General features: G+C 35.5%; 8 protein-coding genes, 1 long non-coding RNA gene and 1 other non-coding gene across 15 annotated transcripts; 6 read left to right on the top strand and 4 right to left on the bottom strand.

Moving 5' to 3' along the window:
- Positions 1 to 251: 251 nt before the first annotated feature.
- On the bottom strand, positions 252 to 31681 carry LOC131950494 (general transcription and DNA repair factor IIH helicase subunit XPD). The gene is made up of 25 exons (XM_059312687.1): positions 31521 to 31681; positions 28702 to 28801; positions 28234 to 28311; positions 27911 to 27973; positions 27620 to 27733; positions 23509 to 23625; positions 23335 to 23388; positions 23123 to 23185; positions 22610 to 22733; positions 21983 to 22079; positions 21663 to 21772; positions 21359 to 21382; positions 20596 to 20764; positions 20268 to 20386; positions 19006 to 19145; positions 18511 to 18612; positions 17630 to 17693; positions 17380 to 17471; positions 17091 to 17120; positions 8599 to 8691; positions 5519 to 5591; positions 5159 to 5229; positions 2073 to 2216; positions 1499 to 1642; positions 252 to 434 (listed from the first exon to the last, which is right to left on the bottom strand). Exons 1-25 carry the CDS (start codon positions 31523 to 31525, stop codon positions 342 to 344), a joined length of 2283 nt encoding a protein of 760 aa, XP_059168670.1. The 5' UTR covers positions 31526 to 31681; the 3' UTR covers positions 252 to 341.
- Positions 10931 to 16785, top strand: LOC131950493 (uncharacterized). 2 transcript variants are annotated; one of them, XM_059312685.1, is made up of 3 exons: positions 10931 to 11308; positions 12170 to 14268; positions 14552 to 16785. In XM_059312685.1, exons 1-3 carry the CDS (start codon positions 11029 to 11031, stop codon positions 14750 to 14752), a joined length of 2580 nt encoding a protein of 859 aa, XP_059168668.1. In that variant the 5' UTR covers positions 10931 to 11028; the 3' UTR covers positions 14753 to 16785. The 2 variants fall into 2 exon arrangements, with proteins under 2 accessions (XP_059168668.1, XP_059168669.1); XM_059312686.1 differs by having other exon boundaries at positions 10931 to 11251.
- A 1294-nt stretch (positions 31682 to 32975) lies between the features above and the next one.
- On the top strand, positions 32976 to 53028 carry LOC131950491 (peroxisomal ATPase PEX6-like). Its single transcript, XM_059312680.1, has 20 exons — positions 32976 to 33184; positions 34293 to 35587; positions 36172 to 36344; positions 37408 to 37448; positions 37843 to 37985; positions 39304 to 39452; positions 39703 to 39823; positions 40013 to 40082; positions 40451 to 40528; positions 41006 to 41157; positions 41801 to 41902; positions 42264 to 42340; positions 44350 to 44488; positions 45215 to 45335; positions 46882 to 46966; positions 47680 to 47741; positions 48102 to 48210; positions 48978 to 49172; positions 49440 to 49579; positions 50036 to 53028. The coding sequence occupies exons 2-20, from the start codon at positions 34301 to 34303 to the stop codon at positions 50167 to 50169; spliced, it is 3378 nt and encodes a 1125-aa protein (XP_059168663.1). The 5' UTR covers positions 32976 to 33184; positions 34293 to 34300; the 3' UTR covers positions 50170 to 53028.
- Positions 53029 to 53731: 703 nt separating this feature from the next.
- LOC131950486 (denticleless protein homolog A) lies at positions 53732 to 62904 on the bottom strand. The gene is made up of 15 exons (XM_059312673.1): positions 62755 to 62904; positions 61758 to 61852; positions 61004 to 61040; positions 60740 to 60835; positions 59543 to 59725; positions 59209 to 59274; positions 59021 to 59121; positions 58732 to 58805; positions 58496 to 58599; positions 58288 to 58392; positions 57982 to 58094; positions 57572 to 57661; positions 56680 to 56797; positions 55462 to 56573; positions 53732 to 54763 (listed from the first exon to the last, which is right to left on the bottom strand). Exons 1-15 carry the CDS (start codon positions 62801 to 62803, stop codon positions 54725 to 54727), a joined length of 2382 nt encoding a protein of 793 aa, XP_059168656.1. The 5' UTR covers positions 62804 to 62904; the 3' UTR covers positions 53732 to 54724.
- A 9373-nt stretch (positions 62905 to 72277) lies between these two features.
- Positions 72278 to 81948, top strand: LOC131950492 (T-complex protein 1 subunit delta). Of its 3 annotated transcripts, XM_059312681.1 has the most exons (15): positions 72278 to 72509; positions 73919 to 73971; positions 74153 to 74242; positions 74501 to 74609; positions 74753 to 74895; positions 78562 to 78683; positions 78915 to 79050; positions 79144 to 79283; positions 79458 to 79554; positions 79641 to 79748; positions 79934 to 80064; positions 80502 to 80736; positions 80855 to 80968; positions 81075 to 81146; positions 81658 to 81948. In XM_059312681.1, exons 1-14 carry the CDS (start codon positions 72398 to 72400, stop codon positions 81141 to 81143), a joined length of 1659 nt encoding a protein of 552 aa, XP_059168664.1. In that variant the 5' UTR covers positions 72278 to 72397; the 3' UTR covers positions 81144 to 81146; positions 81658 to 81948. The 3 variants fall into 3 exon arrangements, with proteins under 3 accessions (XP_059168664.1, XP_059168667.1, XP_059168665.1); XM_059312684.1 differs by lacking the exon at positions 81075 to 81146 and having other exon boundaries at positions 81640 to 81948; XM_059312682.1 differs by lacking the exon at positions 81075 to 81146.
- On the top strand, positions 75045 to 75107 carry LOC131950501 (small nucleolar RNA SNORD2). The gene has a single exon (XR_009388318.1). It is a non-coding gene; the product is annotated as a small nucleolar RNA SNORD2 (small nucleolar RNA).
- Positions 81949 to 93075: 11127 nt separating the features above from the next.
- LOC131950496 (metastasis-associated protein MTA3) lies at positions 93076 to 117212 on the top strand. Of its 3 annotated transcripts, XM_059312689.1 has the most exons (23): positions 93076 to 93280; positions 97659 to 97726; positions 97918 to 98011; positions 105210 to 105242; positions 105951 to 105983; positions 107376 to 107677; positions 107848 to 107974; positions 108468 to 108570; positions 108676 to 108775; positions 108871 to 109059; positions 109146 to 109220; positions 109449 to 109507; positions 109680 to 109765; positions 109875 to 109991; positions 110185 to 110217; positions 110468 to 110529; positions 110636 to 110861; positions 110990 to 111166; positions 111279 to 111368; positions 111460 to 111533; positions 113443 to 113573; positions 114252 to 114430; positions 114585 to 117212. In XM_059312689.1, exons 1-22 carry the CDS (start codon positions 93253 to 93255, stop codon positions 114397 to 114399), a joined length of 2355 nt encoding a protein of 784 aa, XP_059168672.1. In that variant the 5' UTR covers positions 93076 to 93252; the 3' UTR covers positions 114400 to 114430; positions 114585 to 117212. The 3 variants fall into 3 exon arrangements, with proteins under 3 accessions (XP_059168672.1, XP_059168673.1, XP_059168674.1); XM_059312690.1 differs by lacking the exon at positions 105210 to 105242 and having other exon boundaries at positions 93077 to 93280; XM_059312691.1 differs by lacking the exons at positions 105210 to 105242; positions 105951 to 105983 and having other exon boundaries at positions 93077 to 93280.
- A 369-nt stretch (positions 117213 to 117581) lies between these two features.
- LOC131950498 (integrator complex subunit 7) lies at positions 117582 to 130735 on the bottom strand. Its single transcript, XM_059312692.1, has 20 exons — positions 130585 to 130735; positions 129145 to 129274; positions 128837 to 128983; positions 128436 to 128573; positions 128072 to 128201; positions 127428 to 127667; positions 125997 to 126111; positions 125526 to 125627; positions 125032 to 125229; positions 123883 to 124025; positions 123241 to 123426; positions 122552 to 122707; positions 121569 to 121763; positions 121131 to 121234; positions 120873 to 120938; positions 120459 to 120624; positions 119743 to 119841; positions 118930 to 119124; positions 118231 to 118341; positions 117582 to 117921 (listed from the first exon to the last, which is right to left on the bottom strand). Exons 1-20 carry the CDS (start codon positions 130673 to 130675, stop codon positions 117730 to 117732), a joined length of 2904 nt encoding a protein of 967 aa, XP_059168675.1. The 5' UTR covers positions 130676 to 130735; the 3' UTR covers positions 117582 to 117729.
- A 124-nt stretch (positions 130736 to 130859) lies between these two features.
- On the top strand, positions 130860 to 137203 carry LOC131950499 (COMM domain-containing protein 1). The gene is made up of 3 exons (XM_059312693.1): positions 130860 to 131158; positions 135895 to 136188; positions 137066 to 137203. The coding sequence occupies exons 1-3, from the start codon at positions 130991 to 130993 to the stop codon at positions 137168 to 137170; spliced, it is 567 nt and encodes a 188-aa protein (XP_059168676.1). The 5' UTR covers positions 130860 to 130990; the 3' UTR covers positions 137171 to 137203.
- Positions 132819 to 135837, bottom strand: LOC131950500 (uncharacterized). The gene is made up of 3 exons (XR_009388317.1): positions 135602 to 135837; positions 134287 to 134448; positions 132819 to 134156 (listed from the first exon to the last, which is right to left on the bottom strand). It is a non-coding gene; the product is annotated as an uncharacterized LOC131950500 (long non-coding RNA).
- Positions 137204 to 144179: the final 6976 nt, after the last annotated feature.

Below are 144179 nucleotides of genomic sequence, written 5' to 3' on the forward strand. Positions count from 1 at the left end.
TAATCATTTTTAGTTTGTTTCTATTACATTTGTTAATAGTTTTTGTTTTACCCCATCATATATTCTGTAGTGTGTGACATATGACTTAGTGACAACACACTTCAAAATGTTTTATGACTTAAGTCAGAAGACAACATATTTCATAACATCATTTTACATTTTTTTTTAAACAGAAGACTTGAACTCTCCAATGTTAATAAACCAAATAGAAAATTTCAGAACTCTTCAATGTAAATACAAAAAATTGGAACTTTAATATTTTTCTATACAAGCCTGTTGTTTACAAGGTACAAAAAAGGTCAACAAGTGTAACATGAAAGTAAATAAATAAATAAATGCAGTCAGACGTGTTGCATCTTGCATTCTATTTTCTTCTGGGTCTCCTCAGACTGGAGTTGTTCTAGGGTCAGCAGGGAGAGGCCCAGCTGGTCTTTCTGTGGAGGAGTGGACACAGGGGGCATTAAATCATTGGGCACAGGGGGCATTAAATCAGTGGACACAGGGGGCATTAAATCATTGGGCACAGGGGGGTCATGATAGTAACAGTAGGTCAGTGAACACAGGGGCATTAAATCAGTGGACACACTGGGTCACAATAGTAATGCTAGGTCAGTGGACACAGGGGCACTAGGTCAGTGGACACACGAGGGGGGTCAAATAGTAACAATAGGTCATTGGAGACAGAAGGTCATATTGAAATAAAGTTGATCCACAAAAAATGCACAGCTAATATTTTTAAAAGGTGACATTTTTTTTTATAAACAAGGAAGTTAATTTTTCAACACTAAAAGATCTTTTTTAAAAACTGTAAAATTGATACTTCAAAAGTTTAAGATTTTTCTTTTAACTGTGAAGCTAATTTTTCAAAAGTTTTAAGATTTAATTTTTTTTGTAAACTGTGATGATTATTTTTCAACAGTTTTAGTTTTCAGATTTAAAACAAAAACAACTGTAAAGCTAATTTTTTTTAAATTTTGAATTATTACTTTCTCGTATATACGAAGTATAGAGAAAGTATTGTAATCGTGCAAAAAAAAAACCGAGATTTTTAGAAATCTCGACGTTTTACACCTCACTGATACGGAAAAACATAATTTTGCAATCTTGTCTGTCTGTCTGTGTGTAAACACAATAACTTGAGTACCGTTACAGCTAGGTTGATGAAATTTCATATATAAGTATTTTATCAAAATCGTAGATCCTGATCAACTTTTGAGCGATTTCCGATAATCAGAAGTGGTACTTTTTCTACTTTGAATTTTTCAAAAGCCTATAACTTGAGTACTATTTCAGATAGATAAATGAAATTTCACATGTAAGTAAAAGATCTAATTCTCTACCTTCTGTCAAATTTTGAATAATTTCCGTTGAACGGAAGTACTAATTCCGAGTTATATAAGAATATTCGAGAAAGATTAGGGGAGATCACTCCCGGTTTATTTTTTAAACTGTGAAGCTCAATGAAAAGATGAGATGCTAAAAGCTGCCTGTGACTGACCCTGCTGAAGGGCTGGGCCATCTGCCTGAGGAAACGCTTGGACACCTGGATAGCCTCGTCTGTGGACAGGTTGCACAGGTTGTCTGTCAGGTGCTCCTGTATCCAGCGGGGAATTTTACCACGCTTATCTGCCCTTGAGAACCTCTGCGACAGGGACAGGAAAAATGTTAACGGACAAATTAAGTAGAGTTATGTGCCTTGCATGACCATACTTCAAACTAAAATGATGGGGGCTGATTTCCAGTAAATCCTAAATATGTCTCAGTATATGTAAATACCTGCAGATATTTATGACGCTCTATGCATTAGATTCTGTAATCAAAATTCATGTTAGCTACTATGAACTCTACATACTTTTTTTTGTAATATTTTACCATTACAGCAAATTTATATTCTTTAGCAACTCTATCATCAAAGATCATAATGCCCTAATCTCACTTTATCAGCTAAGATCATAATGCTGTAGTCTCACCTTATCAGCAAAGATCATAATGCTGTAGTCTCACCTTATCAGCAAAGATCATAACACCCTAATCTCACCTTATCAGCAAAGATCATAACACCCTAATCTCACCTTATCAGCAAAGATCATAATGCCGTAGTCTGTCTTGCCTCGCAGGGCTCGCCCCACACACTGAGCCGCATGCCGCATGGCATCAAACGTGAGGAAATCATTTTCTCTGATCTGGTACTGGTCCCTCAGATATTCCAGCCTGGCCTGAAACACAAAGTTTATGGACTAAAACTTTACAGAGTCTTCTGTCTGACTGTCCAGGTGACTTTAAACATTCACATTCTCCTGTTGTTGTTTTTTTTTTGGTGAATACAACCTATAGCTCAGACTAGAACCCCATAGCCCAGACTAGAACCCCATAGCCCAGACTAGAACCCCATAGCACAGACTAGAACCCCACAGCCCAGACTAGAACCCCATAGCCCAGACTAGAACCCCATAGCCCAGACTAGAACCCCATAGCACAGACTAGAACCCCACAGCCCAGACTAGAACCCCACAGCCCAGACTAGAACCCCATAGCCCAGACTAGAACCCCATAGCACAGACTAGAACCCCATAGCCCAGACTAGAACCCCATAGCACAGACTAGAACCCCATAGCCCAGACTAGAACCCCATAGCTCAGACTAGAACCCCATAGCTCAGACTAGAACCCCACAGCCCAGACTAGAACCCCATAGCCCAGACTAGAACCCCATAGCACAGACTAGAACCCCACAGCCCAGACTAGAACCCCATAGCCCAGACTAGAACCCCATAGCCCAGACTAGAACCCCATAGCCCAGACTAGAACCCCATAGCCCAGACTAGAACCCTATAGCCTAAACTAGAACCCTATAGCCTAAACTAGAACCCTATAGCCTAAACTAGAACCCCACAGCCCAGACTAGAACCCCATAGCACAGACTAGAACCCCACAGCCCAGACTAGAACCCCATAGCCCAGACTAGAACCCCATAGCCCAGACTAGAACCCCATAGCACAGACTAGAACCCCACAGCCCAGACTAGAACCCCATAGCCCAGACTAGAACCCCATAACTCAGACTAGAACCCCATAGCCCAGACTAGAACCCCATAGCCCAGACTAGAACCCTATAGCCTAAACTAGAACCCTATAGCCTAAACTAGAACCCTATAACCTAAACTAGAACCCCACAGCCCAGACTAGAACCCCATAGCCCAGACTAGAACCCCATAGCCCAGACTAGAACCCCACAGCCCAGACTAGAACCCCATAGCCCAGACTAGAACCCCATAGCCCAGACTAGAACCCTTAAGTACAGACTAGAACCCTATAGCCTAAACTAGAACCCCACAGCCCAGACTAGAACCCCATAGCCCGGACTAGAACCCTTAAGTACAGACTAGAACCCCATAGCCCAGACTAGAACCCCATAGCCCAGACTAGAACCCCATAGCCCAGACTAGAACCCCATAGCCCAGACTAGAACCCCATAGCCCAGACTAGAACCCCATAGCCCAGACTAGAACCCCATAGCCCAGACTAGAACCCCATAGCCCGGACTAGAACCCCATAGCCCGGACTAGAACCCCATAGCACAGACTAGAACCCCACAGCCCAGACTAGAACCCCATAGCACATACTAGAACCCCATAGCACAGACTAGAACCCCACAGCCCAGACTAGAACCACATAACTCAGACTAGAACCCTTATTTACAGACTAGAAACCTATAGCCTAAACTAGAACCCCATAGCACAGACTAGAACCCCACAGCCCAGACTAGAACCCTATAGCCTAAACTAGAACCCTATAGCCTAAACTAGAACCCTATAGCCTAAACTAGAACCCCACAGCCCAGACTAGAACCCCATAGCCCAGACTAGAACCCCATAGCCCAGACTAGAACCCCATAGCCCAGACTAGAACCCTAAAGCCCAGACTAGAACCCCATAGCCCAGACTAGAACCCCATAGCCCAGACTAGAACCCCATAGCCCAGACTAGAACCCTAAAGCCCAGACTAGAACCCCATAGCCCAGACTAGAACCCTAAAGCCCAGACTAGAACCCCATAGCCCAGACTAGAACCCTAAAGCCCAGACTAGAACCCCATAGCCCAGACTAGAACCCCATAGCCCAGACTAGAACCCCATAGCCCAGACTAGAACCCTAAAGCCCAGACTAGAACCCCATAGCCCAGACTAGAACCCTAAAGCCCAGACTAGAACCCCATAGCCCAGACTAGAACCCTAAAGCCCAGACTAGAACCCTATAGCCTAAACTAGAACCCCATAGCCCAGACTAGAACCCCATAGCCCAGACTAGAACCCTAAAGCCCAGACTAGAACCCCATAGCCCAGACTAGAACCCTAAAGCCCAGACTAGAACCCCATAGCCCAGACTAGAACCCTAAAGCCCAGACTAGAACCCCATAGCCCAGACTAGAGCTAGAGCTCAGACTAGGACCAGCACACTCTAGAACCCAATAGCCAAGATTAGAGCCCCAAAGCCCAAACATGACTAACTTTCAAATCCCATTGCTTATACATATAGTTAACTTCTGTTAATTGGGCTACATTCTTGTACAAAGTAACTAGTAGCGCTATAGTAATAGTGAATTGGCCATTTAAAATACATTGTCTCTGTCAAGTCCTTTGACAACTGACTGCTAGTAAAACCACAGGTAACTGCCACTACCTGCACAGAGAATGTCACCGAAACAGGTAACTAGATTGGTGCGGTCAATATTTTAACGCCCTCCTCCTCCACCGCACCCTCCCCCGACCCTCCTCCTTCACCCCACCCTCCCCCGATCCTCCACCCCACCCTCCTCCTCCACCCCACCCTCCTCCTCCACCCCACCCTCCTCCCCCCACCCTCCTCCTCCCCCCACCCTCCTCCTCCATCCCACCCTCCTCCCCCCCCCCACCCTCCTCCTCCACCCCACCCTCCTCCTCCACCCCACCCTCCTCCTCCACCCCACCCTCCTCCCCCCCCCACCCTCCTCCTCCATCCCACCCTCCTCCTCCATCCCACCCTCGTCCTCCATCCCACCCTCCTCCTCCATCCCACCCTCCTCCTCCATCCCACCCTCCTCCTCCCACTAATTGTCTGCTTTTAGATCAGGCATGTCTCCTTCCATGTTTTATTTTTTAAAATCACGTGACATGAATATTTACCTTCAAAATTCTGCTCTGCGTGTAAACGTATGGGACACCAAACATAATGACGGCTCGCCCATAGTGATGGTCTGTTCATGCAGAAAACAAAAAAGATAAATAAAACATGGATTGGAATAGAAAGAGGTCAAAAAGTGAACAAAAATATACAACTGGATGATCATTAAGCAAAACCTGAAGTATTGTTGCAAAACTACAACATTGCGCAATATAGTCTGAAGTCTGTAGGTTATAATTCCGTTGTAGAAGAGATTAAGTAGGCCTACCAGCGTCTATATTCGACAACACAGACTTTTCTTCTATAATAAGCAAAGTAATTGACCACCAATGTTGTAAAATGGTTTTTAAAAATGTACTTACCGAAGTCAATGCCTTCAGACACCTTGCCCCTGGCCACTGAAAGCAGGACGGCGCCACGGCCGTTTTCACAAGCCTACAACAACAAAGACCATCTTAACAATAGTGTGCAGCTGCTAAAATTTTATTGTGTCAGGCAAATAGATTTTTTTTAATGTTTACAAATGCTAAATGATAAACTTACAAACGTTTTTTACTTTCTCGTATATACGAATTATAGAGAAAGTCTTGTAATCGAGCAAAAAAAAATCTCGACGTTTTACACCTCACTGATACGGAAAAACATAACTTTGCAATCTTGTCCGTATGTCTGTGTGTCTGTCTGTGTGTGTGTGTGTGTGTGTGTGTGTGTAAACACGATAACTTGAGTACCGCTACAGCTAGGTCGATGAAATTTCATATATAAGTATTTTATCAAAATCGTAGATCCGTATCAACTTTTGAGCGATTTCCGATAACCGGAAGTGGTACTTTTTCACTTTGAATTTTTCAAAGGCCTATAACTTGAGTACTATTTCAGATAGATAAATGAAATTTCACACGTAAGAGATCTAATCCTCTGCATATTTAATATGACGTTCACTTGATGTGCAATTCTTTTTTCTACGAGATTTTATTCTATTTTAAAAAGTTTAAGTATTTAAAATTGATTAAAAGTCATGTCTATATCCCGAGTTGCCATTCCTGTTGTTTCATGTAAGAATATTCGAGAAAGTTTAGGGGAGATCACTCCAGTTTATTTTTCTAAGAACGAAATTTAAATAGTTCATCTCATCGCTCATACAACACCAATAATATGTCAAGCGACAGTTTCATACCTCTACATAAACAAAAATTAAGAGAGCTAATGGCTTTTATCTTAAACTACAGTCAAATTTTAATTCTAAAATCTATAAAATATAATACTAGATACTATGTACCAACAGAGCTAATATTTTCGCTTATTCTAATGATAAACATTTTATTATTTTATTAATTTTGAATTTACCTATATTTTTAACAATTTTAGCAAACGCAGTTGTAGGTTGTCTCCCGTTGTTTCCATATGATGTGTTAATGGTAAGTAACTAACATAAACTATAATGTAATTAATGTTAAAGAATTTTAAATTTATTTTAAATATGGAGTGGATTCGTTTGTTTATTTGAACACTAATTGCATAGAACCTTTATTGCCATTAAAAGCATGGAACTTGTAGCTATTTTTAAACCAGTAGCCTAGCTGTTTATTTAAATATCTTTTGAAACTACAGCAGGAAAGACTTTCTGCATACATATAATGTAGTGTATGGCATCAGTAGGCCTACCTGCTTAATTTTATTTGACACCGTATAATGTTCAATCGAAAATGGGGGGGGGGGTGAAGAGGAGGTAGCGTGGTAGGTAAGGGAACCGTAAGACTGCCAACTTCAAAAGTCATGAGATCAGTCCCCCCCCCCCCCCCTCTCTCCCACCCCCTGACAGTTAAGGCTCGATAGCTTGGGACAGCCAACCCATCTAGGAGAGACAACTCCTAAAATCAAGCAACGACTGCCTGGCAGGTTGCTCTTACGTGGGCAAAGTGTCACAAAGGCTAGGGAAGCAAACCCAGGAAGTAAAGCAGGCTGGAGTGGGAGTCAAACAGGCCATATCGCGCATAACATGTTGACATAAAACTTAATCGTTTTGCAGTCAATCCCCTTACAATATTACAATTAAGAACGAAGAAGAAGAATGCGAGTCATTAGACGTTGGTCCCTTAACACTAACCCTATATAATTACCTAACCCTACACTTCACTCACTTCCCAGTTTACTTTCTTGGCCTTGGCTTACATTACCGTGCAATGCCAGCTGTTCCAGTAATGCGGTACGGCTAATCGAGGATTACAAAAATTAACACCCAGCCACTTGTCTAGTAGCAAGCTGCCCACGGTGTTAAGTTTGCTTTAGCATAGTTCATTGTCCCCCGGGTTACGAACGTCCCGAGATTCGAACGCCCCGGGAGATCACTCCCGGTTTATTTTTATATGCATATAGTAATAAATCATCATTAAAATAACAGCGTGGTATATATATATATGTATGTATGTATGTATGTATGTATGTATGTATATATATATATATATATATATATATATATATATATATATATATATATATATATATATATATATATATATATATATATATAAGCTTGTTATATACAAGCTTGTTATTTTAAACGTTTTTATATAAGAGAAACCTGCCTATAAGCGTGCAGCACACGAACTCACCAAAGTGGTGTGTATGGGTGAAATACTAATTACTATATGTACTTCCATTAAAGTTTTTAATTAATCTGCTTATGTCAAAACTCGTGTCACATTAGGCCTACATTGTAATAAAAATATGAGGTATGGTTCAAGTTTGGAAAAAAAAACGGATGGGTAAAAGTGGGGTGAAGCTTCGTTGGCATGTTTCAACTCATAATGAAACAAGCACGGGGCTAAATAAAAGCATGTATGAATGCCAGTGCTTCTCAATTTATGACAGGGTAGAACACAGAATGATGAAACTAACGCGAGATATAAAGTTAAAATAAAAGCTTGTAAGAATGCCAGCGCTTCTCAACTTATGACAGGATAGACCACAGAATGATGAAACTAAGCGTCATCCATAAATGACGTCACGCTTTTTTTTTGACGATTTTTACCCCCCCCCCCTAGAATGACTTCACACCTCCGCCTACAGTCCCTCCCCCCTCAAAATTGCAGTTGAATTTTTCTTAAAACATCGATATTTTTCCAAAATCTTGTCTGAACTCTGTCGATATAGAGTATTTTAATCAATTTCTATTACAATTTATTAAAACAGTTTTATAAAATGCAAAATAACGTCTAAAATTAGTTTTCTAACATTGCTTTTTTATAATGCAAAAGTGTGACGTTGTACCATCTGAACTCCCCCCCCCCCTCCCCCTCATCACACACCGTCACAAAAATTACGGACCCCTCCCCCCCTACGAGTGTGACGTCATTTATGGACGACCCCTAAGGTGGGATATAAAGTTAAGTAAACGCATGTAAGAATGACGGGATAGACCACATAATCAGAAGGTAAATACCTTTTGGTAATTGAGCAAAGCCAGAGAGGTCTCAGCCGCGTCCTGTGTTTCTATAAATAGAAGTTTGTGTTTCTGTATCTGGTCGATGATGCCCTAAAAGGTGAGAAAACAAAACAAAAAAGTGGTTATTTTAGAAGTTTGTCGATTATGGCATAAAGGATAAGAAAGAAAAAAAAAACAACTACCGAAGTGGTTTTTTTTTTCTTGTGCATCTTCAAATTTTTAAAAATACCCGACTTAGCCAAAGTAACTAACGGATGGGGGGTGCAGGGTAGGACATCTCAAAGGTACCGTCAACCGGGCATTTGTATAGACTAGGAGGGGAAGAGTCTCGAGTTCGTGACGTCATTGTGTGTACAGGTCTGGTGGGGGGGGGGGGGAGGGGGGAATCTCTAACTGCTATCAGAGTAGTAAGCATTTTGTTATGGTCACAGGCTAGGCAAACTACAAACAGCAGTACCTAACTGGAGCACCTGAGCTCCCCGCGACGAATCGACAAGTTGTTTTTTTTTTTTACTTTTTATCAAAGTATATTGTTGTTGTTTTTTATTTATTTTATTTTTTACATTAAGCTTATTAATATGACAAAAACATCACAAAAGTTTTGTGACAAAATGAGTCTAAAATCTAAAGATCAACAAAAAGATTTTGAAAAAAAAAATGTTATTTCCCTTTTTTTTTTTAAATTTAACTTTTTATTAAGATGCTTCATAACCCATAAGTTTCTTCCAGGCATCTCTACCGCCCCCCCCCCCCCCCCCCCCCGAACGAAATGAAATTTATATAGAAAATATATACTTTTAACAGTGTCCGCCCCCCCCCCCCCTCCCAAAAATTTCAAGTCTCCCCCCGGAGAAAAAAGTCTGGAAGAAACACTGCATAAGACACCATGTAGGTGGGATAAATAACGAGGTCACGCCGTACAGTTTTAAAACTTTTTTTTTATCTAAGTAAATTGTTGTTTTTTTGGTGTTTTTTTTTTTTTTTTTTTACAGTAAAAATAATATGAAAAAAAAAACATCACAAAACTAGTCTAAAATCTAAAGATCAACGAAAATATTTTGAAAAAAAAATTAGTGTATGCCTCTTTATTTTTTCGATTTAACTTTTTATTAAGATGCTTCATAACCCATACGACACCATGTAGGTGTGATATATAGAGGAGGTATGAGTGACATAACTTTGATGTCTAGCGACCCCGTGCGATATGTCCTCCCACCCCCTCCTTCTCAAACGAGGTCACGCTGTACTACTTTAAAACGTCCAACATAATATAACTTATAAGCCTAGTAAATCTAGTTTGAACTTTAAAAATCTCGAAGGGGGTTTTTTTTCTATTTTACCACCCCGAGGCGTCCAAGCGAGGGTACAGCAGAAACGAAAGTTACGTAAGAGTGGACTAAAACACGGGCAGAACGAGGCGGGTCAGCCACGCAGCAGTCAGTACAATAAGGTCATGGCGACTTGCACGAGATGATGGCCTTCAATGTGAATGTGAGGAGTTAATGTATTAAAGACCCTCAGTTCACTATAAAGTAGGCCTATGCAGGGCTAACATTTTTAAAAATTATATTTAAAACCATCCAGGAATATTTTCAAATGCTTGAAAGATTACCAGCAAGATCGTATCAAGGTGTTTTGCTGGCTTCGTTACCTTAACCATAGTAAACCTATCCAACGAATAAAACAACCCTAAAATAAAACTGCAATGTCCTGTGGAGAAAAGAAAATTTAAACCAGGACAATTTTGAGAAAAAAAAATTAGAATATTCTGGGTTAACACGCAGACGCTATTAAAAATAATTTAATACTGTTGACTGTTGAAGTTTTGGGATTAAAATAAAATAAAGACTTAATTTAATTATACAGCTAAGTGGGCTACAAAGCTATCGGGTAGCGAGTAAGGCTTAGGTCTACATCGCGATTTGCTTTTAAAGAAGAAAAAACCTCACACAAACCGAGACATTGGTCGAGGGTTTTTATTAATATATTTTTATTGTAACTTGACTTCATCCAACTGAATATAGATCTATTATTTGTAAATATCTACGGCAGACTTCGGAGTAAACTAACAAGCTCAAAGGGAAATCACTGTTAAAATACAGGGGGGAAATGTTTTTAGTCCCAGTTTTATAAAAAACGCAGAGCATGTGTACTAAATAAAAACATCCAATTGAAATGAATGTCAAATCTGTGTCACAAAAGCCAATGAAACAAAAGATAAAATAAGCTTATCCAATCAGATATAAGGACACAAAAAATAAAAAAATGTATTTTTTTTCCGTCACTTGAAAAAAGTTGGAATAAAAAAAAAAATTCTAGGTTGGCAAAACACATGGAAATAACTGCACTGTCAAAAAACGTAGCTCCAGTGGACAGTCCGTGTTCAAAAAGAAACCTAACAGCTTCTGTTTTAGTAAGTTCACGCCAATGGCAGACACCGAACATGAAGCCATCAAAAACATCGAACAGCAGAAGACCAACGTCGACACCAAGTCTAAAACGAATTTCAAAGAGAACGAGGACATCATCACCATCGACTTGGACGTCTTCTCAGACTCTGGCGAAGACAACAGCCCCACCAGCCAGACCCAGCATCATCCAGACGACAATGTCCAGTGCCACAACTCTGAGACGGCCACAGCTGAGAGCCGTGAGTCATCGGATTTAAAAATTACTAAAGTATTTTCTTTAGCCATGGAAAATAAAGGTATTTTATTTTTGTTTACAATACTCAATACACTACACTTGACTACACACAATCACACAAGGAAAAAATTAATAAAAATCTAGATTCTAGATCTACATTAGTATTATGTTTCCTTCAAATGATTATCAGCTGTATTAATGATTTATTAAGTTGTAAATCTTAAATCTAAATTTGTTAGGTTTAGTTACAAAAAAAAAAAAAGATTAATTATTCTTTTTTTTTTCACCCATAAAAAAGGCTTAAAAAGAGAAAAATAAAAACCAAGCAGATTTAGATATAGAATCTAATTAAAATGTTTGCAAACATTCAACAAAGTTGTTTTTTTAATACTGTATTAATGAATAGGCATGGCCTATAAGCCTTTTTTTATAAATACATAACATGTTGAACTATATTTATAAATAGAATAGCTTCAATAAAATAGCATAAATAAAGTAAAAGGTTCTTTTATTTAAGCTTCATGCTTCCTGTTTGTGCCAGCATCATTACCCTGACCCCAATCTTAACAGTTAGATAGGCAGAGAAAAATCTACCAATGTACTTGCATAAAATACAGAATATCCAAAATGTAGATTAAGTTAAAGGTTTCTATCTTTCACCTCGATAACGTTTTATGTACAAAAAACAAACTAGTCTAGATTTTAAATACAGCTAGATAAAAAAAAGTTTAATTCTTTAGGCCCTAAAGATATTAATGAAGGCATTGGTTATCAATAAAAATAATTACTTTATTTTAAAGGAGCTATTGTATGAAATGATCATATTTAAGAATGAAAAAATAATTTGAATTTGCATTCAATCTGATACTATGAATTTTTCATGTCCATCTGTCAGTGGTATAATAAATGTTACAATTTTCAGAATCCCAGGCTAAAAGGATGAAAACTGAAGTGTTAAAATCTTCAAAAAATGATAATACAATTAAGCAATCTTTTTCTGCTGCATTCAATCCAAAAAATCTACCAGAAGACACCAATGACAGCAGTGAGAAAATAGCCCTACACATCATAGACCTGGACAACTATGTTGAAGACAGCAAAGCCATGAGCAAGTCAGAACCAGAGGACAAAGCCAGGCTGGACAATTTCACTGACATGGACAGCAACAACAATGTTTTCGTCTCCCCCCTGTCGGTGACCTCACTTGATAAGAAAGGTGATTTCCTTTCGCAAAAACTTCTACAGATAAAAGAAGAACAAAATTTTGACTGCGGCCCTGATTATGACACTCAACCTGTATCTGGTGATATCTCATCAAGTGGTTTGAAAGCTCAGCAAACACTGTCAGCCTTGGATGAGGTTTTTGGAAATGACCACTATGAAAACATTGAGTTCAGCACAATCTTTTCATCACTGGACGAGTACCACCAGTCCTGTGAGGATGCGGGTGTGTACTCGGCTGATTCTCACGCCCACGACAGCTCAAACATTGAGACCTACAGCTTTTCAATCACAGACCTTGACAACCAAAACTTCAAACCTTTCGAGTCTGACAGCGGGATGTTTGATTCAAATCATTCCTTGCCCATGCCAAACCAAAACCTGTATGCAGTACAGATAAACGACCAGCACCCTCAAAGTGGCAGACTTGCAGACTGCGAGGTAGGGGTAAAATCTCAAGTAGTTATGAAAACAGAAAAGGTTGAGACATCTGGCTTAGAGAGCTGCACCTTCTCCAACATCCAGCCCAGTCTGGCTGAGGACAGTTATCAGTTTACCAATGCCTGGCAGCCAACAGTACCATCACAGAGTACCATGCAGGTCTACCGGAAAACCCCACCCATCACTGCAACACCAAACCCAACCACCTGTCACTACGCTGATGGTTTCCCAGACACAGCAAACCGTGACGCAGTGTTCTACGACTGCTGCGCTTATGACCACTGCGGGCAGTATGCACATCATGACAATTACTATTTCCAGAATGCCCCGGGCATTATGCCCAACACTTACTCAGACTGGAGCCAGGTGTCTCCCAGCACGAGCGTCCATGACGCTGCCACTTCACAACTCCGGCATGGTATGGACGCCACCTTTTGGCCAGGTCCTTCCAACAGAAATGACATGGCAGCGCCAGAACTGGACCAGATCTTGCAGATTGAAACTAACGAGGAAGACGAGGAAACTGATGATGCTGACGAATGCCTTGAAATCTGTGATTTCGATGATGAGGAATTTTATGACAGTCCTTTGAGATTATGTGCACAGAAGACACAGTCTTTAAAACCCGCGGCAGATGCGGTGACGCAAGTCAGGACAATGACTCTGGGGTACTTTTCAGATGACAGCTCCCAAGCAACAACCTGCAGCCCATCCACCCTAACCCCTCCTCCGTCAGCGTCCAGCACACCCATTCCACAAGTTGTCCCTGAGGGTCAGATGCTAGAGGACATGAGATTTTACAACCCGTGGCCTGTGTCTTTGAGTTACGTCAACCCCTCCAACATTCCATCCACCAGTGCCTTCCCACACTGCACACTAAGCAGCGAGTTGTTGGAGACAACTTTGCTCACCCACGGCCTGCAGCAGAGCATGAGGCGGCCGTTTCCTTCAATGGCAGATGCTATGCACAGCGGCCGCTTTTCCGGCAAGTCCATGTTTAATAAAAAGTGCAGCACCGATATCAATCTAGTGCCGAGGCGCTGCGGCAGGCCGAGAAAGGTTCAGATCCAGTCAGATAAAATAACAACCTCCACATCCAAGAACCCGAGGAGCCGACAAAAAATGAAAAACAGGTCTGAAGAAACCGGTCATCAGGCGCTGGACCAAGACAGCGTGGATGACGGAGATGAAACCGGGTGCAGTGGGGAGGGTCAGCGTGTGATCAGACACAACGAGCCACTGAACCAGCTGGCTATAAATATCATGTCCCAGTGGTTTGACGAGCACGTGCAGAATCCCTACCCCAGCAAAGCAGATAAGGAGGACATGGCCAAGAGAGGAGGCATCACAGAGAATCAGGTGAAATGAGGTTTTGTTTTGTACCACAATTTCATGTACCATAATTAGTTGTACCATAATTATTTGTGTTTTAATCACTTAAGCTATGTATAAGAGTTTCATTACATGTTTTAATTATTATATTCCTAAATATAACCGGTAGTACAAAGTATGAAAGATTTATTTTTACATTTCTCTGGTCTAAAAAAGTTTTAGAGTTCAAGTTAGGAAAATCATCAAGAAAATAACTGTATAAGAGAAGACATCGTTTCATCTTTAAAAAAAAATTATTTTGATTCTTTAGGTGAAATCTTGGTTTGCAAACAAGAGAAACCGCACCAACAATACAAAACCAAAGGTCCAGAAGCGCGCCATGGAGGAGAAGCTGAGAGAGCTCTTCAGGAATCTAGAACACAATCACCGCAACCCACAAGCTGATAACACACGCATTATCCAGCAACTGTCCGGTATCATACAGACATGTCATTTGAAGAAGATGGAATAGGAGGGAAAAATTCTAAAAAATTTGATTATACAGTTGTTGTATTTAAAAAAATAATCAATTCGTTAATTTATTTACTTTCTCTCCCCTTACTTTCCATTTTTTAAATTATCAGCAACTGAAAAAAAAACTAACCAAATTACAAGTAAATTTTTAAATGTTCGGTTGCAGTGATATCCTTTTTTTTTTAACACCAGTAGATTATCTACAAAATTTGTGATAAAAGTTTGGTCATGGTGCAAGCCTTTCCTTAGTTTAAAAACAATCTAGTTAAATAATTTATCAGCTCGCTATATCTTTTACAAATGTCAAGAAGCCAAATGCTAGTTTTATGTATCTTTTCTGTGATATAAAATAATTGGAACATTTAATTGTTTCTAGTTTTGCAAAGCTAAATATACAAAGAAAACAATTAACTAATCTCAGCTGAAATTTTTCAATAATACATTTTGCATTCATTTTTGTAATGTCGGCAGTATTACTGTTGCCTCGTACCTTATTTTCACCATCTCACTTTTTAAGCATTTGTCCTAATCTTGTTCACATGGATTATTACTAGAAATATAAAGTTCATTAATTGCTTTTATAATTTGTCTACTATTTATGTTTTTACAAGGAATAATGATTTTGACTGGAACTTGACTTCTTCACAAGTTTTTCCGTGTACATTTAACATTTTTGCTTTGCACTTATTTCCTTAAGTGTTTGAGAGTATTCAAACTAAAACTTTTAATTTATCTTAAGAGCCAATCCTACTAATATGTATCAATGATTGAAATTACTACTGACAGTACTGTTGGAAACTTTTTCTTACAAATTAATTAATTTGTATTAAAATATTTTTTTTTTAAAGCAGTGCTACAATCACATATTTGTATTCAAGCGATGATGCGATCATGTATTTCTGTTATCAAGCAATGTGATGAAACGAGGTGGTGTACAGATATTTAGTTGTTAAAAACATCTAATTTACTTGAGCCAGTTTTTCTTTACTGGGCGATGCTTTTATTTCATGTGTGTGTTTCTGTGTTACCATCTTAAGGAAGATGATTGACTTGTTGAAATGTAATCCATCAACTACAGAACAGGAACATTTTGGTTGTTCCATTTTCTTTTTTTTTTCCGTTGATAAAAACTTTTTTTTTGTAATCTTTACACTTTCTTTGTTTTTAAAAAATTAAAGCAAAAAAATGAATTAAAAATTTACAATGAATCAATATCTTATTTTCCAAATCAATTGTTTCAAATTTCACGAACGCAATTCTAAACTGACTTAAAACTTACTTTGGTTTAAATTTAACCATATATTCTTGGATAGTTAATTACTGTATTTTCAAATAGATTTTTGATGTAAAAGATCTGTGAAAAAATCAAATATTAAAATGTTTTTTTTATTTAAAAGAAATTATTGAAGTGTGAAAGCTATTTGAATGAGAACTAACCTCAAAAACACTGTGTACATTTCTACTACTAATGATCTGATCTTTCTCATCTAATCAAATATTAAGAAAACCAAAATGTATAACCCTTTTTTATTAAGCAAAAGTAAATATTTTTATGCAAGGATTTGTACATTTTTCTCAGTTTTCTTCAACTGAGATGTTTATTTTTAGCACCTAGTGTTCCTGATGTCGTAATTTTCTGGCTTGTTGATTCTGTGATCCAATAATTTTAGTAACTGTTGCCATAATTGTCTTACACTTGTTACCTTATATTAAACCTTCTTGCACTAGTGACTTGCACTAGTGATACATTCCTGCAATGTATAATTTCTCTTTACACTTGACTCTCAAACTCTATTAACATAATTGTATAAAAGTGTTTCAGTGTGATTTTTTTTTTATTACATTATTTATTTTTATGTGTAAATTTTGTACTGCTGACAACTGATTTCCAAGTGTCTGATCATTTTTTTTTTACATGAGTGGTTGGGCTTGAATGTATTTTTTTTTTGTTTATTTATGCAGGCTGCATCTACTTATAACAGATAATTGATTTTATAAATAAAATGTTGATTTATGGGCAACAAAGATCAAGTGTCTTGAGATTTATTAGAATTTTATGTACCATACTAATTTATATAGTAGCTGAACTTTTTGAGAAACAAATAACATTTTGATTTTTAGAGAATTTAAAATTGCCACAACCATGCTTCAGTGTGCAAAGGGAGACAACTTCAAATACAGTGTGTAGTGAGAACAGATAATTTTGTTTAGTTAACTACCCTTTTGTTTTGTTGTATGTAAAAACAAAAGATAATCTTCAATGATGATACAAATAACAATGAAATACCTTCTGCCATTAGATCAACTTTAATTTCCATGTTAAGAAAATGACATACCTGCTCGTACCATGCAGCCACAATAGTTTCCTGAAATGGGCAACACAAACATAATGTTGGTTTTTAACATTTATTTAATGAATTAAAATGACCAAAATTATACTGATAATTTACATCAACTTCAGATAATTGTAAAAAAAAAAAAAAAATTTAAAAAAAAAAAAAAAAAAAAAAAAATTCAGATAATTGTATTAGACTCGTAAATATTAATTAACTTAACATAAAGCAGCTGACATCATATGTTAACCCAAGTTATATATAAAAAGTGTATGTCCTTTAAAATCCTTACCATATAAATGTAGCTGGTAAAAAAACAGACCACCCCATCAGGCACAACAGTCACCACCTCTACCAGTAGGTTGCCATAGTTACGGGTCACAGCTGAGGAAACAGTGGGGGGTAGCCAGTTAGGGTTTGTGAAAGGTTATAGCAGTAAAGGGACCAACAAAGGTGAATAAGGAAGTTGTGATATATCTTAATGTTAAACAGATAATTTTTATATGAATCACAAATTAATCTAGACACATAATAATTTTTACCTATGTCCTCCCTTGTTTCAAACTTGGAGCTCATAGCAACCTGATCATTGCCCTTGCTAACAATCTGTAGCAAACATAAACAGAATTTTTCAAATTAAAAAAATTATAGATATTAGTTACAGCATAAAAAACAAATTTTAGTGTTTAAAATAATTTTTTTTTAAATACAATTTCAGTCATAAAACTGACCACACTATGTGCAGAGGTAACAGGAAGAGGTGAACTCTACTTCATCTGCTCTATTGACTACCAGGTTCAAAAGAGTAACATGATTGGATTATGATTGAAATCAGCTCATTTCATGTTGGAGGTTTAATTTAAAATACTAAAGCTCTGAAGGACAGCTTGTGATGTTACATTTGTCTAAGCTCAACCACAAGATCACAAAAGTTTGCAGGGAACGGCATGGTCAGACAGGAAAGTGCCTGACTGTGAACTCCAAAAGTTCCTGGTTCAGATCCCCGGTCTGGTGAGGTCCGTTACCTGGGGCGATAAACCTGTCTACGAGATAAAACTCCAAATATCAAACAACTTCTTCCATGTAGATTGCTCTTGGATTGACAAAGGCTATGGAAGCACATCCAGGAAGTTAGAATCAACAGGATATATGGAGCATAACATGTTGACACGCAACAATTTAGCCTCAATACACAGCTTGATCTACACATTTTAGCCTCAATACACAGCTTGATATACAGATTTCTAAGGTTGGCCCTTTGGTAAATCCTGCGCTGGTAAGATACCTTATTTTTTTTTTATGTATCTCTGTGAAAACTAGCCCTTACCCTGGACCGGCTAAAGCTGAACTCTTCCGTGTAGTAAACCCAACAGTGCCAAACAAACAAAATGTTCATTTAACACCTATATTGATGTATACATACCATTGGACAGATACAGGGTCTAGCCAAAGTCATTGTGAAGGTGGCCATGGTCACAGGCTTGAAGTCTAATATCTTTGGGTACATATCCAGGGGAGATAATGTCTGTAATTTTAAAAAATGAAGAGCTAAACATTTTAATATATTACATGTTGTTATAATATACATCCACATGAAACTTATTATTAGTAATAAGAGCAAAAAAAATCAACTTTTTAATCAATCGTATCTTATAAAAAATTAAAATAATTAAATGATCTGAGTTTTCTGGGGTTTTTAATTATTAAAATGATTTCTCAGTCTTACCATCTGAAATAACATTACCTCCCTTGCAAAAATTTCCCAGAGGGTGTAGATATTTTTTTTTTTTTTAAATTTTGTCATTTCCAAAAAAAAAATATTTATTTATGGTTTGATATAATTTTTTTACATTCTGCAATTCATTTTAAAATAAATTTAAATTTTCGTTAGCATGATTTAAAAATGAAAGCTGCCCACCCCTGAGGTGACAACAACAGTCTGGAACCTGTCAAAGATGGGCTTGACAGCAATGGTGGCGTCCAGACAGCTGAAGTTCATGATAGGGTTGGCTATGGTGGGGGTTCGGTCATCAAATGGTTCGATGATGAGGGAGAAACCTGGACAACAGCGATAAAACAAATTTTTTTATAGTATTCAGTGTCACATTTGTGTCAAATATTTGGTCTATCTACTTTTTGGCCATCAGCCTATTGCCAGTCTGGCCTTTAACCTTTTTGGTGGCCTATTGTTTCACTAAGATTCACTCATGAAGAGAGGGGTCGGCGTGGTCGAGTCGGTAAAGCTCATGGTTGCTAAACCGAAAAGTCTCGAGTTCGAACCCTCGGGCAGATGAGGCTCGTTAGCTGGGGACAGCCACTCTTCTAGGAGAGACAACTCCAAAATTAAAACACCTGCTGCCTTGTAGTTTGTTCTTGGTTGGACAAAGGCTATGGAAGCAAATCCAAAAAGAAAAGCAGGCTGAAATCGGAGTCAATGGCCTCAATGGCACATAACCAGTTGACACGTAACGCTTAATTGTGTTGGAGGCGTGGTCGAGTCGGAAAAAAAAAGCACATGGTTGATAAATTCGAACAAAGTCTCGAGTTTAAACACTGGCAGATAAATCTCGATCCCCTTCAACACTAATAATTAAGAACGAAGAAGAAGAAGAAGACTCATGAAGATACAAGTTTATAAAGGTAAGCGGATGAATTTAGGAATTTTAAGTATTTAAATAAGATAGAACATCCTGTGAGTTAATTGAAATATCAAACAATTCCTCTTACTCTAGCTGGGTTAGCCTAGCACTGGTCAAGGGAGAGAATGGCCTTTGAATTTGATGTCTAGTAAACTTGATACATAATTTTCTTATTCTATTATATTTTATTAGCTGGTTTTTTTTCCACTTTTTTTAATAGTATTAACAAAGGTATCCCAAAACCAATGCATACAGATTAGCAGTTATTCAATTAAACAGTCTAATGATAAATCCAGCAATGCCTAAATTTCAAGTATGTGCTGATTATAGTGGTAAAATTTGAGGCATATTCTTTAGTTAGTAATCCAGAATACATTTTTTTTTGTTTTAAAGCATAATGACAATAGTATTAAAAACCAAGGCACACAAAATGTCCCATTAAAATTTGCTCCATAAATTTTAACTTATTAAATTTAGCCCATTAAACTTAACAGTGCAATGATAACCTGAATGCCCCCCCCCCCCCCACACACACACTCACCTTTGGTGTATGTGCTAATGATGGTGGCAAAATTTGCTACAAGAGAAAGTGCAGAGTAATCTTTAATATCAGCGAGTTCCAATGTTCTGAGGAGTGATGCCAGGCGCTCTGAGCAAAATCTGAAGAAACAAATAATTTAATTTTTACCCTCAAAACAAAAGCAGAAAATACAATACAGTTTTATCCTCTAAACTAAAGCAGAAATAACAATACATTTTACTCTCTAAATAAAAATAATAATTATTCAATTATAAGCAAGAAGTTCCATCAAATTCATATAGAAAATTCATCACAATTGCTTTAGCTTGATATGTTTTCACTCCCTAACCTAAGTGGTTTCCTTTCAATGCACACTTTTGATTGGCAGTCTTTGAGAAATGAAGGCGGGCTCTCAGACACCACATGCTGGACTCTCAATCTGATCTTCAAGTACTCAACAAATCTCTTCATGAAACCAACAAAGTGCTCAGCATTGCGAATATTCCCAGGTATAGCCTCTGTAGAAGAAAAACATGTATGTAAAGGGAGTTAGCACAAAAAATGTGTGTAAAATATTTAAACGCATTACCTCCCTCTATAGATCCTTATTAAAAATTAATTGGTTAAAAATAATTCCCATTCTTCACTTGTAGTCAATCCGAAAATCTTGGTTTATAGATTTTTAAATTTAAAAAGCAGTAAATATAATTGAGAAATGACAGGTTTAAAATTTTAAAATAGCTTTGAATTTACTTTACAAATGAAGATTTTTTAAATGTCATGGGTTTAAGTGAACCAACAGATACATGGTTTGATTAATGGTGTTACAAATGCTCCCTAATATAGCACACTCTTATAGGTTTGGGTAATAACATTAGCCACATCAACAGCTCTGACAGTGTATTATTTCTCCTAACACATGTAATGGTCTTGTAGGTTTTCACTATATTAAATGATATGACTGTGCTCCTTTGTAGTAAATGAACAGCCATTAAGAAATATTTGAAAAATATTCTTAATCAATAAAACTTAAATAACCCTCATGAATCAATCAAACAAAGTTTCTAGATTCTGAGTTGTAACTGTGACTGTATTATCCAGGTGCTACTTACCTTGAAGTATCTCATCAGGTATTACTGCAGAAAAGACAAACAAAAAGTATACGTTATCAAAACACAAAAAGTATATATCATTACAAAAGTATGTAATTAAAACGTTTTTAAGCCTGTAACCAGTGCAGCCAAATTTTAAGTTTTTTTTTTTTTTTTTTTGCAAAATTAACATTAACAGAATTTTTAAAAATAGATTAATGAAAAAAAAAAATTTTAAGTTTTAGAAATTTTATCAAAACTTATTTTTTTGATAATTTATTGATAAAAATATCAACTGCAAGTTGTAAAACATTGAGTACAACACCTGGATTTGCCAACATTGTATCTGTTTCCCTGGCAATGCTGGCCTCACGTAGGCCATCCACCATTCTCTGATATTCATTCTTTAATCTGGCTTCATCCACTTCTTTAATCCTGGTTTGTTTTTTTTTAAAAAGTTTACAATATTATTACAATTTTTAACAAAACTATCTCATTTTTTATTTAGTTTAATAATAAACTTAGAAAGAATTTTTAATCCTAGTTTTAAAAAATGTAATATTTACATTAATTTCAATGCAGTTTAATAAAACTTAATTACTTTGTATAAAAATCCATCCCAAAATATGAAATATATATAAATACCTTTTGATTTGTTTGGTGAGATCCTCTATATTTTGGTTACATTTATCTATTGTTCTTCTAGTAATCTTCACACTCATTGACTCCACACAGACATTATCTACAAATAAATATTTGCACTATTTCTAAAAATTGTCAATAGGTTACTAAATAATTTTCTCAAAACATGAAAGTCAGTTATCTGATGATCTATGGGGAAGATGAGGTAGGGACCATCTATTTTTATGGACATGGATTAAACTGCCAATTATAAAGTTAATTTCTAAATTTTGTCTCAATAATTGTAAAAGTTCCCTTTTTGAACCTGACGGTCTTGGGGCAAGTGAAGTAGAGTTCACCTGTTTCTGTGACCTTGGCATAAGAAGGGATAGTATGGTCAGCAACATGCATTGCAGCATTTACTTTCCCTAACGTGAGTTAGATACCAGTCAGATGGATGGGCTCAGAGATGTTCTACTGACTTCAGCCCAAATTTTGAACTCGAGACTTTCGGGTTAGCAGTCTATCGCTCTACCTCTAGGCCACGCTATACCACTCTCATTAATTGTAGAGCTGTGTGAAATATTCACCTTCCACACTATCATGCATACAAATTACTGACACTTATCACTGTGTCCACTATCTACTCACCAATGTTGTGAGCTTCATCAAACACAACAACAGATGACTTGGGCAACTCCTTTGACACCAGCTCTGCTATTTTAGGGTCTAGGAGGTAGTAGTAGCTGTACACAATCACATGGGCTTGAGAAATCTGTACAGGGGAATAAAAGTACTGCAGTTACCGTAGTTTTTAAGAATTAACTATGATTCTTAAAGTGAAATTTTATCATAACAGAAAAAAGAACAGTGTTGAAAATTTGAAAAGAATAATATTTAAGCACAACCACCTGAATAAATATCACTAAAAAGTAACTAGCAAATTTATCTACAGTAATGCTAAATACAAATCAGTCTGTGCCTTATTTTTAAATTAGCTGATTTCTAGAAAAAAAATAATAAAAAGACACATGCAAAATCATTCACAAACAAAAGTAATTGTTTTCTTTGGTTATTATTATCAGTGTAATAATGATAATACATTTCAGTGGAAAAATTAGAGAGTAAAAACTGTTAAGCTCGCCTCAGCTAATATAAACTTACTGCATATCTGGCAAGGAAGTAAGGACACCAGCCTCGCTGTCTGCCGTATTCCCTCAATTCATCCTGTAAGGAAAAAAATCAAATTTTTTTTTCAAAATTACTTTAAATTTACAATATTGTGCAGGAAGTTTATTTCCTATTATTTTTTATGAAAAACCTTACACATGGAAAAAAAATGCATTGGTAGACTAAAATTTTTACAAAAATCTTACCAGTCCAAATATGCCTGGTGGTAAGGGAATATTTCTGCCATTTGCATCAAAATCCTGGTCATGAAAATTTATAAAATTAAACTCACAGAAATGTTCTTTAAAGTACATATAATATAAAAAAGGAAAGTCAAGTTTTACACAACAGGTGATATAACCAAATCTACTCCACCTTACCTCATAGAAGTCACAGACTGGTACATCCGGGTTGTTCTTGTGACGATTTCTAACAAATGAAGCTGTGAGCTGGTGACATCTTCCATCAACGACTTTTCCGTCTCTTTCTTTACTGACCTATTCATTTAGTTATTCAAATAGGGTTTCTTTAAGCACATAATTGAACATATACAATTCAAATATTTTTAAATGTATTAAAAAGTCAGAAGCTTTGAAACTTAAATACTATTTTCAGGCTTTTAAAACCACATCAAATGAAAAAGATAGCACTTAAAAATAAACTGGTAAATTTTCCCTATCTAGGTCTTCTGGCTTTTAGTGGACAGAATCTGTTGCTACAGTTACTCCTCACACAGAGGGATTAAGCAGTCAGAACAGTACCTGGTCATCTTTACATTTCTCTGACCTGACTAATGTTTGGTTTTCATCAGAGCCGATGGACTAAGTAACATACTAATAAAATCAAGCCCGAAAGCAAAACTTGAGTTTGAGGCTTTAAAGTTAGCATCACAAGCTCCACCAAAATCTCCCACAGTTACACACTGCACCATGCTATTCCCTCACAAACAAATAATACCAGGTTATCCCAGTAATGCACCGTACACAACTATCTCACAACTACACACACCACCAAGCTATCCCACAACTACACACACACACCACCACCAAACTATCTCACAACTTCACACACCACCACCCAGCTATCCCACAACTACACACACCACCAAGCTATCCCACAACTACACACACCACCACCAAGCTATCCCACAACTACACACACCACCAAGCTATCCCACAACTACACACACCACCACCAAGCTATCCCACAACTACACACACACCACCAAGCTATCCCACAACTACACACCACCACCAAGCTATCCCACAACTACACACCACCACCAAGCTATCCCACAACTACACACACACCACCAAGCTATCCCACAACTACACACACACCACCAAGCTATCCCACAACTACACACACACCACCAAGCTATCCCACAACTACACACACACCACCAAGCTATCCCACAACTACACACCACCACCAAGCTATCCCACAACTACACACACACCACCAAGCTATCCCACAACTACACACACACCACCACCAAGCTATCCCACAACTGCACACACCACCACCAAGCTATCCCACAACTACACACACCACCACCAAGCTATCCCACAACTACACACACCACCACCAAGCTATCCCACAACTACACACACCACCAAGCTATCCCACAACTACACACACACCACCAAGCTATCCCACAACTACACACCACCACCAAGCTATCCCACAACTACACACCACCACCAAGCTATCCCACAACTACACACACCACCACCAAGCTATCCCACAACTACACACCACCACCAAGCTATCCCACAACTACACACCACCACCAAGCTATCCCACAACTACACACACACCACCAAGCTATCCCACAACTACACACACACCACCAAGCTATCACACAACTACACACACCACCACCAAGCTATCCCACAACTACACACCACCACCAAGCTATCCCACAACTACACACACCACCACCAAGCTATCCCACAACTACACACACCACCACCAAGCTATCCCACAACTACACACACACCACCAAGCTATCCCACAACTACACACACACCACCAAGCTATCACACAACTACACACACTACAAAGCTATCCCACAACTACACACACACCACCAAGCTATCCCACAACTACACACACACCACCACCAAGCTATCACACAACTACACACACTACAAAGCTATCCCACAACTACACACACACCACCAAGCTATCCCACAACTACACACACCACCACCAAGCTATCCCACAACTACACACCACCACCAAGCTATCACACAACTACACACCACCACCAAGCTATCCCACAACTACACACACACCACCACCAAGCTGTCCCACAACTACACAACACACCACCACCAAGCTATCACACAACTACACACCACCACCAAGCTATCCCACAACTACACACACACCACCACCAAGCTATCCCACAACTACACACCACCACCAAGCTATCACACAACTACACACACCACCAAGCTATCCCACAACTACACACACCACCACCATGCTACCCCACAACTACACACACACACACCACCAAGCTATCACACAACTACACACACCACCAAGCTATCCCACAACTACACACCACCACCAAGCTATCCCACAACTACACACACCACCACCAAGCTATCCCACAACTACACACACCACCACCAAGCTATCACACAACTACACACCACCACCAAGCTATCCCACAACTACACACACACCACCAAGCTATCCCACAACTACACACCACCACCAAGCTATCACACAACTACACACACCACCATGCTACCCCACAACTACACACACACACACCACCAAGCTATCCCACAACTACACACCACCACCAAGCTATCCCACAACTACACACACACCACCAAGCTATCCCACAACTACACACACACCACCACCAAGCTATCCCACAACTACACACACCACCACCAAGCTATCCCACAACTACACACACCACCACCAAGCTATCCCACAACTACACACCACCACCAAGCTATCCCACAACTACACACACACCACCAAGCTATCCCACAACTACACACACACCACCAAGCTATCCCACAACTACACACACCACCACCAAGCTATCCCACAACTACACACACCACCACCAAGCTATCCCACAACTACACACCACCACCAAGCTATCCCACAACTACACACACACCACCAAGCTATCCCACAACTACACACACACCACCAAGCTATCACACAACTACACACCACCACCAAGCTATCCCACAACTACACACACACCACCACCAAGCTATCCCACAACTACACACCACCACCAAGCTATCCCACAACTACACACCACCACCAAGCTATCCCACAACTACACACACACCACCACCAAGCTATCACACAACTACACACCACCACCAAGCTATCCCACAACTACACACACACCACCACCAAGCTATCCCACAACTACACACCACCACCAAGCTATCCCACAACTACACACACACCACCAAGCTATCACACAACTACACACCACCACCAAGCTATCCCACAACTACACACACACCACCACCAAGCTATCCCACAACTACACACCACCACCAAGCTATCCCACAACTACACACACCACCACCAAGCTATCCCACAACTACACACACCACCACCAAGCTATCCCACAACTACACACACCACCACCAAGCTATCCCACAACTACACACACACCACCAAGCTATCCCACAACTGCACACACCACCAAGCTATCACACAACTACACACACACCACCAAGCTATCCCACAACTACACACACCACCACCAAGCTATCCCACAACTACACACACACCACCAAGCTATCCCACAACTACACACACCACCAAGCTATCCCACAACTACACACACACTACAAAGCTACCCCACAACTACACACACTACAAAGCTACCCCACAACTACACACACCACCAAGCTATCCCACAACTACACACATCACCACAAAGCTAACCCACAACTACACACACCACCAAGCTACCCCACAACTACACACACCACAAAGCTACCCCACAACTACACACACTACAAAGCTACCCCACAACTACACACACCACCAAGCTATCCCACAACTACACACATCACCACAAAGCTATCCCACAACTACACACACACCAAGCTATCCCACAACTACACACACACCACCACCAAGCTGTCCCACAACTACACAACACACCACCACCAAGCTGTCCCACAACTACACACACCACCATGCTACCCCACAACTACACACACCACAAAGCTACCCCACAACTACACACCACAAAGCTAATCACAACTACACACCACAAAGCTATCCCACAACTACACACACCACAAAGCTATCCCACAACTACACACACCACCAACCTATCCCACAACTACACACACCACAAAGCTATCCCACAACTACACACACCACCAACCTATCCCACAACTACACACACCACCAGTCTATCCCACAACTACACACACCACCAAGTCATCCCATAGTTTTCCTGATCCAAAAATAACTGACCTCAGGGTGTATACACATATTTTTACGAGAGCTCAGCGCCAGGCCCACAAAGTTGGGAACTTCTCCTGTCTCCTGAATGTAGTAGTCAATCAACCCTCGCATCTCTTCAACAACCTACATATAAAAATACATTCTTTTAATAATTGGAAGGGGAGATGAAAGGATAATTTAATAAATCAACATAAACTCATACCTAGATTAAAGAATTACAATGAATTACTTAATGCAGTGAAACTGTAAGCCATTTATCACAAACAATGAGTAAAACATTTACTTTAATAAAGCACCTACTTTTTCCAACTCAGGGACTGTTCTGGAGCAGTATATCATTTTAGTAACATCAAGAGGTTTTGCCTGGACATTATAAGAAATTAGCAACGTTAATTCAAAATGCAAAGAAAACAATTTTTAAAATTTCAACAGTACTAAATTTAATTCCTGCATAACAACAATAGACAAATTTCCATTGATATATTATATGTACTTTAATGAACATTTCTGTGAGTTTTATTTTATAAATTTTCATGACCAGGATTTTGATACAATAGGAAAATTATTGCAATTTAACTATATACTTATTTATATTTAGATAATCAGAAACAAACAGAACTTACCCTCATATATGCAATAATTAAGGATAGCAGGGATACAGTTTTACCTGTCCCAGATGGCATCTCAAGTACACAATGGCCCTGGAAAAATTTAATGGCATGTATAAATAGTTTTTTTTTTTTTCAGCAGTTATTATTTTGGTTTAATTTTGGTTATTAATTAAATCATAATAAAAATGGGAACATACACATCATCCAATCAGCAGTCTCTAATTCAAATTTATTAAGGCAAAACTGGAGATGGATGTCAATTGTGTCATAGACACGTTTTCTTTTAAATAAGTGTTAATGTAATTTCAAAATATAACATTGTGTTGTGTGTACTAAGGATTTACTATAACCAACAAGTTAGCCCTACTGTCAGAGTTACTGCTGTCTCAGTATTTAACATGTACATTCCTTTTATCTAATAGTGCAAATACAAGTTACATGGCTAGTGAAGCTACAAGTCACATCCATTAAATTGCTTACTTTGGCATCCAATGCTTTTTTAAGTTCCTGCATATACAGGAACTGTTCGGGATAGATGTAATCATAAGGGAAATAAACAAGTAAACCATCCACATTGAGCCTGGCAGAAAAAGAAAGTTTTCATTTATTTATCTGTTTAGCCATATTATTATTTCCATTTGGAACTGTTTCCATTTAATATTTTTAAAACTTGGGAAAATTGGGATGGAAACATGAATAATAGCTGATTAAAATGGACATGCTATTTCACATGATATTAGGCCTAATCTAAGTTATTTTTAAAATGGTAATTGGGAGTTGGATATCTAGATCTATACTTTATTCCCCAATAAAGTGATAAATGATATTTAATGGTGTAGGCCTAGTAGTAAAAATAGTAGTATATTGGATATTCCCAGTCATTGGTCATATGAAATGATAACCAACTGGGGCTCTGCCATAAATTCATAAAACATCAATTAATACATCTAGAATCAAAATATTATTTATTATGTTAGCATAAATTTTTAGTTAATAAATAATTAACAGGAGCCTTAAAAAATATTTTAAATAGACCTAGCCTAATTTAATTGTTAGAAATAATTTGGGTAATCAATCGTTTTAGGTGCATAAAATCGACCAAAGCTAATAATGTGAAAAAAAGTTGCCTCTTTGTTATGGCTTTAATACAAGTATAGTGTGATATATTTGTGTCAAATATAATAGATAAGTGAATAATAAACCAAAAGCAATGGCTAAATATGTCAATAATAGGCCAGAAATTAACTTAAACAGCAGTGTTTGTGAGCATGATTTGCTACATAAATAGCTGCCATCTGTAAATTAGAATGATTTCCCCTGAACCTCTAACTATAATTTTACCAAAAAAAAACCTAAACAAGATTGCTGCTAAAGTAAATGAAAACATCGCTAATATTTTTTTTAGACCTATTCTAGCCGGAAGAAGATGTGCATATTTACTAAATAGTGCTACTGTGGCCTGGTTTTTCTTGTCTTCTAAATGTTTGTTGTTCAGGCCTATGAGTTATCCTGAAGGGATTAACTTAACATGATATAAACTTAAATAGTAGATTTAAACATGCTATTAAAAATATTTTTTTAAAGATGTTATACACTATTTACAGACTATTCTATCCCCCTGACGATCCGCCTAAAGTGCAACCACTCAACAACACAATACAGTTAATTTTGTTAGGCCCCTAAAAGAAAAAGGCTAAAAGAGTAATCTATCGTTATAGGTAAGTAAAATCGCCCGCGACTAGTAATGTGAAAAACAGGTGACTCCTTAAATTTTTATAATTATTTCACATTTTGAGGAGGATTTAAAGTTTTATTTATGTACCTGTTTTTAAACAATTGAATTATAACTTTTCAGGGAATAAATGAAGACTAGCGATGTTTCCAACAGATGCAACCATTTTGAAACATTTTGTAACTTTCAAAACTTAAATTAGGCTTTTTGATGAGAATTACTGAATGATTTTTTTTATTAAAAATGTATCAATAATAGCTAGAACACTAGTAAACTAAGCTAATTTAGCATATTTTAACTTTCTGTGCAAAGTCATTATTACTGAAAAAAATTCCAAAGTCAGGTCAGCCTGTGGCACCCTCCACTGAACTTGACAGAAGGAAAAAAAACTTGACCCGTGACCCTCATTAAAACAGAATTTGCTTTTGTTTTATTTTTTATTTTTAGTAAACATGTGCTTTATCTTACCCAATAATTGATAAAAATTTGAAAATTAATTTTAATTACTGATGTAAAGTGAGATAAACAGCTTAATAAACACGTGTTTTCTTGAGGGGGTGTGACCCGGGTGTGTCACATCGCAATTGGAACTTAATATTTCTGTGTTTTATGACTATATTTGTTTACAATTAGCATGCTATGCTTTTAAAACTGATATAGGGTAAGTATACCAAGTTACAAAATCTGCAATATAACTAATAATTCATACTTTCAGTTTAAAAAATAATAAAAACGATCATCAACAAAGAAAGCGTAAACATTCTATTTTTAGGTGTGACATAAAAAAACAGTCATAAATCTAGCCAAATGATTGGATTCTTGCGCGGCACACATTTTCCCGCGCCTCGTTTTCACCAAACAAGATTATAATAAAATGGCATTATTGGGGGGTGATCGTTTGCCCACGAACACATCTCATAAACCCAAGAAATTATTACCAGTTAATTGTAATGTGTGTTAAATTAATAGTTTAAAGTTTTCAAGTAACATAGGCTGGGTTCCAAGGAATGCGATATTTCAGAGTTATTTGATTTAAAAGACAAGAATACATAGAGCTATTTTCACTTACGCGCCGCTTGCGAGACAAACAAAGAAATTAGGTCAAAAGTACATCTGGGAATTCTTAAATAACAGACTGAAATAGAAACGGATAGTTCTGTTTTCTAAAATTAACGATGGCATCGTAATCAATAGTTTTATCCCTCTACCGTTTAGAGAAAGCGAAACTGGTCGCCATTTTAGTAAGCGCATGAGCCGTGAGATGCCACGAAAATGACAAACCCGGAAGTGTTGAATCGAACGGCCTACTTAAATCCTCCAAAATATATGAAATATTTACTCAAATTTTTCACATCACTAGATTTTACGTACCTAAAACGATAGATTACCGAAATTTGTGTTTCTGGTCTAGGCCGGCCTAAGAAATAAGATTAGTAAAAATAAAAAAGTAAGTAAGAATCTAAATTTAAAATTAAGAACTAAGCTAGCAGCTAAGATTATTTAAGAAGAAGAAGTGGGGCCAGAACAATTCAAAACATTATTTGAATTTTGATTTTAGAAGGCCTACTTCATGATGGTAACAGCAGGCGCAAATATCTACAGTTGCCTTGTTTGTTTCGATCGTGTTTAAATTGTAAGGGTCCGCTAAATCTTTTTTTTAAGTTGTATGTTTCAGCTGTAAATGTTATGAATGAGATTCAGTAGCAAACGTGCTTGTTTACTTTTAGTATGAAACTTTTAACTTCAAATAAAAGAAAGCTTACGTTTTTTAACTTCTGTTAAAGAGTTCCACTCTACACATCAGAGGTTCTCAAACCTTTTCAATATACGGTAACTAAATTTTAAATAAGCATGCATTGTTGAACGTCAAAATTGAACTCCGTGTATGATATGTCTTTGACATATATATATATATATATATATATATATATATATATATATATATATATATATATACATACATGTGTGTATCTTAGAAGCATTAGCATGGATGTATCCTCCATAGTAGTTATTAGTAGATGCAGATGTTTACACCCACTAAAACGACCCCTTTCGTCACACGTCGTTACAGACCAACATTGAGTGATGTCACAAAGCTCCCCTCAATGTTATCCTCCATTTTCCCATTATCACACATCGTCACAAAAAGTTAGGAATCACTCACGCTCAATTTTCAGGGGCTTTAACTCAGTTTATGCTAATTCCGCTCTCTTTAAACCTAGTTGTTCAGTAGATAATGAATAATTATTAAATTATTATTTTTTAAATAACGAGATCTGATAACATAATAAATTAACACATTTTTAAATATTAATAAACTAATTAAATTGACTGAAACTACTTTTATTTTAACCCTAGAGGCTGATATTTTTAAAATGTCTGACATCAGAGATAGGTCAAGGCTGCGTACGTGCATTAAATTGGAGCTTAGCTTTTCGCCCGTGCACTTTTAGCATTAGTGGTGTGGCTTATCTGGGCAAGATTCAAAGCTTCTTGTGTCTTATAATCAGATTTTCTTTTGGGCATTTCGTCTGGTGGGGTTGTGGGGATGAGGTGGGGGAGTGCCCTCTCCCCGGGCGAAATATATAATTTATTTAGATATTATATACTTTAACCAGTGACCGCTAACCTCCAGAAAATAAAAAATTAAAGCGCACCCAACAAATTTCAAGCCCCCCCCCCCCCCCACCCCGACCCAAGAAATGTCTAAAAGAAGCTCGGCTTGTAACATTTACTAATTTTGATGTTCAATTTTACGTGTGTACATCCATAAGGACCCACCCCCCATCCGCAAACGTAAAAAGTAAACATTTAAATGGATTTAGGCCTATCGCTTATTTAATATAATTTAATATACAATGTTCAATGTAGAACTGTGCCAGAATCCGGTACCGTTCAGGCTTACCTCAAAAATGCATTTTTAGGTATTTAGAGAAACCGAATAAAAGAAAGGGGAAATCCATACGAGTTCTTATTTCCTAGAAACGGCTTCGACTGAATGAATAGCTTACATTCAACCACACGACCGCAGGCATTCCGGATTTTAAGAGAAAAAATTTTAGCCCGAGGTTTTATGGGGAAAAAAAAGGGGGCCTAGGTCCATATCTATCTAGCTATGACATTTTTACTGAACTATAATCTCAGTACCTCAGTAACTCTAGTCTGTTACAGTTACTGTGTTACTAAAACAGTAAAACAAACTAGTCTAGTGTTGTAGAGCGCCAGGTTGAGGTAAATATTAATTTTAATATTAATTATATTAGTTAGTAAATGAAAATTTAAAAGTAATTCATATATTCTTATTTATTTATATATTTAGTAGAATCTATATTATTTACTTATTATTTATTGTAATAAGTCTACTTTATTACTAGATTTCTACTTAACTACTTTAGTTAGGCCTACTTTAACTTTAGTAGTCTTTAGCTTAGTCTTAGACTCTTAGTAATACTTAGAATCTAGATCTAGTAAGTAAGTAACTTAAATAAGATCTAGATTGTGGACTTTTTACACACACTGTGGGGTGTACTGTTGTAGGATGTAGATTATTCTAATAATTCTATATATATATTCTATATATATTCTAACTTATTATACTTAAGTACTAAGTATTCAAATGTCACTGTGATCAACACATATCTACATGAAAAGTCAGTTCCCCCTAAAGTGTTGTTACACGTCTAACCAGACTTTCCCACCCCCCCCCCCCCAATAGATTTTTTTTAACAGTTATTTCCTAAAAAAAAATATTAACTGAGCTCATTCAACTGTGGGATGGAGTGGCCTAGTGGTAGAGAGCTGGACTGCTAACCCGTTAGTCTCGAGTTCAAATCCGGGTCCATGTCAGATACCGTCCTTGAGTCCACCCAGCTCTGATGGGTACCTAACTCACGTTTGGGAAAGTAAAGGCGGCTGGGTATTGTGCTGACCACACTATCCCTTCATGTGCGGAGGTCACAGAAACAAGGGAACTCTACTCAATTTGCCCCGTAGACCGTCAGGTTTGAAAGGGAACTTTACTTTTCATTCAACAGTAATTGTATAGATCAATTTTTATTGCAATTTACAAAAAAAGGTTTCAAAACAGTTTCAAACATTACTTTTTTAAATGCAAAAGCTTTTCATCACATTTTCTGAACCCACACCTCTCATCAAATATAGCCACAAAACTCTAAACCTCCCCTCAAGTAGCCAATAAGAAATGTACCAACAAATGTAGAATCAGTAGTTAGTTGTACCATCAGTACTAATACAATTATTTTATTTTTTTAAATTTCATTGTGATCTAGATAGCTTACTAATTAATTTTTAATTCAAAATTGTTTGCTCATTTTACTAGAAGAAAAAATGGCTGACAAAAATGAGATTGGGAAATTCAGAAGAAGCTATGCTGCTAAACTGTGTGAAGAATATGATGATGACCAAAGAAGAAACCCTCTCCATCTAAAGATTTCTAAAAGAGACTACTCGATCTTTAAAAAATCAGCCGACTGGGACGACACTCTATTTTGCGCTATTAGGATCAAAAGAGAACCTGAAAGCTCTGTTGATGTTTCATCCTCCAGCTCCTCGGGGAGGTCGACTCCCTCCCCAGAGCTGCAAGGTGTAGCAACCAGTGTGGTCATCTCAGAGGATATCATCGTTTGCGTTTTGGCTGCCAATGACAGCTCCCCAGTGACGGTTCCTACGCCTATATCAAACGCCCATTCTCTATCGATAGACGAAGACAGTGATGACGATAGTGTGGAGAGTGGTTATAAAATAGTTCTCAAATGCACTGAATACTTCAGCAAACACTACAATGTTAAACACACAGACTTATTGTACATTAGGGCCATTGAGTTATTTCCCCTGAACAAAGCTATCTTCTCTGTGAATGATGAAGAAATTTATCAGTGGCTCCAGCAAGATACTTTTAGCGAAGGGCTCAAACAGGAAATCTGTCAACATGATTTACTTGTGCGCCAGAACGACGTATTTCTCGCTCCAATAGCTAAAATGTTTCACGAAGATGAAAAATTCAAGAAGACCTGGTACTTTAGTATCAAAGCCATCGCATCCGCGCCTTTCCAGATAGGGTTAATCAAGCCAACCACTGAGATCGTAATCTACTTTGAAAAGGCCAACACTCGCCTACCTTCGGAACATCGCCACCTTTCAGGCCATGATATTGAGCAGTATGAGATTCTCATGTCAGATTTCGTCAACCAGCCAAGCTCACAAGTGTTCAACGATGACGCTACAGATTTAAAAAACTTCAACTTCTTCTGCTCAAGTACATGCGTCATCCAGCAGCTGATCCACTGGAAAAAAGTTCTCCTACAAGACGAAACCGTGGACTCGATTGATTTAACTTCTGTGATAGGAATGCCCAAAAAGATGATGAAGAAATACAGAATTTTTAACGGAACAATTCTTAAGGTCTGCTTGTACCAGAAAGAGTTGTTGGGAGAAATTAACCTGGACGACGCAGAGAAATACTTAAAACAAGAGAAACCCAAACAGAAGTTCGTCAAAGTTCAGGCCCTCACTGGTAGACTGGATGACACAGACATGGTGTTCATTTCATCCATTTTGTTGTTTAACTTGCAGAAAAGTCCTCCGGTTATCAAGACACCCCTCCTTATCATTGAGGTACAGTAAAATGTTTACGCTACATTTTTAGAGTTTTCATTTTTCTTTTTCAATTTTCATCTCAGTTGAAAATACAGAAATATTAGATAAAGTATATATGCATAAATATAGATTGCTAAGCCATTTGTAATGTAATATTTCCAACTCAACAGTGTTATGATATTTTTTTTTAAATAACAAAGGAATAGACTTATTCAAGATGAAGTGATGGCATGGTTTGCCAAAAATTCTTGAGCTTGATTACCAATCTTGAGTTCCATCTTGCTATAATGGGTAACTAATTGAAGTTGAGAAAGTAAAAATAAGCTATGCAAGGTGCTGACTCAAAATCCACTCATGTCAGTGTTTACAGATTAACTACACTTCATTGTCACCTTCTTTAACTTTAAAAGAACTCTTGTTCTATTTACACATTATTTGGCATTTTTGTGCTGTAATTTATTATGAGGTTGAGTTAATAAATTGTATTCAGTGATTTTCAATTTCTTCATTATGAGATTTCCATTTTTCATCATAGTGTGATTTTCAGTTTTCATCATTGTGTGATTTTTATTTTCCTCACTGTGATTTTACTCCGTCTCCAGAAACCAGGAGCCAACCCAGTCAGCCATGACTTCAGTGGATCCAAGCTGTCACGCTCAGTGAGCACACAGGTCCCTTATGCCCAGGAGGTGCAGATAACTATCATCAACTCCCCAAGTTATCCCCCGCAAGCCAAACATGACCAGTCTCTCAAGAAATACTTTCAGATCCCAAGGTGCACTATTATTTTTTTTTACATCTTCTAATTTTCTTTTTCAATATAAATGCTGTTTTTTTTTCATTAATTCTAATAGTTTCACTGTCTGTGTATCTATCTGACAAGAACGCTCTAGAGAAAACATAAGCAATTTAAAAACTTTCACAGTGAAACGAAAACGAAATATGACGTCATATAGTAGAAAATAATATCAAGCCGGAGAGTGCACACAGTAATATGACGTCATTGATTTTCGAGTAAACATTGAATAAAAAGGCAATTTTGTCTAATCTAAGTGGTTTGTGTGAAGAGTTTCTCTCATACAATTCTTCGGGTAGGGGCGAAGCCCCACCCCCGCGTAAGAACGTCTGAGCCCCCACCTCCCCAACTCAAAAGAAATTTCTTCATCGATACTCTATAATAAAATTACCGCCTAATTAATGTGTCTAATCTAAAAAGTGGTTTTCTTGCAATTTCTTTAATGCAATTATTCCGGTTGTGGCTAAGCGCGACACCAGTGTTTCTTTCAGACTTTTTCCTCCCCGGAGGGGGGAACTTTTTCAAATCTAAAAAGTGTTAAGCGTGCAGTTTTTTTTTCAAGCATCTCTTCCGGTAGGGGCGAAGCCCCGCCCAGTTCTTCCTTTAGTTTGTATGATCTACAAATGCGACCAGTGTTTCTTTCAGACTTTTTCCTCCCCGGAGAGGGGTGGGGGTACTTGAAATTTTCGGGGGCGGGGGTAGAATTTTCTGGGAGGGGGCGGACACTGGAAAAAGTATATAATTATATTTAGTTGAATGGGACGGTAGACATGTTTTAGAGTGTGTGTGTGAGGGGGGGGAGGGGGGCGAAGCCCCCTCCTCCCACGTAGAGTTGCCTGAAAGAAACTCTTATGCGACTTTTGTCATGAATGAGATTAGGTGCATGTTTTAGGGATATGCCTATGACTATATTTTGAATAAATTAAAGTACCGAGAAAATAGACAGCACTATCAACCTAGCGCCCGTTGTATCCTTCCTCAACGGGCCATTTTCTCGTATGGAATAGTCTGGATATTTATCAGTAATACTGTCTGTTTTTAGGTTGCTTGGTGTGGGAGATTTGTTTGCAGTCAGCTCTATAGGTAAGAAACATTTGGTTGTTGTTTTTTAATTAGAAATAAATTATTTTGTTAGTTTTTAGTGGAAAAAAAAACAATGAAGTTGGATATTTTTATAAAGAAAATAACTTGACCATCTACTTTTAAAAATTTATTCAAGTTCTATTTTAAGTTTAAATACAGCCTTACTAAACTTATTTGATTGGTTTAATTTCTAGAGGGTTAATTTATTTGTACACAGTATATTATTTACTTTTTATTGAATTTTTTTTTTTTTTGTTGAATAAATTTTTTTAAATAAGTTGAAGTAGTTATACAATGATGTAGTTTGTTTTGAATCTTGTGTAACCATAAAGGTGTGGCATAACTAAGCTAACAGTACCAAAATTAGCCTTCAACTGAAAATTTTTGTATTTAGATGATCCTGACTTTTGGCCGACACCAGGACTTGACACCAGAATCAGGAAACCTGTGATATTCTTCAGGGTGTCTGGCATTTTACCAAAGCAGTTAGACAATAATGTCTGCTATGTTGATGCTGTCAACTCCACACTTAAGCAGGTAGCTAATACAAAAACTTTAGAACCTCTTTAACATACAATAATGTCTGCTATGTTGATGCCGTCAACTCCACACTTAAGCAGGTAGCTAATACAAAAACTTTAGAACCTCTTTAACATACAATAATGTCTGCTATATTGATGCTGTCAACTCTACACTTAAGCAGGTAGCTAATACAAAAACTTTAGAACCTCTTTAACATACAATAATTTCTGCAAGGACGGCATGGTTGGACGGTAGAGATTATGACTGCTAGCCTAAAGTCTTGTGTTCAAATTCTGGGCTCCAATCTGTAGGACATTCCTCAGTCCACCCAGCTTTGATATTTACCTGATTCATATTAGAGAAACTAAGTAGGCGGGACATAGTGATGACCACACTATCCGCCTGTATTCTGAAGTAATTGTAACAGATTAACTCTACTTCATCTGCCTAATGTGTCTTGGGCACGAACAGAAAAAGATGATAAAGATGAATTTCTCCTATGTTAACATTGAAAACTCTTGCCCCAATGTGGGTAAATAATACAAGAATTTTAGAACCTCTGTTACATAAAGTAACACCTGCTAGATTGACACTGTCAACTCTACCCTTAAGCAGGTAACTAAATCTAGTATTTTACAACATCTGTTACTTACAATGATCTCTGCTTAATTGATGCTGCCAATTTTACTCATTTGCCTAGATTAGTTAGGGGGTCATCCATTTATGATGTCCACAAAAATTTTGGATTTTAGACACACTCCGACACACACACACCCCCCCCCCCCCCCCACACACACACACACACACCCATCCACACTCATCCACTTTCGACTCCCCCTATTGTGGACGTCATAAATGGATGACCCCTAACTAACCCAAAAATTTTAGAACCTCTATGACATACATGCTGTGTTGTACATCATCAACTCTACCCTAATACATTACTTTTGGGGGGGGGGGGGGGGGGGATTACAAAGTCCATCACTGTCAACATTCCTTCATGTATCTCCCACTTTAACAAAGCACCTAGACAATATGTAGGTAATGTAGTTAATGGGTCTGAAACCTCTATGTAGCTAATACATGTGATACAAGTAGTAGATCCATTTCTATACATTCCCATTGGTTATCTATGGGTCATTGTTGTTTATATAGAGTAAGTACATAGCTTATGTTATAGATTTAAGCTTTGTTCCCTGATTGCTTGAAAAAGAATCATTATTGGCATCATCTATCAATAGAAAAAGAATGGCTGTTAGATACAGATAAATGTGATTAGCTGTCAAAATGCAATGAATAATAACCAATAATAATTGGCCTTTTCTGTTTATAGGTTGGTTCAGACCACAGCTTTGTGCCACTAAATGCCTGCAAATATCTCTCATGCCTTGATGCCATATATGGGCAGAGTATTGTGTGCCCTGGGCTAGAGAACTATGTCAGAAAGCTGGAGTACCTGCTTCTACCTCACATTCACAATAAGTAAGTTGCTGCATTCTGTAAACAACTTATGTTTCATTTTAGCTTTTCTTACATTTTAGTTGTAACCTTTATATTAAATAATATGATCAAATGAATTATTTTTACAATATTTTTTTTGGTAAAAAATTTAGGTGATTGACTTTCAACCCAAACATGAAACCTGTTTGCATTCTCTACTCTCCTGTAGTCTAAAAAAATAAAAATAAATTGTTAAATTATACTTTTATTTTCTTTCTTTTTTGTTACCTAGATACAATGCCCCAGCTATTAGAGAGCTGATGTCATCAGTTCTACTCTCTGGACCAAAAGGTTGTGGTAAAAGGACAATCATCTACACAGTTGCTCGGAGATTACACATGCAAGTTATGGAGGTAGTGCATAAAATCATTTTGGTATACTTTATGAATATGTATTTCTTAATAGAAGGGTACTAATATCCTCTAAGTTTAATACATTTGTTTTTATTTCTTGAGCCATTCTTTAAATGAATCTGCTTTCATATATTAGGTAAAATAATTTATTTGTAAGGATCTTTAATTTATCAATTTATCAATACATAGATCAACTGCCATGATTTGATTGGTGATAATTCAGATGCAACAGATAAGAACCTGAGCAGACTCAATTCAGGTGCCAACTTTTCACTATTTTCAAATTATAGAGAGTTACAGTTTCAATGTTAGGAATTTAAGAGCTTGAGGTTTAGTAAAGACTATTAATTTTAGGTGTGGTCGGATGGTAGAGCTTATGACTGCTAACCCAAAAGCCTTGAATTTGGTTCTCGAGCTTGAGTCTGTTTGACATACTTGAGTCCACCCAGCTATGATTGGTACCTGACTCTTGTCATTCCCTTGAGTGCTAAAGGGCGTTGAAACAGATAAACTCCGCTTTTTGTCTCAGGCACAAACAGGAAAAGATGATGTTGATTAATATTACAAGTGTTAGGAATTTCAATTTTATTCTGCTGATTTTATTTTTAAATATTTGTCTTTTCTCAGTCATCAAGTATACCCCATGTATCCTGTTACTGAGGAATATTGAAGTAATAGGCAAGGACAGAGATGGTAAAAGTGATGGTAGGAAGTTCTTTTTATTGTTCAATTCCTGAAAATAGTGTAGTAATTTTTTTATGGAATATTTCTTTGACATTATTATAATGAAGCTTTGAACACAAGTTTGCATGTTTATTTAAAATTCTCTGGTACTAAAACCATACTCTATTATTGCTTTATGGGACAGTGTGGCTTAGTGGTAGAGCGCTCGACTGCTAACCTGAAAGATTGAGTTCAAATGCAGGCTCAGGTCTGCAAAACGGCCCTTAGTCCACCCAGCTCTGATTATGGAAAGTAAAGGCGGCTGGGCATAATAATGACCTTGGCCTATGCTTTCATATGCCGAGGTCACTAAAAAGACGAACTCTACTTCATCTGCCACATGTGTCTGCCACAAACAGGGAAAAGATGATAATTGCTCTATAAAACATGCTATATGCCATAATCTCCACCCAAAAAGTTGTTATTTAATTACAGTATGGATTGTTCTTTAACCTGTAGACCCCAGGATCATCAACACATTCCACAAGATAATCCAGCAGACTGTAGACCAGTGCCATGAGTACCCTGTCATAATAGCTGGAACCAGCAGCAACATCGCAAGTCTTGCTGAGGATATGCTGCCGACATTCTTGCATGAAGTGGCTATAGAGGTGAGGTTATACTATAGGAGGTTTTATATTGGCACAGCTCACAGGGAGATTAGAAGTGTAGTGTTTTGATTTTTAAAAAAATGAACTTCAAAATCTTCTTGTGTTTTTTAGTGTTGTATTTGAATCCGTAAGTGAAATTAGTTTTACTTATTTATGATGATGAATATGTTTTAAATGTTATTCACCTAAAGCAGGGGTCTCCAAACTTTTCAGTCCAAGGGCCGCATTAACTATAAAATTTCAGTTCGGGGGCCAGTTTCTTCCAGGCATGTCTTTGATTTTTCTGGGCAAAGTTCCTCAGCCATCACCAACAAACCTTTTTTTCCGTGGACAAAATGATCTCCGCGGGCCGGATGATAGGACCTCGCGGGCCATAGTTTGGAGACCCCTGACCTAAAGCAATGATGAGGATTATTGCTTGTACACATTTTCGTTTCACCTTACATCAGAATTTCTTTCTTTGTAAAATCCTCTTCTTCCCTCCCCCCCCCCCCCCCCTGTGAAGAAATGCTTGCCTTACCCTTAGGTAATGAATAATTCTTTAAATATTAGACTCCTAATGGAAATGGAAATAGCTTGATTGTTTATCCACAGTTTTGTTTCACCTTATTTGTTAATAATAATTCTATTTTTAATATTACAGTCACCTAATGAAATGGAAAGGGCAGAAATAATTCAGGGTCTACTTGACAGTTTAGTTGCCTCCCCTGACCTGTCAGTCAGTCATCTTGCCCAAAGAACTGCTGTATGTATTGATGATTACCATACTTATTATTTTAATCAGTAGACAGTAGTGGATTAGAGGTGAGGGGAAGTTTAGGTAGAGAATTACTCTCTATATTGATAGATGTTATTCATGGGGAATTAATAGAAGTGACATAACTAAGATATGTTGAAGGGGGGCTAACAACACCTATTTGCACTTTTATTGTGTATGGAGACTGAAAAAAATACCATTGGTCACCAGCTTATATAAAGAAGAGAGTTTGCCATAAGGCATTCAATTATGTAACAGTTGTTTTTATAATTATTTATATATATATATTTATATATATAAATATAAATAATTATTCTCAAGTATAATTTAAATGTACATCTGTGACCAGGGGTTTGTGCTGGGTGACCTAATCACCCTAATCCTCCAAGCCAGACGAGAAGCTTATCAAAAAGTTCTTAAAATTTGGTACGTGTATTTAAAAATATCATTCTCCTATTTACGTTTTTTTTTATCTAAATATTTTTTTCAAAGATATTTTAGCATGTTTGTGTACTATGTGTGAACAGTAATACTTTCTAAGTATTTTATTTTAACCAAACTCAGGGCTTTAATGTTTCTTGCGAGCTTTAGTTCTACTTTGAATCAATCCTTTGCATTTTGAAAATTATGAAAATGATGTTCTGGTAAATAACAAACACAGAAACACAACTCATTTGTAATGTCATTATATAAATAAATAATTGTGTTTATATTGCGTTAACATGTATTTTAATATTAATTTTATTCAAGTACTCACAAAAAGTACCTTTTTATTTACAAATTTGTATGATTATTATAGATTGCTCTACCATTTTTTAAACTTATGTTGAACTACTTTAAAATCTTACTTGAAGTTTTACATTTAATTTTGCTAGTTGTGTTAATGAACACAAGTCTCTTTTGGGGTGCTAAAATCTTATAAAATGTCTTGTGTTCCAAATTCAAGTTCCACTGATGGATACAAGTCTATTTTGAAGTGCTAAAATATTATAAAATTTCTTATGTTACATATTCCTAGCTGTGCTGAAGTAAAGTATCTATTTGAGCTGCTAAAATTTATAAAATGTCTTACAGTGCATATTCCCAGTTGTGCTAAAATCATATAAAATGTTTTACAGTGCATATTCCCAGTTGTGCTAAAATCATATAAAATGTCTTGTGTTACATATTCCCAGTTGTGCTAAAATCTTTAAAAATGTCTTGTGTTACATATTCCCAGTTGTGCTAAAAAATCTTTAAAAATGTCTTGTGTTACATATTCCCAGCTGTGCAGATGCATACAAGTCACTTTTGAGGTGCTAACATGTAATAAAATGTCTTGTTACATATTCCCAGTTGTGCTAAAATCTTATAAAATGTCTTGTGTTACATATCCCCAGCTGTGCTATAATGTTATAAAATGTCTTGTGTTACATATCCCCAGCTGTGCTATAATGTTATAAAATGTCTTGTGTTACATATCCCCAGCTGTGCTATAATCTTATAAAATGTCTTGTGTTACATATCCCCAGCTGTGCTATAATGTTATAAAATGTCTTGTGTTACATATCCCCAGCTGTGCTATAATGTTATAAAATGTCTTGTGTTACATATCCCCAGCTGTGCTATAATCTTATAAAATGTCTTGTGTTACATATCCCCAGCTGTGCTATAATGTTATAAAATGTCTTGTGTTACATATCCCCAGCTGTGCTATAATCTTATAAAATGTCTTGTGTTACATATCCCCAGCTGTGCTATAATGTTATAAAATGTCTTGTGTTACATATCCCCAGCTGTGCTATAATGTTATAAAATGTCTTGTGTTACATATCCCCAGCTGTGCTATAATCTTATAAAATGTCTTGTGTTACATATCCCCAGCTGTGCTATAATGTTATAAAATGTCTTGTGTTACATATCCCCAGCTGTGCTATAATGTTATAAAATGTCTTGTGTTACATATCCCCAGCTGTGCTATAATCTTATAAAATGTCTTGTGTTACATATCCCCAGCTGTGCTATAATGTTATAAAATGTCTTGTGTTACATATCCCCAGCTGTGCTATAATGTTATAAAATGTCTTGTGTTACATATCCCCAGCTGTGCTAAAATCTTATAAAATGTCTTGCGTTACATATCCCCAGCTGTGCTATAATGTTATAAAATGTCTTGTGTTACATATCCCCAGCTGTGCTAAAATCTTATAAAATGTCTTGCGTTACATATCCCCAGCTGTGCTAAAATCTTATAAAATGTCTTGTGTTACATATTCCCAGTTGTGCTAATATCTTATAAAATGTCTTGTGTTACATATTCCCAGTTGTGCTAATATCTTATAAAATGTCTTGTGTTACATATTCCCAGTTGTGCTAATATCTTATAAAATGTCTTGTGTTACATATTCCCAGTTGTGCTAATATCTTATAAAATGTCTTGTGTTACATATCCCCAGCTGTGCAGATGGATTGCCAGCGAGCCTGCAGAGAGAAGAAGACATTGTGACTGCAGGGGTGGTGATGGAGCAGTGTGACCTAGAGAAGGCCCTGGACACCATGCAGGCTTCCCACTCAGACAGTATTGGTGCACCTAAGGTACCTTTAGCCCACATTTTGTTTAACATATAATTAAATTAATTGACATATGAAAAGTAAATTTGTTTTTTTTTTATAAATTCTTTACACAATAGTACGATTTTTTTTTATGATCTTTGTTTAACATTTAAGTGCATTTTTTTTTTGTCTTAATTAATTGCTCACATTTTAATTGATTTGGTGGTCTTTAAATAGTTCTGCTCAAATTATTTATAAGTAAATTTATTTTTTAAAGTTTACCACACATTAGTAAGATTTTTATTAATTTTATTTTAACACCCATATTATTGTTTAAAATTTGAATAAATTTGTGGATCAAAACTCTGTGTTTATTTCAAGTAAATGAAGGTTTAGCATTGTAAATGATTGGGGGCCTTGAGTCAGTTGTGCTTTTTACTGTGATGTTACTTTGTTTTAGATTCCCTCAGTGAAGTGGGACGACATTGGTGGCCTTGAGTCAGTTGTGCTATTTACTGTGAATTTATTTTGTTTTAGATTCCCTCAGTGAAGTGGGACGACATTGGTGGCCTTGAGTCAGTTGTGCTATTTACTGTGATGTTATTTTGTTTTAGATTCCCTCAGTGAAGTGGGACGACATTGGTGGCCTTGAGTCAGTTGTGCTATTTACTGTGATGTTATTTTGTTTTAGATTCCCTCAGTGAAGTGGGACGACATTGGTGGCCTTGAGTCAGTTGTGCTATTTACTGTGATGTTATTTTGTTTTAGATTCCCTCAGTGAAGTGGGACGACATAGGTGGCTTGGCTGATGTTAAGTCTGAGATCATTGACACGGTCCAGCTGCCCTTGCAACATCCAGAACTACTCGCCGCAGGGTTACGGAGATCAGGTAATTAAAAGTGCCCGATTTTTAAAAAATACCACCTCTGGACAAATACCTGATTGAGATTTTGTTTACTTTATCCACCCAGCTCTGATGGGTATCTAACTCACATTAGGGAAAATAAAGGTGACTGGGCATAGTGCTGACCACACTATCCCTGCATATGTTGAGGTCTCTTAAACAGATGAACTCTACTTCATCTGCCCCAAGTGTCTTGGGCACGAACGGGAAAAAGATGATGATCACTGAGCATACAGAAAACTTGATTGTCATTAAAATAGTCTTGAAATGAAGGTTGTTTTTTTTTTTAAATCCAGCTTTTCTGTAATGATTTTTTTTAACCTCCATTATGTTTCCTAAGACAAAAGTAGTAACAGTAGCATTTGTGAAGTTATGTTGTTGGGAGTTATTTTCCACATTTAGAGTAACCAGCTTGTGTCAGACTGCAATAGAGTCATGTAATATTGTCTTGCTCTCATATCAGTGTTTGTCAGTGATTTAAATCTAATGTTTTACCTGCCTAAATCTCATATTATGCCAATCTTTTAAATCTAATGTTTTACCTGCCTAAATCTCATATTATGCCAATCTTTTAAATCTAATGTTTTACCTGCCTAAATCTCATATTATGCCAATTTTTTAAATCTAATGTTTTACTTGCCCAAATCTCATATTATGCCAATCTTTTAAATCTAATGTTTTACCTGCCTAAATCTCATATTATGCCAATCTTTTAAATCTAATGTTTTACCTGCCTAAATCTCATATTATGCCAATATTTTAAATCTAATGTTTTACCTGCCTAAATCTCATATTATGCCAATCTTTTAAATCTAATGTTTTACCTGCCTAAATCTCATATTATGCCAATCTTTTAAATCTAATGTTTTACCTGCCTAAATCTCATATTATGCCAATCTTTTAAATCTAATGTTTTACCTGCCTAAATCTCATATTATGCCAATCTTTTAAATCTAATGTTTTACCTGCCTAAATCTCATATTATGCCATTCTTTTAAATCTAATGTTTTACCTGCCTAAATCTCATATTATGCCAATCTTTTAAATCTAATGTTTTACCTGCCTAAATCTCATATTATGCCAATCTTTTAAATCTAATGTTTTACCTGCCTAAATCTCATATTATGCCAATCTTTTAAATCTAATGTTTTACCTGCCTAAATCTCATATTATGCCAATCTTTTAAATCTAATGTTTTACCTGCCTAAATCTCATATTATGCCAATCTTTTAAATCTAATGTTTTACCAGCCTAAATCTCATATTATGCCAATCTTTTAAATCTAATGTTTTACCAGCCTAAATCTCATGTTATGCCAATCTTTTAAATCTGATGTTTTACCTGCCTAAATCTGATGTTTTACCTGCCTAAATCTGATGTTTTACCTGCCTAAATCTGATGTTTTACCTGCCTAAATCTGATGTTTTACCTGCCTAAATCTGATGTTTTACCTGCCTAAATCTGATGTTTTACCTGCCTAAATCTGATGTTTTACCTGTCTAAATCTAATGTTTTACCTGCCCAAATCCAGGTGTTCTGCTCTATGGACCGCCTGGGACTGGCAAGACTTTACTTGCTAAAGCTGTGGCCACTGAATGTTCTCTTAACTTCCTCAGGTGATCTTGTCTTGATAAAAGTCATTTACAGTAGCTAATGCTGTTAGATAGGATGGCGTAGTCGAATAGTAGAGTGTTGGACTGCTAACCTAAAATTCTAAAGTTGGGGTCTTTTGATAGAGTCGTAGCACGCCCCTTATTCCACCCAACTCTGATGGGTACCTGACTTACGTTAGGGATAGTAAGGCTGCTGGGCATAGCGCTGGCCACACTATCACTACATATGGCGAGGTCATAGAAACAGGTGAACTCTGTTTCATCTGCCACATGGGCCGCCAGGTCCAAAAGGGAAATTTACTAATGCTGTTATGTCTTTTTTTATTACAACACCTAAATACACAAAGCTGCAACTGCTGGTAATATATATCTATATAATTGCTGTGTATTGTTGTTATCTCTGCAAGAACAAGATTATATATAATATATAAATTACCTAATAACACAGTCAAAGGGAAAAAAGCTAGTCACAAGTCTTTAATTTACCTGTTCATATATGTGTATATTTATTGTGTGTGAAAATAAAGCAATATTCTATGTTTTTATTGTGAAGTAATTATTTGTGAATATATGTTCAGTTTTCAGTGTTTTTAATGTGAAATAGTGGAAGCATTCACAGAAATTCCCTTTTATAATTTTTCATCAAGCAGTTTTTCCCTCAAATTTAGATTACAAAGATTTAAAACCTTTTTTAAAATGTCAATATTTTTTTTTAGTGTCAAAGGGCCAGAACTCATCAACATGTATGTGGGTCAGAGTGAGGAAAATGTAAGAGAAGGTAGGCTATGTACTCACTCAATGTACGCACTCAATGTACGCACTCAGTGTACGCACTCAGTGTACGCACTCAGTGTACGCACTCAGTGTACGCACTCAGTGTACGCACTCAGTGTACGCACTCAGTGTACGCACTCAGTGTACGCACTCAGTGTACGCACTCAATGTACTCACTCAATGTACTCACTAACATTTTCACATTAGAGTAATACCACTGATGAAACCACTCATATTTTTACATTAGTGTAATCTAGACAATGAGGTATAATACCATAATAACACTGATGAAATCACTCATATTTTTACAGTGTGATATAATTGATAATTTAGTCTTTAACTGTATTTTGTTTTTACCATTCAGTGTTCAAAAGAGCAAGGAGTGCTTCCCCTTGTGTCATTTTCTTTGATGAGTTAGATTCCCTGGCTCCCAACAGAGGCAAAAGTGGGGACTCAGGAGGGGTCATGGACAGGTAATTAGCTCCCATTTTGATAAGACCTGGTGGTAAACAGATTTTTAAAATCCCTTACCCCTGGTAGGGAAGCGGATTTTTAAGACTTAATAATCCATAGTGGAAGGTAGAGATTATCTGTGCATGTGAATGGATTGTGCCAAGGTCATCCCAGCCACCATTTCTAATTCACATCAGCAAACTACAAGTGGGTTTCACGGTATTGCTCCATACCACAGAAACTCTGGGATACTTATTCTGTGGAAAAAATAAATCTCTTTACCATACCTTATATGGGGGGACGGTGTGGCCTAGCTGTAGAGTGCTAGACTGCTAACCTGAGAGTTTCGAGTTTAAATCCGGGTTCAAATCAGTGGAGTCCACCCAGCTCTGATGGGTACGTAAATCACGTTAGGGAAGCAAAGATGGCTGGGCATAGTGCTGATCACGCTGTCCCTTCATATGCCAAGGTCTCTGAAGCAGATGAACTCTACTTCACCTGCCCCATTTGTCACAAACGGGAAATAATGATGAGACCTTATATGTGTTATATTTGAGATAAAAATGTATTATTCATTTTTTTTTTAAACTCTAATGAATAAATAATTCAACTACTTTTTTTTAAAATGGAGTTAAACCCTTGAACAGTTATTATTTGAAATGTTCTTGTCTTTAAATTTTCTTTGGAAATGGCTAATATCATGGTATAAAAAGTCAAACCATACAGCTAAAATTTTTCTTGCCCTGTAAACAAAATGTTGACAAAAAAATATTTGATGTGTGCACAGAGTCGTATCACAACTCCTTGCTGAACTTGATGGCCTGCACCAATCATCAGAAGTGTTTGTGATTGGGGCCACCAATCGTCCAGATCTGCTTGACCCAGCCCTCCTGCGACCTGGTAGATTTGACAAGCTGCTGTACCTGGGGGTCAACTCAGACTGGCAGGCACAGCTGAACATTTTGAAGGCGCTCACATCAAAGTAGGTTTACACCCAAGTTATTCAATCATGTACCCATTTGATAATCTTTGATAGTAAAAATTCAGCTCAATAATCTTTTTAAAATTAAAACATCTAGTGGGTCAATACCTGAGGCAGGTAAAGTTGTGACTAAATATTTTATTTTTTTGTTATTGTTTTAATTATAAAAGTATATTTTTCTGAAGCAGCCAAGCTCAGTTGTAATCTTATTTTGAAAATTAAAACTGAATTATCATTTTTTCAATAATATGTGTATATTTTCATCAGGTTTAAATTGGCCTCTGGTCTGAATTTAATAGACGTTGCTAAAAAGTGTCCGCCCAACTTGACTGGTGCTGACCTCTATGCTCTGTGTGCGGATGCCATGCTCAATGCCATGAGGAGAAAAATTGAAAAATTGGAATCAGGTAATTAGTTATTTTATTTAACAAAGTAAACAGCACCTTACCAGTTTTGGAGGCATTTGTTTTAATTTTATTAATTTAGGTTTGATTTTCATTATTTAAATAATTTATTCATGTCTCGTAATTATTAGCAAATGTTTTTATTATGTTACCTCAAACAAAGAATTGAATTTGCAATATATTTCAAAATAGGAGGTAATCATTTATGCAGATGCCTGATCATGTGCAACTGTCTTAGAAGTTAGTGTTAAAGCAATTTTGACAGGTCAACTTAGATTCAGTGAGAAATTAGACAGCAGCAGAGAATTTCTTACAGGCATCTTTTTGGGAGGCACTGTCAGCCCTCTCTCTCCCTTTCCTCCCACCCCCCTCACCAATTTTTTTTTAATAATTTCTATAGAAAATATTGTAACCAATTTAAGAGTGTTGCTAATTAGATTTATAATTTCTCACTTGCAGGGGAAGATGAAGATCAGAAAAATCTGGAGGTGGATGAAGTGGACTTTGACTCAGCCCTAGATACTTTAGTGCCTTCAGTGTCCCATGAAGATCTGCAGAAATATGAGCAGATTAGAGCATCATTTCAACCATAGTTATCTTCCCATACTTCTGTGTGCTATGATCTGCAGAAAATTTAATAAGTGATTTGTGATCATTACATTCCATCTATATAACATGATAAATAAACATGATTTTTTTTTTATCATAATTTATTTTTAACATAATTAATTTTGTGCTATATAATTTGTTTGATTTTGTTAAAATAAAATGTTTTTTATACAGTTGGGTCCATTTTAATACCAAAGGATTTTACATTGAGTAAAATAAGTTTAATTTAAACTGACACCTAACTGCTTGTTCTATAAATAAATCTATCAGTATTTTCTTTTTATTTATTTTTCTTGCAGGATTTTCTTTTGAAATATATGTTGTTTTTCTCAAATACCTGTCTGGTTTTTTTATGTAGTTTGTACCAAATAGTATTGAAATGTTATTTCTTCCCCTGCCAAAAATGAAAATTTTAATTAAAGAATAGAAGCTACATTTTTAATTTTTTGTATACCAATCTCTGATAAGGAAATCTTAAGATGTGTTTTTGGTTACTAGTAGTACAAACAAAGAAAGAAAGCCTTAATCACAATACTTTAACCCTCAAAAAGGAGAAATAATTCATGGGAAAACTTTGGCAACAGAAGTTATCTGTCTTTGAGAAAGCGGGGTTTTTTTGTTTGTTTTTTTTTATATTTTTAAAGTTTGGTTGTTTACATACAATTATTCATTTTCCTGGATCTGTTTGCATAGATTTCTCTGTACTTTATAAAGTCTCTTTAATCCCTGGATGATTTTTTTATGTTTTTAGCGCAATTTCCTTACAGGAAAAATTGCGATTATTAACTCGTCATTTCTGGATGGATGGATGTGTGTCCGCAGCCTTTAAGTCGTATCTTCTCCTCAACGAAGCAATATCGAGGACTAGTTCCAAAAGCAAATATGTTAAGCAAGTTCCGAGGATGAACATAGGCCAAAAAATTCCCGGAATTCCTTCCTGGATTTCACGGAAAAGCCAAAAAACCTCGAACAAATGCAGTTTTTGCTCCATATCTCGGCAACCAGACCACTTAGCGACTTGAAACATTTACCAATCGATTCCTGCCATAATTTAGAACAATATTGCCGAAGAAAGTTTTCAAAAATATCCTTTCGTTCGGTCACAAAAAATTTTTTAATATATTTTAAACTGAGCATCGTGTAGGCCTAGGATACTTTTTTAAACTGAGCATCGTGTAGGAGTTTATATTTATAGGATGATATTTACTACTTTTTTAAACTGAGCATCGTGTAGGCCTACTCGTTAAAATAAAACTATTTCTGTTGATATAGGTTAATATAGTTGTCTTTTTTTTTTAGCGCAATTTCCATACTGGTTTCTATTTTGTTTTGAATTATTAAAACTACTTGTGTTGCATTATTTATTTGCTGAATATATGATTTATCTCGATTTAAAATTGTTATGGATAACATAAGGAAATTGCGCTTAAATTGTCACTAGACTTTTTAATAACTTGTTTGTTACAGAAGTGTTGAAATGTTAAATCTCCTGCCAAGGTCATTTTAAAAAATCTTAAATAAAGAGTACAAGCTACATTTAGAGTTTTTTGGATGTTCCATACCAATCTCTGATAATAGAATGATCTTAAAAATGGGTGTTGCTATAAACTAAATATCTATAACCCTAATACTAAAACTTACAATACTATCAACAACACATCTATTTTTGGTAGAGTCCACTGTCAAAGGAGAACTGCATTTTATGAAATTGTATCAATCCAATTTTTCATATTTATTGCTCAAGAAGATACATGTTGTCTTTAATTATTGCACTGCATGTATGGGCTACGTCTGCTTTCAAAGGGTCACGGCTTAGACCAGCAGCAGGCCAAAACTATTAATTTTGACCCCCAACTTGTGGCTCCCTTGCTGTCACATTTATTTTATTGCTGTGTACTTTGTGTTCCTGTCATTTTTTGGCTGTTATGGCTCCATAGTTTAATAAACCACTTGATGACTGCGCATTGGAAATCCAAGCACAATGCCTGGGCAATAAGATGAGAAGAGCCAGATGTACCAGGCCCCCTCTCTCTAAGACAGGATGTTACCTGTACAACTTGGAATCAACAGTGTTGCTGGAGCTGCCTTAAGGAAACCAGAGTTGGTAATCCTATCACCTAAGGGGCTTCACTCCTGTTTGATTTCGGAGTTTTCTCTTCGATGGGTTACTGTCCCCAGCTAAGGAGCCTCATCTGCCCAATGATTTGAACTCATGACATGCAACCATACACATACCCACCCAACCACTCCGCCCCTTACCTTGTAATGGTTGTGTTACAATATCATCTTTGTACAAGTTAAAAATCATTTTTTTTTTAAACATGTTCAGAAGCTTTGTATTGAGGAAATCCTTATACATCTAACTTAATTAAATTCATAAGCTGTAAGATGAGCATTAAAATAAATTGCCTTGTTTTATACCATGTATACATTACTAACATTTAATTTTATTATAACTTATTTTGTTCTCATATAATTATATCTTTTTTTTTAATTAACAAAAAAAACTAATATCAGTGTACATATTATATTCAGAAGTTTTTTTATATTTGGATTGTGATTATCTTGATAGATTAGCAGAGAGCTTAAAAATAAAAACCTCAGGATTTCACCAGAAGTTTTTACTTCATAACCAATTACCTTTTTTTTTTAAATTTAATACAGAGATGTATTAGGTTTGTACTATTATTAAATAATTAATGGGTTTTTGAAAATCCTTGTAAAAATGGTTAGCAAGTTTTATACAAATAAATCACTTAATGTCTACATCTTTTGCTCTTTGTATTTTGATGCTACTCAATTTATTGATCAATTATTGTGTTTTCAATAAAAAGGTTTCAAGATTTAATAAATAGTTTCTTCTTCGTTCTTAATTGAGAATATGGTGGAGGATTTAGACAAGTCCAACTTCGTGAACAAACCGGACTGTGATCTCCAGATCAGCAGGTGCCCCATATAATTTTTCCCTGAGTGGGGTGACCAGGGTCCAGTGTCTGTCTCGCGCCTGGCTATATAAAGAACATTCCTGAAGGACGTGCTCCGTATTTTCCAGGGCCTTGCCACAAGTTCATATTTCGCCACACCCAATTTTTAGTTTTTTATGCATGTGTTGATTTAGTCTGTTATGGTCTGTTCTAAGTCTAAAGATTATGTATTGTTGTTTTCGTGTCAAATTATAATATCCATCATCTTTATTGTAGTGAGGGTGTGTCAGGCCACATTTGCGTTTGTTTGTTTTTTATTATTCTTTTTATTTCTTTTGGTTGTAGCGAGATTTCCGGTTGTTTTTTCTTTCCCCCAATTTTTGCCAGCTGGTCCGCAATCTCATTACCCTGTATCTGGCAGTGGCCAGGGATCCACTGCAGCACAATTCAATAAATAGTTTAAAAGTAGTGTTTTTTGTGAGTGCTGTCAGTTGTCTGATTGTTTAAGTTACCTCAATAAGAGCAAGTGGCTAACACTACTAATTATGTTCTGTTAAATATACTAATGATTATTATGTAAGGAGTAAAGAATAATAATAAATAGCAAAAATTATTAGTAGCATATTTTATTTACATCTTTAGGTCACATGATCAACAGACAAAATGTAAACAAAAAGATATTCATAGATATGAATCATAAACAGCAGCAAGGAAGGCTCAATTATTTCATTAATGAAAAAATGTATAAAAAATACAATGAAAACCTGAATTAAACAATACATTTTGCATTAATTTATCTGGTTTGTTTACATTAATAATTTAAAATTATGTTGAATTAACTTACAGAATCTATAACATAGTTGAAAAGGACATTACACTTTGCTTTTCTATCTATACAAATGTTAATCTCCCCCTACTGAATAGTTTTAACCTGATATCATAAGTCATTCAGTCAACTGAAGAACATATGATGATCCACCTACTAAATTGGCTTAGTCTGTTATTACAAGTCATTCAGTCAACCAAAGAACATAGGCTTATTTAAATGGTGAATACTGTTTCAAAAGCACACAAATACTAAGCAAAAACAATTTCATTGTTGTCCATCTAAATTATAATTCTAAGATTTTTACGATACTCTTTAACTAAAAATTAAATTTCAAAGGTATATTCTATGAATAATTAACAAGATAATTGATATTGTACACATTACATATTTCTGACTTTATCTTGAAATAGTGTAAGGTGAATAAACTAAAAAGCTGATTTCTCATGATCTATAAAAATATATAGATATACTTTGTAAACAAAACTCTATATTTATTCTTCCACAGCTGCACTCAACAACAATCTCATCTATTAATAATATTCGGTGCTATTGTAATGTCATGGTTAATTTAAATAAATGCCATAAACGGGAATTTGCATTTTACAAAATAAAACTATTCACATCATTTTTTTAACTCGTATACAAAATTTGATACTAATTTGTTACAGAACACATTGTGGGATTTGTACATGAAATAAATGCTTAAATTCATATGTATGTACATGAAACATTAAAGCTCTCCAACATAAACAGTTTTTGTAACAACGTCAACAACTGGTTCTCTGGTTACTTGAAAAATGTGCTGATTTTCTTCAATCCTTTAACCTGTAAGACAAAGACCAGCAAAAATAAACTGGAGAGCTAATGATCAGCATATTGTAAGAACAAGACTAACCTCTAAGGAAAAAGGGCTGTGTCCCCTGAAATAACTCGAACACTCATTTTGTATTAAATATTCTACAAACTGAAGGGTGCTGGAGTCGAATAGAAATGCGTATAATTGCTAACCCAAGTCTAAAGTTCAAATGCGAATTTTTCCGTAGAACCTCCCTGAGATCTGATAGGTACCTGACTCTCATTAGGAAAAGAAAAGGAGGCCATGCATAATGCTGACCACACTATCGCTTCATATGCCAAGGTCACAGAAACAGGCGAACTCGGCTTCACTTGCCCCATGGACCGTTAGGTTTGAATGGGAATTTTACTACAAGCTATACAATATTAACAAACTATACAATGTTTGTGTAACAGACTGACAACTACTGCATGGATGTGTAAGTCTAGAGGGTTCAAGCCTTACTTTAAAAAATATGTTTATATCCAGGTATAACAGAAATACAACTTGAAAAGTTTTAGATAGTTCATTGAGCAGTCAACCAAAGCTTAGTACTAGCAACAAAGAACTACAACTTTGGTAAATTTTAAACATTAAAGATGGGAAATAATTCAGGGGAATACTTGTACATATGCAGCAGAAGAAAGATGTGTTTTTAAAATATTTTTAAAACTGGTTGTTTACATACCTTTCTTGATCTTACGGGAGTCGTCTGCTTTGGAGATTTCTCTGTACTTTTTTTAATCTTCTCAAGTCTGATTTGGGTCAACCAATCAACTTTAGGCGAGTGACCAACAGCTTGCCTGGGAGGTGTCACAGTTTGATTGTGTTCATCAAAAACTAAATTGGGGAGATTTCTGGTAGGGGAGTTAAAGTCAGCTTCATCAGACACTCTGCTGGTGAAGAGCTCTTCTTTAGACGGAGTTCTCAAACTCCCACTGCAGTGGGGAAACTCACTCATACACAAAGTTTGGTCACCGCAGGTGTCTTTAATAGTACACGACGAAGAGCTATGTTCACACTCTGATTCAGAATCAACTTTAAAATCTGTTTCAAACTGTGAGAACCTTGATGCGGACTGACTATCCAGAGGTAGTTTATCAGTGAATAATGAAACCCTGCAGCTGTCCAGTTTGTTCCCGCTGAGACTGGTCAAGCATGGCCGTTTGGGTGAAACGTTCATATCCAAAGGCAGCTTGCGTTTCTGGGGCGACAAATGGGGGATGTTCTCTGACGTGTTCCTGTGACAGTTGGTTTTTTTAGAAGGCGAATGTTTGCTATGATTATCAACACAGCACGCTTGGTCTGTGGTTTTTTTATCCTCAGGGCTGGCGCTGACAGTTTGAGAATCTGTGTATTTGGCTTTCTTAGCCTTAGAGAACAAATGTTTGTTGCAGTTGCCTTTATCAGGGGAGCAGTTGACGCATGGGTCAAGGACGCAAACTGGCGAGTCAGGGGCGGAGGATTCTTCTGACTCTTCAAAAGGTCGCTTTTTGCCTGCTGGGGATGGAGCTTGGGCCATGCTTTGTTTAACATGGCCATCAGTAGAAAGACTAGACTGTTCTGAAGTGGACGGTTCTAACTCTTGACGCAACATTTTACAGGCCAAGGGATTTGGGTCCCCGTTGGCTTTCCTTTTTATGTTAAGCCAATGAGAAATTGACTTGACAGGACCGTCTGGGTTGCTTTTGACAGGTTTTTTCTCCGCCTTCAAATTTGAAGCAGCAGGTAAGACTGAAGTACTTTCCACAGCTGGTTTTACAGACGGCAGAGATGGAATATCAGATGCAGTTGATGTTGCTGTAACATACAATTTTCAATTACTAACTTAAGTTATAAAAATGCTCAATTTAATCCCAGATAGACTTAATTTTGAAATCAGATATTTTTTTAAAACTCTACCAACCTCTCTCTTTTGCAGTTCTTTCTGCTTTCCCAAGTATCTGTGGGTGATTGAACTCTTTCAGCTCCCTACAGTAAACACGCCAAAACTTTGTTTTGGTATCATCCGACAGGGTCACCAACTAAGGGCAAAAAAAAAGACATAACTTAAAATTCCTTTGTAAACAAACACCTACGTGTCTTCCTACAAACGCATATTATTACTTTTTTTGTATTGGGATAATGCAAAAATTTCAAATAATTAATAATTATGAAATCACCTTTAAAATTGTTCAGATTGATTAATTCAATTTAAATGAGTTAGTTAAACTTGTTTATCAATAATAAAATGATTGCTGTGTGTGATGGTACGAAAAGATCTTTGTTAGAAGTTCTTGTTGCACCAGTTGTGAGGGTGGGGATTTTTAAGAAGGCGGAACGAATGAATCCAATAACACAGTTCAAGTTTCAAATACAAAGTTCTTTATTAAAATTATAAATCAATTTCCTACCTAACTAGCCTGTTAAATACTATCTACTACTACTACTACTACTACTACTAACTCTACTAACACGCCCTTCCATGACCAATCCTACCACTATCTACATTCTAACTGTTCTCTACATAACTACGTCTGCTCCATTCTACAACCTGACACCTTCTGCCCTCGCTAGCTAATCATGATCTCCCGGCCTAACAGTGGCCCACACTTCAGTGGTCAGCTGACCGTCCCACGTGACCGGTCAGTTCACGTATTTTTATTGGTCTCTCTCTCTGACTAGTCTGACCAACTTGCTATAGCCTGCTTCTGCTATCTACCTGAGCTTGACGCAACCTTGCGTCATCACACTGTGTAACTTTGTTAGTTTACTAATAAGATTTATTATATTTAGGTGTGCACACAAATAATACTTACCTTGGTTATATCATTTGGGCACCATGTTACACTTGTGACTTCAGCAGTGTGGCCTTTCAAAATGATTGGCAGAACATTTGGTTTGTTGATCTTTAGAAATAGGAACAATTATCTTCAAAAGATTATTTCAATTAAAATAAAACAGCTTTTGTCAAATGGATTTTTTTGGAATATACTTAAAAGTATTTTGTATAAAAAATATTGCAATTAAAAATAATTTTTAAAAGTCTAAATAATAAAAAAATTCTTTTGTAACTATTTTGAGATTAGCCTTCTTTTTTCCCCATAGTAATAAAATCTAGTTTTATTCTTCAAAGAGCTCCTTTGATTTTCCTTAACAACACTACCTGGGCTCTAAACCAAATTGCTTGTTGAATGATTACAGATATCACAAGAAAATCAACAAATACCTGCCAAATGTAGGCATGCTCATCGCTTGACCCACTTAGAAGATATTGGTCATCTGGACTCAAGGCTGCTTTCACATAAAAAGTTGTATTTTTGTGTCCTTTCCAGGTGTTTACTGAAAGTTTAAAGTTATGGGATAGTATAAGAAAAAGTACAGGTAATCGATTATAAAGTCACAAAATGTATTCCAACTAAAGAAAAATAAGAAAACATGCCATTCTTATTTAAAATTATTTTATTTAGGCCTATACAAAAACTACAAAGTTTTAAAACAAATTCAATTAAAACAAGGACAAAAAAAAACTTACCAGGTACTGGATTATATGAAGCCAAATCATACTGGTAAATAACATCATCAGTACAACTGGCAAACAGACGTAAACCGCGCGAATCTTGCACAAGGCTTGAATAACCTAATGTAAAAATTATATTTTATTTTAATAATTTCTTATTAGGGTGTGCTTTAAATAAAAAATAGTGTAATATAAAACAATAATCATTGAGTGTTATGAATACCGTGCTTTCTTGAATTTGTTCCTGGGTAATTAAAAACATGAACTGGAACAGCTCCTGGTATTTTATTCCTGTAATTTTTTCTGATATCCCAGATTTTCAGGCACCTGAAATTGAAAAAAAATAAATTTAAAAGATCAAAATTATGTAGCTGATCAATCACAGCACTAAGTAAAACCAATACGGAGAACAAATTAACTTCTAATCCAATATTTTTAATACAGTTTTGATATACATACCCATCAACAGCACCAGATGAGATTACATAATTTTCATTCTGGAATAACACTGCCGTTACACTCTGATGTGCATCCTATATACCAAAAGATCATACATTTTCAGATAAATACAATTTTAAGTCTTTATGTTATAATGAATCATATGTTCGCTACATGAATTAAACATGAATGCAGAAGATTATCATAAAAATATCTTTTTTTTTTAAATACAGTTCCCCTTGATTAAATACTTGAAAAATAATTAACTACCTGTTTTGAAGAAATACAATAGAAAGAAAATCGAACATACCCTAACTTGAGACATGGCTTTCTTTCTTGCCTTTGTGGGGTTTGTGTTGTGTTTCAGCGTGTGGGCATTTAATATGGTATTAATAGGTGGGATTCCACCATCTGGAAATGAAATTAAATTGGTTCGTTTGTTTAAAAGCAAACAGGAAATAAAAGTTATATTAGGGGATAAAGTTTGTAAACACTCACCCTTATGTGATATCCTTTTGTCCCACATCATTATATGGCCATCACGAGAACCAGATACAAAAACAGCTGTAAAACAAACAAAAAAGTTGTCAGTTTCTATTTGCATGCTTAATTAGCTCTAGATGGCTTGGAATGTAATTTATGTTGTAAAAGTTTTTTTTTAATTAATTAATTAAAATTATAAAATAAAATATGACATTTTCCACCGCCACCCCCTTATTTTATATCTAACCAAATCAGATGTATACAGTAGTGGCAACAGCAGAAAATCTGAGCCATAAAGACAGAAAGAAAACCTTTTATAAACCTAACCAAAAATCTCTCCTTGACCTACCATCATTTCCAGGGTGTACCGATATAGACTTGACACTGCTGGTGTGGCCACTGAAGACCTCCAGCTTCTCCAGGGTAGCCAGGTCGTGGAGGCAAATCTTCTGGTCCCCAGCCCCAGTGAGGATCTTGTTCTCTTCCTGCAGCCACTCTATGTCAAACACAGCATTGGCGTGCACTTGCCAGTCTGTCCAAATTTCATTTGAGAAATTATTTATATCAATATCCAATTTCAGCTGGCAATAACAACATTTTAATAGCAAACCAAGTCCACCCAACTCTGATGGGTACCTAACTCACATTCTCTTCCTACAGCCACTCTATGTCAAACACAGCATTGGCGTGCACTTGCCAGTCTGTCCAAATTTCATTTGAGAAATTATTTATATCAATATCCAACTTGAGCTGGCAATAACAACATTTTAATAGAAAACAAATCCACCCAACTCTGATGGGTACCTAACTCACATTCTCTTCCTACAGCCACTCTATGTCAAACACAGCATTGGCGTGCACTTGCCAGTCTGTCCAAATTTCATTGGAGAAATTTTTTATATCAATATCCAATTTCAGCTGGCAATAACAACATTTTAATAGCAAACAAGTCCACCCAACTCTGATGGGTACCTAACTCATGTTAGGGAAATTAAAGGCGGCTGGGCATAGTGCTGACTACACTATCTCTTCATATGCCGAGGTCACAGAAACAAGTGAACTCTACCTCACTTGCCCTATAGACCATCAGGTTTGAAAAGGGAACTTTACTAATAGCAAACAAGAAGACCCAACAATGGGATGGCGGCCTAGCTGTAGAGTGCTTGACTGCTAACTTGAAAAGTCTCGAGTTCGGATCCCAGGCTATAGTATCTAGGGCCCCAGCCCTGATAGGTACCTGACTCACGTTAGGAGGCTGGGAATATTGCTGACCACACTATCCCCTAATATGTCAAGGTCATTGAAACATGAACTCTACTTAATCTGCCCCATGAGTCTTGGGCACGAAAGGGAAAAGATGGAGAAGACATAACTCTAGTGAGAATATATACTTTTGGTCAAACTTAAAAAACAAAAAGGATTTTGAAACTAAAAAAAACTGTAAACATGATGTCTGATACCAACATGTCAAAAATACGGCTTACATTTTTGTGCTATTACTTGCAACAATAAACAAATACCTGATAACTGATTAACTGTTACTTACTGTTGATAATGGAAGCTTGACCAGTTTTGCGAGTGTCATATAAACCCAGATAGCCATCTTCATCAACAACACCAACTATATGCTGATGTTGTGGCACTACAGAAGAATTGAAAATTTTAAAACAACAGATAACTTAAGTAAAGAAACAAATATAAACTACAAAATTATCAGTAAATGAAGAAAACAATAAACTACAACGTATTTCCATTAAGTTTTAATCATTCTGCAAAATGCTAATTTATCAGAAGAGAAATTAATATTTACTCTTTGCAAAAGCACAAGCCAATGGAGGAACTGACATCTGTAAAGGAAAAGAAAAATGCACTTAAAATAACCTATTAATGGACAAATTACTTAGGTCTAGTAAAGTAAATTAATTAGTAAAGTAAAGTAAATGGAAAACTATTAATTGCAGAATTACAACAGTAAAATTGAAAAAATATTGCAAGTTTACAACTATCAGTGTACCTTTCAACTGAAAATATTATACTAATTGTCATACAAAGAGAAAGAAGCCATAACAGGTAAGTAAGAAAGTTGTCTTAATGGTTTACAAAATGAAAATGATAAGCGGTCTAATATCCTACAAACAGGAGCTGATACTACACATCTTTATAAAAACACTTTCCATTATTTAACTGTATATCATCAGCCTTGAATTGAGCTGAGAAACTTTCAACAAAACAGCATTCTGCTAATTAATTAAACTCAACCGATATTCAGATTTCAAACATTAAATGGACAACGAAAATAGTCTCTATAGTCCATGAAATATTTTTATAATCGTGTGTGGTGTTATTAAAAACAATGTGGTTATAAAAATGTTATTGTGAGGTCTTTGTCAAACTTTATGAAGCTTCAGATTAAAATTTAAAAACAAAATAAATGCGCCACAAACCCAAAAACAAATTTTGGAGTTCTTTACACTTGCAACTTTATTGACATTGATCCTTAAAATATATACTTCCTAAATTTTTTTTATGTCGCTCATATTATTATTTTAATGTATAAAGCCTACCCCATCATGATCCATGGTTGAGTATTCATCTGTGCTGTAGTTCTTAAACTTCTTTAAAATAAAAGAAAGATCCAGAGATGGTGCAAGACTTGTAACTGTAACAAAAAAAAACGTATAAGTAGGTAGGTAAAATAGAATCGCTCCTAGATCTACTCTGATTTAGATGTACAGTGGTCCTTAACCTGGGTTTGATCAAGCTCCAGGGGTTTGGTGAGTCAGTATCACCCAACTAATATGATTTGCAATTGGAATTTGTCAGTGCGCCCAACAGAGCTAGTGGCCACAGACTAAGACAGTTTAAATACAACAGCCCATGTTGATTGTGTATGTGATGCACACACTTTATTTCTATTGTGTGGCAGATAAATCAACTTGTGACTATCATGAAATTCTAATGGTGAGTCGAGTGACTTCTTTATTAATATTCTTATCCCTTTATATTTATACTTAATACTATGTTGAGTGTTGAGCAACAAAAAAAGTGGTCAGAAGAATATGTAGATCTAGTAACAATATGATATATGGATTTTCAGGTATAATAATTATTAATTAATATGGAACTTGGTGAGACCGAGAGTCATCGTCCTAACTAACTGCATGATTTGCAATGTCAAGTTGGCAATTCTAGACTAGCACTCAACTGGCTAAACAAAGAGAATAATTCCTTAAGCAGCACTGAGATTGTTTTAAGTTTTAACAGCCTAATATTTTTAATTTTTTTATTAGTAGAGGGTCGACAACTCAAAATAAAAGAAATATCGTCTGTCCTCTACACTCTACTCTATGACCAATTAGAAAATGAATGAGAACATTAATAAAAATATGATAAACACATTATCAGTCATTAATGCAATTTAAAGTTAATCATTTATTAAATTTAATTAAATTATTAAAATTAAGTTTTAGGCCCTAATATTGCCTAATAATTATTAATTGATTGTAAACATTAGTAAACAAACAAGTTCAACAGAACAGGCAATTTTTTTTTTTAAATTACCTGAAGATGTTCCCGAAAAAGATCTAAAATGTAAGTGTCTTTGAAGCATTTTGATTGAATTTACTTTAAATATAATACTTGATTATTGATGACTACGCAAAGCTAGTGAATATTATTATAGAGAGCCTTGATCTTGTTGTAGTAGCCTTGCTATCTTCTATATACTAATCTGTGGTTCGCAGAGTCTAGATACCGCGCCATTTTACGTCAAAGTTATACTTTTTAATGTTGCTTTCTATTTTTAGGGATCAAGCAATGACATTTTAAAAAACCAAATAATAATAATTTTATAATATTTTTTGACAAAAAATAGACATAGCATTTCATAGATTACAGAATCGACACATTTGCATCACAGAAACAAAAGGAAATTCAACTTCTTCAAGAACTTCTAATGGGTCCTCCATAAATGTCGTCTTATTTGTAAGGGGGGGGGGGATTTTGTGACGATATATGATGAGGGGGAGGAGGGTTCAGATAGTGTGACGTAACACTTTTGCATTTTTAGAAAGTAATGTTTGTAACAGAATTTTAGTTGTTATTTCGCTTTTTTTAACCGAGCTCAGTCCATATTTTAGAAAAATAATCAGTGTTTTTTAAAAGAAAAAAGTATCAACTGCAGTTTTAACGGGGGGGGGGGGGGGGGTAGGCTGAGTTGTGACGTTATTTTAAGGGAGTCTGGCTTTCTGTGACCATGTGTGACGGAGGAGAGGTAAAAATAGTTTTTAAAAGCATGGCATCATTTTTGAATGATCCCTACAATGTTTAGGGGTTGTGCAGTAATATAACAAAATTATAATGTAATATAATATTTCCGAAGACGTAGATTTCTTCCTGCTACGGGAAATGTATCAAAAGTTTATAAAAATTTATATACAGGTTCTTAAATATTAGATATCGTCAACCTTACTCTCGCGTTTTCTTGTTCCGCAAATATACAGTAATATAATAGATTGACGACAGAAGCCTGTGATTGTATATAACACATTTATTGGGTCTAACTACATCACGATGGTAACACACAGAGAGGACGGAGGGAAGTACACAAGGGACATCACTCAAGATAACAATATTATAAATATAACTAATACAGAAGAGTGAGTTCCCTTGACCTCACAATTATTTCAATCTATTACATCCCTTTACCCTTAGAACACAATAACACATCTCTCAATAGAACAATTGATAGTATCCTAAAATCACCAATTATATTGTAACATGAACATTATGGTAGATTACATCCTTACAAACAATGCACAATATGCCACAACATAATCAAGATACAAAACAATGATGTCAAAGTCCTTTTGACCTTTAAAATCATAGGTCTAACTTATTTGGGACTTTGATTGTCCTGCTTGACCTTCTCAGTGGCTTTTGATTTGGTGACTCAATATTCTGACCATCTGGATTCTCTATCTCAGGAGGTCTAGGATTTAAATCATTAACTCCAGAATTTACATTTTCTGACTCCAGACAACTTGGTTCACTCATATCAACAGAACTTGGTTGTGGAACAAACTGAGTTGGTGTGAACTGATCAGACTTGGTGGGATTGATAGATTCACACTTATTATCTGCACAAGTTATTTTTAACTTTATAAGACACAGGTCCTGTACATTGAACAATTTGACCTGGTATCCATTTTTCCTTTCTCCCATAATTTCTTAGATACACATTATCATTAATACCAAATTCTCTTTCAATGGGTGTTCTGTCATGATTGACTTTTTGAATTGGCATCTGAAAGTATTAAATGGCAAAAATCTTTTTCTCTTTTCTTTTGATGTTACCCTTTTAGTTTCTGTAAGTGCTAATGATGTTAGCAAAGTTGTTTGATGATCACATTCCTTCTTACTTAAAGCATTTGAAATTGCCATATCACCATAATCATTTATTAAGTTACAAATACTTTGTTTAGGTAGCTCTGACTGATAATGGACTGCATCTTCTCCATCTTTTATATTATCTTCACAAAGGTTTTTATTTCTTATTTTATATGGCTTTAAGTCATCATTCACAGACTCTTCAGGCCAACCATTCTTACAGTACTCATATACTTTTATTAAGCACTCGTCTTTTTGTGTTTCTCTTTTAATATCATTCACATTTATATTGGAGTTATCCATGATAGTGAAGAGAACAAATACATCTTCTGGTACATAGCTCAGGCTTTGGTTTTTTAAAGGTAATCTACTAAGACTATCTGCACTATTCTCAGATCCAGGTTTGTATCTCAATTCATAATTGTATGCAGTTAGTGTGATAGCCCATCTTTGAATTCTTGGTGAGGCATGCTCAGGTAGGGTTTTGTTTTCTCCAAATAAACCTAGCAAGGGTTTATGATCTGTAAAGATGGTGAACTTCCTACCAAACAGAAACTTATGAAATTTCTTAACACCAAAAATGATGCCTAAGCCTTCCCTATCTAACTGAGAATAATTTTTCTCAGCCTGGTTCAAAGATCTACTGGCAAAAGCAATGGGTCTGTCACCCTTCTCATCCATGTGGGACAAGACTGCTCCTACACCATCTGGTGAAGCATCACATGTTAATATAAGTCTTTTCCCTGGGTCATAGTGAGTTAGTAAGGTGTCAGCAGACAAAGCCTCTTTTGCTGTATTAAAAGCAGCTTCTTGTTGTTTACCCCAGTGCCAAGTTGCATTTTTCTGTAGCAGCTTGTACAGTGGTGATAGTTTACCAGACAGATTCCCTATGAACTTTGCATAGTAATTTATCAAGCCCAAAAAAGCTCTTAGTTGTTGGGTATTTTCAGGTTTGGGTGCTTCTTTAATGGCTTTTGTTTTCTCAGGTTGAGGTCTGATGCCTTGTTTGCTCAATATATAACCAAGAAAACTAATTTCTGTCAGCATGAATTGACATTTATCTTTGTTTATCTTTAAACCTTTTTCACCAACAATTTTCAATACTTTATAAAGTGTTTTAAGATGTTCAGTGTCATTCTTACCAGTTATGTACACATTGTCAAAGTACACACAAACATTTGGAATATCCTTAAAAATACTGTCCATGACCGCTTGGAAAATTCCAGGGCTAGATGATATGCCAAAACATAGTCTTTCATATTGGTAGAGTCCTTTATGTGTGTTTATTGTCGTATAGACTTTTGAATCTGGATGCAGTTCTAGTTGAGTGTAAGCATGACTAAAGTCTAATTCAGTGAATTTGTCTCCTCCTGCCAAATTCAAAGAAATTTCCTCAATGTTAGGTATAGTGTACCTATTTAGCTCTATTTGCTTATTCAGTGTAGTTTTATAATCTCCACAAATTCTTACAGAACCATCCTTCTTTAACACTGGCACAATGGGTGTCGCCCAATCGGAATAGTCTACCTTCTTTATGATGCCATTAGATTCCAATCTACTTAGCTCATTTTCAATTTTATTCCTCATTGCATAAGGTGGAACTCTAGCTTTGCAGTATCTTGGATTTGTATCTTTAATGCTTAACTTCACTGTTCTATCATTTAGTAAACCCGAATTACCAAAAACACATTTATTTTCAGATATAACTTTATCTAGTGAAGTAAGACTAGATTCTTTTACATTCTTCAATGAACAAATACTCTCCCAATTTAACTTAAGATTACTTAACCAGTTCCTACCTAGTAATGGCGGTCCATTTCCTTCAACCACAAGAAGAGGAAGTTTAACACTTTGACCATTATAACTTACATGAACCATACACTCTCCTATTACCGGAACATTGTCACCAGTGTATGTTGTTAGACACTTGTGACATGGCTGTAGAGGCACTGATCCTCCTATGACAGCGTCAAAATCTTTCTTTGTTATGACTGTTAGAGATGCTCCAGTGTCAAGTTGGAAGCTGATGCTCTTACCGTTGATATTAACTAGTACATTGATGGGAGCATGACTTATTGATTTCACAGAGAACAGGTTGAAATCCGGCTGCAAATCAGTTTGAGCATTTTCACAGGTAGAGTGGTTCATTGGTTGGGTTAGGTAGTCTTGGTGAGAGTTAACATAGTGCTGCTTTTGGTTGCGGTACTGTCTTGACTGGCTAGATTTAGCAACAGACGAAGACTTTGCAAAGCAGGCCTTGGCAATGTGACCTTGCTTACTGCACTTATAACAAGTTGCAGACTTGAACTTGCACCGATGAGATGCATGGGGACCCTTGCATCGATGACATTTTTGATAATTATTACTAGATTTAGATCTAGGATTTGAACGAGCAGGCTGTTTAGCATAAGTTGGAATGCTCTGTTGGGGTTGATGTTTATTGACTAACCTGCTGTTTACTGCATGGATCCCTGAAGGCGTAAGAGATTTCGCCGCATCTGATGACTGCTGGTATGAAGCTGCAAGTTGTATTGCTTTTTCCAATTTTAGATCTGACTCGAGCAGCAACTTTCTTTGAATATCAGGGCTGTTTACACCTGTCACAAACTTTTCACATAATCTGTCAGACAGCGTGTCTCCGAATTCACAAAATTCACTTAAATGACGTAAAGCAGCAACATATTCTGATATTGACTCGTTTGGTTGACGAGTCCTACTGTCAAATCTAGCTCTACATAAAAACTTTGATGGGGTAGGCGCATGGTGGTCTGTTAGCAATTTGCTCAGCTCGTTAAAGCTCTTGGTAGTTAGACTAGCTGGTGCGCATAAGTCTTTTAGTAGCCTAAATTGTTGAGGCCCTATGACTGTTAACAAAATAGCTCTCTTTTTGGCTTCTATCGTCACGTTGTTTGCTTCTAGGTAAAAGCTTAACCTCTCTAGGTAATCTTGAATGATTTCATCATTCGAATCAAATTGATTTATTTGGCCATACAGCGCCATTATTCTAGAAATAATTAGCTAATAAGCTCTAGCAAACCTCTTTTTTGCGTAAGTAGGTGCTCTTTCTAGTAGATGTTTATCCTTCGTCGCCAGTTATAATAGATTGACGACAGAAGCCTGTGATTGTATATAACACATTTATTGGGTCTAACTACATCACGATGGTAACACACAGAGAGGACGGAGGGAAGTACACAAGGGACATCACTCAAGATAACAATATTATAAATATAACTAATACAGAAGAGTGAGTTCCCTTGACCTCACAATTATTTCAATCTATTACAAGTAAAAAATATGAAATCGTTAAAAAGATGAAAGAAACCTGAACAAACATATATGTGAAATTATGTCCAACTAACTGCAACTGTACTCAAATTATCGGCTTTTGATAAACAGGAAGTAGATTTAGTACCACTTCCGCGTATCGGAAATCGTTCAAGAGTTTACAGAAAACACAAAATTAAATATAATAGAAATAGCATATATAAAATGTTGTCAACATAACTGAAACGTTACTCAATTTATAGTGTTATTACATACGCAGAAAGACAGGCAGACAAGATTGCAAAACTAATTTCGTTTTTCCGACTTCTAGATGTTTTAAAACCTCGACTTCTGTGTTTATAAACTATTTAAATACTTGTTCCGTATTAGAGAAAGTAAAAAGTTGATATAAATTATGATTAACTGTTCACATTTCAAAGATAAAACTATGTTTTCGTCATCTGTTAAGAAAATGGTCTACTGTTCTGATGTACCAACATTATTATATTTAATACTAGTGCTCTAATGTTGATGATTTTAAATTATACAATGTCAAGTGATTCAACCCTAGGGACAGATGTTTTGCACTATCGTATTTTATTTGGGTAAAAACCTGTCATCACGTTATGATTTCCCCTCACCTTTAGCTGGTCACCAACCAGCCATATTTCAATAGTCCTGTGTCATTTTCATAAACTGAATTCATGTCTAGCCGGTGTGTCAGATTTTAGGGGTAGGGGGGGGGGGGGCGACGAGTGCACAAAAAGGCGCAAAGTGCAGCCTTTCGGTGTATAGACATATAGAATATGCCCGAGCGTTTTTATTTTTTTAATGTACTGCATATTGTTAGGGGTCGTCCATAAATGACGTTACACTCGTAGGGGGAGGGGGTCCATAATTTTGTGACGGTGTATGATGAGGGGGAGGGGGGGGGGGTTCAGATAGTGTGACGTCACTTTTTTTTGCATTATAAAAAAGCAATGTTAAAAAACGAGTTTTAGCCGTTATTTCGCGTTTTATAAAACGGTTTTAATAAATTGTAATAAGAATTGATCAAAATACACTATGTTGACAGTTCCGACAAGATTTTGGCAAAATATCGATGTTTTAAGAAAAATTCAACAGCAATTGTGAGGGGGGTTGTAGGCTGAGGTGTGACGTCATTTTAGGGGGATCAGTCTTTTTTTGACGACGTGTGACGGAGGGGAGGGGGGAGGTAAATCGTCCCAAAAAAGCGTGACGTCATTTATGGATGACCCCTTAACTGTTTTGATGCAATTTCGCTTTCAATATGACTTTCAATATGATTCACACAGTGTTAATACAATTTTATTTTAATGATGGTATAAAATAACTTAAATAAGCTACACATTTTGAAAAGCTTTAAATATATGGCCAAACAAAAAAAAAGACAGGGGAAAAGATGGGAAGACATCATCAAAGGAATGGGGGAAGCTGCTTAAAAAGACATTTAATCATCGAACGGCCAAAACAATAAGGCCGATAGCTAAAAAGCAGAGTGCATAACAATAACAGTAGTCTGGTTTTTTGCACGTGCAAAATGTCTTTTTTTGGTCAGAAGATGTATTCTATGTCTTTGAAACAAACTTTCTGCAAAGCATTGAGACTGAAAACATCTTAATCGGACAAACAATAATGAGTCGGGGACGGCGATGGCGGAAGGTAGAGCACGAAAGTCTCGATCGAGTTAGGATCCCGGGCTTGATTTTTAAGACGACCATGAATCCAAAATCAATCCACTCAGCTCTGATGGGTACCTAATCCACACTGGTAATGGTTGCTGAATCTTCTTCATTTGTCCTATGTGTTTTGTGCACGATTGGGAAAAGACTATGATGAGTGATGAGTTAGAATTAGGAAAAAGACTTATTATTATCAACCTGACACCAATTTTTCTGATAACATACTTGAACTGTTAAACTATGACAGACACATCTTCCTTGTATCCCATTTTAGCGAACATTGTACATCAATGTTATCGATTTAAAAATGGGTGATAGCTTAGCTAATGGATGTTTTAAAAACTCAATATAATTTTTTTTAAAGCCAACCTTCTCATGTTCCTGTCACGTTATTATACCGTATATGGGGTCATCCATAAATGATGTCACGCTTTTTTGGGTCGATTTTTACCTCGCCCCTCCCTCCGTCATACATCGTCACAAAAGACAGACGCCTCGGCCTACAATCCCTCTCAAAATTGCAGTTCAATTTTTCTTAAAACATCGATATTTTTTCCAACATCTTGTCTGAACTCTGTCAACATAGAGTATTTTAATCAATTTCTATTAAAATTTATTAAAACAGTTTTCTAAAAAGCGAATACGTTTTCGAACATTGTTTATGTATAATGCAAAAGTGTGACGTCACAAATGCTGACCCCCCCCCCCCCCTCATCACACACCGTCACAAAATTACGGAGCCCTCCTCCCCCTTCGAGTGTGACGTAAGTTATGGACGACCCCTTTTCTAAATTGTTTACTAACGACTCTAGCGCTCAAAATGAGTATGGGGCAGGTATGAGCTCGTTTGTCTGTTTTCGTTCCTTTTCTGTCTTGCCTTTTTCTGGATTTGTCTGAGCAGTCTCGACGACTTGGACTTTGCTGGCAGAGTTTCTTTCAGACTTTTTTTTCTCCGGGAGGGGGGGGGGGGACACTTGAAATTTTCGAGGGGGGGGGGCGGACTAAAATTTCCGAGGGAGGGGGGGCGGACACTGTTAAAAGTATATATTTTCTATATAAATTACATTTCGTTGGGGGGGGGGGGGGCGGAGCCCCCGAAGAGATGACTGGAAGAAACTCTGTTTGCTGGTGAAACTCATCACTTATATCCCACATCCGAAAGCATATAAAAATATGGAAAAATAAGTCAGACCAACAGTTCAATGCACACGTCGACCACAAGATAGACGCATTCCTTAACCAACAGTTTAGTTCAAACGCTACCTCAAGATAGGGCAATCTTTAGCCAACTGTGAGGTACAATCGCCGACAAGATAGGCATCTTAATTTACGAAAAATTAGACGCTGACCACATAACAGTCGCATCTATTTAAATTTTATTTTTCCTTGTGTATGTCCGAAAGGGGGGGGGGGCGCCAAAATGGGTTGAAAAACAAATTGAAAGTTTGAGGGGGGTGGAAATCGAAAGTTTGAGGGGGGTGCAAATCGAAAGTTTGAGGGGGGGGGGTGCAAATCGAAAGTTTGTCCCCGGGCGCCGGGAAGGGTCGCTACGCTTCTGATAATACGGGGGCACGGGGGGGGGGAGGCTTTTAATAAGTTTTGCCTAGGGCGCTAAATAACCTGGCGCCGGCACTGCATGTTGAGTACAAGCTGCGCTAACTTGTCACCTAGCATATTTTTATTCTCCCGAATCAGCTGTTGGTTGTTGGAGAGGAGTGTAAGGTCGTCTGCATAGTGCAAGTCAAGTTGTTTCATTATTAAAGTTTCATTTCAACCCTCTTATTGATGTAGGTCTTACTTTTCGGGTTAGATTACCTATCAAAATTTAGCCTAGCGAATAAAACATTTTGCATCAAATAGGCCTATTTATTCAAAACAACAGAATGGTTTTAAACATTTTTACTTTCTCGTATATACGTAGTATAGAGAAAGTATTGTAATCGTGCACAAAAATTACTTGAAATTTTAACAATTTTCACCGTATTACACCTCAGTCCTTCATCACATCCGAAGTATAGAGGACTTATTTTAATCGGGCAAAAATTATCAATCCAGATTTATCAAAATTAAGAGGTTTTATGATAAATCCAGTCTGGAAAACTGGGCTTTGCAATTCTGTCCGTATGTCTGTGTGTGTGTGTGTGTCTGTCCGTGTGTAAACACGATAACTTGAGTACCGTTACAGCTAGATTGATGAAATTTCATATATAAGTATTTTATCAAAATCGTAGATTCGTATCAACTTTTGAGCGATTTCCGATAACCGGAAGTGGTACTTTTTCTACTTTGAATTTTTCAAAAGCCTTTAACTTTTTCAGATAGATACATGAAATTTCACATGTAAGTAAAAGATCTAATTCTCTACCTTCTGTTAAATTTTGAGTAATTTCCGTTGAACGGAAGTAGTAATTTACGCTACTTCCGATTTCTCAAAAAATTAATGTAAATTTTTAAAGTACTAATAATATTGCGCACTGTTATGCACTTTTTTATTTGGCGTTCACTAGGTGTGCAATTCTTTTGTCTACGAGATTTTATTCTATTTTTAAAACTTTAAGTATTTAAAATGGATTAAAAATCATGTCTATAGCCCGAGTTCCCATCCCCTGTTGTTTTTTTTATATAAGAATATTCGAGAAAGTTTAGGGGAGATCACTCCCGGTTTATTTAAGTAGAGATCTAGATAAAAAAAAAAATAATAATTATTCCACTAAATCCCGGTGTCTTCCTCATTTTAACTTCCGCATTTCATATGGAGGCAGCCATATTGAATTTTTCTGGAAGCGTCTCTGGCGATAAACCGTGACTTTTTCAATCCGTCGACATCCAGAAAAACAACCATCATAATGTCTCAAGGTGGCTTTTTTGGAGGAGGCGGTGACAATGTTAGTCGATCTGAGTATAAAGATAAAGACAAACCAAGTCAAATTCGATTCAGCAACATAACTGCTGGAAAAGGTTATTTCATTTAAAATATATCGGACCTTGGTCCAAGTTATTATGTTTTTTATTTCTACGCCTAGTACAGATTATTAAACTATTATATATTTTTGAGATCTATATCCACGCCTAGGTTTACTTTCTTTCACGAAAGCTTAGTTTAGTAGTAGTTTCAGTTAGATTTGTTTGCTTATGACGTATTCTACCTGCTTTGGGCATTTCCATTTTGAGCAGTCATATTTCCTTAGGTTGCCCCCCTCCCCGAGCTGGTGAGGCTTTTAGCCATGGACCCATTTTGGAAAGAAAACTCTAAAATCAAACAACTGAGGCATTGTTGGCTGTTCTTGGGTTGCTAAAGAATCGTAAAGATTGAAGTTTAAAGGACAATAAAGGCTTTTAAAAACAAATGCATAAAATAAAATTAAAAGATTCAGGGATTCTGTGAAATGCAAGTCAGACATAAGATGATTAGATGTACTGTACATGTTAACTCAACTTACTATTGTAGAAATGTAGGGGAGCAGATATCTGATGATCCATTGTCAGACATCTTTAGACCTACCTAATACTCAATTAATCCAGAAATAATCAAATGCTGAAGTCTGAAACAACTGGCGATTTAGCACATAACACTTTTAAAGGGGTACCTCTTCTCCAGGATATCCCCGGAACTCCATATTCGAGAATCTAATTTTTTCCAGATTTGCAGTTTTTAAATATCGTAGCTGTTAGGCCTAAAACTTGAATTTTGGCATTCCAGAAAACTTTAATACCTCAAAGCATTTTCAGCAATTATGGCCCATTAGTATTACGCTATTTGTGCATGTGTAGATGGTACAAAAAGGTAACAATATCCACTTCTTTGCAAACCTTCATGGGCACAACTACTTCTGTATGTAGTAAAAAGTCATATTGGTATTTTTTTTAGTTCAAATGCAGTCTTTCTCCAGTTGATGGTAATTTAGCAGACTATCTACCATTTAGCGGGACTAAAATAACTTTAATAAAACATCTCTGACCATTACTGCTCATTATGTCACACTGAGACTTCTTGGTGATATTTTCTTCCTTAGAGACATACTGGGTTGAAAGGGAATCAGTGAAGACAATTTTTACACATATTTTGATATATGCCCAATCCTTTAAACTTCAATCTTTTTATTAATTTGGTTTGAAGATTGTCTCAAAGATAATTAGTCCACTACAGGACTAAATGCCATATGTTGAACATAATTCCTATTTTGTAGTCTTTTAACATCTCGTTTCTTAATCATATAAGCTGTTTGCACTGAAGAAAATTAATTACTGAAGAATTAATTTATTAAAAGTTAAGAATGACAGTTGTGACTAAATTTTTCAGTTGCCAGATTCTAAATGTTTGGTTCTTGCATTTCGTTTTTTAACATACTTTCTCTTTCAATTTACAGCTGTTGCAGATGCTATACGAACAAGTTTGGGCCCACGTGGCATGGATAAAATGGTGCGCCAAATCATATTTTGTACTTTTAAAAAAATGAAATAAATACTAGTCTGTCAACTTCCGTAACTGTGTTGATAGTATTCCTATATAATTTGTATTAGTTTTACTTTTTCTCTTAACCAAGCACTATTGCAAATATCTTGATCAATGGCAATTTTGTGACAAATTTTTCATTTTTTAGATTCAATCATCCAATGGGGATGTTACAATTACTAATGATGGAGCAACTATATTGAAACAAATGCAGGTGTTGCATCCAGCTGCTAAAATGGTAAATATTTCATAATTTCTAAACATTCCAATTTTTTGGCAGTTATTCCGCTAGTGTGTCTAAAGAAAGCATACTTAGTTTTAAAACTGTCATACATAAAAGAGCATTGCTTCACCTAGCCTGTTAAAATTTTACCAAGGTGGTAAGATATAGCAGTACGGGATTTGTGGGTGCCAACATCTTATCACTACATTTAAATGCTTATTTCTTAGCTGTTCAATTTCCTAACTTTTTTTTTCTTTTTCTGTTAATGCTAAGCTTGTAGAACTTTCTAAAGCACAAGATGTTGAAGCTGGAGATGGTACCACATCAGTAGTTGTCTTAGCTGGAAGTTTCTTAGATGCTAGCTCTAATCTTTTGCAAAGAGGTCTGTAATATTGTTCTATTAATTTTGAAATAGCAGCATGACACTAAATCCCATTGCTAAATTAAACATTAAGCTGACCATGTTCAACCAGTTCTTTTTCATAAGACTAGCCTGAGTTTTGAAGGTTTATGAATTTTTTTAAGGTATACATCCTACTGTGATATCAGAAGCTTTTCAACGAGCTGCTGCAAAATCTTCAGAAATACTGGAAACAATGGTAACTCCTTTGGATCTTGGAGATAGAGAATCATTATTAAAAAGTGCTTCCACTTCTTTGAATTCAAAAGTAAGACTTCATTTTGTAGAATATTTATTTTAATAAAATATCGATATACGTCATTAGGCAATTATCACACATTTAAAAAAAAATATTCCTAGTTTGGTTGCTAACCTTGTTGCAATAGCTACCTTTTAAATATATGTATTAATTGGATTCAGCGTAATGATGTATCATCTTTCGGGGCTGAGTATTGTGATGCCAAACTTAACTGAACGCTGGCTGTTTTAAAATACTTTTTATCTTATTAGCCATTTAAAAAAAATTAACACTAACATCTCCATTTTTAAATTTAATTTTTCCTGATTGGTAGCTACCTACCTGCAGGTACAATAACTCATTGCTGTATTATAGTTACTACAGGGTTCGTACGCAGTCTGGAAAGTCTGGAAAAAGTCTTGAATTTCAAAAAGTTAATTTAAGACTTAAAAAAGTCTGGAAAATCGCTAGTTTTTGGGCAGGATTTTTTAAAAGTCTGGAAAAAGTCTGGAATCTAGTTTTAGAAACAAAACATGGTAGTCCATATTTTCCAACTTAAAAAATTGCTATTTTTAAGTAAATTTACTCCATTTTTTTTCCCCGCGCTATCGCGCGGGACACTGTTGTGACGTTTTTCGCTGGTTCGCAGAAAAAAATGCTCAGTTACTACGTCATTGGGAGAAGAGGGGAAGGGAGGGAAGAGATATTGTGTGGCACGACTGACCGTGTGAATGTGTTACAAGTACTTACAATTGTCGTTTAATAAAAGAATGATCGCCCTCAGAATTGTTAGGCTCTCGATTTTACCCGCTATTTTTTCATCGTTTGAGTTTGCAAGCAGGCAGTCATAACAAAAAGTTATGGGAGAGATGTGTGAGTGGTAGTTTAGATATAATTTGTCATCCATTTATGACTTACAACAATTTTTCGGATTTTAGACCCCCCCCCCCTTCCCCACTCCCCCGCTCTCTGTCCACACGCGTTCACTTACTTTGGATTAATATTAACATTTATAAGATTAATAAGTCGCAAGGCCTCCTTGGGTTCATACCTGTATTTCTGTTTGCTTCAGCGGTCGCTTACCAAAGAGGTACTATTTTTATTTAGGAGTCGTCCATAAATGACGTCACACTCCGGAAAGTCGGGTGGAGGGTTTTATAAAGTGTGATGACACGCTCTTGCAATAATGTTAGGGCAGATATAAATACCGTGTTTTATTTACACGCTGTGATGGTTTTTAAAACACCAGCACAGTCGTCTTAATTTTACTTTCTACTCGCAAGATACAAGTTTTATGTTTGTTTTAGAATGTAATCACAAAATCTTCCGACCCCTTCCCCCCTCCATGTGTACGTCATAAATGGATGACCCCTTTAATTTTAATTCACCTTCCATTAAACTGTTTATGAAATCTTTGCAAATGCTGACGATTAAAGTTAGACTACCCCACCCCTCCTTGTAACATCGGTCACTTGTGTGAACTCACCGTGACCCCAAGTGCGTAGTTGGTACTGCTTGGTAAGTAGGGTGGGGGGAGGGGGTATAAGTCACAGCACAGTTCATGTTATGATGTATTAACAGGCATACTGTAGTCTAGACTACTATGACCTCACAGTGACCCCTTCACCGTGTCGTGTCTGTGGGGGGAAGGGGGGGGGAGCTGGATACCTGTGGGGGGGGGGGGGAAGAAGGATACCGGTAATTTTTTTTATTGCAGACCCATTTCTCAGCTATTACTATAAGCACAAACAGTGAATGATTTTTAAAAAAATTTTTTTTTTGCTCCACATTTTTTTTACAAGTAGCCTATATTTATTTAGGCTACTTAACAAGAGCAGACCTAAGTTAATGCATTACATTATTATTCTTTAAAGTATCTAACTCTCACTATTATGCAATACTATTTTAATGATAGTTTAATTGAAAACATAAGCAATTAGATCAGGAACAGATTAAATAAGTCTAATGTTGGAAACAAAATAGTTGCATCATTTTAATCAATTATTTTAATTGTTAAAATTTTAGGTAGGGTGGAGTAGGCAAACTTAGAAAAAATGTTTTTTTGTCAATTTGGCTAGAGAAAGTTCACTATGAATATAGCTCAATTGCCTAAAATAAATGTCAATTTAGTATAAGTAATTATAATGACAGTACAAATAGTGCATCATTTAAAAAAATTATTCGCGAACACATTATCTATATAAAGTCTGGAATTTTTCCAAAAAAGTCTGGAAAATGTCTGGAAAAAGTCTGGAATTTCATTTTCAAAAAGCAGTACGAACCCTGTTACTAGAAGGTGTCGTTACAAGACAAGTGGTTCATTTTGACATTTCTGTGGGGGGGGGTTCTGTAGTCTACAGCTCATTTACATGCTTTAGTGGTCATGTTATTTGATTCTAGGAATTAGAAAAAAAATTGTTTTAATTTTCTTAACCCAGCTCTTTATAGTAGAAAATTATTGCATGCAATTAATATGCACATACTGCACACAGCATTATGATGTACCATCTATCGGGGCTGAATTTATGATGCCAATTTATCCTGAATGCTGTTCATGTTATAAATAAGATTCACGGATACAAGTCCATTTAATTTATATATATATTTATATATATATACAATTTATTTGTATTGAATAAGACATCTGTTAATTTAGAATAAGAAGAATTGTATATTGAAGCTTCGGTTCATTGTTATAGTGTTGTATTATTGAATCAGGACTAATTCCTGCAATATTATCCTGAAAAATGCGCTTTGAGTTTATTAATAATTCACATGAATGAGGCTACCACAGTTATGTTAAATTACAGGCTGTATAAAGTTAATGAAATTGCAGTTAGGAGAAAATTTAGATGTAGCTTAAGTAGTCCTTTATAAAGTAAAGCTTGCCTTAACAGCATTATGATGTTCCATCTTTCGGGGCTGAATTTATGATGCCAAATTATCCTGAATGCTGATAAGACATTTATAATTTTTAAGTAATTTTATTTTAATTCTATATGGTTAAAATATAACTTTGCCTTAGTAATAGTAACTTTATACTAAAAGAAATTAGTTTGCACCAGTCAATTTTATGGTGTAACATTACAATTGTAGATCCTGTAAGCAGGTAAAGAGTGTCTCATTACTACAGCTGTAATACATTATGTTGAATTAATGCTTTCCTCCTTAAAATAATAAAATCAACTAGTTATAAAATGTCAATGCTGAAGTTAGAATTTTACTGCATCTATGTCAAAAATAATAAAGTAGCATGGTATCGAGTGTACCTTTTATACACCTTGCCTTAAATGCAAACTGCAATTTAAAAAACATACGACTATCAAATTATAAAACTAAATGAACAGCATAATGATGTACCATCTTTCGGGGCTGAATCCTGATGCCAATTTATCCTGAATGCTGACATTTGAACTAACTTACTATTGAATTTAAGTTATTATATTTTGTATAGTAGTGACTTTTGTGGTATTAATCTTATTGAAAATTAACCAGTATTTATGTTATTTCTTATTGAATTGGCTGAAGACCCATAATAACATACAGTGCACTCTCCAAATGATGAAATTTCACAGACCTGTACCAAATTTGTTTTGCGGAACATACATATACTGATTGGAGATGTTTTAGAATAGGGATTTATGCAATTTGATGGTTAACTGAAACTTCATTGCATATTTCATTTTATTTCACTAGGTAGTTTCTCAGTATTCATCAATTTTATCTCCAATTGCTGTTGATGCCGTTATGAAAGTAATTGATCCAGCTACTGCCAAAAATGTAGATCTTAAAGATATCAAAATTGTCAAAAAATTAGGGTTTGTATTATTTCCAACCTTTTTCAGTAGCTTCACCATTTTATAAAAGCCAGTGACCTGTGACCCTGGCAAAAAAAATTTAAAAGATTAACATAAAAACAATTAAAAATAATATTTTGTAATGAGCATTTTTTTCCTTTGGGTTGATGACTCTTAGGTTAGGCACCCAAGCTCTATTGCAGTATTTTTTCAAGCATTTTCATAAAAAAGTATTAAAAATTTGCTTTTCAGTGGAACTGTTGAGGATACTGAGCTCATTGATGGCCTTGTCTTTACAAGCAAAATTTCTGGAGCTGGTGGTCCCAACAAGGTGGAAAAAGCCAAAGTGGGCTTGATTCAATTTTGTATTTCTCCGCCAAAGACTGATGTAAGTTTCAGAATATGTAGTAATTACATTTTTTTGTAAAAGGTTGTTATTCGGTGTTAGTTTTTCAACCTGGTTTTATGCCTTTGTCAACAGATGGACAACCAGGTCATTGTCTCAGATTATACTCAGATGGATCGTGTGCTCAGAGAAGAAAGAGCTTATATCCTTGAGATTGTTAAAAAAATTAAAAAGTCTGGATGTAATGTTCTATTAATACAGAAATCAATTTTAAGGTAAGTTTTTATCTTTCTTTGTCATTTTTTTTTTTTAACTTCCATGTGATGAAAAACTTCACAGACCTGTTCTGACATACTAGTGAGGAAATACTTTCTGATGGACAGTTTGTTTTCTTAACTCTTAAGATAAGATTATTTTTTTCTTTTTAAAAGTTTATTTTAAAATTACAGAGATGCTGTATCAGATCTTGCACTCCACTTCCTTGCAAAGATGAAAATTTTGGTTGTCAAAGATGTTGAGAGAGAGGATGTAGAGTTTGTTTGCAAGGTAACTATAATTATCTTAACAAAAGCAAAACTATTGTAATTTTTAAAATTATTTTTCTTTTAACTTATTTTTGTAATTACTTTCAGACATTGGGTTGTCGACCAATAGCTAGCGTAGACCACTTTTTACCTGAATATCTGGGTACTGCTGAGCTTGTTGAGGAAGTTCAAACTGGAACAAGTAAAATTGTCAAGGTAGGCATTTTTATTTTAATAAAACTTTTTCTCCAATGATGAAATTACACAGACCTGTACTGTATTTCTCTATGAAGATTTAACAACACTGATGGAGAATTAGTTTTCAAGCAAAATTTAAAAATTGCTATTATAAATAAGTTAACCTAACTTTAAAAATATTTGCTTTTCTAATTTGTTGCCAGGTTACTGGAATTGCTAATCCAGGACAAACCGTGACAGTATTAATCAGAGGCTCTAACAAACTGGTTTTAGAAGAGGCTGATAGATCATTGCATGATGCTCTGTGTGTCATCAGATGTTTGGTGAAAAAAAGGTAGGAATACATGTATTGATTATATTTAAGGAATCTTGGTCACTAATAAATGAAGATGCATTTATTTTTTATTGATAGATATATTTTGAATTAAGGATTATGGCTTAATAATTATGTACAGATTATACATGTTAAAAACAGACATTTACAATTTAAGTATGCCTGCATTATAATTAAATTAATATCAAGTGATCTTTAAAAACCTGGCAAGTTGGCAGGCAGATATTTTAGCCATGCTTACAATTAAATTTTACAAAGGACTTGTTTGTATATTGGAACTGGAACATAACTCCTTGTGATGATAATTCACAGACCTGTACTGAATTATTTGAGGAATCTTATTTCTGAAGAGGTTTTCCAGTTTTCTGAACTGCAAATTAGTTAAATGATCCATTTTAATTCCCTATTATTATTCCTTTATTATTATTCTTTCTTAGGGCACTTATTGCTGGAGGTGGTGCACCAGAAATTGAGTTATCACTGAAATTAATGGAATATGCCAATACATTAACTGGTATTGAGCAGTACTGCTTCCGTGCTTTTGCTGAGGCTTTGGAAGTGATTCCCTTTACCTTAGCCGAAAATGCTGGCTTAAATCCTATTGCTACTGTTACAGAATTGAGAACAAGGCATGCCCTTGGTGAAAAAACTGCTGGTATCAATGTTAGGAAGGTAACATGACAATATTTTTGTAACATTTTTATTTTTTATAAAATGTATTACATACCTATTTAAAAAAAAAGTAAGTAATGGTATACTTTTTAAAACTGAATTGTTTATTATTATCAAGGGTGCTATAACCAACATTCTAGAGGAAAGTGTTGTTCAGCCTATCTTAGTAACAGTCAGTGCCATTAATCTTGCTGCAGAGACTGTTCGAAGTATCCTCAAAATTGATGACATTGTAAGTACCTTTATTTTGATTGAATGGTTTGACAGTTGACATGGTGTTAACACAACACACCCAATTCATTCTACCGTCTTTGTATTAAAAACCCTTCATTTTTAAGGTCACATGTCTGAATTTGTCAGAGTTGAATGTGAAGGAGAAAAACACACCTGAAGATTCAACTAATTAACATGTAAACTGGTGTTAATGTTGCTTTTTGAAATGAATTTATTACAATTCTTATTTCCTTTTATTTGCTTGATTTTTATTTATTTCATGTGTTCATTAATTCAGCATTATTCATATTGGTTGGGCATATCAGGTGGTCCATTGAAACACTGACAGGGCTGCCTACTAGTATGATTTTGTCCATAATTTTAGTTTTGACACCCAGGTTACAATATTATGACTACGCTTATATTGTTATACTTTTCCTTTTGTAAAAAATTCATCACTAGCATAAAATAGTTTTGTTTTTTCATGTGGCAACTTTTGCTTGTTAAAATTACAGTCTAGTGTTTCTAGTTTACATGCATCTTCTGCAACACCTCCCTTACAGCTGTGTGATTTGTTAGATCTATGCATTGAACTTAAATAATAATTATGGAAAATCAATGCTTTCTGGGATAGGCAGCCCTGCGCTAACAGATTAATTACTATTTGTGTTATACCTTTCTTCTTTTAAGCTTTTTTTTTAATTTCAGGTAAATTGTGTGAGGAACTAATCCAGAAGCTTTGAAGATCTACATTCTCTATATTACAACTCATTTGCTGTTGGGAATGTCTCAGCCTTGCAGTGACTGTTTACATAATTTATTCACCAGTGTAACAGTTGTTTCCATTGTGTGTTTGTTCCTGTTATGTCTTTGAGTACAAGATTATTCTATTACTGGTTATTTTTTTCTATGTGCTCTTCTGTTTGTATTGTCTTTTTTTTTACAGCAGGTTTTTATTCTGTGATGACTGATTTTTTACAATTAAAAATTCAAAATATTGTTTCTTGTTTATCTTTGTTATAACATTGTCTGCTGAAAATTGGTTTGCATGTATGAAAATGTTGTCCTGGTACATTACTCAAAACTGCAAAATAAATTGCTATATATCTTTTTTTTTATCACGTTTAAAGATGTTTGTTTATTCTGGTTTGTTTTTCTTATAAATCTCTATTTCGCAGTTATGAATGTGCTGAACAAATTTCTACATATCTAAGGTTGCTTATGAGATATAAATTGAAGCTTGTTCGTTTAGATTGCAGTCGTTTTTTAATTTAAATGTTCTGGTAATATAGAATGGTTAAAGTTGAATTTTTTAAACTTGCGCACATTTTGTCATAAACGTCATGCATTGTAAGTAAAGTGACGCGCCAAGCGCTTAAGAGTAAGTGGGAACCCCCAGGGAGAGCTCCCAAGATAGACCTGTAGCGGAGTTTTCGAAGAACTGAAGTCAACGGAGATATCTTGGGAGACGGGGAAAATTAATAACCAGGGATCTGATGAATGTAACCACCAGTTAGCTCCCCTTAGTCACGTACCTTTGTGTCCACCTGTAGATCCGTAAGACTTTCCCTTTCAATGGTTGTCTACTAGAATATCAACAAATTCTTCCAATTATAAATTTATTTCATCAAAGTAATATTTTAGTACTTTAAGGCAGGGGTCAGCAACCTGCGGCTCTTTTGATATCAAGATGCGGCTCCTTCAACTTCTTGCACAAATACTATAATCTTAATAAAAAAATTAAATATTTGAAATTTAAAAAATGTTAGTGGCTCTTTAAAACCAGTGACATTTTGAAAATTGTGACTTTTGGCTTTTCCGCTTCAAAAGGTTGCCGACCCCTGCTTTAAGGGATCATTTATAAATATACTTGCTTCTTCAATTACTAACCCCCTCACGGTCGCACTTTCCCTTATCACAATAAAATAGGTACAGTTACTTAATTTTTTTCTTCAATCACAAACCAAAACTGAGGGTAAAGTAAAAGTAGAAAAACATTTTTGGACGCCCATTTGTGCATATTTTTAAAGAAATTGCACAGATAGATTTAGAAATTTCCACATCAGCGAGCACTTAAAAATTCGCAAATGTAGCGTTGCTAATAAGTCTGCCGCTAAACTCGCACCAGCAGGAACACAGTTGCAAATTTATCAAAAATAATTTACTTCTGAATTGGTTCATGGTTTCTTTATTTTTTAACAGCATCCGCACAGAGGCGTAGCTAGGGGAGGGCGGGGAGGGCGGCCGCCCCGGGCGCCGACCCTAGGGGGGGCGCCAAAAGGGGTAGAAAAAAAAATTAAAAACTCATTTCAAGCTGCAGTTTTGAGTTATAAACAGTCAAAGTAAAGACATTTAACGGTTGAGAGCCTTTGTATTCTGATTTAACTGTTTTCTACCTTGATTGTGTAAAACTATATCTTTAAGAGACAGTGACCGGAAAAAACCGCTTTCCAGCTTTCCTAGATGGGGGGCGCTTTTTCGAAGACTAAAATCGGAAAAATTCACACCGGATTAAGGAATAAATAACCGATATCACTCAGAAAAGATACCCATTGAACTAAAGCATATTTTACGATTGTGTAACATAAAAAAGAGTTAGAGACGTTTTAAATCCGCTCTATTATTTTTGTCCAAGATGGTGGGGCTCTTTTTTACTAACAAAAATCGCAGGATTTGTACTGGATCGGTTACTAGATAACTCTTTTAACACTTAATGTATTAACACTTAATGTACGATTTCACTACCCAGTTTTGCTAAGTAATAACGCGACTACTTCTTTGTACGATTCTTACGATTCTCTCATATTGATCGTGATAGATCAGATAGTTTTACTTGATTGCATTACATCTTACCTGGATCACTGCATTAAAGAGAAATAAATATAACGGATTCTTGTATCGCTATCCGATCAGTAAAATAGACTGTCGGAGCGGGTGGATGGGAAGCGACACTCTTTACCAAAATTTTAAGAGAGAAGAAAATTAGTATATTGTACTAATTATTACTTTTTTCAACCTAACTGATAATTCAAAATTGCAATATTGGCCTACTGTTATCGAAATTGTTCTAAAGACACGAGCAAAAATAGACCAAATAAGGCTTGCACCTTCTACAAAATACACCCTAAAGCAGTGGTTCTTAACTTTTTGGAGTACCCCACCAGTTTCATATGCGCAACCACCGAACCCTCCTTAATAGTTGTATTGTTCACAATGACAAAATCCGATCGTGAATCATATGAGTCGGGTGTATGTCTTGACCTCCGCGGAAGCCCTGAGACTGATTTACCGAACCTCTCGGGTTCGATGGAGCCCACTGTTCTAAGCTCTTTTGATTTTCTACTATTTATTCGTTTCGGCATCTTAACTTAAGGGGGAATTAAATTGGCGTCCAGTGAAGTTTTAGTGAACGACAATCAGCGTAATTGTTAATTTTTTTTCCAGACTATCGCACACACAAACACACACGCATATATATATATATATATATATATATATATATATATATATATATATATATATATATATATATATATATATATATATATGGGGGCGCCAAACTGAAAGTTCGCCCCGGGCGCCGGGAGGGGTTGCTACGCCTCTGCATCCGCAAATGAATTTTTATCTTAGCTAATGGCTACATTCCTTATCAAGCATTCCGAATTGGGGGGGGGGGGGGAATGATGGCATTGTGAAACTAGATAAAATCTACATTTTCTTGTGCGGGTTACTTATGTGACCATCTTGTAAGTTAGTGTTATTTTTTTTTCTATTTCCATTGAGTTGTGAGCATAGTGCAGATTTCCATGGAGTAGAATCAAAATGGATCCAGGGTTTCTTTCAGACTATTTCCTACGGGTAGAGGGAAGGTCACTTCAAACTTCTAGTATATGTTTCTTCAATATATTTTGTTTCTAGTTCGGATGAGATGGATGTCTCTCCCCCCACCCTCCTCGGAGAGATACCTGAAAGAAACTGAATGGATCTTGATTTAAAGCATGGGCTTTCTTTATCAATCCAGTTCTCTAGGATGTATGGCAGTCCGGATCTTATGATCAACTGATAAATGGCGTTTTATATACCTCTTAATTTCTCTCCACAAAGTATTTTTGCGTATATTATTACCACATCGTTCATTCAATCGCCATGAAACTCTGGGAAGTTGCTGCTCCTGTGGAGGTTTCTGCGAAAAAAAAGTTTTTTTTGAAGGTGCGGTGCCAAGGCAGGGTGTGATTTGGCTTCTACCGCCTACGTTCGTTTTAAATAGTGCAATACACTATGGACTACTATAATCGTTAACTGAATCGAATACGGCGCCTCGGTTGTCGAGTTACCAGCAGCACCCCGGACTCCCCCCGTGAGCAATATGGCGCCTACATTCTTTTTAAATGCATCATACAATAGGGACGTTGGCTAACGACATTCAATGATTACTGGGGCCATAAATGGCGACTCTGCTGTAGTGTATCGGTTCGGTGGCTCATGAAAGACTTTCACGCAGCTCGCACAAGGTCGCCTGGGCTGGTAGTGTGGATGAGCCCGCGCCCCAAAAATCTAATGATTTTTAAATATAACGTGCATGCTTTGTTTGAATGTTAATGTAAAAAAAAAACCAACAAAAAACCTCAGTTTTAGAAAGCAATGTCATTATGTCTTTTGCATAATCCCATATTACATTCCGTTTTTAAAAGGCGCAAAAACTTTAAGGGGACCTTAACATAGCCCACAGGAGAGGAGGGTGTGTAGTGAGGTATCAATACCTACGAATACAAATGATTCTCATTTTAATTCTTCTATCTCACCTTTGAACAATTTATTAGCTAATCAACGGCATGAATTACTGCATGAATTACTCATTACTGGCTAAAAAAATACAACATGAAACGAATAAAAGTTATTTTAAATTAAAAGGCCTATTTCTTAAAATTATAAAATCGATGAAACAATAGCTACATTTTATATTCTATATCATATATCTAAATATGCCAATATATAAATTTAGGCTACATTTCCCGTCTTTTTGTTTAGTAAAAAACAAACAAAGAAAGATGGTAGATCCTACTTTAGACACACACACACACACACACAAAACATCGAAATTTTAACCACTCAGACTTCAAATATCACTAAGCCTGCCTTTGCATCGTTCAGCAACTTCCGTTTTGTTTTGTATTAGACTGCGCAGATTTTCGTGGTTATCTCCCATGTCATGCCCTTGAATAAAAAATATTCCTCATGTAAACGCTTGCAAAGTGCGAATCACGGCGTTATAAATAATGTATGGGAATGCCTGAAATGGGCCGTCGAAAAAACTAAATAAATTGGATTTAATACATTCTAGACTTTTTATAGAATGTCGAACTATGGGACTGGTAAAGCTTACTCAATATAGGCCCAATTACCATTCAATATAGATCCTATATAAGCAGGCTACAGACCTACCAGCGATATATATATATATATATATATATATATATATATATATATATATATATATATATATATATATATATATATATATATATGTATATAGATATATATTTATATATATATATATGTATATGTATATATATATATATATATATATATATATATTTAAATATATATATATATATATATATATATATATATATATATATATATATATATATATATATATATATATATATATATATATTTAAATAAATAAATATATATATATATATATATAGCCGATATAATATATTGTTTGATTTGTATTTAATGTTAGTTTTTTACTTATTTAGTAAGTAAACCTCTCGTCACTATCAACATTTTCACATTGTTTAGATGAAACAGTAGTGCTTGTCATTATAATAGAATACCTTGGCATAGTATGTAATACAAATGATTATTCGATATGCTTCCTATTTATCTTGGGTAAATAGATAGATTGCCTGAAGTTCTCACAAGGCAAAGTATAATAAAATGTGATTTTTGTAGTGGTGTTTTACAATAAAGCGTTCGAAAATTAAAGAAGAAATTTAAAAAGAACAACTTTTTTAATATCAGAGTCTCTGGTGTATGGGCCACCAATCAAAGATCTCCAGAGTCCTCTGTCCTGCTGGGGTATGGGCCGCCAACCAAAAGATCTCCAGAGTCCTTTGTCCTGCTGGGGTATGGGCCACCAATCAAAGATCTCCAGAGTCCTCTGTCCTGCTGGGGTATGGGCCGCCAACCAAAAGATCTCCAGAGTCCTTTGTCCTGCTGGGGTATGGGCCGCCAACCAAAAGATCTCCAGAGTCCTTTGTCCTGCTGGGGTATGGGCCGCCAACCAAAAGATCTCCAGAGACCTCTGTCCTGCTGGGGTATGGGCCGCCAACCAAAGATCTCCAGAGACCTCTGTCCTGCTGGGGTATGGGCCGCCAACCATACATCTCAAGAGTTCTCTGTCCTGCTGGGGTATGGGCCGCCAACCAAAGATCTCCAGAGACCTCTGTCCTGCTGGGGTATGGGCCGCCAACCATACATCTCAAGAGTTCTCTGTCCTGCTGGGGTATGGGCCGCCAACCAAAAGATCTCCAGAGTCCTTTGTCCTGCTGGGGTATGGGCCGCCAACCAAAGATCTCCAGAGACCTCTGTCCTGCTGGGGTATGGGCCGCCAACCAAAAGATCTCCAGAGTCCTTTGTCCTGCTGGGGTATGGGCCGCCAACCAAAAGATCTCCAGAGTCCTCTGTGCTGCTGGGGTATGGGCCGCCAACCAAAGATCTCCAGAGTCCTCTGTCCTGCTGGGGTATGGGCCGCCAACCATACATCTCAAGAGTCCTTTGTCCTGCTGGGGTATGGGCCGCCAACCAAAGATCTCCAGAGACCTCTGTCCTGCTGGGGTATGGGCCGCCAACCATACATCTCAAGAGTTCTCTGTCCTGCTGGGGTATGGGCCGCCAACCAAAAGATCTCCAGAGACCTCTGTCCTGCTGGGGTATGGGCCGCCAACCAAAAGATCTCCAGAGTCCTTTGTCCTGCTGGGGTATGGGCCGCCAACCAAAAGATCTCCAGAGTCCTCTGTGCTGCTGGGGTATGGGCCGCCAACCAAAGATCTCCAGAGTCCTCTGTCCTGCTGGGGTATGGGCCGCCAACCATACATCTCAAGAGTCCTTTGTCCTGCTGGGGTATGGGCCGCCAACCAAAGATCTCCAGAGACCTCTGTCCTGCTGGGGTATGGGCCGCCAACCAAAGATCTCCAGTCCTCTGTCCTGCTGGGGTATGGGCCGCCAACCAAAGATCTCCAGAGTCCTCTGTCCTGCTGGGGTATGGGCCGCCAACCAAAGATCTCCAGTCCTCTGTCCTGCTGGGGTATGGGCCACCAACCAAAGATCTCCAGAGACCTCTGTTCTGCTGGGGTATGGGCCACCAACCAAAGATCTCCAGAGTCCTCTGTCCTGCTGGGGTATGGGCCACCAACCAAAGATCTCCAGAGTCCTCTGTCCTGTACCATTTTCTCAAACTGACTCCAAGTGTAGCCCATCTTTGTAGTTTCAGCCTCGCCAGGTCTTTCCTTCTAGGTCGACCTCTTTTGCGCTTTCATTGAGAATTTCACACTTTCAGCTTAATGCCTGCCTGATCATACTGGTTGGCGGGTTGCGTAGGGTTGCCTTATCCAAACCCACCTTCTGATTTCCTCACCAGCACCAAATTGCCCGGCTCTTTCCTAAACATTCACATTGCAGATGGCGTCGGACCGGTAGGTCCCGAGTATTCGTCTGTTTATAAAGGTCTGGAGATTAACAATGTTTGTCTTTGTCATGGTCCAGGGCTATGTCCCAAGCATCAGCATTGATTTTAGAATTGAACAGACGCACATTGGGGTAGAGGCGTAGCGAAGGGGAGCGGGTGGGTACATATGTCCCCGGGTGCCGACCATTTTAGCTGCAGTTCTGAATTATAAACAAAAAATATGGGGGGGGGGGGCAAATTGAAAGTTTGTCCCCGGGAGGGGTCGCTACGCCTCTGCCTTGGGGGGGGGGGGGTCAAGGAAAACTCAAGCCAAATGTTATTTAACTGTGTGCAGGCAAAACTTGCGACTTTCGGATTACCAGTTTTTTTTGTCCAGATACCTGCCTGTTCATCAGCCATCAAAATCTATTTTTCCATATTCCTGTCAGTCCATCTCATGAACAGTGTTTCTTCCAGACTTTTTTTTCCGGGGGGGGGGGGGGGCGGACACTGGTAAAAGTAAATTTTTCTATATAAATTCCATGTCGTTCGGGAGGGGGGGGGGGGGGGGTGGTGCGCTAGACTTTCTTCGGGGGGGGGGGGGGGGGCTCCAGGAAGAAACTACTATACATCATATATAGATCTACTTTGCCGAATGTCAGCCTATTCATTTTTCATCTCTTGGCTCTCGATATCCTTTCTCCCGCTCTCCAGCTTGAGAGTTAAGAAATCTGCAGTTAAGGCGGGAAATGAACATTCACTAACTCCAAGGCACCGCCTGCCGACTAGTCACCTATCACTGACATCATTCACTTCTATATTGTTTGGTTATTTTTTTTACGACATGGAATTACTGGCCTGTGTCTTATCTAGATTCTCACCTCTTGACTTGAGAAAGGTTTCATCGAAATTGTTGGCATTGTATTTCACAGCCAAATGTGTTCTTTCCATTCTTTAAGGGGGCATCATCTTTCTTTGTCCCTTTTACTTTTAGTATAAAGAAAAAAAATCTTCGATAAAAAAAGTTGGGCAGAAAATATAGAGGTCACCGGGTCGCCACGAAAGTAAAGTCTACGTCGTGTAGTCAACATTTTGATATCTTCTTCATCATTCCTGTGGACCCCTCCAAATTTCGACTGCTTCACTGAAAACTGATCTTTTGCAAGTTTGTTTCGCCATACTTGCTTCCCTCTTTCATTCGCGATTCCTATCTTTGACCTAGTCCTACTTTTATTACAAATTTTTAATTTGTTTAGTAATTTAAAAAAAAAACAATTAACCTAATACAATTATTATAAAACCAGTTAAGTTAAAATTCCGTTGAATGCAAGTAAAACCTTTTAAATAGCCCAATACATAATTAGTCTTTTATGTGTATCGCTGTCATAAAGCGTTGACATTCTCCTACGGAATCTGCAGAAGGAACTGTTTTTATATTTTATGACCCCATGACTGGCTACGGTTTCTTTTAGACATTTTTTCTTGGTGGGGAGGGGGGGGGGGGAAGCATTTAAAACTTTCGCTTTGTCTTAAATTTCGAGGGAGCGGTCACTGGTTAAAGTGTATATTGTATATAAAGATTATATTTCGTCCGGAGGTTTAAATTAAGTAAATACAGCAGAGTGATAGTAAAGGGTGGTATAATAATTGCTGTCCGTGTTAAAATCTTCGGGCTTATGAGATTAACCAGAGCTTGGTAGACGATTTGAGTTTTCAATGGATGCTCATTGCTCATTATGACTCGACACTCTCTTGTCAAATGATATGGGCTAAGAGAGAGACACGCTGTTCAGTGATAATTGATTAAGGTGGATATAGCGAGATACAATCTTTGACGTGATGGAATAAGGTGGATATAGAGAGACACAATCTTAGACGTGATGGATAGAGAGAGACACACTCTTAGACGTGATGGATAGAGAGAGAGAGACACAATCTTAGACGTGATGGATATATAGAGAGACACAATCTTAGACTTACAGGACTAAAGGGAACACATTAGAGGCAGGCAGACGAACATACGGACAGGCTGGCAGGCAATCAATCAGGTCAAACGCGCAAGTGAGAAAGGCAAGACACACAGACAGACAGACTGTCGGATATAGGGAAGGACGGACAGACATAGAGACATACAGACCGAGAGACAGACATGCATACATACATACAGACAGACGGACGGACGGACGGACGAACAGACAGACAGACAGACAGACAGACAGACAGACAGACAGACAGACAGACAGACAGACAGACAGACAGACAGACAGACAGACAGACAGACAGACAGACAGACAGACAGACAGACAGACAGACAGACAGACAGATAATTTTTTATTTATACAACTAGTTTTCAACTTTATTCGGTTTTTCTCAAACTTGTTGGAGGGGGGAGAGATGTTTGGCGTTTAGATTTTGATCTAGATCTACTATCAAAAGGAAATTGTAAAATTTGAACAACTTAAAATTTCAATAATTTGGTGATGATTGATGGGGCACTTAAATTAAGCAAATATATGATGTAACATTAATTAGAAAACATTGTGCCCTTAAAATGTGATGCGAGAGTTAAATATTAAGAAACTGAAGGGGTTGTCCATAAAGGCTCATAAGCCGCATGTAATTATAAACGGGCCAGCCTACATGCCTAAAGAATAACATAATGATTAAAACTGCTATTTTAAGGCCAGTGAAAAAAAAAATCCATACACTCGCATCGCTAGAATCTAGACTAGTAACCACTATAAATAGGCCTACTCCTTACGGTAAACCCTCTAAAATTATTATTTGCAAAGCTTTGAAGTTATGTGCTAGGCATGTAGTGACATGCACGAATTAGCGCATTAGAAGGCATGAGATATTTTGACAGATTTGAATATTACTAATTATGTAGAGTGGATTAATTTCTGGAAATAAAGTGTAGCGTGTGTAGATATGGACATGTTATTCACTCTAAATTCGAATTATCTACCCAGCGCAAATGACTGATCGACTGATGTTCGGTGGGGGTTGGCGAGGAAGGCGGGAGGCCTTAGGCGATGAGGATCTGCTAGGGTTAAACCAGGCATTATTAATTTTTAGCCTTCGATCCTCTTAGTCTCGAATCGGAGCGACCCGCTAGGGATGATATAAGGACGGTTTATAAGCTATCTAAATTCCACACGACAGATAAGATAAATATAGATCTATCGTTAAATGAAGTGACCAGACAGTATTTATTTAAAAAACGGTAGGCCTATATAATGGGCCCTATATAATCTAGGTAGATATATGAATATAGCAGCAATATGTATTTATCTCTCTATATCAACACACACACACACACACATATATATATATATATATATGTATATATATATATATATATATATATATATATATATATATATATATATATATATATATAAGCCTACATATAGGATATATAGGCTTATACCTGAATACCTTATATTATACATTTAGTTCGCCCAAACACGTGATTAAATGTTATTAACTATTGTTAAGGGGCTACACATAACGAAAGTTATATGCAATTTTAGTGAAAAATCCTACTGAATTGTCTTTCGTTTTTTTTTAAAGAGAATCACGTGGATATTATTTTATGTATGCTATAGATCGTTTGAACAACTATTAACTCTATTTAATTAACATGCCGATGGCTGTATTATGACGGTTTGATTGGAATTATTGTTTCCTTGAAATACGTAATAACAAAATATGGATAAAACAAAATGGTCGATATTCGATCCGTTTTCGAAAGATTTTTTTTTGCCTCGCCCTTTCTTACTGCTGTTCCTTCCATGATATTACTCCCTACTTTTCACGGGGAATCGTTCCCACTGCATTGTCACGTAGGATGGAACTAGATTTTGAGTAGTGTGAAATATGTTATCCGGTGGTGACGTCATGTGTTGCTAAGATACATACTTTTTTTTCAACCTTTACTAATCACTGTGGCGGATTAGTACCAATTTCATTAAAGCGATTGTAACTACTTTCCTATGATTGAGGTTGCACGCCAACCGTGGCACATAGGTTCCGCTTGTCTCGTCTGCTGACGCGCGCGCTCTCGCACAAAGACAGCACGTACAGTATTGGTCAGGCACAGGCCATAGGCATTTTTTTTGGGACATACAAATGTGAAAGTTGCCAAGTTTACAAAATGCTAATAGAACCAAGGCAATTAAATGAAAAAAACAAAACTAAATTACCCAATGCCCCAAGCTGTACTCATAAAAGGGATTGTTAACACAAAGCATATTAAGACGATAATGCATTATTTGTTTCATAAGATTCCGCTATTATAAATGAAAACAAAATATTGTAGTTGCATTATTCATATTAATGGGGTCATGGCGTTTAATTTGACACCAAGCAAGTTATGGTTTTGATATAAGTCAGCATCTCAAGTGGGTTTTAGAGTGAAAACCGAGCATTGCCGAAGGACGAATGACGTCACTTGTAAAAAGAGGAAGACAGTAGGTCCGAGAAATGGCGACTCCGTGATCAGTCTCGTTGGGGGGTGATTGGGGGTTGGACTCGCACAGTTCTATGTCTTTCTGGACTTTTGATATATTGACTGTATAGTCTTTATTTTTTTAAAGTGTGGTGTATTATTATTCGGCACAGAAATGTCGGCAAATATGTATCGAGTTGGAGGTAAGTTAATTTTCCAATCGTGTTGATTGAAAGAGGAAAGAAGCATGCATGCCTCACAAACCAAGCTGAACGGCGAAGTGATACGCTTTTAAAATTTTGTTGATATTTAGCTTGTTATGTATGCATTAAGTTATTAAAGTGTTGTTAATCTATTTAACTAGTTAGTTTTTCCATAAATATATTGCTTATTATTTTTCGAAGTTGTTATTTATCGTATTTTATTTTAATTAAGACCAATACAACGCGCACTAACAATTGTGTGATAAGGTTACCGATCGCTTCGATTTTTATATGGCTAATATCGTAAAAACTCTCTGTAAAACATATTAATTTTATTTTTTAATTTACACTTTAGTGTTATAAATAATCATTAGAACCGCAAATATTATTTAAATTATGATTATATTTCTCAAAACTCTTAAACGTGGTACTTCGCGGACTATTTTGTGAAGACAACAATGTCGACCTGAGACATTAAAAAGGGGCACAGTGGGTGGAAGGGGAAGTAGATTTTAACTTGGCATCCGCAAATGTACAAGAAATTAATTTACAAACGTATGAAAAAATAATAAAGCCAGCCACCCTCTTTATTTTATTAACAGTTCCGCAACTTGTGAAATCTGTTTTAAAAAAAATTAAGCCCATGTCTTACTTTTTGACTGCTACAGTATGCAAAACAGACATATTCAAATAACTTATTTTTATGACTTAATGAACTGACATGGCAGTATCTAGATCTAGAATCTAGATATCTAGATAGATCTGTCTAGTGATAAATTCTCTCCTACAATAAGAGTGTAGATTAGTTACAAATAATCAAATGACCCCTTAAAAATAATATATATTAGCCTATAGGCCTAAAAACTCATTATTTAAAGTTATAACTGTGAGATAGAATCTAGTAAACATGGTTAGGTCCATATCAACTTATCAAGCTAGTTGAAGCTAGACTATATAAACTATATAACTTATAAGGATATTTTTATTGCATCCAATTCAGTATAATTCATTTTATTTTAAGCATGATTCTTTATTGTAGGCCTTATTTCCTATTTGGTTTTATGATCCAGTTATATTAGTTGTAGTAAAAAATTAATAATATCTGATGTTAAATTTCTGCTCTCAAACTAAAGTGAAATATTCACTAGCCTAGCTACAATTATTATTTCCAGCACTTGTGCATGTTTCTATTTTAAGTAGGCCTACATAAAATATTAAAAGGGGACGCTGACAATGGTTAGCAGTTGGCTCTGGTGGCCCTACATTTTCTCTATAAATAAATGAACTTGGCCCATGCTAATATATCCAGCACTTCTTGATGGGCATTGTGGGTTTTGATAAGTTATGGAACATTTTTTAATGCGAGCCATATTGTCATGTTCGTAGGGCATGGCCACTTATCATAGACCTTGTCATGGTGGGATTTAAGTTAAAAGAGTCTGTGTTGGATCCCACCTAAGCTTAATATACAGCTGACCATGCACTGAAGTTGTTCGTGGATGTTTTTACCATCTATGCTATGAAAATCTAAAACTGTACCCAGTTAGTAAATAGCGTGTTTAAATGAATCTAAGATTAAAGTTAATTTAAATATAGATGCAATTTAAAAATAATACTTATCATTAATTATTACATCTTTTGATGAGGTTTTTAAATTTCTCCTATAGGCATATTACATACTGCTGTTTCTTTTAATCAACTGCCCACCCTGTAAACCGTTCTTTAATGTTTGGTTATTTTTTAATTATTTTTTTTCCTTTAATGTTTTTAATGTGTAGGTGTCTATTAATGTTCTTGAAAACATGGTTCCTTTAAAGCCATTTGTGGGGTTATTGTGGTAAACTTGTTTTTGGAGTGATTTAACTGATCTTAATCATTCTTGTAGCGTATTGGTATATTTTTTAATGTCTTATTTTGGCCAGAAATTTCTTCTATTTAATTTGATGTTTCTCGTATAGAGCCTGTATGGAAATATTATTTGCATAGGCTATTTTCAATCTTCCTTTAAGCATCATAGAAGCAATCTTAGGAAAAAATTGATAACATTTAAAAATTGCAATGATGCATTTTATATAAATTATTTATTAAGTACATTTTCAAAACTGTAATCAAATCATAATTTGTTTTCATCCAAGACAATGGCAAGCAACCCTTGTTTCTTTACGTGATTAAAAACTTCTGTTTTCAATATATAAAATTTTGGTAAAAAGCGAGTGATAATAAACATCTGTTTTTTTTTTTACTATTGTGTAGTTTGTTCAATATAAGGTATTATCAGTATTAACAATTAAGGCTAGAGTTAACATCATACTGCTGCTAACCTGAAAGTCTCAAGTTCAAATCTGGATTCAAGTCCATAGAATGTACCTTAGTCTACCCAGTTCTAATAGGTACCTGACACGTTAAGGAAAGTAAAGGCGGCTGGGCATAGTTCTTATAACACTATCCCTTTCATATGTTGATGTCACTGAAACAGAAAAAACTCTACTTCATCTGCCACTTGGATTGTCAGATTGGAAAGGGTACTTTTAGAGTTAACAAGTCTTGTTTTGAATTACTTATGTTAAATGTCCTTCAATCTTATTTAATTGTTGATTTCTCTAATCAACAATTTGTTTGCCTTTCTGTTTTTAGGTTTGTTTTTATATTTAAAATATTCAGGTAAAAAAAGTTAAAACCAACTTTCAATGCCAATAAATCAAGTTGTTAATATTTTTAACTTTTAAAAAATGAGTAAGCAGTTAGATAAAGATGAGTAGTATTGCTTGTGTTAGAATGACATTTACAAAATTAATAAAATCCCTTTAAAAAACCCACCACTGCATTAGCCTTTTCATATGTTCTCAATCTATATATATAATTCTCTTCATGGGGACCATGCAAGACACCACGTAAACGTACGCCGTTTACTCCCCCGCTCTCTAGGCATATAGCTCCCACTCCCACCAGTCTGGTGAGCTGTGTTTAACACTACATGTTTACAATCGTAGAGTCCGGCGGCTATTAGGGGCAGATAATTTCGTTTTTAAACGATTTGAAACTAAGGGGAGGGAAATAACAAGTTCTGCTTGATCTATTAATTGTCACCTGTAAACTGTCGTCACTGACGGCTGCTTTCAAGTGGGGGAGAAGTAGAAAGTGAGGGTGAGGATAATCGTCCTTCACGAGCTACTGATAGTTTTTTAAAGCAAAATATTTTCAGTCGCAGCATTGGTAGTATTGAATTCACAATTGGTAGTATTGAATTCACAAATTAAGAATTACTGAAAAATTGAACGTAAAACAACTAAATAGCAGCGTATGCTGCTTCGCAGGTCAGCTCATATTAATTAGCTCTGTAATTTAGTTTTTTGATTCACAATTTGTAGAGTTTTGTATTACGTCGCACTGTGTGCATCTATGTATGTGGTCAAATCTCAATTTAACCCATTGCTCATGGATCAGTAGGTTTCAAAATGTGCATGAATGTGCATCTTCAATGACTACACAAGAATATCAATTATCAATCTAGTTAGTATAAAATTATTTGTAGAAAATACATTAAAAGATTGCTGTATTAAATTACCAAATGGAATATAACTAGGTAATAGCGATCAAATTTTAGAGCATAAACAGAGCCTAATAAGGTCAGGTAGTACTTATGTAGTTTTTTTTTAATATAGAAACATAAGCCACTGTGTAGTGTAAGCTATATATTTATGTATCCAGTTTGAATTGAACAGTTTTAATGGGGTGGGGTAGACTTTAGAGCTGGGAATATAAAAAGTTCTAGTTGGTCTTTAAACAACAAAAAGTAGTATATTAAACAGTGGTCACTTAAAAAATCTTTCCAGTACGTATTAGCCTTAAAAGTTTTAACAATTATGGCTGAAATAAAAGCTTGTGAAAATATCTCATTTTCTTTTGTTCATCTTGATTTTCACAAAATAAACCTAAGCAATATACTTATAACTAATGTTTGCATGTATAGGAAATTTTCACTTTGAGAAAGGATCTTGATTTAAAGATCCTAGAAAAATGTGCACGAACGGAAAACTGCAAAAACAGAAAAATGCTCAACTACAAACTAATTATACTAATACATTTTTTCTTTTGTCATATATCGTTGAAGAGTATTTTATTATGCTACAATGTACCTATTGTTATTCTCAGCCAGTGTCTATAATTGCCCGATTTTAAGAAAACAAAAATGCCCCTACACAATTTTTAGTGCGCTGTTTTCTGTTGCGCATCTTTCTGGTCACCCTTGATAAATGTTTACAAAAATTTGAATTTAATACTTCGATATTTCTATTGACTGGGTAATGAGGGAGGGTTTAGAGCTTGATTTCCTTTCATTTAAGCAGAACCTATAAAGTATTGTTGTCATTTGTTTCAGATTATGTATTTTTTGAGACTTCATCAACTGCGCCCTACCAGATAAGGCGCATTGAAGAACTGAACAAAGTAAGTATCTCTATATATATATATAATAAATTGTGTAATTATAAGATTTTGTTATTTCTATTATACATATAAGTTTATTAAACAATTCAGTTTTTCTATGAGTCATAGTAATAAATATCTATTAACTTTTATTTATATTTAAAAAAATTCTTTTGTCATCTTTTTTCCCTTATAATTTTTGTTTGTTACAGACTCAAAATGGGAATGTTGAAGCCAAAGTCATGTGCTTTTATAGGAGGAGGGATATTTCCAATTCATTAATTCTTCTAGCTGACAAACATCACAGTGAGTACCCTTCATCATTTTTGTTTATACTAATCTGAAATTGTGCACACACTGAAACATTTTTATTACTGCTTCATTTCAAGTGAGTCAGTTGTTAAATGCAACATTTTTTTGGTTATGAAAAGCAAATGTTATATTAAGTACCAATTTTTTTTTTGTTCTCAACAATGCTTAATATCAGGGGAGATAACTATTTTAAACAATATTTTAAAATGTTTTACATGCATTAACTTTAAATATTATTTTTATATATTCTTGGAAAATTGTTGAGTATAACAAAAAAAATATAGGTATTTCAAAATGTGTGTGTTAAACTTGAAAGTGGTTGATGCATCAGTTTTGAAATACTTTCTGTCAGTGGGATGTTGCAGTTAGGATAAATACACTTTTCGTAAACAATTCTTTGGTGAGAAACTAAAAACAATGTAAACAGTGCTATGTTTATTTTGATATTTACTATGTAGAGGTAGTAATATAATGAACTTGCTTCTTGGGGATATTTGTTTTATTTAATTCTAACCTGAAGCCTAACCAAAGTAATAATATATTATGTCTTTCCCATTAGACAAGTCATTCACTAAATAAGTAGCTTTTTTGGTCAGTATTACCTGGTGGATTGGGGGGGGGGGGGGGGTTGTAGAGGTCAATCCCAAATAATGTTTTAACATTAATTGAACACAGAGTTTGAACTTTAAAAGTATCATTGTATGGCTTTTAGGATGGTTTATATAACCTAGCACAAATGTGTGTGGTGGTTGATTTATATTTGTGTAATATGGAGCAGAGTGTGGTAAATAGACCATGGTTACTTAACATTTTGGTTTCAATTTTATTCATTCCAAATTTTTGTGTGTTAAATGACAACTTTTCAGTATGGTAGGTTGATCAAGTATACATGCCAAATTTTCTCTAAAATAAGACCAATACATATTTTTAAAGCCATTAAGTATTCTTATGTGAGGGGATGTCTGTGGAATTGTTGTATAATGTTATCTGGTTATGGTTAGATCGTAGGGTCTAACTTGTTCTTTTTGCGTTACTCATTTGGACATAGAAAGCATGACCTCTTAGGGCGTCATCCTTAAAACCATGTTTTACTTTTTAACGGATTCCTACCCCCCCCCCCTCATCACACATTGTCAGAGACCCCCCCCCCCCCCCCACCTTAAGAAGACGTGACATTGTTTTTAAAAGTTTAAAACATCAATTTCTTTATAAAAATATTTACCATACTTGGTTAACATAGAGATCGTAAATAATTTTTTTCGACAACTTAGTCTTTAAAATCGGAAATATTGCTAAAAATTCAGATTTTAAAATGCAAAAGTGTGTTGTCGTTTTTTCCGAACTTCCCCCTTCGTCACACATCGTCACGAAAGTCCGAATCGAGTGTGTGTGTGTGTCACCACCCCCCCCCTCCTCCCCAGGATTGTGACGTCATTGGTAGAAGACCCCCTCAGGCCTACTGGAAGGGTTCGTCGACATTTCAGAATAATGTCCATGTTGTTTTTTTTTTTTTGTTAATCTGGCCCATGTCGGCCTGTATGTAAGCTGTAGCCTACCCATTTTATATTGTTGGTATATATGGCTTCAATTAACACTAGACGAAAGCAGCTAATTGCCACAAGGCTCGTGTGTCATTTGTTTCATGGGATGTGTACACGTGTTTAAAAATAAACACGTACCTATCCGGTCCCTTTGTTCTATTTTAATTGCATGTTGTGTGTTTATCTGTAGTCATTATTGATTCTATCTGTATCGTTTTTATAAGGTGTTAAAATCAACAACAACTCTTTAGTGTAATGGTATCTGTTTTTTTTTTAAACTAAAACTAGCACTTGTACAATTTCTTTCTCCCTTCCTATCCTGACCAGGTCAGGTACTTAAGCCCTGTTTTGTCGTGCACTCTTCCCAAAGTGGTTCATGTGTAATATCAAAACTTCAAACATGCGTACCGCTCCAGCCATGCTGAATGGTGATAAAGCGAACATTATGTATCAACGAGCTCGTGCTTACGCCGTCGCCCCTCCCTCCCCCACCCCAACCGACCACCTTCAAAATGGCTGCCACTTCTTCCTTCTCTCCTGCTTTAATCCGTTTTGCACTGCCGCCTATGCTACATTCTCGTCTTCCATGGCGCAGGTCGTTTGCATTCCCCCTGCTCCCTCCATCTGTCCTTCCCTCTGCCTCGGAGAGAAAAGTAGTCCCCATATTGGTAAACGAGGTCAAAATATTATGCGTGCCTGCCCAAGCCGTTTCCTCGTTCCTTCCTTCCACCCCCCTGCAGGACCCCATCCCTTATTCTTTCAAACAAAGGTCAACAGAAGAAGGCTAATAGTTGATGGTTACTTCCCCTTGTGATCTATTAATTTCCAGTATTGATCTGTTGTCAATACTAGTCTAGGTATAGGCTGCAGTGAAAGCCTGCATTGATTTCCTGCAACACATTAATACCGTTTGTTGTTGCTGACATATTGTAAAGATATATATGTAAAAAAAAAAAACGACCGTACTGTAAGCCATCTTTTAGCCCACCTGTCGAAATTCACATTGTTAGCTATGGTGGTATACGCGATAGTGTTTGTTGCGCAGGGAGGGGAGAGTTGACGGTACCGTAAAACACAACACTTACTGCAAGTGGCCTCAATTTTTTTTCATATTTACGTTTGCCGTGCTAATTTAAATTACATGGGCTGTCAGTAAATAATTTTATACACATTTAGTGATGTCCATATTAGGCTGCTTATTCGAATCATGTCTCTTCTCTTGACTTTTTTTTTTGACCATGGGTTATCACGCGAATCTTAATTAAACTTTGGAAAGGTTGTCTTGCAAGCGAAAAAACAAAATAATTTAATAACATTTTTACCCCGGCCATTTCTTAATTGGTCTGGTCAAGTGCACAAGAAAAAGATGTTATACGGTAAATGCTATTTGTAATATGTATGTGTGTGTGTGTGTAGCTGGGTGTTGGCGAGCATTCGTGCCTTGACACAGAATCTAGCATTGATTGGAAATTTCTAAAAATGGCCTCTTTTTAAAGCCTTCCCCACCTTTAAAATTTTGTTTAAAATTAATCATGTTAGATATTATTTTGTTAAGCTGTAAAATATTTTCTATGTTGTTAGCTTCGTTTTCACACCACCTCGTACGCATTGCATATTATTGCCAATTTCATTTTTTACGATATCACGAACTGGTGAGTAAAATAGTAAAGGAACTAAGAATAGTATAGTTTTTACGTTAGGGGCAGTCATCAGCAGGCCAACGTGTTATCCTTGAGTTTAATCAAAACAATTATTAAAGTGCGACAAGCCGTTTTATGCTATTACCAGTCACGCTTGTGTTCTGTAGTGTACATCGTCATTGTTGTAACCGTCAAAACTGGATAGCTAGTAGATCTACATTTGACGATGCCTAATCCTTGAGGTTAGAGATTATTTGATTACGGCAACGGCTACCGAAAAAATGCCGTATTTTAGTAATGCCACCAACCCTCATTGCGACACATCAAATGTAGTTCAAGTAGTTACTTTGTGTGTAAGACGGCGGCAGTCACTCGGGTGTAAATATTCTTCAAGTTCCATATTGTGGAAAGAAAGTTAACTGTCAGTTTTGGAAATGTACTTCTAGCGCAGGAAAATCCGTATTCCTTGTTGAATATACATCTTTGTACTGTATTTCTTTCAAACTCTTTTCCTGGGGGGGGGGGGGGCACTGGTAAAAGTATATATTTTCTTTATGAATTCCATTTCGTTCGGGAGGGGGGGGTAGACTTTCTTTTCGGAAGATGCCCGAAGAGATGCCTGGAAGAAGCTTTAAACCGATTCTCTCTATCTCCTCCCACCCCATCCCATCCAACGAATCTGAAGTAAATACTGTCGCCAGAGTAGTCGGTCATTTTGGTTAGACCTAATATGATAATACAATTTGGAAACACTTTTACCTTCCATCTTTTGATCCTTTCACTCTCCCACCTCCACACTACTGTCTATCAGCACTGACAAAGTTTTTTTTTTATTAGCTTTGCTATCTGAACACGATTTTAGCATGCAATCGAAGTTTTAAAGTGGATGTTGAAATTTAGTGAGAACTTGATATGTGCTGGACACCAAGTCAAGTAATAATGCAATGTTTTTTTTTCTCTCTCTCTCTCTTCATATCGTCGTCGTACTGCCCTTGTGGACATTATTGATTTTCTTATTGTCAACACTGTAAGACACCTTACATTTGTTATCGACTCTTTGGATTATTGTAGTCGACGTTTGGAACCGCCATTTTTGGTCCATTTATCTAGTGCTGTCTTCTTATTTTTGTAATTGCGTTTTTAAAAAATACATATTTAGTTTTGCATTGCGTTAACTATTACTTTTCTTACTCCCCCCCCCCTCCTTTAGAGAATTTGGTCCTACAGGAACATAACGTCTCTTTAGGGACTTAGTTTTATATCGTCGGGGCAGTGTACTACTACTAAATTGAAATGTCTTTGTATGCTAAAAGTGTCATTTTTTCCTCTTATATTGACAATCTGTGACCTTGACATTTCATTTGACATTGTTTTTCGTCTTAGGTGTTTAGATCTTGAATACTCTAGATAATTTAATCGACTTGACATTCTCTCCTTTGATTTGAGCGTATTCCGTTGCATGTGTTCTTTGTACTCCACCAGTTTATACGAGTTGCTAGGCAACGCCTCTGTTCATTTGACTTGCGTTTTTCCCACCTGTCACGGATATATTTCGATAGTTAGGCCTAGGTTCTTATTTAATGTTACACTTACTGTTTATATACCATATTTATTTACTAAGATTTTCATTGTAAGTCTGCGTTGGGTTAGTAATACTGTTCTTTTTTACTTGCTCTCTGCAATTGACATCCATGGCTCTGAATTATTCTTCTATGATGATTATCCAAATCCATTGTAGCACTTAGTTTTAGTACGATATGATCTCACCAAATATTTACCATAGGAATTGCAGTACAATGATAACTTGCTTTTTTTGAAATTTAAAAGTAGGTGTAATGGATCGGAAAACGAACGTTTTTACGAGTCATTTTTTCTTAGCTGTGAGGATACGGTGATTCGGTGTTAACTGTATAATAGTGTAAATCATACGTCGATCCCGCGTTGTGTTATGAATGGTACAAACCTAGATAAGTGAAACTGTCGGCAACAAGTAGATCTAGATCTGATATGCTACGGAGTTTGGGGATAAGCAAACGTCGGCGTAAAATATCACACATATCACAACAGGCACACTTCGCTCTTGGTAGATGTTACGCGCCACTAGTTTGTGTATACCCTTTTTAAAAATTGACATCCTATAGGCCTGCTCAAAAATAGTTTATCAGGCGAACAACATTAACGTACGACTGTTTTAATGAGTTCGAAATCTCATCCTTCGGCCCCCACCCCTCACCCGTTCACATCGATTCGTTTCATCATAGAGGTAAGCGGTGGGGCTTAGGCCTACTCGCCAGGGAGGTTAGGCACAGCGGACAAGCTGTGGCTAGGCTAGTGCCATAGTGCTCGCACGGGCTTACTATTTATGGGCTTGGCTTAAGACCGGACCGTACTTACACTTTTTATCCAAGGCTCCGCTTCTGAACAACCCACACTTGGAAAGTGTATCAGAAACCAATTCAACGAGGGTACATCTGGACAGTATATTACTTAATATAACGCACCCGTTGTCAACGTTTTGTACATGTTTTTACCTTTGTCCTAAATTGAAACATTTTTTTCTTCTTTCTTGCAAATAATTTTGTAATCTTGTCACGATGTAAGGAAACGTGGTTCAAGGGAGAAAAAATTTGTTAGGTGTTACGGTAATTCTTCCCCCCCCCCCTCATGCCATTTCCTGCTAGCCGATTATGCGTTGAGTGTATGTGTAAAAATTTTAAACACATTTTTTTTTAAACGAAATCTTAACGGTGGTGTTATCAGTCTTTGCTGCTGACCTTCAAGTAGACTAAGAACCAACGAAACGACGTTATGAAACCAAATGATAGAATTGTAATGTTTAAAATAATTATTGTTTTTACACAAGCCTTTTAACTTACTTCACAATCTTCGACAGGGTGGTTTTGTGGTCAAATCTTGAATTTTCTTGTTTTAGAATCTTTAAAATTTTTTAAAAATGTTTAGTCACAATTTGGTTATCTGTTCATGTAATACGGACACGATGCAGTTTAAGTTTCCCTGAAACTTGTGTTCTGATCAAGAGATTAGTAACATTGTCAGACCATGAGTACAGCCACTCCCCTCCTTAGGCCTTTGAGTGTTATGATGATTTCTGATTGCTGTAGCCAAATAATAAGACTTACCACTGTGTACTTGGATCTCACTTGTCTTTCCTGGTGTATGTTGCTTAAACAAGTTTTGGTAGCATTCAATGAGTTGAGTTTGTTATCAGTTGGTTTTGCTCAACCTATTTATTTGTAAAGCACCAATTTTTTTTAAACTGCATACTAGGTCTGTTGGGAGCGATGCAAAGGTGCACACTTCTATTTATACATGGACAAATCAAATAATTGCCAGGTTACAGTTGCTAGAAAGAATTGTTGAAGAAATGTTATGTCAGTCTCACATTATGTTCTATTGCTTGTTGATATCTGAAGTTATAAAATGCTGATGTTGCCCTTGTTTCTTGTGTTATAGCAAGAAGCCAACTCTTACTTGTTTGTGCTCTCCTAACTTGATACATTTACTTACTAGATATTATTTTTATAAACACACCAAGAAGCAGTGAGTACTATTACAACTGCTGTCTTGCAATATAAATTAAACAAAGAGAGAAGCTTAATAACAGTGTCGTTTAAAAAAAAACATTTCTAATTTCTTACTTATTGAGTTTAAGCCTGTAAATTAAGTCTTGGTGAGCAGTTATTTACTGCTACATACTGATCTGTTTAAATGTTTTAAAGGAGGTCTTTAACATTTAAAAAAAAGTATATTTTAAATTGAGAATATAATGTTCAATTCAAACTGGTTGGCGGAAAAACAGTTGAATGGAACAAAGTTTTTTCAATGCTAGGATGTTTAACCTTATAGAAAACGAGTAAAATTGTACTGTTAATTCCTGTTTTAATTCACTAGAGCAAAATTATGATTTTTGATTTTGGAGATGAGAATCCGAGGTCATTTTAATAGGCTCTTGTCCAGTAACTAACCCAGTTATTTTATTTGACTTTACAGACACACTTGAAGAGGAGACAGAAGAAGAGAGAGGTGTGTCTGAATGTTGTATGTGTGTGTAAGGTTGTTGTTTAGTACTTTCCATGCTCTGAAATTTTCACACAAGATGAACAGTGTCCAGAGTTTAGATGATTCCTGTTGTGATGCTTTTAAAATATACCTTTCGGTGTGTTAATTCCAAAATGATTCTCCAGACCATCTATTGTTTACCTAAATTGTTGATTTAAAAGACATTCAAATTTGCTGAAAAAGTGCATGCATTCAACTAGTCTTTGAGGAGTTATAACTAAAATAAACACACTTTAGTCTTTGAAGAGCTTCAACTAAATAAAACACATTTTGTGTTTTCATAAATCAATGTTGTTTGGTAGGCTACATGAACTTCAGAGTGTATAGATGGTAATTTCCATTGTCTTATCAGTTCTTTTATCACAGTAGTCAATCCATACATGTCTTTTGTTTTCTATTGATTTTTCTCATGGGGTCTGTATTTGTTGTGCAGTGTGTATCATCATCATCACTTGACTAGAATCTTTACACTAGCACTGGATTGAATTCAGATTTGTGCATAGAGCAGCCTAGGACTGGTTTTGGTGTTTTGTGTTGTTGAATGTGTTCATTGAATGGATCTAGTAACTTCTGTCACTTCTCCAACAAACTGCATGGCTTAATGTTGTTCAGTGTGAGGTATTGGTTGGATGGATGATACCAACGCTAATACAAATTTCTTTGTTTCAACAGACGTTATAGAGGATGACACTGAGGAAAGAAAAGGTGTGTGTTGGGTTTTTAAAAAAACTATGTACTTTTGGCTGTGGGTAGTAGACCTCTGACTTGTTAATCAAATGCGGCTTCTACTTATAAAATATATGTCTAGCACCTTGCTTTGGGTTGTTGTTGTATAATTTTGTTTTTTTTTTCCAGTAAAAAAGTGGATGCTCTCACTCTTTTGGTTTTGTCTCTAAATTTGCACCTCTCTTTAAATATATGCTTTGTGATCTCTGGCGCTTTATATCATTTTTTAATACATTTGTTTTTGGGTTTTGCCTAGAATTTAAAATTAGTAATTCTAATGATTAAACACACTAATTTAATAAATAACTTATACATTTTATCTGGCTATATAGATATGCACTAATATCTTATATATCATGGTCATCATTGTAGGATTACTGTTTTGTTGACCCAAGGGAATAAAGAAATTTAATTTTAAAGAAAGTTTTAAACAGACTAAGCATATTGCTGTACTACACTTGGCTATTGATGTTTATTTTTCCTTTATTGTAATACACTTGTGCATTGTCGTTTAAAGGCAAGGGAGGTTTTTTTTTTGTTTTTGCTTTTTAAAACCACCCTACCATAATAATTGTAATATTGCCATTAGTACAGTTTATTATATGTTGGCTATATAGCAGGGGAAATTTAAAAAAATGCTTAGTCTAAGTTACAACACTGAAATTAAAATCTACAACACTGACATTGGTGGTTTCATTATATATTGTAGAACTATTCAACTTATGTCACTATTTTCCTTATGACTGGTTGAGATTATTTAATGCTTCATTTAAATATCCATAGTCTATAAACATCTAAGGTGATAGTATTGTAGATAACACATTATATCTAACAAAACAGTGGCATTGTGTTGTAAGAATAAAATTAAAAAAGAAACTTTACTGCATGAAATATATGAGTACGGCCAGTAAAGCTTATAATCTATTATTTAATCATTAAAAATTTATTTTCTTTTGATAAAAAGAAGCATGCATTGTTAGTTGGTATACAATTTTTATTTGAAATTATAACTTGCATTTTTTAGGACTCTATCTTTCGCATTTTATTATGTGTGTAATGTAGCTGTACATTTTATTGTTCGTTTATTTCAGTAGAAAATCTGATTGTAATCATTTTAATTTGTGTAATTGGAAAATATTTTCCATCAAGGAATTTTTTGACTTGCATAAAATAGCAGTACACTATTTTGTATTTACTTAATTTTTAAAAATTTACTAAGTTACTAAAAAATTGAAATCAAGATTAAAAAATTAAAAAAATATTTTTTGACTCATCTCGGTTTATATTAAAATTTGTCTTTTAAATTTTTTAAAATTTGAGGATAGAATTTGATACAACTTAAAAACTGAAGTTAAAAAACTTTATATTCAGAAATAGACGAAGGCTCACCACCCAGAGAAGATGGTGACAACAAAGAGATTACGGGTAAAGTTGTGGTGGCAGCAGTAGAAGAGAACGGCACAGACTCTAATACAAATGGAAATAACAATAACAACAACCATGGTGGCAGAGGAATGGAAGAGATTCCGGAAAAAATGCGACACCAACTGAAACATCGAGAACTATTTTTATCTCGGCAGGTGGAAACACTGCCTGCCACACACATACGTGGAAAATGTTGTGTTACACTGCTCAATGAAACTGAATCACTTTTATCATATCTCAATAAAGAGGTAAGTGTAAACAATTTTGTTTTTGTTTTTATTTTTTTAGGTTTTACTTTATTAACTTCTGCAGTTTACTTGAATTTTGATTTCTAGCAGCTTTTAATAATGCATCTGTGGTTTTGAATGTAAACTTTTGTTATTGTGTTTATGAAATGAATTGTTTCATTTTTCCACAGGACACATTTTTTTATTCATTAGTCTATGATCCTCAACAAAAAACATTGTTGGCTGATAAAGGAGAGATACGTGTTGGTTTAAAATATCAAGCCGAGACAATACCTAAAGTATATACAGGAATAGATGGTTAGAACAAACATTATTTTTAAATACAAATTAAATGAATAGATTCTGTGCATCATTCTACAAATAGTTAAACCATGTATCAAATAATATTAAGTAATAATTCTATGTTAGCTGCATTTTAATAATTTTTAAAACTAATTATAAATAAATCATGTTTTATAATTCCAGTATGTACTATAGTAAGTAAATAAGTTAAGTTTTCTTTTCAAAATTGACGGCCCATGGAGCAAGTGAAGTAGAGTTCACCTGTTCCTGTGGCCTTGGCAAATGAAGGGATAATATGGTCAGCAACTATGCCCAGCCGCCTTTACTTTTCCTAACATGAGTTATAGCTGGGTGGACTCAGGGACGTTCTACTGACTTGAACCCAAATTTGAACTGGAGTTAGCAATCTAGCATTCTACAGCTAGGCCACGCCGTCTCCATGTACTATGCTAAATGTAAATTTAAACTGTAATTTAGCTCAGATTTAAAAAAACAACTTTTTCTGTAGGTGATGAAGATCTGCGCAAATCTGAAGATCTAGAAGAGCTTGTGTGGGATCCAAGTCATGGTCTGTCTGAAAAAGAAATAGATCAGTTCCAGATCATTGCCAGGTTAAACTCACTTTCTTAAGTTGCCACCACATTTTGATGACCATCTGTATTAGTGCTGCTCAAGTAAAGTTCCAAATAAAACTTACATGTTTTGCTTTTATCTAGATCTGTTGGTACTTTTGCAAGGGCCTTAGACTGTACTAGTACAGTTCGGCAACCTAGCCTTCATATGAGTGCAGCTGCTGCATCTAGAGATATTACTATTGTAAGTCTCACCTCAATAAGTCAGTTAATTTTAACTTTAAAAAGTTCTAATTCTGTACTTTAAAAAATTGTAAATAACATTTTGATTCAAAACAGTTCCATGCAATGGATACTCTTCACCGACACAACTATGATATTGCTAAAGCCATCAAGAGCTTAGTGCCCTCAGGTGGTCCTGTCCTGTGTCGAGATGAAATGGAGGAATGGTCAGCATCGGAGGCTAATTTATTTGAAGATGCTATAGAAAAGTATGGCAAAGATTTCAATGACATTAGGCAAGATTTTGTAAGTAGATTCATTTTTTCCCCTTCTGTTGCCTTTATCTTTCTTTAGAGGCTTTTAAGCACTAATTTCTAATGCTCTTTCCTCAGTTACCTTGGAAATCTTTAAAGAGTATAGTGGAATATTATTATATGTGGAAAACAACAGACAGATATGTGCAACAGGTAATACTGATACAAATTTTTACGAGGGTTGGTGGAAGTATTGTATGCTTGCTAACATGCGGACTGTAGCTGAGTACAAAAGTTTTGTTATTATTATGACACCTGTTTGGCCTTACAAAATTTATGTATGCTATTGCTAATCATCTGTCTACATAGCAATAATGCATCCTAAAACTACTATTAAAATAGTAAAGATTGACCGTTAGTTGTTTATAAATTGTTTTTAAGAAACGAATCAAGGCATCAGAAGCAGAGAGCAAGCTGAAACAGGTGTACATTCCCAACTAGTGAGTGGTTCTCTAACTCTTAGATGTATTATTTCAAAAGTAGTAATAGCTAAACTTTTATTTTATGTTGAAGCAGAAGCTCATTTACCTTATAGTAGATGGGTGGAAGCTTAATGTTTTAATCTAAGTTCTTTTTGGGTGTGTCAAGTTTGCTTAATCCATACTTAAACAGCAATAAGCCTAATCCAGCTGCTATTACAAGCAAAATGAATGGTACAGATGGCCCAGTCTCAGGAAGAGCGTGTGAGAGCTGCTATGGTTAGTACTTTTGATTTCTTGATAATTCATGTAAACACTATGTAAGAAAAATATTTACTTTAATGAAAATGTAATTCTTTATGTTATTAAGCTAACTATTTTTTTCCAGTTGCTCATTCATCACAGTGGTACTCATGGGGTCCTATTCACATGCAGTGTAGATTGTGCAGCAACTGTTGGAGTTATTGGAAAAAATATGGCGGACTCAAGATGCCCACACGGCTAGGTCTGTAGAAATAATCCTGAACTACTTTTAAATAAATTGTTAGAACAGCAATGCAACATAGTAAGAGTATCTTATACAGTTTATTAAGCTCACGTAATGTAGTCACAATTTAGTACCGTAATAGTAACTGCTTCAGTTATCTTATTAAATAGAAATGTACATTATTTCATAAAGGATCACACTTTTTTTTCAGATGGAGAGAGGCCAGCACCAAATGCACGACAAGGTAAGTTTCTCAATGTTTCTTAATATTTTTGTTAGGAATATGTAAATTATATAATTGTATGGTGTTATGGTCAGTATCATACGGAGTTATGGTCAGTGGTAGAACCAGTAAAAGCCCATCTGAATGTGTTCAGTTCCAGGCTATAGGACAAACCAGAGTCCACCCAGCACTGATGAGACTTAATTTCAATGTATTAATTGTCTGTTTTCACTGTCTGTATTTATTTATTTTTTTTCCCCTTAATTTTCAGAACGTGTGGCACAGATGAACTCTTTTCGCATGCAGAAATGTACTATTAGTGGTTGTGGTAAAGTAAGTTTCTTTTTATTGTTCTCTCCCTTTTTTTTTTATTGCATATCAAATTTTCAGGTTAGCATTGAAAACATTTATTAAAAACGACGTATTTTTAAACTTGTAGGAATTCAAATTAAAAGCTCATCTTGCAAGACATTTGGCCACTGCCCATGGTCTTGCAATACAACCTGGGAGCCCACGACCTGTCATGAAAACCCGTGCCGCTTTTTGCCTTGTAACCACTGAGCTGACCCGTATTTCACGGCGGCTATGCAGAGACATTCTTCGCCCTAGACATGCAGCACGTTGTCCATTTACACCAATTAACACATCTATAATCAAACAAGAGTGTAAGTTATAAATTATGATTAATTAAAAAATTTTTTTTACTTTACTCCAAGAAAATTAGTTCAAACATTACTATTTATGTTTTAAGTATTCTGGTTGCATTAATTGAACAAAATTAAATCTTTTTTAGGCCAGCTTCGCTTATCTGACCGTGGCAGTTCTTACCAGCCGGGTACAAAATGTAGAACTCCTACAACCCTTGATCCAGTGGTGGCACGGCTTGGTATAGACACCAAACAAGAAAAACCTTCACTTTTATCACGTGGACCAAATTATGGTGGTGGAGACAGGAGCTGCACACCAAAAGGTATTAAAAAATATTTTATATTGAAAAAAAAAATTCATTTTATAACGGATTCATTTTATGTATTTAATTGGGAAGATTTAACTAAGAAGTTAACTATATTTTTTTCTTTCAGAACGACACACTGAAAATGTCAAAGTTGGCTCTGGACATCCTTCGATCATGAAAAAGAGAGGATATGAGCAAACAAATGGTGTAGATACAGGTGGAGAAATTTAACACTCAGCTCTTTTGTTTTTAAATATTAGATAAATCAACATTAAACTTTTTGTTTTTAAATTGTTTTTTTTCCCCAGCCCCAATGGCAAAAAGACCAAACATGGGTGTCATTAGACAAGCAGGATCTGCAATCAAAACACCAGGTGTCACTGTAAGTGTATTTCATTGTATATAAAATAGCTTCTTAGAAGAACTGTGACATAGTAATTAAAACAAACAAGGCTCAGTAGTAAAATTCACACATACAAATAATGTATTAATTATAAATTTTATTGAAACCAAATAATTTAAAAGATATGTACTTTTTAAATTTTTGAATAAATTCTATACACAAGTATAACAAAATGATAAATATATTTTATCTTCATTGATGTGCTTTTAATTGTTCTGCATGCATGTTAGCAATTGTTTTGGACTCACTTTTTTTCATGGCCTTGAATACCAGTAGCCATAGACTTGTTTTTTTCTGTTGGAAGTGAACCTTCTTCTTTCTCCTCTCTCTTTAGTCGCTATGATTTTTGTCTTGTGAGTTGTCTGATAATGTTTTAGTACTCATTTGCTCTGAGTATAGTAATTTCAAACTGTAAGGAATTTTTACTAAAACTGTTAGTTGCCATTTAGCATTTTATTGCAACATTACTATTTTAAAAATACTCCAATTAAAAAAAACAATCTCTTAATCAGTTTTAACCATACTAATGATCTAAGCTTTTCTTTAATCTGCTGGCCCCATTAACATTTAGCCAAAAATCTACATAACTAATTTATTTGTTGAAGTTATCAAAAAATATTTTACTTATTTTATTGCTTTGTAGCTTTCGCTAAAATATTTTTGAGATGTATTTGGAGTCACATACTAATAATCTTTGCTTCTAACTTCATTAAAATAATATTAGTTTAAAATATGTAGTTTAAAAGCTAGAATAATGACTGAAAATACAATAGCTAAAAACCCTCATTAGCTGCTTTATAGTAATGTGACTCAGTCAAAGTTTCTGTGGCATAATGGTGTGGCAATGTTTATTTCTTTCATTAAAATGAGATGAAAAGTGATTTGTAATTCAGTCAGTAGATATTGTGTAGTTGCATGCTTGATGTTAGGTAGATGTTGAATTTCAGATTGATAGATTAAGGAATGTTTTTTTTAATTAAATAATGTAAATATCTTTCTCACCGTATAGCGGGTAAGCTCCTCACGATTCACCAAAACGTCTGATAACATTCCTTTAAAAAATATTTTAAAGAGCTGGTATTAGTAGAAATGTTTAGCGAATTATGTGATTAAAAAAACTTTATTTTACTTTCAATAATTGTTGCTTAACTTATGAAACTTAAAGACAATAAGGAAAGAATAAGGAAGTTCCAGAAGGAAAATAAGTTTTGTTTTATTCATTCAAAATCATTGCCACTCTGCAGTTGCATAGTCACAGCTTTTGCTAACTTAATTCACAGTTATATTCAGTGCTATGCACTCTAACAGTTTATAAAAATCACTTTTTGTTTTGTTTATAAGCTACCTGTTTTATTTTTTTCACTCTAACGAACAGTAAATGAGCTTATCATTTTTGCAATCACAAAAACTCTTTGTCTTTGCCCAATTTGAACCTTTTACTTCCAGATTTTCTTTTTGTGAATTTTTTTTTTATTACTTACAGGTTAAGTTTGCCAAACCACTTTTAAGACATTATCTTATATGCAAGACAGTAACACTAACAAAAACATAAAATCATTTGTAATATTACAAAAAGAGGTCTGAATTAAAAGTTACATTCACATTGATCAAATAGCAGTTGTTTTTAGATATTGTTTTTTTTTGGTAAAGATCAGTATAATTTTTTTATAAACATTTCTATTCCTAGCTTTGCTAAATCATTACCGATTTATTTGCTAGCAATTATTTTAACAAAACTGATTAAAATATGAAATATTACTAACCTTCGTGGAATAAGGCACATTATTTTGTGACCTAATTCTGGTAGTTAACGTAATTAAAGGAAAAAAGTTGACCCAAAGATAGAACTGTCGGGGGTGAAGTGCCGCTATACGGTGTTTTTTTTCAGCGAGGGAGTGTGCTTAACCATAACAGCATAAATGGGCGTAGCCGGTTTGCTGGTCGAAATATGAAGATGCATATGGTCAGCTGGATGGACATGCCAGATGATGTGTACTTCGTTGCTACTGCAGCGACCAGGTAAATCTGAGAACTCCTATTTCAGCTCTTGGTTTGATTATTGTGTAGTGTACTTGTCACATCCTACAGTGTCAAACCCTGCTTACTACACCAGTCAAAAAGTATTTTAAATGTCAATATTTTGTTTGTTCTCATTAAAAATAATAAGCATTTTTTAAGTCATTTTCTGACATAACAGCTTTTTCTCTAGCTTTTTGGAAAAAAATTACCTTCCCTTGATTTATCTATATTTTTTTAACGTTACTGATCTGAGTGGAAAATGTAAATAAGTCTCTTTTTTTTTATCATACACCTGAATAATCCAGGTTTGAATCCACATAAAAATTCTGAACATGGCTAGGGTGTGCTTGAGTCAGCCCATCTCTTGTTGGTATCTGATGCTAGTTTGAGAAAGTGGCGGGGGAATTGTGATGGCTCCTTAATCCTTTATATGCCACAGAAATAGAGGCACCTTTTGGTGTGTCAATATTTCACATCTTTTGATGGGATTCATTTTTATCATAAATAACTATTCAATTTAATTTGCATTAATAAAGCACTTTTCATAATTTATTGAAACAATTTTTTAACTGCTTGTTGCAGTATTTTTGTTGCTATTAATATTGATTTACAAATTTTACATTTTTTAGAACTTAAGGTTTTAAAAAACAGCATGCTGACCTGTACACTATTTTCCAGGAAACTTCGTAAACAACTCCAGATGAATGATTTCAAGCGCTTGGCTCGTAATCCCTGGAAAAATCTCAATGTAAAACCACCTCTACCTACAGGATCTTTGGGCAATGGACATAGGTTGGGGCAACAGGAAGTTGTAGTCTTGGACTGAGATTAAAGAGATTTTAAAATGTGATTACACTGTAAGATTTTCAAATGTTTTGTTTGATTTTTTACATTAACAATCCATTTAATTGCTGTATTTGCTACCAGAAATAGCCAGTAATATATACAGTAACATTTTTAACATGCCCGTAGTTTTGTTGATAAAGTTAATTCATTTTTATACATCCCCAGTTTCAGTACATGAATGAAATGTGAAAATTTGGGCTGAATATCCTGGTATACCTTGGGTAATGAACTTGGTGCTTTGAGCAGCTGTACAGCCATGAAGTCACCTGTCTTGTTTAGTCCCATCAGGTGGAGGAGAAAAAGTGGAACTCAGTTCCACACTACTGTATCATAGACCAACTGTTGGCTTTCTTGATCATCTGTAAATAGTATTGCATTGTTGTGGAGAATTTTACATGTTGATACATCATTGTCGTCTCAAAGTTTCCATGTGTAAAAATGACAAGAACTTTTTGTAAGAATTGTTTGAATGCACAGAATGTTAACCAATAGCCTGTGTGCCAACTTTTTATGAGTGATAGGAGGATACAAGGGAAATTTGTTAAGAGTGGGAAATACATTGTCCTTTTTTTTTAAAAAAAAAAACTTTCATCAAGAGAAAAATTTATATGTATACACTGAGCATGACAAGGAATGGTTTCCTTTAATTGTTTTTAAATTAATTTGTCTAGTACAAAATGTTATGTGGAAGAATTGTGTAGTTGCCAGTCTGAGCATGGGGGTTTATACATTTCTTGTGTTCATTTCCTCAATCTCACAGCAGCACCGAAAAAAAAATAAGTTTAAAAAAAATAAATAAATGTTCTTTTGGTTAAAATGTGCCTAAAACAATTGATCTTAAAAGACAACCCCCCTCCCCCTACTTATATAAATATATGTATACTATATACACACAACTTTTTTTTTATCATATTGTCTAGGCTCCTCTTGTATTCACAATGATCTGACTACTTTTATTATAAATTACATTTAAATTAGGAAATTTATTTACTTCTGCTTTGACGTTTCAGCCTCCATTTCTAATCTGCACAAGGCTTGTCTAGTTGCCCTTACATCAATAGTTTCTAGAAAGTTTATTGTATTAAGCTTTGTTAGTGTCATTTCTAAAAAAGAAAGGACTATCTAGCAATGTTGTAGCCTAGAGAAGATTCAAAATTTGATCTTGTTTGGCAGAGAAAAATACAAAAATATTTTTTTAGATGAATTTTCAAGAGAATTTTCATTAGATAATTTTTTAGAATGATGAGACAAATTAGAAGTGTTGAAAAATGTACATATTTTAAACCTTTTCTTAAATAATCAGATTAGAAATTGAAGAAAAATTTCTTAATCTCTTCTTTTTTTAATATTTTGAAATAGCTGGAAAACAGTATTTTAAAGTCTTCCATTAGTGTTAAAAAAACACTTTGTTTTTCTGTGTAGTCACTATTATTCTTTCCTTTTCTAGGTTAAGGTCAACTGCAGATGTTTAAATACTTTTACTTTTAGGACCGTTTTTACAATATTGGCTTATTTAGACCTGCTTTTGGATGCAGTTTCTAATTGGAGAAATGAAATATTAAATTAAAAAAAAAAAGATTTATCACTATCTTAAACAATTGTTTCAAGAAAGTCAAAAGGTCAGGTTTTTAAATCAATAAAGAGAATAATACACAACTCAAATGGCCTAATACGTTCTAAACTCAATACTATAGTTTCTACATTTTAGAAAAAAAAATTTCATGAGTTTTCTAGGCATTTTGTATATTGTGTTGATCTTATTTGTTTGTTCTGTTAATGACACTTATGCAAATATGTAAAAAGTAACACATGAAAGCATGAATATTATATATACATATGTGTATTGAAATAACCCTCCTGAAAGCAATTGTTTTACTTCTGTTGTTTGAGCACCAGCATAGGAACTATTTAATCAGTGAAAATTTTTGTGGGAAATCCTTGCCATCAGTGTCACCAAGACCAGTCACACTGCTCACAGGTTTTATCTGTTCATCTTTGCAGTAAAACATAAAGAAAAGATTAGAGAATTGGTGTAACCTACAGGCGCATGTCTGCAACTCATTAAGTTGTCAAAAAATTTTTTGTATGCTTTTGTATATCTGTGGCTCTTACTTTTGAGTGCATATGAAAGGGTTACCATGGTGTCTGTGGCAGCTTGAAATATTTATATCGTAATATTTTTCTTTGTAATTATTGCCTTTATTCAATTGAATCAATGCATTGTACTGTTGCACTACTGTCATGTCTATAAATATTGTCTTCAAAACACTTGGTTGATGTGTATACATGGTTTTTATGCATTACTTCCTTTTTTATTTAAAGGAAGAAGGAAAAGGACAAAAAGAGGTTGAAGTGTTTGGTGATACCATTATGTGCATATAGATTTGTTTCATTTTTCCATACATCAAGGATGAATTATAAAATTTATGTCCTGATTAGAGGTTTCAGTTTGTCAAAAAGGTACATTTTTAAACAGGGAAAGGATCTGTTTGCATTCCTTGTAGCAGTTGGGTGAACAGTTTTAAAAACTGTATATTCACAATGATTGTTTTTTTTTTTCATTTATGAATTGTCTGTTGTGAATGAATAATGGTTGACCCAAGACATCTTTTTTTTTTTAACTTTCATTTTTTTTTCTCTTCATTTAAAAAAAAAGTATCCAATACAATTTACCCTGTCTTAAAGCAACATTTCTATACCAAAATGTTTCCATCTTAATTTATTTCATCTCATTCATGTCATGCTGATTTTTTTTTTCATTTGTGTATTTCAATAAAAATAATTTGAACTGTTTTGTGGGGTTGTATATTTTTCTTGTTTCAAAGAGGATGGTTTATTTGTATGTTAATATCAGTAATGGACCATGATAAAACTTGCTTACACAAAATGCAGGTCAAAAAAGTTTGTATCAGTGTCTAACACTAGATTGTGTCCCCTTAAATGATTTTGGTGTTGAAATATTTTCAGACTTAATATAATATTTTGTATACTTTTTTAGTCTTACATTGTAGTCTAATTTCTAAGCTTGCCAGACTGCATAAACTTAATAAATGGTTTAACATGGAAACCTCAAATCTTGAGATCAAAATATTGCCACTATAAGAGGTTATTAAATGTTTATTGTATTTTGAATAATAATAAAAGAAAAAATAAAACGGGAAAAATTAAGACACAAATAAAATATTTAATATGGCAAGGTAAACTTAATTAGCTAGCAAATTGTTTTTAAAACAAAAATGTAAAAAATATCCATATTGGTATTAGATCAGGTACAGTGCAGAAAAAATCTATTAACGTTTTTCTTGTCTTCTTAAGTATGGGTAGGCGGAGCAAAATGGTTCTGTTGACCTAGGCTAGTTGATGGCTGCTGTTGGGTCCTTGCACGCATTTGTTGTTGTTGCTGTTGTCGCTGGAGGCTGTCATCATACGATTTGACAGTTAAAGATGTCCGAGGTCCTGTGTTCCAAGTTACTCCATTCTCATCTACAACACTGGCTTCAACCTGCAATATTCAGGAATTTTAAAATTATTTTTGGGTGCTTCAAGAACTTTAACATATAGTCCTGATTATCTTGTTCTCAGGATCATGTTCATCTATCCTTGATGGGTTCATGCTGACTACCCATTTATTTGAAACATTACCTCTACCACAAGGACTATCAGGCCTGAAAGAAAACTACTTAGCTTCTGTAACCCTAATTTGCCTTAGTTATTAGAAAATATACCCTGAAACAAAAACTGAACAACCAGGTTTACCATACAAGATTAATTTCTAAGATAACTTATATTGTTGGCCCACCAAGAAACTAACCTTGGCAACATGGATCCCCAAAACAGGAAATGGTAAAACAAAGCTGGTACTAAAGTAATCATTGTGTGGGTTCACTGTTTGACTCAAATGGACGCTGGTTGTTTCATTTGCCTGAAAAGTGTATGTGAAAAAAATATATCTCAGAATATACATTATAAACACAAATCTTCATAAAACAATTGGTACTTTTTTTAAAAAAATAATGAAAAAACAATTTCAAAGGAATTTTTATTTTTTCTTCTTTCTTAATTTTAGTGTGGGAAGGGATCCCCTCGAACACAAGTATACGTGTCAACTGGTTATGCTCCGTTGACTCCAATTTCAGCCTGCTTTTCTTTTTGGATTTGCTTCCATAGCCTTTGTCCAGCCAAGAACATACTACAAGGCAGCAGTTGTTTGATTTTGGAGTTGTCACTCCTAGAAGAGTTGCTGTCCCCAGCTAACGAGCCTCATCTGCCCGAGGGTTCAAACTCGAGACTTTTCTGTTTAGCAACCAAGAGCTTTACCGACTTGACCACGCCGACCCTTAATTTTTATATTATTTTATAAATTTTAATTGCACTTAAAATTACAATTTGCCAGATTAAGGGTAATACTGCTAAACTGAATTAATTCAAAAGAATCCTTTAAAAGGAATACATTTCAAATTCCTCATGTGACACACCCTTTCAACTATTTCAGAGCTACAAAAAAAATTACTTTTGCATTGGTGTTGACCACACTACTTCTGCTAGTGAGATTTGTACTGACTGAGATGGTCACTGATGTGACTTGTCTGAACAGCGCCGGCCGTTCACCTCGCTGGACCACACCCTCAACCTTCAAGGAAAGGTGTGTGTCAGCCCGCAGGGTAATAGGCTCCTGGTTGGGACTTTGTTGCGGTGACACTGCCAGCTGTGGTACAGAAGAAAAACACATTTTGTCACTAAATCACATGGGGTTGTACTAACACATACTCATTTTTGGTGTCCCATTCCCATAGACACACACTCAAAAACACACCCTTGTTTTTGGGTCCATTTGCACACTTATACAACATAAACATACCCTCCTTTTTGGTACATTCTCATACAGATATAGCATAAACATACAGATTTTTTAAATGTCAATTTGTGAATACACACACAAACCTCGCTAATTTTTGGTTTCCATTCGCACATACAGATATACTACTGTATAATCATTTTTTGAGTTAAGCATACACAAAATATTAATTTTTTTTCAGGCACACATACCCACAATACAGGTTTGCGACACAAATTTAATTGTTATCTTAGTTTTTACAAAGCAAAATGTTATAACCAAAACTGCATAACCATAGCTTTATTAGCTTGTGTTGATATTTAGTGTCTAAATGCTCCACTGGCTGACCAAAAGTTTAGTATTTTTAACATTTAAAACTTTGGCTAGACATTCTGATGGCTAAATCAAAATCACAATTAACTATTGCATTTTGATTGCTTGGTTTACCAAACATGTGGCTGGATATTCTTATGGCTAACCAAAGATTACCTTCACAACTGTGTTTTGCATGGTCTGGAAGAAAAATCTTGGAAAACTTGGGGATGCTCTTACAAATCCTTCTACTGATGTGGATAATATGTCCATCAACTGCAGGGAGAGAAAACTTATCATACTTAACTTTGTTTCAATAGTTATTTAGACAAAAACACTGTAAAGCTTGTTTAAACTAAAGCAAAATGAAATTGCTCCAAGGTAAATTAAGGTATTTCAAGTATTTTTTTCTAACAAGCAGTGAGTTTTAAAAAAATATATTAACAGAAAGTTAAAATTGGTTTTTAGAAATGGGCAATTTTTATGCCTTCTCACAAAGATTTCTCTGAAGAAATGTCCCAAATTTGAATTTTTCATGTTTATTTACATCTAGTTTTTTTTTAATAAGATAACTTTTTTTTCAGTTATAAGTTGTTTTTTTTTAACTGCCAAAAACCCAAATATTTTATTCTTCAAGAAATTATACCTAAGTTGAAACAACTGCCAAAATTAACAAATATTTAATTTTTTTCAGTTTTTAATAAAGGAATCAAGAAAGTTTTTCTACATTAGCATCATAAAAAGACCATGTAAAAGAATACACATTACCAAATTAGTTTTTCTTCTTTTCATTTTTTCTTATTATTAAACTCACTATTAAGCATAAATCCAATCAACACGAAAACAGTTTTTTGTGTGTTAAAGTGTGATATAAAGCATTGTAAAGCCCGCACCTTGTATGAAATAACAGCAGGCAAGTTGTTCTCTGGTAGCAGCCTGTCCATGGCACTGGAAATGTCACGCATGATGTTGAGGGTGGCACTAACACCGGAGGTTTGAACCCCAGCTTCATTCTTTTTTGATGGGGTCAGGAATTGTCTGTCCCCAAAATTACACTGCCTACAGTGTAAAAAAAAAAAACCCAGAAAAAATAGAAAATAGATGTATAAAGAGGAAATAAAATGTATAAACATAAAAAAATTTAATTCACAGAAACTAAGTTTAAGTTGTTTTCTAGTATTTTCAGCTATACATTTAGTATTGTATAACAGTAAAAATAGTATTTTTGTGAAATGAATGGCATTGGAATAAAGCAACCTCTAATATTGCCATTCCTAAGATCAACCACAGTTTTCATGTATCCTTACCCTGTTTGAATAGTTGAGATGATTGTTGTAATAACAGACTTCATACAGTTACAGCATTGCTGAATTCTGGGTCACTGGTCAAGGAACCAATCAAACATGCTTACTAACAAATTTATTTTTACACAATGTAGCTTTAAACTTTGCTGTCATTAAAAATTCTGAATCTGAAGAATGTTTTCTGAAATTTGAAAAAAAAAAAATGTACAGATCAAGTAATGGTAAATTCTTTTAATAACCCAAAGTAACCATAAAGGATACACATTTATGTTGAGCAATGAGGCTGGATCAGCATCAAATGCAGATCTGTAAAGGTTAGAGGCTAATGTGCTAGCCTCTTTGTACTCATTCAGGCATTTCTGTAGCTGGTAAAATAAAAATTGTACAGGAGTTAAAAAATTTAATTGGCCTAAGTGGCAACACTTATTTGATAAAAAAATTTCTTGAAATTTGTACAAGTCTTAGTTTTATGAGTAGTACATAATAAAAAGCTTGAGCAAGTTAAAACACATTTTTAGAAACAGTCTGTTTAGCAATTTAAATAGTTTAAAATTTTATTTTCTAATTAAATAACACAAGTTCAGAAACTCTTAGCATGCCAAGTTGTTTAAATATTTTTAAATTTAATTTTCCAAACTTAAAACCAGTGAGAAGTCAGAACTGAATTGAAAAATTAATCTATTTAATTAAAAGCCTCACCTGGATGACCACCTGTGCCCATCTTGTTCCTTCTTGACCATTTGTCGCAGCCAAAGCTGTTGATATAGCAGGCGCAGGTTTGGCAGAGAAAGATGAGCGTGACAGCAAGAGCAGGTGATGAGCCTGGAGGACTTGCATGCGCAGGTTCACATAGTCGCTGGCAAACTCTAGAGGGTAAGTTGGTGTGCTTGCCGCCTGTAAATTCAGTTAAGAATTTATTGCTGATTTAAGCATAAAACTTTAACTAGCTTTCCGATACTTTATTCTGACTTTCTTGTAACATGGTACAGATAAAAAAAAACCCCAGCAATTAAACTTCAACGTAAAGCTTTTAAAGTATGTCTTCTCCACTGGCATAGGGCTGACCACACTATCCCTTCATCACAGAAACAGGAGAACTCTACTTCACTTGCCCCATAGGCTGTCAGGTCAAAAAGGGAACTTTGCCTTTTTACTTCATCATTGGAGAACTTCAACTATTTTATTCACTTGCTAAACAAACAAAATATTTCACTTGCTCTTTATTTAAACGTTAAAAATCCAGCACTAATCATTTCCAGAGATTGTTTTTTTATTATTGCAATGTAACTGTGTGCTGTGCTAATGAAAACAGTTGAGATGTGTACTAATTTTATTTATTTATTTTTCACAACTTACCAAGGATTTTAAGCTCTATAACTGAGGTGTGTAGTGAGTATAAATTTGTTTGAATTTTTGTGGTGGAAAATTCTGACAAAGTTCTGTTTCATTTGACACCCAAAAATTTTATTACGTTATTAACAATGACTAAAATGGCCTCTCACCTACCATCTCATGCTCAAACTGTACTTGAAAGTTATGTGACTTTATGCTCATATTATACTTGAATGGTAACTATGAATGAATGAGTTATGTGACCTGAGACCTTATATTTGAATGTTAACTATGACTGAACGAGTTATGTGACCTGATGTTCATATGGTATAAAACCCTGATGGCCTCACCTTCAATGTGACGTGACTTTTGACATACATCTGCAGGGCATCTGTGATGCAGGCTGACAGATCAGAGTTGTCACTCTTTGCTTGCTTGATGTGATTCTCTGCAGCACATGAATGTTGCAGGCCCAGCAGCCAGTAGTGGGCATTTTCTGTCACCACCTATAAGACATGATTTTTAAGTATTTACTTGAATTAAATTTATTCTACTGTAAAAATAGCAATAAATGACTTTTTGCCCAATTCTCAAATGATTTTCAGTATTGCAATGTACAGTAATAGGTGCAAATTGACCCAACCTGTGCTGGTTCTTCTCATTTAAAAATAAAAAGTTACATAAACTGCCAAATAAAACATCATACAGCTGTAAGCAGTGTTTCTTCCAGACTTTTTTCTCCGGTGGGGGTGGGGGTTGGGGAAGGTGGGGGGGGGGGGGGGGCACTAAAATTTTCAGGGGGGGGGGGTATAGCTTGAACTAAAATATGAGAAATTCTTAAATGTGCTAATTTGAATAAACCAAGCTAAATTTTCCGGAACAAAAAATTCTTTAAAAAAAAATCTAGTTTTTAAACAAGTATATATTATTCTTTTTTAAAACATTCAAAGTAAGCTTCTTTATTACAGTTCATCTCCCCCCCCATCCCCAACACATTCTTCGAAGTCTCAACATAACTTGTACCAATGCAATGTTTTACCTTAAGGTTTAAAGACTTGAGGATGGCATATGCCACTTGGTACTGACAGTACCGCATGGCTTGTCGAGCTACTTTGTATGCGATCCAGGGGTTGGCTTGGTTGATACACGCCATCACCTGGCCAAAGATTGGGGCACTCATAGGCTTCTGGCAACCAGCTTGAAACAACAGCGTGCACATATGGACCTAAAACAACAATAAGTGTGTTACATGTAAAATACAGTGAAATGGTTTGTGTTTTAGTTAGTTTTTGAGGACGGTTGACATATTGTAGTATAGTAAATAAAGTCCTTTTTTTTTATTTAGCTGTGGTATATATGGTGATTGTATAGCCAGCACACAAGGGTTAAATGAACTGGGATGCCCTAATGGTTAATGTTTTAGTTAGTTCTTGAGGACGGTTGACATAGTAGTATAGTAAATAAAGTACTTTTTTATTTAGCTGTGGTATATATGGTGATTGTATAGCCAGCCCACAAGAGTTAATGAATTGGGATGTCCTACGGTGACTGCCAGGGTCCCTGGTGTAACTATAAAATAGCCACAACCTACTGGCCAGCAGACACGATTTAGAATAGCCACCAGATATGCCAAAGTCGCACCTATCTTTAATATTTTTTAATGTCTGAGTATTCTCAGTACCTGAACATGTGAGACCTCCCTCGTCCCATGGCTGATTGTTGTGGTCAGACTGGCTAAAATCTGTGGGGAGACAAAATCTAATGCCGCTGGACATTCGGAACCAATGGCTGCCAGGCACTCACACAGGTGGAGTTGGCTGGTTTCTGTCAAATGTTTGGTAAACATGGAGCAGCACATTAACAATGACTTCAAAATAAATGTATGTTAAAAACAGTATGTAAATATATGTCAAGAAATAAATTGAAACGTTTTTTCCAAGAATTTCAATCAAATCGTGATTATCAACAATAATAGATTTCTAGCTCTTTAAACATACACTTTCAATTAGATCACTTATCTAGACACTAAAAACCGATTCTAAAAATTTGGGTGGAAGATAACAAGCTTTATAGATTAGATTCAGCAGTTATCAAATTGACTCTCAGATGCTCCTAACTAACTTGTAAAAGTGCGCACTATTTGGTCACTGACATAAAAATGGGGCGGGGGGGGGGGGGGGGGGGGGGGAAGAGAAGAGGGAATGTATTAAGCTTTCTACTAGATTAAATCAAATAAATCAGCAACTCTACCTTCAGATGTCCCTAACAAACTTGTCAAAGTCTGGACTATTTTGTCACTGACATAACATTTGGGGGAATGTATTAAGCTTTCTACTAGATTAAATCAAATAAATCAGCAACTCTACCTTCAGATGTCCCTAACAAACTTGTCAAAGTCTGGACTATTTTGTCACTGACATAACATTTGGGGGAATGTATTAAGCTTTCTACTAGATTAAATCAAAAAAATCAGCAACTCTACCTTCAGATGTCCCTAACAAACTTGTCAAAGTCTGGACTATTTTGTCACTGACATAACATTTGGGGGAATGTATTAAGCTTTCTACTAGATTAAATCAAATAAATCAGCAACTCTACCTTCAGATGTCCCTAACAAACTTGTCAAAGTCTGGACTATTTTGTCACTGACATAACATTTGGGGGAATGTATTAAGCTTTCTACTAGATTAAATCAAATAAATCAGCAACTCTACCTTCAGATGTCCCTAACAAACTTGTCAAAGTCTGGACTATTTTGTCACTGACATAACATTTGGGGGAATGTATTAAGCTTTCTACTAGATTAAATCAAATAAATCAGCAACTCTACCTTCAGATGTCCCTAACAAACTTGTCAAAGTCTGGACTATTTTGTCACTGACATCAGGGTAGCTGTGACACACATCCACCGCACATTTCAGGACAATCTTTAGGTAGACCAGATTTTTTCTCTCCAAGTCACTAGCCAGTAGAATGATTAGGGTCTGGATGGCACCAACAGCTTCAGCTGTTAAATCTCCAGGTATACCTACAATGAGTTCAAGAAAACACATTTCCGTTTACATAGATTTTATATAACGATATATAATTGGTTGTTATTTTTTAGAAGGAAACTTTATTTTTTTAGTTCAAGCAGAAGTTATCAGCATATGCCATTTGCATAATTAAATTTGTTTGGGTGTTATTTCTGGCTACATAAAGTAAAGAAGTGAAGAATCACTCGTAAACCTGCTTCTTAATAATAATTCAGAAGAAATAGTTTTTACTTCAGGGTGCTGATTATTCTAGAGGGTGAATATATTATCACAAGGTAACAAAATTTACATTTAAACTTGGCCAGGTAAGTGAGAAGCTGGATGGCTTGAGTTGCCAGATCGGTACTGGAGTGGTAGCAGAACTCTCGACAAACATCAAGGACAGCTGTATCTAGATAAAAGAAAACATAAATTGATTAAACTGTCTAAAAATAGAACACTTTCTGTAAATAACAGTAGAAATAGATAACGAGTATTCTCAAATGCACATTACATTGAGTGGTCATTTTTAAGAAAAAAAAATACTATTTTTGACAAAAATACTTTAGACACACAAAATGTGAAAAAGATAGGATTTAAGTTTGAGCTTCTCAAGTTACATGGCTATATTGAAGTCAGCATCTATGTACTTTTATTATTACTTATTTCCCCTGAAATAAGAACTATAATAATAAGTAATGAATGTGACAATTTTGGTGAGTCTGAACCATCAGTAAAATGTAGGTTGTTGAAAAAGCTGAGCACAATAAATGAAACAAACCTGAAGGAAGTGTCACAAGGGTTACAGCCACATTCCCAAAGACAGCATTTAACACACGCACAGCCTTGACTTTTAGATGAGAAGAAGTTGTTTGAAGTGCAAACTTAGCCACTTCCTGCAATTTAATAAAGTTCATTTTTTATTCAAAATTATACCAAAAGTATTTTTCAAGAATTTGAAGCTATTATTTATTAAACTGGTGGGACGGAGTGGTCTAGCGGTAGAGAGCTGGACTGCTAACCCGTTAGTCTCGAGTTCGAATCTGAGTTCAAGTCAGTAGACCGTCCCTGAGTCCACCCAACTCTGATGGGTACCTAACTCCTGTTAGGGAAAGTAAAGGTGACTGGGCATAGTGCTGACCACACTATCTCTTCATATGCCGAGGTCACAGAAACAAGTGAACTCTACTTCACTTGCCCCATAGACCGTCAGGTTTGAAAGGGAAACTTTTATTTATTGAACTGACTAATTTGCATATCTGACCTAAATCTAAGAACAGGATAATCCCAGATTACTTTGTAATTGAACAGCATTTCAAAGCTTTCGAGTTTTATATTAATTTAAAACACCATCAACATTATAAAACATCAACATGCTACATCATCATTATTTTTCCTTTTGGTTCCTTATGGGACATAGGGTCTCTGTCAAAGCTTTCCACTCCCCATGGTCTCCTGCCACTCTTTTCAGCTATTCCCAATTCCAACTTCTCCTTTTGGCCTCCTGTCTTGCTGGGTTGACCTTGCGTCTTGTCAGCGTCAATTCTTAAGCATGTGCCCAATCCATACCCATTTCCTCTTCATGATTTTCTATAAAACTACTACATAATAATCTGCAGACAACATACTGGCTAAATGTATAGGACAGAGCTGGATAAAGCTGAAAAGAGTGGCAGAAGACTGTGAAGAGCTTCAATGGAGGTCCAAATTGACAAGCCAACACATGGCGTACCATTATTGTTTTATTTTCTACTTTTCAGTAATTCATAATTTGTGAATTCGACACTACCAATGCTGTGACTGAAAATATTTTGCTTTAAAACTCTATCAGTAGCTTGTGAAGGACGATTATTCTCACCCCCCCCCCCCCATGAAAGCAGCTGTCAGCTTACAGACAACAATGAAAAGATCAAGCAGAACTTGTTATCTCCCCTTAGTTTCAAATAGTTTTAAAACTATTAATTATCTGCCCCTAATAGCCGTCAATAATTCAACTCGGCTCTACAATTGTAAACATTCTGCATGAACCACAGCTCACCAAACTGGTGGGGGTGATAGCGATATGGTCTGTTGCGCATCCCTGGGGAGCAAGGGAGGGGGCAGGAGGAGGGTTAGAGAGTCTGCATGCGTGGTGGTGGTGTCCCGCATGGTTGGGTGACATACAGAATTATATATATAGATAATATAAAAAATGTATGTGTAAAAAGTCTACCTCTAAGTTTGGAGCAGTCCACAAGTAAGCTGCTCTGACAGCTAAAAGTTTCAAGTTATCCAAACAAACAGCTTTGATAACATTTCTCGGGTCAGAGGTCAGATAGGACAGAAGTCTCAAGACCTGGTCTTGTAGGTTGAGCAGTGTTTTTATGGTTAGCTGTGTCAGTGTTTGAAGGGTTAGAACAACAAACTTCCTGGCTGGGTAGCTCGTCAACACAGACTGGCATAAGTCAATAGCCTAGACATGTAAATAAAATAAAATATACATCATCTTGACATGACACACAGTAGGTACTATGTTTTCAAAGCTTATTTTGAGTAGTCAAACTTTAGTGTCATGAAGATTTTCATTATTTGTCCTGAATTTATAATACATCGATATTTACAAAATTAACAAGACATTTAAAAAGGAAAATGCATTTCAAAACACGATTTCATCATTAGCATATTTTGAGACAAACTTAACTTATATCAAAACTATTAGAAATTCTTGCAACCATGTGAATTTATTCAAATTTTTTGCTGTATTTTTACAATGAAAACAATACATACACAAATCAAAACTCCAACATTAAAAAAACAAAAAATAATTTTATGATCAGGGAGAAGGAAAGACAAACACATTTGAATAAGTTGTCAAACCTTTGTGGCTGTTTCTGTGTCATGATGCATATGCTGCAGTATGGGAATGAGGCGCAGTTTCATCTCCGTGGGTGTTGACAGACCAGCAATCATGGCACCAATTTTACTGCAAACACTGGCAGCAAACATCCTAGGACAGAAGATTGTATTAAAGTGATCAGCTCTATGTGAAAGCTAGAATTCCACTAGTGGCAAAAAGACTCTCAAATTAATTCTGGAGAGGAGAATTTGAAACAAACACCAAGCTGGGTCTTACAACCAGAATGGACCAGGACAGAAACTTGATAAGTTGAAGCAAACACAGCTAAGATGGGTCACTTTTTGTTTTCTAATGCAATTGTTAGTCTGAAAGAAAGTTGCTTACTTTGATTTTTCTGAGAACTTTTCTGCAGCAAATATTGCAGCCTCCACCTCAACGGCATTATGGGAATCAAGGCAAAGGATAATGCTGTGGTGAACATTCTTCTTTTCTGAAATAATGCTGGCAACACTACCAAGTGTTCTGAAAAGTTTTCAGGAAAATATTTTTCAAAACCATACATTCATTACATACTAAAAATATGTGTGTAACGTGTAGCTTACAAAGAGAATTTTTTTCATTTAAAAAAATGTATCTGCTGTGATGTGATTTATTAAATAATATAAGCTATGTATAGAATGTTTTGTTTATTTCCTTTAACTTTGATCTTTTTGGTCTTGAGGTTTTACATGTGTGACCAATATATTAATTGATCACCCAGTAATAATAATGAAATGCAGTATTACCTTAGAGTTATGGCCCTTGCTACTGGATCATTGCTGTGTATAACTCCAAATATTCTTCTAGTGAATTCATCAACACTAAAAATTTTATCTAGATGCTTTTCACTCTGCTGTGTGACTCGCAATATACATAGGCGTATAAAATTATTCCTGAAAGAAAAATATGCAAAGTTTAATTTTTAGAATTATTTTATTGCACATAGCTATTCATTTTAATCTCATATTTTTATTCATTAGAAAAACCAAACCAAATATAAGCCACTTGATTATGGATAAATATTCTAATAAGCTTGAAAATAACAGTGCCTTACCCCACACGAAAAACATCAGCAATTTTCAGCATAGCAGAGTTAATTAGAATTGGGAAAGGGTATTTTTCAAACAATCTTGGAAATTTTACCACAGCTTCACATTGTATACCAATCTGGCCTGAGCGCAAAGCTGAAAAATATTATTTTAAATATTAAAATTCAAAGAGTAAAGAAAGAGTACTGGTAGTGTCAAAAGGAGAACATTTGTGAGGGAAGAAGGGGTGCAAGCTGCACTGGTTGACACCATTGTGGAAGGTGATACCAAATCCAAATATTGCACGGTAATCTATCGTTTTGGGTACGTAAAATCGCCCGCGGCTATTAATGTACGAAAACGTTACCTCATTATCAAGGCTGTAATAGAAGTATATTGTGATATGTTTGTGTCAAATATTATAGATAAATGAATAATAAACCTAAATCAATGGCTAAATATATCAATATAGGCCAGAAATTAACTTTAAACAGCAGTGTCTGCAAGCAAGATTTGCTATATAAACAGCAGCCATTTGTAAAATAGAGTGACTTCCGCCTGAATCTTGCGCTATAAGTCTATAAAAATAAAACTTTAACAAGATGGCTGTTATAGTAAATGAGCATGGTTGGATCTGTTGGAAACATCGCTGGTGTTCATTTATTAGTGAAAAGTTTTAATTCAATTGTTTAAAAACTGGTACATAAATGAAACAAGGAAACATTTTTGTATTTTTCAAAACATAAATCCTCCTCAAAATGTGAAATAATTATTAAAATGTAAGGAGTCGCCTGTTTTTCACATTACTAGTCGCGGGCGATTTTACGTACCTAAAACGATAAATTACCATGTTTTTTTCAGTTAAAAACTAGGCCGATTCTAGCCGGCATGCGATACGCATGCGCAATGGAGAGAAACTACGACTTGCCTTTACGGCGATGTTGTCGATGGTACTGCGCATGCGTGTGTTTACAACCGCAGAACCTTAACACCAACCCTAATCCTATCCTTAACCCTATCCCTAATCCTATCCCTAACCCTATCCCTAATTCTAGCCCTAACCCTAGCCATTGGTCACTGTGCATGCGCAGAGCTATCTTTTGCCGACTAAGTGGAGACGTTGGGGAGAAAAATCTTCCGAGTAGACACTTCGTAAAAACTAATTAGTTAAATAAAAATTAAACAATTCTTTATCATCTAGCTAATTCACTGTTCAAGAGCATTTCCAAACTTCATAAATTAATACTTAAATAATAAATTAGGTCTCTAAGCAAATTTCTTAATACAACACCCCCTTCCCTTCCCTCCCCTTCCTAATCCTATCTCTTCGTTTGACCCACAAAGCTACGTTTACTGTTGTCTACACTTAGTAGATTCTAGAAATCTAGTAGTCTACACTCTACACTATTAGTTTGGTTTGATTTTAGAGAATTACTAGAATCTTTATAAATTTGCGCAAATGAAACCTTTATCTAGCTCGGTCAATGCCGAATTAGCGTCTTGTTCTTGTTCAAAAGAGACGTTGGAAAGCTGCTTAGACTGTATGGAAGCTGCCATTTTAAATCTTCAATCTGAAAAACAACAAACATCAAAATGAAAACGGAATGAGTGTAGGCCTAGAACTATTCTAGTTACTAAAAATAACTACAAGTCTAAATATAGATTAGAAGAGATCTATAAAATATAGATCTAAATGTAATACGTAACCGTTACATAAAATAAGACGTAAAAGATTCTTTAAATAGATAAGAGACCTTTAATAAACTGCTTTTAACACGATAAAATTAAACTATATTATTATTAATCTTGATAAATGTTAAATGCTAAAATAAGCATGGGTGAATGCCCATGAATAGTCACATGACATAAAAAATGGTTGATGATCCAAAATGTTTCTTAGCTTTGTTAACAGGACTTTCTCGTCGATATTATCACGGACACACGGAGTTAACAGATGATGTCCTTAAAGAGGAAATTTATCCTAATGCATCTCAAGATGATTTTAATCGTCTTAATTCCAGAATAGCGGGTTTATTAAAAGTAAGTTGAAGAAGTCCACCAAACAAAATGAACCGAAATTGAAAAAAAATATCGCAGTGCAGTGACACCTCCCACTTTTTTCAATATAGTAGATAAGTAGATACTAGATAGATCTAGATCTATTTTAGTTAGTTGTGAGTTTTGCTTGTTAGAAGTTAGCCTTACTATTAAGAATACATGTTTTGAAAATGCTTTACCATCTTGACTTTAAAAATAAAATTTATTCTAGGTCCTAGTAATTTAGTAGGCCTATGACCTATGAATATGATTATTTAATATTTATAGTTTATATTATAGTATATAGTATATAGTATATACTAGTAGTAGTATATACTATAGGCCTATATATTATGATATATAAATTTAGGCCTTGCTAATTCATTAGAGAGGGGATGGAGTGGTCAAGCAGTAGAGAGTTGGACTGCTAACTTGCAAGTCTCGAGTTTGAACCCGGGTTCAATTCAGTAGACCATCCCTGAGTCCACCCAACTCTGATGGGTACCTAACTCGCATTAGGGAAAGTAAAGGCGGCTGGGCATAGTGCTGACCACACTATCTCTTCATATGCCGAGGTCACAGAAACAAGTGAACTCTACTTCACTTGCCCTATAGACCGTCAGGTTTGAAAAGGGAACTTTACTCTTAATTCATTAGAGAGGAGAAATCACAGTCCACCCAGCTTTGATAAGAAACTTATTCTGCTGGGCATGGTGCTTCTTCACTATTAGCTAACTAGTATTGCTCTTTCAATTAAAATCCTCAGAATATGTTGCCTCTCATTGCAGTTTTTTATTTAAAAAATTGAGCAATACCTGAAGTAGGCCTACTGTTAGGGGTATTATTATTAAAGTATATTTCCATGCAAATACTGAAGCTGATGTTTTGCTTAGATAATGTTGGTACCCATTAACAATAGGCTGTTGCTCGTAATTTTTAAACTCCACTAATTTCAAATAAAATTATACCACAAAAAAACAGTATTTTTTTCCCTACACATTGATACCAATTTTGTGTCTCTAGCTTAATTAGGAGCTAAGATATGGCCTTTTAAAAATTTGTGGGCGTGGCTAAAACAGCTTAGACCTTCGTCATTCAAGTCAATGTTACATAAACAAAAAAGTTGGCACCGATGGTTTTTTCATTGCATCATCACGGATTCGCATTTTTCGAAAAATTAAAAAATTATAATTTTATTGCATCATCCGGGATTCGCATTTTTTTTAAACTAAAAAATTATAATCAAGCTTAAAGCCTAAGTTATACTGGACTGGATATGATTGACTGAGTAATTTAATGCCATTCATGATTCATATATTATTATTGACTTATTACTCCGTGTAAAAAAATTAATGTAGGTTTAAAATAAACTAGATCTAGTTATTGTAAATCGATTTATTAATATTTAATACTGTTACTACTATTACATAATAGAAATGCATAAGCACATATTACTTCACAAGTTCTTTAATGTACTTGTAATGAACGATATTACTTGGGTAGATGAAGTAGAGTAGACCTACACACACACCACATGGAAAATGGAAGTAGCAACTGGTTGCCTTTACGATACCTTCTCAACCCCCCCCCCCCCCTTGATATTCAGTGTCTATATCAGGAGGCCATAATAAAATTATCGAACAAAATAAAAAGAAAACAGCTGTCAAAGTGTGTACCAGTGTTTATTACTACTGAACTATGCATACTGACATTTCAATGTTTGCTAAAAGAAATATAAATTATTAAAATACAGTAATCAGATTACCACATGAATTTTAATTTTGTCTAATAAAATAGAAACATTTAGGAGAATGGCAAAGTAAAAAAAAAAATTTTTTGCAATAATTTAAAAATATGTTTATAAGAGCAAAGAAATAAATTACATAGTGACAACCTAAATTTAGCCCTTGTATAATCTACGATCAACACAGTACTGTAAAACAGTTACATAATCAAGAAATTAGCCTCTTCTCATTACGATCCCTCTTAAGAAGAAAAGTAGTATTAATTATCAAGGAATAAACATTAAAATATTGGTTTAAAGTATAATTACTAGTAGATCTAGATCTAACCCATTTATTGAATGTATGCTGGAAAAAAAATAGGTGACGAAAAATTTCTTGCACCACTTTAGTCTCTTTAGTGTTAAAACAATTTTCTAAAGTATCAATTATAATTAATCTTTAGATACAATTAGCACATCTAAGGAAAAGAAGCACATTGACTACTGATTCTAGTATTATCTAGCTGATTTCAATTACCCTGAAAAATAAGTTTAGTAATTAATTAAAATGTAATTTTTTTTTTTTACACTATGAACACTAAACTTAATTATAAACATTGCTAGTATTAGTTTTCAAAATAAGTTTACAATTCACAGCAATCATTTTTTCAGTAACAATTTACAAAAACACTAATGTTTAAAAAATAAAGTTCATTTTTATACTAAAAATGAAAGAAGTACTCTGAAATTCTGATTAGCTATTATTCAGAAAGAAAAACAAGATTCCTATAAAGTCAACCACCAGTGATTCTGCCCGACGACTGAAATCCTCAGCATTATCCTCATCCTCTGCCCAGTAGCTTATGGTGTAAAGAGCTGACTTTTGTTTTGTTGCTGGCAGTCTTTTAATAGTCCTTCCACTGTATTGCGACACACCCTGATCACCTTGCTCCCACCAGCTGAACACCAATCAGATTTCCCATCAGATACCTCTCCAGCTGCCGCACCAAGAAAGGCTCAGTAGAAGTCAACAACGCTTCCATGACTTTAAGAAACAGAGTACATTTGATCGCCACATTGCGTTCTTGTAAATGAGCTTTATCAAAGGACCAGAAATTAACTTCCCAATCAGCCTGAGTGCTTGCAGCGCTGTATGAGAACCCCAGGCTTCTTGAGATCTGCAAGCAGTTGAATGTAGATTTTAGTTATGTCCCAGCAGCTACATCATTCTCTTTAAGATGAGCCTTGAATAAAGCTGGATCTCCATGAAAACTGTACCTGAAAAGAGAAGGGCAAATGGAATTAGAATTTAGCAGACCATTTCACAAAATATATATCTAGCACAACATATTGCAAACTTTATAAAATAAATAGAAACATTAGAAATAAATTCAGTCTCCATACTTACTGAATGTACTTCCACCTGAGACATGGGTTGAACATAGAAAGGGCTGTACACAAGTTCCACCAACCTATTCCCAGTCACAAGCCTGTTCTCCTCAGCCGCTTTATCTCAGCCATCAAGTTTCTGATTACATTAGCAATCCTTCTTACACCTTGTTGGTCTTGCCTATAAGCAAATAAGATGTACAAAGAAAACAAACTGACCCAAGTTCTAGGCACACAAGTCTAGAATTAAATTAATATTAATAAAATTATCAAGTACTAAAATTGTCCTTAATAGGCCTAATTATGGATATTTACATAGGCCTACATTAATTTAAATATATAGGCCTACTTGATGGAGAATTATACCTGCACTAGTCTAAATCTATTCTTAACCATTTAACAATGTCTCACTATTTTTACAAGATCTATATCTAGACTAGTACTTGTATGACCTAATCAAACATAATGATTAAATGATTGTGTTCATCTACTAAATGTACTGAATTAAAATAAATAGGCTAATTAATGAATTGATATAGGCCTAGTCCTACTTAATACTTAATGCAGAATTAGATGAACACTTATATAATTATATAATTAATTAACTTATCTAGATTCTAGATCTAGGTCTAAATCTAGAATCTAGATCTATATCAAAATTATTAATTAACTAGCACCTTTTATTTCTTACTAGAATCTAGATTAGTGTAGGCCCTATTAGCCTATAGATAGATTAAATTAGATCTAGAATTAAACTAGATCTAGGCCTAAAGCTAGATTATTTTTTACTAGATTCTAGATCAATAGAGCTAGTAATCTGGATTCGTTTTTCTAAATCCAGAATCACTGAGAATCTATTAGGCTATCTATCTTATTAATAATATCATCTAGATCTAGATCTATTCTAGGTCTATTTAGTATTTACTACTATAATATAATAATAGAGTCTAAATTTTCTATTTTCTAGAGTCTAGATCTAGAAATCTAGATCAAAATTTAAGTCAACTTGTGTAAAAATCTTAAAATTAAATTAATGTTAGACCTAATTGTCCTAATCAACCGTAATAATTTATTAAATGTAATGTAGGCTACTTAAACTAAATTATTATATAGTAATACTAATAGTAATCAAGTAATGCGATATTTTAATAATGTAAGAATCACAGGAAATTTGGCGCGAAATTAAGGCTCTATCGCGGTGAGCCTTCCTAGGCTTGCGGACCATTGAAATCGTAATTTAATAGGTTAATTTTAGAAGACCTAATTATTAGTCTAGTCAACATTTGGGCTTGTCAATGTAAATATTAAGTACCTTATTATTTATAGATTCTTACCTTATATTTCAGCACATTGCTCCTCTGTAAGATAATAAACGAGATCCAAAAATTAAAATAGGCTTGGAATCTAAATCCTCTTGAGGTTAAAACAAAGATGCGCACGGCGACATGCGTAGATCAGGTGTGCTGTGGTTTCGCCTTAAGCGACATGGCCTTAATTACCAATGGGCAACCGGAAACATGGAATTTAGGTTCAAGGTACAGCCATGATTACCATGGCAACAAAGGTCACGGCGCAAGCTGCGCAACTCGCTATTAACAAAGCTAAATATATTTTGATATCATTGCAGAATATGGTATCAGCTGACATGGACATGACTCAGCTAGAAGCATTCCTTTCTGCCCAGATAAGAAAGAAGGAGGGTGGTCTTTCTGAAGAGCAAGCTGCTGCTCTTAGGAAATTCTGGAAAGCTAACAAGGCTAAAATTCACGATAGCATAGTCTCACAAACCATGTGGGGAAACACTCTGCAGAAAGTGTCCTGGCGTGTGGATTTGAAATCTCAGTCACGTAACCTTGAACAAATAAATATTCCAACTGCTATCATGGAGATTCATTTAGCAGACAATTTAAATAAATCAAAGGTAACTATCAATTTTTTATTTTGCTTGCTTCCACTTTTGTTGAGGTAAAATTAAGTTTATGAATACAGATTTGTAAAAAAATATTTTGTTTTGAATAATTTTTTTAAAAACTAGGCTGTAATTGTTGTTTACCACTAAATACAGGTTTATCATATTTTATATCCTCATACTGGTGGATAGCATATGACTGCTAACTCCAAATCCAGAGTTCAAATCTGGGTTCAAGTCAGTAGAACATCCAAGAGTCCACCCAGCTCTGATGGGTACCTAACTCATGTTAAGGAAAATAAAAGCTACTAGGCATAGTGCTGACCATACTTTCCCTTCGTATAGTTAGATCACAGAATCAGATGAACTGAAGTTCACTTACCCCATTGGCCATGAGATTCAAAAAGGAAAAAGACTATACTGACATATATGTCATAACTCCCAGGGGTATGAGTCAAAAAAAAATTTCTAGCTAAAATTGGCAACAATATTTTTTCATTCCCTGCTAACCACATTAACAAAGTCCTAAGTTTTGGTCAGAGTCAGAGACACCCACACAAATTAAAATGAAGTTGATTTTTCTGGAGACCATAATACTTAGGTATCATCCATTAATTTTAAAGGGGAGATAACACGAGTTAGTCTGCCTTCTAACCAAATACTGTGATGCCTGTTGATGTAAAAATACAAAACTTTGCATTTTTAAAGAATCGTTCAATCAATCATTCCTTAAACCTTAATGGGGCACAATAATTGATTTTCTCTTAATTTTCTGGCTGGATATATGATGGATATGTATATGAGTATACATTTCATATATGTGTATGTATATGCATGTATATAAATCTACATAATTTTAAAATTCATTCTGCAGTTTATTTATTTTCAGGGACCAGAAGTTGTGAGATTTGAAATGAATGAAAACAAGGTCAACGATATGCTGAAAAATATGCATGAAATAGAAGAGGAAATAAACAAACTTGCCAAAAAATAGACAATGAAAAATAAATTATATATATTAATTTTATGTTACTGTGTTATTTTTTCAACATGCTTTGCATTATACAATTTGCTATGTACTTAAATGTTTAATAAGGGACGTGCAGCAACTCTAACCAGGGACAGTAACTCAAGACTTGCAGATCAGCAGTCGAGAGCTGTACCATCCCGTCCCAGTATACTATATGCTCACTTCATTTTAAACATCCTCAGTCCTTTGTCTCAGTGGCGTAGCTAAGGGAGAGTAGATGGGGCGGCCGCCCCGGCGTCGACCTATGGGGATGCCCAAAATCGATGGAAAAGAGTTTAAAAGGTTATTTTAATCTAGGATATTGAAATATACCCATTCAAAGTTAAGAAAGTAAATTGCCACGTGGCTTTACATACTAATTTAACTGTTTCGACATCAAATGAATGGGACCAAAATAAAAACCTTAACCGGAAAGTGACTGTTAAAAGTACCACTAGCCTTTCCACCCATTTACTTATCATTTGGATCCGCCTATGTATGTCAAGCTTAACATTAAAAAGATACCAATGGTAGTACGACACACATCATTTATCGAACGTCTAGACCTTTGTAATAATTGCTCATTTCAAAATTTTCTTGCTAAGGAATTTTAATTAGAAGATTAATTAACTAATTTGCAAATAACGAAGTGGCCATTTTAGGTAGGTTATAATTATAATGTGACGTAGTGGACGGCTATTATAGCCAGGTTCACTAGTGACATAGTAGACGGTCGTCATTGCTAGTTTTAACAGTGACGTAGAAGACGGCCGATATTTCTAGTTTAAAAATGCCGTAATGGACGGTCTTTACAACTATAGGATTGGTGGACGACTGTTAAAGCTATCTAAGAATTCAGTGAAATATTAAACAAGGGATTCATGAGTTTTGTAATAATTAGCGTTGCTTCTAAATCTTTGAAAATATTTGTTTTGTCAGATGCGCAATAACAGTAAAACCTCCATTTGTTGTAATAAACTATTATTTAATCAATTCCAGTGCAGTGTTATTATTAAATTTCATTATTTTTCATAACTTAACTATAACTTAACATAACTATAACTTAACTTACAGCTACATTTGCTAAGCAGCAAGTGAGCATTAAAAATAAACCAGTGGCGTCGTTAGGTCGGGTGTCACCCGGAGCGACACTTACTTCGTGATGTCACCCCTCCTCAAGAAACAAAGTTTATATATATATATATATATATATATATATATATATATATATATATATATATATATATATATATATATATATATATATATATATATATATATATATATGTGTGTGTGTGTGTGTGTGTCGGCCTACATAAACATATAATTTCAATATATATGCCACATACGGCCACGGGTACATGTACGTGTGTGTGTGCTTTAATCACTGCAGACTTAGTAGTAAGGATGTTTATCTAAAGTCTGTAATACAGTCTTTATAGTTAGCACGTTTACGTCATGGTGTCAACACCCACCCTCTTGTAATAATTGTCGATTTGCACTTAAAAGACTATTTAACTTTAATTTAATCAATATCTAATGGATCTGGATAAATTAAGGCATTTTTCTTCTGTACATTTTGCAATTATTTGGCTTGGTGTCACCCCCCCCCCCCTAAATGGTGTCGCCCAGTGCGGTTCGCACCCCCCGCCCCGCCCTCGCTACGCCTCTGATATAAACTAGTTTATTGCTAGAAATAACGTTATGTTAAGGTGTTCCCTTTCAATCCAGTTTGTGATATAAATGAAATAACTAGCATTCCTGTGTAATTAAAGCAATAGGATTTATAGTCTTATAGAGATTGAGCTTTACTTACAACAAAATGAGTTTCCTGTCTAATCCTTGTTTGATTAAATCCAGACGCAAATATTTTTCTGGCGAATAAAATATTCATACTTGATTCACGAGCAAATACAAACACACACATACCTCAATCTTGCACTTACGCAATCAGACACTTGCAATCAAACACAAATACAAACGAACACACATCCTCGGCCAATAAATTATTTCGCAGAAACTTTCCTTGGGGCATATGCCTACTCAACAATTCCCAAAGTTACATTGCGAGCTGATGAAAGGTGTAGTAATGCATAATAAGGGAAAAAAAAAAACACGCACCCATAGACATTCTTTCATTTTTATATAAATAGGGGGGGGGGAAGGGGGGGGGGGAGATTTCCCAACAAATTATAGCTCTCAAAGTGACGATCCAAGTATTTCTGTTTGGTTTAATAATAGAAGATTATTCTCCAATGGATGGTTTATTTCTAGCAAGCTTTTTCTCTGGTCACACAACTCGTCTTTTTGTGGGTTTGTAACTCACCTCTACTTATTTTTTATGAGTTCACTTTTTAGATTAGGGGGGTCCTTCATCGACGACACCATATTCCGATGGAGGGTGGAACAGTGGCGTATGCAGAGGGGGTGCAAGCATTTTTAGGGGAAAGTATACGCCTTTTTCGGAAAATAAAAAATTTAAACAGAAAAGTAAGTGTAAGTAACTTGAATATTGAAGCTGAAATTGCTGGTCTTTAACTAACCCGGGAAACTTAGCTAAACTATATATAGGGGGAGGAGTGGAAAGTGAGGGTGAGGATAATCGTCCTTCACGATAGTGTTTTAAAGCAAAATATTTTCAGTTACAGCATATTGTCGAATTCACAAATTATGAATTACTGAAAAATAGGAATTAAACTGAATAGCGGCGTATATTACCAGAGTTTCTTCCAGGCATCTCTTCGGGGGGGGGGGGGGGGGAAGGGGGGCGAAGACACCCGAAAAAATTCTACTGCCCCCCCCCCCCGAACGAAATGAAATTTATATAATTTATATAGAAAATATATACTTTTAACAGTGTCCGCCCCCCCCCCCCGAAGAAAGTCTACCGCCCCCCCCCCCGCCTTCGGGCCCCCCCCCCGGAGAAAAAAGTCTGGAAGAAACACTATATATTACGTCGTGATTCAGCTCGTTTAATTAATATATTTTGACAATGGAACCCTGCGCTGTATACGTCTACATCTAATGTGAATTCCTGCCAAGTTTCACTGTTGATGAATGAAAACTCGAAGAGTCTATAGACTAAAAGTAACAACTCCTCCCCCTTTTTAAAAAAAAAAAAAGGTGAAAGCCTCCACCTAATCGGCACGTCGAGGGGGGGGGGGGTAAATTGCAATTAACTCGGCAACGTCTTCAACGCTATTGAAATCGAACTTCAACAGTTTAGAGGCTGATTCAATTGCGAAAATAATGATATAAGATATGTTAATATAAACACCATAAAAGCATGCAAAAAAAAGGTGTTCAACATGCAGGGGGTAGAGAAAAGCCTATATTGTCCGATTTTCTCGTCAGCGGCATTGCCTTAGCTAGTGTGTGTAAAGTGAGCAGTATTTTTGTTATACACACACAGTATTTCCGCGTTCTTTCAGAGGCGTAGCGACCCTTCCCGGCGCCCGGGGACATACTTTCAATTTGGCGCCCCCTTGGGAGCAAATTTTCGATTTGCACCCCCCTCGAACTTTTCATTTGCACCCCCCCCCCTCAAACTTTCGATTTGCACCCCCCCTCAAACTTTCAATTTGGCGCCCCCCCTCTAAGGTCGGCGCCCGGGGACATATGTCCCCCCCCCGCCCCCCCCTCGCTACTGCGTTCTTTAAAAGACGTTACTCATATAGTTCTGTGTTAATTGTAGGCTAATCGAACTTGAATACCAACTAAACCTAGATTATATGCCTACTCAACGTTGACAGAGTCCAGCAGATATATAAAAAGAAATCGATGGTTTAAGAAACATTGGGATGACAACTAAAAAATAAGTAATCTCAGAGTGGGGATAAAAATCGCCAAAACAAAAGTCACCATCAATGAACCTATAAGGAGCTGTTTTACAATGGATAAGGGGTCATCCATAAATGACGTCACGCTTTTTTTGACGATTTTTACCTCCCCTCCGTCATACGTCGTCACAAAATGTCAGACCCCCCCCCCCCATAAAATGACGTCACACCTCAGCCTCCACCCCCCCCCCCCCCTCAAAATTGCAGTTGAATTTTTTTTTTAAACATCGATATTTTTCCAAAATCTTGTCTGAAATATGTCAAAATATAGTATTTTAATTAATTCCTATTATAATTTATTAAAACTGTTTTTTAAAACGCTAAATAACGTCTAAAATTCGTTTTCTAACATTTCTTATCGATAAAGCATCATCTGAACCCCTCCCCCTCATCACACATCGTCACAAAATTACCGACCCCCCCCTCCCCCCTACGAGTGTGACGTCATTTATGGACGACCCCTAACTCGTCAATCCCATACTCTTTTCGTTTATTTTTAGCTCTATGCTATTGCGCAGTTGGGATAAACACCCTTGTTTATTGCTTAGTCAGACATGCTTCCATAAGTGGCGCTACAGAAATGTACATTTACAAGATTGTACTAATATTTTAGAAGTGCATCCATTTTGAAGGCTATATCAGTAGAAATTACTGGTAAACGGTTTATGTAACTAAACGTCGAATAGTGTAATCTAGATAGAAATTTGAACTATCTAGAAAAATAACACTCTATAATTTAAATTTGAGCCCTACCACTCGGCTACCAGGCAGTCTATACGCCACTGTTTAAGTACGGTTTAGACTGGTTCAATGCGGTTCATCAACGTCATAAAGCACGTGACGCAAAACATGCTAATTAGCCTGATGGACTTGTGAGGGCGGACTACGGTTTTAATTATATTTTACCTCATATTTTAGGCAAAAAATTTGTTGTTTCTATAAAACTGACACGCAACAAAATAAGACCATAAGCAAATCCTTTTTAAAGAGCAGCGTTAAGGATAAAGTTTGGAATTATATTTTTTCAAATGCTATCGCGCATTAATCTTACACTGTTCCTTAAAAGTAGTACATTGAGACGCCATGTTAGCTGTTTCACTGGAGCTGCGCAGTTGATTGTGGATGTTCAGCTTTTGCTGTTGTTTTTGCTAAAGATTCGATCTAGTTCAAGAATCTAAGTGATATATACATATTCGTGATGTGATAATATGAATTGACAATAACATATTTCTAATATTTGATAGATTATGATGAAAAAAGATAAATGTTCACTAATGGAACTGGTTTTTGAACAGACTAGAACTATCCCTACCACCTTGGTGTACACGTATCGAAGAAATTGCCCGAAGGAATTGCAACTAAGTCTAGATCTAGTCTTGATCTAGACTCTAGATAGGCCGTTCGGTTCAACGCTTCCGGGTTTGTCATTTTTGTGGCATCTCACGGCTCATGCGCTTACTCAAAATGGCGACCAGTTTCGCTTTCACTAAACGGTAGAGGGATAAAACTAATAATAACGAGGCCATCGTTAATTTTAGACATCGGAACTATCCGTTTCTATTTCAGTCTGTTATTTAAGAATTCCCAGATGTACTTTTGACCTAATTTCTTTATTTGTATTTAACGAGGCCGTCGAGAGAAAGTCACGCTTACTTAGCTTGCGTTTCAAGTCGAATAAACTAAAGCAGGTGCGTTATCCAATAACTTTTTTATTAGACCCAATTTTTATAACATCTTTACTATCAAATAAAAATAGAATTGTTTAATATAATTAGGCTGACAACAATGTTTTTCATGCTGTAAGTAATAATGCCATTTTATTATATTCTTGTTTGGTGAAAACGAGGCGCGGGAAAATGTGTGCCGCGTAAGAATCCAATCATTTGGCTAGATTTATGACTGTTTTTTATGTCACACCTAAAAATAGAATGTTTACGCTTTCTTCGTTGATGATTGTTTTTATTATTTTTTAAATTGAAAGTATGAATTATTAGTTAGATTGCAGATTTTGTAACTTGGTATACTTACCCTTTATCAATTTTAAAAACATAGCATGCTGATTGTGAACAAATATAGTCATAAAACACAGAAATATAAAGTTATAATTGCGATGTGCCACACCCGGGCCACACCCCCTCAAGAAAGCATGTGTTTATTAAGCTGTTTATCTTACTTTACAACTGTAATTAAAATTAATTTTCAAATTTTTATCACTTATTGGGTAAGATTAAGCACATGTTTACCAAAAATAAAAAAAATAAAAAAGCAAATTCTGTTTTAATGAAGGTCACGGGTGAAGTTTTTTTTTCCTTCTGTCACGTTCAGTGGAGGGTGCCACAGGCTGACCTGACTTTGGAATTTTTTTCAGTAATAATGACTTTGCACAGAAAGTTAAAATATGCTAAATTAGCTTAGTTTACTAGTGTTCTAGCTATTATTGATACATTTTTAATAAAAAAATCATTCTGTAATTCTCATCAAAAAGCCTACTCTAGAGATCTAATATTCTTTTGCTTTCAGGATTTTAAATGACGTTGCTAACTATCGGGATTTTTATTTATTAATTTTGTTTGTAAATGACACATTGGTATTTCGTTTTAAAATAGAAATATTTTTTATTTAGGCCTAAAGTTTTTAGAGATCAATATGATTTAATTTTAATATTTATTAACACTCAATCACATCTAGATCTAGGAAGAGTTATTTATTAGTTTCAGGTAGAAAAGATTTAGATCTGATTACATAATAATACAGTTATATGCTTGTCTCTTATTTGAACGAACTACCAATGTTTCATAAGTATTTGCTGTAAATTTGTTTGGATTATGGAGTTAAAAATAAAACTTATTAAAAATACTTTCTTGTGTTTGCTCATTTACATCTGTGGAATCTTTTTTATGTCTTCATCTATTCTATTTTACAGGTTACCAGTGTAGATCCTTTAGGCTCATTCATAGCTTACCGTACTGCTACTCTACTATTGAAATCACCTACAAGCTGTTTATATAGCCTACTCATAGTACGGTTATATATATCATAGCAAGAATTTGCTTGGGAAAGGTCATGTGAGCCAAAATAATTTTTTGTTGTGAATTGTAAATAATCTATCACTGGTCTTTTGTTATGAAACCTCCAATTTCTATTGATGAGACAGC

This window comes from Physella acuta, unplaced genomic scaffold, assembly GCF_028476545.2.
Source record: "Physella acuta isolate Inbredline_101_S28 unplaced genomic scaffold, ASM2847654v3 ptg000768l, whole genome shotgun sequence".
NCBI lineage: Eukaryota > Metazoa > Mollusca > Gastropoda > Physidae > Physella > Physella acuta.

Excerpts from the sequence above, each read along its gene's own strand:
- LOC131950486 (XM_059312673.1), bottom strand. The coding sequence starts at position 62,803 with ATGCTTCAAAGACACTTACATTTTAGATCTTTTTCGGGAACATCTTCA. Across the intron at positions 57,662-57,981 it reads AGCATGCCTACATTTGGCAG|ATCAACAAACCAAATGTTCT; the intron begins GTATTTGTTGAT and ends CTATTTCTAAAG. Across the intron at positions 54,764-55,461 it reads CTCCCGTAAGATCAAGAAAG|GTTAAAGGATTGAAGAAAAT; the intron begins GTATGTAAACAA and ends TTTGTCTTACAG.
- LOC131950498 (XM_059312692.1), bottom strand. The coding sequence starts at position 130,675 with ATGGCAGCTTCCATACAGTCTAAGCAGCTTTCCAACGTCTCTTTTGAA. Across the intron at positions 123,427-123,882 it reads GGGAGGTCTCACATGTTCAG|GTCCATATGTGCACGCTGTT; the intron begins GTACTGAGAATA and ends TTGTTGTTTTAG. Across the intron at positions 120,625-120,872 it reads ATCTCAACTATTCAAACAGG|GCAGTGTAATTTTGGGGACA; the intron begins GTAAGGATACAT and ends TTTACACTGTAG.
- LOC131950492 (XM_059312681.1), top strand. The coding sequence starts at position 72,398 with ATGTCTCAAGGTGGCTTTTTTGGAGGAGGCGGTGACAATGTTAGTCGA. Across the intron at positions 72,510-73,918 it reads CAACATAACTGCTGGAAAAG|CTGTTGCAGATGCTATACGA; the intron begins GTTATTTCATTT and ends TTCAATTTACAG. Across the intron at positions 74,896-78,561 it reads CCACTTCTTTGAATTCAAAA|GTAGTTTCTCAGTATTCATC; the intron begins GTAAGACTTCAT and ends TTATTTCACTAG.
- LOC131950493 (XM_059312685.1), top strand. The coding sequence starts at position 11,029 with ATGGCAGACACCGAACATGAAGCCATCAAAAACATCGAACAGCAGAAG. Across the intron at positions 11,309-12,169 it reads TTTAGCCATGGAAAATAAAG|AATCCCAGGCTAAAAGGATG; the intron begins GTATTTTATTTT and ends TACAATTTTCAG. Across the intron at positions 14,269-14,551 it reads GAGGCATCACAGAGAATCAG|GTGAAATCTTGGTTTGCAAA; the intron begins GTGAAATGAGGT and ends TTGATTCTTTAG.
- LOC131950494 (XM_059312687.1), bottom strand. Across the intron at positions 20,387-20,595 it reads ATTGAAAGGAAACCACTTAG|ATTTTGCTCAGAGCGCCTGG; the intron begins GTTAGGGAGTGA and ends TTGTTTCTTCAG. Across the intron at positions 17,121-17,379 it reads TTACCAGCTACATTTATATG|GAAACTATTGTGGCTGCATG; the intron begins GTAAGGATTTTA and ends TGCCCATTTCAG.
- LOC131950499 (XM_059312693.1), top strand. The coding sequence starts at position 130,991 with ATGGTTGATGATCCAAAATGTTTCTTAGCTTTGTTAACAGGACTTTCT. Across the intron at positions 131,159-135,894 it reads GAATAGCGGGTTTATTAAAA|AATATGGTATCAGCTGACAT; the intron begins GTAAGTTGAAGA and ends ATATCATTGCAG. Across the intron at positions 136,189-137,065 it reads ACAATTTAAATAAATCAAAG|GGACCAGAAGTTGTGAGATT; the intron begins GTAACTATCAAT and ends ATTTATTTTCAG.
- LOC131950491 (XM_059312680.1), top strand. The coding sequence starts at position 34,301 with ATGGCTGACAAAAATGAGATTGGGAAATTCAGAAGAAGCTATGCTGCT. Across the intron at positions 46,967-47,679 it reads TGTTCTCTTAACTTCCTCAG|TGTCAAAGGGCCAGAACTCA; the intron begins GTGATCTTGTCT and ends ATTTTTTTTTAG. Across the intron at positions 49,580-50,035 it reads AATTGAAAAATTGGAATCAG|GGGAAGATGAAGATCAGAAA; the intron begins GTAATTAGTTAT and ends TCTCACTTGCAG.
- LOC131950496 (XM_059312689.1), top strand. The coding sequence starts at position 93,253 with ATGTCGGCAAATATGTATCGAGTTGGAG. Across the intron at positions 109,992-110,184 it reads CAAGATGCCCACACGGCTAG|ATGGAGAGAGGCCAGCACCA; the intron begins GTCTGTAGAAAT and ends CTTTTTTTTCAG. Across the intron at positions 110,218-110,467 it reads AGCACCAAATGCACGACAAG|AACGTGTGGCACAGATGAAC; the intron begins GTAAGTTTCTCA and ends CTTAATTTTCAG.